This window comes from Aedes albopictus, chromosome 1, assembly GCF_035046485.1.
Source record: "Aedes albopictus strain Foshan chromosome 1, AalbF5, whole genome shotgun sequence".
Classification (NCBI taxonomy): Eukaryota; Metazoa; Arthropoda; class Insecta; order Diptera; family Culicidae; genus Aedes; species Aedes albopictus.
The window spans coordinates 141668693-141812871 of NC_085136.1; the positions used below are offsets into that span (position 1 = coordinate 141668693).

At 42.3% G+C, this 144179-nt stretch overlaps 4 protein-coding genes across 9 annotated transcripts in view; 3 read left to right on the forward strand and 1 right to left on the reverse strand.

The window, feature by feature from the left end:
* LOC109400934 (CLIP domain-containing serine protease B4-like) overlaps positions 1–509 on the forward strand; it is a 13908-nt gene extending 13399 nt beyond the window's left edge. The window contains exon 3 of the mRNA XM_029861713.2: positions 100–509. Within this exon, the coding sequence (XP_029717573.1) occupies positions 100–216 (117 nt within the window). The 3' untranslated portion in view covers positions 217–509. The remainder of the gene's footprint in view (positions 1–99) is intronic.
* Positions 510–10065: 9556 nt separating this feature from the next.
* Positions 10066–11994, forward strand: LOC109400933 (uncharacterized). The gene is made up of 2 exons (XM_019673426.3): positions 10066–10831; positions 10902–11994. Exons 1-2 carry the CDS (start codon positions 10481–10483, stop codon positions 11136–11138), a joined length of 588 nt encoding a protein of 195 aa, XP_019528971.3. The 5' UTR covers positions 10066–10480; the 3' UTR covers positions 11139–11994.
* A 144-nt stretch (positions 11995–12138) lies between these two features.
* LOC109400927 (fibrous sheath CABYR-binding protein) lies at positions 12139–104667 on the reverse strand. 6 transcript variants are annotated; one of them, XM_062845519.1, is made up of 4 exons: positions 104484–104667; positions 94808–95256; positions 24152–24496; positions 12139–12987 (listed from the first exon to the last, which is right to left on the reverse strand). In XM_062845519.1, exons 2-4 carry the CDS (start codon positions 94817–94819, stop codon positions 12286–12288), a joined length of 1059 nt encoding a protein of 352 aa, XP_062701503.1. In that variant the 5' UTR covers positions 94820–95256; positions 104484–104667; the 3' UTR covers positions 12139–12285. The 6 variants fall into 6 exon arrangements, with proteins under 6 accessions (XP_062701503.1, XP_029734162.2, XP_062701502.1 ...); XM_029878302.2 differs by having other exon boundaries at positions 104481–104667; XM_062845518.1 differs by having other exon boundaries at positions 104477–104667.
* Positions 70259–81178, forward strand: LOC109422815 (fibrinogen-like protein A). Its single transcript, XM_019697699.3, has 2 exons — positions 70259–71603; positions 71660–81178. Exons 1-2 carry the CDS (start codon positions 70744–70746, stop codon positions 71781–71783), a joined length of 984 nt encoding a protein of 327 aa, XP_019553244.2. The 5' UTR covers positions 70259–70743; the 3' UTR covers positions 71784–81178.
* Positions 104668–144179: the final 39512 nt, after the last annotated feature.

Sequence of the window (144179 nt, forward strand, 5' to 3'; positions counted from 1 at the left end):
TGATTGATAGTTTAACAAGCACCTAATCAACCGACATCATATTCCATTAATGTGTAAATTCCATGATTTCCTAACATGAACAATTCTTCCCTAATTTAGTCGAAAATCGACAGCGAAGGACTGCCCGGAGTATACGTGCGTGTGGGCTCCTTCCTCAAGTGGATCCAAGCGGTGCTCAAAACCGAATTCGATGATTTGTCTGATGGACCAGCGTGAACCGATTAACAAAAAGACACGCAAAGGAAAAAAGCAAAACTGGATTAGTGGAGCGGTATGGTATCTCCATAACATATGTGTAGTTAGATTAGGTTTGATAGCACGCAGCGTAGCAGAGCGCACAGTTCATGACCGACGAGAAGTGTGCGCACCGTCTCCGGACAGCACGCGAATGTATTTATTTTTATTAGCATTCTGAATGGAGGCAGTCTGAGTGCACAATAAGTGGAATGCCTCATGTTCTAGAACGGAAAATAACTTTGACAGTACAACCGGTTCCCTTGCGACGCTGAGAGATAATTTAACTGGCCGTATGATATATCACCACCATCATCCACAGGGTAGAACGGGAAAGTGTGACTAACCGATAGATGAATGAAAATCCTATTTCATTGTTTAAACTATGCGTAGGGTCTATGTACATTTAACAAGTAAAATCAACAGGTAGAGTTGATCAAAGTCGGTTACATATGAAGCATAGAAAAAATAAAAACAATAGTCGAACGCAAATCGGTCGGATCACGGTCCCAGCTTTCCCAATTGAGGTCACGCTAATCACTCACCACATCCTATTATACCTAATCCGGCAGGGACTGGCTATTTCAGGGTGAGGTTTCTGGGGACTCTGGAGATTTTGCGGAATTTCAGGGAGTTTTTAAGGAGGCTTCCAAGAGGTTTTGAGGACTTTCAAGGGGGTTTCAGGCAGAGATGGCATTTCACCGTAGCGATTCACTGCGGCGTCAGTTTATCGACCACACTGGGGATAGGAACATTTTTCACCACACCAAGAAGCCAGTTTCTCTTGTTTTGGGTGGTGGGTAGACCAAGCGCTAGTGCGTGCTCTTGCTCGTTCGCCTCGGATCGAGTGTGGCTCACTCTTTCGCGCACATCGCTCTCCGGCGCTCTCCCGTGTTTTCACCCAGCAGTCACCGAATCATCACCATGGTGTCGCCGGGGCGAGAACTCTCCGGTGTTTCACCGCAGCGCGCACTCTGGCGCAAAAACCTCACTGGAGCGCGCGCCCGGGTGATTTTTTACACTTTCACCGGAGAGAATTTTAAATCGCTCTCGCCGCACTGTTGTGTGGCCTAGTGCTCAGGGAGCTAAGAGATTTATTTCTACCCACCAAGCTTGCGCGCATCCAAATCGCAGTGGTGGATCCACATATAAGAGACGGGCTCCTGTTGAGATACACTGCGTGAGTGGTGTATTTTCTATTTCTCTTTCCTACACTGAGGATATGGACATCTCTGGTTTCAGGGAACTTCAGGAGAGATACAAGGGGCTTTAGATGGTTACTGTGGGTTTTACATGTGTTTCAGGGCAATTTCAAGTGACTTAGTTTCAAAAGATTTTAGGGAGGAGATTCAGATGTGGCTGAGGAGACTTGACGAAGTTTCAAAGTATTTCAGGCTAGTTTTAGGGGAATACAGAGAGTATCAGAGGTCTCAAAAAGGTTTTATGGGTTTCAGACAAGTATAACCCTCATTTGGCATTAGGATATTTTTTTACCCAAACCGTACACTATGCCAACGTGATGCAAAAGGAAAGTTAGATGACTTCACAGTAGGATGGCCCACACTTATATGAAAAACAAGATTTTTGAAAAATGTCAAGTCTTTCCTTCTGAATCGGTTGTTTTGGACTCCCAGAACACATAACATAAGTGGAACTCCATGGTCAGAGCGAAGGAAAAAGTTGTATCCTTTTCCAGCACGCGAAACTGTTATATCTTTCATAAAAGGCATCGAACTGTCATTTATTTTGGTAAACGAAAAACATTTGATCCAACCAGTATACCAGTTTTGGCAAAGAATACAGGAACGAAGATTGGCATCTGAGATATGCGCAAAACTAGCTGCTGAAAATCAACTTATTCATTTTGTCATACATTCATTGAAATCTTCGAAATAACACATCCACGGTTCACATATCGATCTCCCTTCATATTTAAAGCCATAAAACGTATTTTTGACTTGAATTTATAAAGTTTTATTACAATTTATGTCCTATTTCAGTTCTCCTCGTGCTGCCAGTCCAGATCTATGAGATCTTTGTTTTACTTCACAGCAATGAAAAATGGTATACATACTGAAAAATAGTATGGCAATAAAGTTATAATGCATTTGACATTTCGATGCCTTGTATACCAGCGTACAAACTCGGAAAGGCATCAACTTTTTGAGCCAGAGTTCCACTTATGTTATGTGCCCAGAAGCTACGTTCAAAATTTGAGCAAAATCGATTAAGCCGAAGGGGGCGCTCAAAGTGCTTCAAGTTTGTATGGGAAAACGTGGCTAAATGTATGCCGAAATCTTAAGTTTTAAATTTTTGCCGAAAGGTGGCACTGTAAGCGTTTAATGTTAAAACCCTTTATTATTATTGTAGGTGACTCTATACCAAACAACTTTGTCCAAGACCGCAAAGTGATCCGACGTCTGTGAGAAAAGTTATACCCTAGGCAAAGTGAGGCGAAGTATTGTGATTTTATTATTGATGTTATTCCTTTACATGTACTGGAAAAACAATTATAATGTGTCGCCTCACTTTACCAAGGGTATAACTTTTTTAATAGACGTCCTATCACTTTGTGGACTTCGACAAAGATATTTGTCATATAGTCACCTAGAGTAATATCCAAGGGTTTTATCATTAAATACTTACAGCGCCACCTAGCAGCAAAAATCTAAAACTTAAGATTTCTGCACACATTTGGCCACGTTTTCCCATACAAAATTAAAGCACTTTGAGCACACTCATTTGTCTTGCGTGATACATTAAAATCATAAACAGAATAACATTTATTGAACACACGGGACATGCTACGGAATCGGTTCGTTTTGACCGTAATTAGTCCTCGCTGAAGAAAGACGTAAAAATGAAGGTGTTTGAAGACTCCGGCGGCGTGCGTTGGTGTTCAGCATGCTGAAGAGTGATGGGCACTGGGCAGTCAATATTGCCCTGCAGGAGATCTCCAACAAAGCATGCTTTAGCAACATTGCGCCTTGCAACGAGAGGTTCCAAATGCATGAGTAGGCAATGGCTCACATACCTGGTAGATCATGCTGATTGCTTCTCCTGAGGTGGCGTAAGGCAAAACGAATAACCTTTCGCAGGATATGCTAAAGTTGCTGTAAGCTGTTTTCATGGTAGGGACCCAAACGACTGCCGAATATTCCAGAATTGTACGTACAATTGAGCAGTATAGTGATTTCAAGCAGTAAACGTCCTTGAACTTCTTAGCAAAGCGAAAGAGGAAGCCGGGCTGCGACAATGCTTTCCCTACGGCATAAGTAACGTGGTCTTTTGATGCCATTTTGGAGACAAAGAGAATCCACAAGTCCTTTACCGTCGATACACGATGTACTTGTACTCCTGCCAAAGCGTACTCGTAACGGAAGGTTGATTTCTTGCGGCTAAACGAAATGACAGAGCACTTCGACAAATTCAGGGACATTTGGTTACAAAACACCAAGCATCACAGGCTTCCAGTTGTTGCTGCAGAAAAACCGCATCGCGAGGTTCTCCAATCGTGGAGTACAGCTTCAAATCGTCGGCTTATGAGGGTTAAAGGCTTCAAATGGTCTCAAAGGGGATCAAGGGGTCTCAAGAGAGTTTCTGGGTGAGGTTTCATATGAGTTTATGGATCCAGGGGAATTCAAAAGGTCATCAAAAGGTTTTCTGAGCGTTTCACTGGGTTTCAGGAAAGTCTCAAGTGTTTTCGGATTTTAAGAATAGTTTAGAATACTAATAAATCTTCGAAAATATGACGAAAATATTTTTGTCCGCCTGCTTGTATGGAAATCCCCCATAGTGATTTGGTTCTCTATGATTTCAAGATACAGAATCTTGAGAAGAATCTAGTAAAAGAACTGTAAATAAGTTAACCTTTTCTCTGTTGTACAGGCCTACCCCACTCACTTGCTTAGGCATTATGCCCCTAGTCCCTAAACATTAGGGATAGGTTCGGGCCGGAAACTAAAATTGGGTCCATATCGTTCGCAAAGCACACAAATTAACTGGATTTTGTGAATTTCGTACCCCAGCTGTTGAGCCCGGATCGTCGCATTACACCTTCCAGAGCGTTGCTGAAGAGTAGGCATGAGGGTCTGTCACCTTGACGCAGTTCCGGCGAGATTCGAATAAACTGGATAGTTCACCCGAAACTCTTACGCAGTTTTTCACACCGTCCAGCGTTGCTTTTATCAGTGTAGGCAGTTAGGCAGCTTCCCAGGAATGCCAGTTTTGTCCATGATTTTCCATAGCTCTGTGTGGTCGATACTGCCGTATGCCGCTTTGAAGTCGATGAACAGGTGATGTGTTGGGATCTGGTATTCACGGCATTTCTGGAGGATTTTCCGTACGGTGAAGATATGGTTCGTTGTCGAGCGGACGTCGATGAAGTCGGCTTGAGAACTACCCACGAACTCATTCGTTTTATGGACAGACGATGGAAGATGATCTGGAATAGGACTTTGTAGGCAGCATTCAAAATAGTTATCAAATACCAAATGATCGCCTTCCTTTTGAATGAGGCAGATTACTCCTTCCTTCAACTCCTCCGATAGCTGTTCGGTTTCCCAGATCCTGCCTATCAATCGGCGCAAACAAGTGGCAACAACTTTTCTGAACCCATCTTCATGAGTTCAGCTGCGATACCATCCTTACCAGCTGCTATGTTGGTTTTCAGCTGCTGAATGACATCCTTAACTTCCCTCAGCGTGAAAGTTGGTTCATTTCCGTCCTCTGCTGCACTGGCGTTGTCGTTTCCTCCGTTGCCGTGGTCTCCCGTGCTTAGATTCTTCATGCCATCCAGGTGGTGATCAAAGTGCTGCTTCCACCTTTCGATCACCTCACGTCCGCCCTTCAAGTGGCATCCGTCGTGATGCGTTGAGCTTCTGGTAGAACTTCCGTGTTTCTTGGGAACGGCACAGTAGTTCCATTTCTTTGCACTCCGCTTCTTGGTGCTTTCCGCCTCTGTTTCTAACGTTCCACGTTCTGCCGGGTTCCTTGTTGCAGAATTGCCGCCCTTACTGCGTTCTTCTCCAAAATCGCTCTACACTCCGCGTCGAACAATTTGTTTCGTCGACTCCTTGCCACGTACCCGATAGTGCTCTCGGATGCGTCATTGATGGCTACTTTTACTGTTCTCGAGCAGTCCTCTAGAGGGTCCACGTCGAAGCTACCCGAAGGAATTCCTATCTAAACTTATTGCTAGAAGCTACTTTGATTTTTTTTTCTCAAATTCAGTGTTGAATTCCTTCAAAGTCATGTAATGCATGTCTGCTTATTTTTCATTAAAAAAATTCTCCAATTTATAGTAAGCTTGTCAACTCATTTCATTTTCAATTGCTGAGCAAAGCTGACTACATTCAAAAATACACCAATACGTTCTTGAGTTGCACTTTTTGCATAAAAGATATTCTTTTAATTGAGAGGCCCAGAATCAAAGGGGTGTAAGTGACCATTTTATTGATTTTGAGCTGAGCATATCATCAACCTCATCAGATTTCAAGCTTTCAGGAACTTTTTTGAGATTGTTTCTACGATGTTTGGAAAAATTACAATAAATCAGAGAAAACTGGGTTGATTTTGAAACTCCATACAAATGATGAAAAATTGGTCAAAAACTTTAAACCTAATTTACACGAAAGTATGTTTTTGACACATACACCCCTTTGCTTCTAACCCCCTCAATTGTTTTTTTTTCAATTTCTCACCAGTCTAATTTGAGTACTTGTGACCAAACATCTCAGATGTTGATGAAGCCTCTTTTAGAACACTGGCTTTCAAAGGCTTCCGCTTAGCAAATTTAAGCCTTTTATCATAGAAAAATAAATTTCACTTAGGGGGCGAAAATGTTTTTCGCAAGTTCCAAGGGGGCAAAACCTCCTGAAAATTTGAGAAACACAGGAATCTCCAGAAGAATTCTGAGAGATTTCTGTTTCTATTTCTGCTATTTTTCTATTCCTGAAGGAATCCATTGAGAGATTCCTGGAGGTATTTCTAGCGGAATTGCTGGTGGAGCTCCTGGAGAAATTCTCGAAGGAATCCCTGGGGGTATCCTTGAAGAAATTTGTGAAGAAATCCCTGGAGGAATCTCTGGAGGAATCCTTGTTTTAATACCTGTAGGAATCCCTGAAAAATTCCTGACGGAATTCCTGGAGAATATTCTAGAGGAATTTCTGAAGAAATCCCTAGATAATCCTTGGAGAAACTGCTGCAGAATTTCTTGGAGGAATTTTCAAAGAATTTCTTGAAAAGATTCCATAGAGAAATCTCTGAAGGAATACCTTAAGCAATTCCTGATGGAATCTCGGGAGAAATTCCTGGACAAATACCTAGAGGAATTGCTGACATAATTTCTGCTAGATGTCCAGGAGCAATTCCTAGAAAAATTCCTGGAGAAATTCCGGGGGCAATTAATGTAGAAATTCCTGGGGTAATTCCTAGAGAGTTCCTGGAGAAATTCCTGGACAAAATCCTGGAGGAATTCCTAGAGAAATTCCTTGAGGGATTTCCTTGGGAATTTCTGGAGGAATCTCTAGAAGAATTCTTGGAAGAATTACTGGATAAATTTCTAGAGAAATTCTGGGAAATTTCTATTTCTATTTTATTATTTTTCTATTTCTGAAAAAAAAAATAACCTTGAGAAAATCCTGGAGGAATTTCTGGGGGATTTCTTGGATAAATCCTCGAAGGAATTCCTGAAGAAATCCTTGGGGGAATCCTAGAAGAATTTTGTAAAGGAGTCCCTGGGGAAATCCTTGAAAAATGACTGATGGTATTCCATCAAGAATTTCCTGGAAGAATTTTGGAAGAAATCACTAGAGAATTTCCAGGAAGAATCCTTAGAGGAACTCCTGGGGGATTTCCTGGAGGAATCTTGGGAGGATTTCCTGTAAAAATCGCTGAAAAAATCCTGAGGGTATTTCTGGAGAATTTTCTGGAAGAATTTCATGAAAAAAATCCGCAGTAGATTTTCTGGAAAAAATCCTGGAGAAATTGTTGACATAATTTCTGAAGGATTTCCAGGAGCAATTCCTGGATCAATTTCAAGAGAAATTGCTAGAGGAATTCCTGAAGAAATTCTTGGGGTAAATCCTGGAGAATTGCCAGGAATAGCTCTTGGAGGAATTCCTAAATAAAATCCTGTAGGAATGCCTGGAGAATTTACTGGAGGTTCTCCTTTGGAAATTGCTGACGGATTTCTGAAGGAATTCTAGGAGGAATCTCTGTAGGAATTCCTTCAACAATTTCTGGATGAATTTCTGTGGGAATCTATAGAGGAGCTGAATAAATCGCCAGAGAAATTCTCGGAGGGATTTCTAGAGAAATCTCTGGAGGAATTCCTGGAGAAATCCCCGAACGAATTTCTGGAAAAATCACTAAAAAAGTTTCGTGGAGGAGTTTTAAGTGCAATTCCTGGAGAAATGCGTGTAGCAATTCCCGGAGGGAATACTGCTAGGTTTCTTGGCGGAATTTCTGGAAAAAATCCTGGAAGAATTTCTGAAGGAATCCCTGGATGATTTCCTGAAGTAATTCCTAGAGGAATTCCTGAAGAAATTCGTGAATGAATTTCTTAAGGAATTCGTATAGGAATACCAGAAATAATTCCTGAAGAAATCGCAGATGGAGTTCTTGAACAAATTCGGGAGGAATCCTTAGAAGAGTTTCTGAAGAATCTCCAGAAGGAATCCCGGAAGAAATTACAAGAGGAATTACTTAGGGAATCGCCAAGCAGTTCCTGCAGGAAGTAGTGAATCAATTCCTAGAAAAATTCCTTAATAATACAAGGAGGAATTACTGGAGGAACCCTAAAAAGAGGTCGTGGGAGAATCTTTGGAGGATGTTTTTAAATAAGTTGTTCCAGAAAGAATCACAGAAGGAAGTTCCGAGTTCAGCCCTGTATAAATTCTTGGAGGATATCCTAGAAGAATACCCGTAGAGATTAACGGAGGAATCAATAGAAATATTTCTGTTGGAATCTCTAGAAGAATTCCTGGAGGAATTTCTGGAGAAACCTCTATTCGCATTTCTGAGTAAATCATTGAATGAATTTTTGGGGGAATCACTGCAACAACTCCCAGAGGTTTCCTGGAATAATCCTTAGAGGAATCTCTGAAGAAATTCATGGAGGAATCCCAGTGCAAATTTATGAAGAAATTGCTTGAAGAAATCCTTGGAGAAATCCTGAAGGAATTCTAAGAAGAGTTTTTGGAAGAACTCCTTGAGGAATCCCTGTAGCAGTTCCTGAAGAAACCCCAGTAGAAATCCTGGAAGCAATTCCTAGAAGCATTCCTAAGGGAATTCCTGAACAGTTCCTGGAGGAAGTAATGGATTATTTTTTGGAGGAGTTCCTTAAAGAATTCCAAGAAGAACTCCTGAAGGAATTTTCAAAAGTGTTCCTGAAGGATTTGTTTAAATAAATGCTGGAGTTGTTTCTGAAAAAAACACAGAAGATATTCCCGAGTGAATCCTTGGAGCAATGCTGAAGATAAACCTGGAGGAATCCCGGAAGCAATCCCATGATGAATTCCTTAGGAAATCCCAGGAAAGCTTTCTTAACAAATTCCTGGAAGAATTTCTGTACGAAAAAAAATTAAGGCATCCATGTCTGCTGTTATTTTGGACAAATTTTTGTTGGAATCTTTGAATGGACTCCCTAAAGGATGTTTTGTACAATGATTTAAGGAACTCCTGGAAATTCCTGGAGGAATCATCGAAAAAAGCACTGGAGCAATCACTGGAGGAACTTCTAAAGGTATCCCAGAAGAAATTCCCGGAGGAATGTATGGTTAAACCCATAGAGGAATTCTTGAAGAACTCTCTGGAGCAATCCGTGCTAGAATCACTTAAGGAAGCTATGGAAAATTCCTGAAGGAATTTATCGATGTATCCTTGCAAAAGTATCTGTAAAAAAACTGAAGGAATCGTGGGAGGAATTCTTTAAGCATTTCTTGGAACAAACCCTGAAAAAAAATTATCTGAACCCTGCAAGATGTCCATGGAAGAATTCACGAAAGAGAAACTCCTGGACATGTTTCTTGAGGAATTTCTGAAGGAATCTTTGGAGAAGTTCCTGAATAAATGCCTAAAGGAATTTCTGGAGATGTCCTTGAAAGAATTTGTAAAGAAATCCGAGGTATTATTCTCTTAGCATGCCGTTTGTTTGAATTGAATACAAGTGAAAATTCGTGTAGCAGTAGTACATAACTGCACTCTATAGCAGCATATAATTCTACAAAATCCTTCTTTTTCCCTACCGGAAACTTGGCATGCTGTTTTTGTATTCCATGAATAAACATCACAAAATTTAACCATTCAACCAAGCTTGTTATTTGGTTAAATTCTATGATAAGATTGAAGTAGACCTCTTGGAGAAATACTTGGTGGAATTTCCTGTGATTCTCAAGAAAAAAAGGTTTGATAATTGTGGATAAAAACCTAAATTATTAGAATAGTCTAGAAAATAGTTTTTTTTAACATTTTTTTTCTGGAACTCTTGAATTATTGATAATCTTTGAGTCGGGTCGAATTAAAAAAAAATCTGCCCCCCTCTGGCTACGCTCTTGGGTTATGATTCGAGTCGATTTTTGGACCTCTCTAGGATCTCACATGTATAACGTCCAAAAATGTCGCACGACAACTAACACGTGGTCTATCGGTAACCAGCATTGTCCGAGTAAGGACGTCACAACAGAAAGAAGATGAAGCTCAATACTAATGTTCCAACTACAGTTTCCAAACTCTTTCAATCGACCCTGTACTATTCTAATGATCCTAGCAGATACCGTTTGCTGTTTGTCTTCATCCATACTGTATAGCAGTATCATCCTCATCTTGTACATACGTGCATCACTTTTTCGGCCTACGCTCTTGTTCGTTCTGTCTCGCGAGGCACAATATTATCGTGACCGTGGCCTATCTCTTTCGATGTTGGTCGTCGAGTCGACCCGACATTCTTGTGCACATACCTATAGTGACACTACGGTACTCAGAGAGACCGAGACTGCCGGTTGCCGAATGGGGAGTGATAATGGCCCTGTGTAATAAATTTGATTAAAAGTCATATCGTCGCAGAATACGAAGACACTCTCTTCGGTGACTCGACTGGAGTGATGCAAATTTACTCTCCAAGATCTTGGTGGTTGTTTACGCTTTACTCCGGCTGAAAGGATTTCTGTTCAGTTGAGCGGATGAACTTGTACGGATTGTTCGTGATCGTATCGCCGCGGCTGGGAGCAACGATCGACGGTTAACGATGACGTTTCTTCGCGGGTGGTGTCTCAATGTTTGCGTCATAGTTTGTCTAGTGCATGGTGGAGGGTGGGCTTCGCCTGTGCCACAAGATCAGACGAAACAGCAGGTGGTCAAAAGGCAAGCCAAGGGTGGTGCAGAGCGTCCCAAGATCCGAAACGAAGTGGCCGAGTTTCTAGAAAGTGGCAAAATGATCAACGATTACGTATGGGTGGATGCAACGACGAAGAAGTTCGTGCCCGTTCCTGGGAATGATCTGGAATTTGGAAACTGCTCCGATTCGGATGAGCTGATTTATTTCGACAACACGGTTATAGAGAACTCAGGGCCGAGTACTTTGAACGGAACGCTCGAGGTACAGCATTGGACGACAGATTGCTGACTAGTTTGAACTTGTGAACTGAAGATCGGATTTTTCTTCTTAGATCTACATCGATGCACCCGTCAATATAACATGTGTGAGGGCGATTGATCAAATCAAAGATGGTTTTGGCGCCGTTCCGACGTACAATTCCATGGGCTCAAACTGGGCCAAAATTGATGTCACCGGTCAGTACGGAAGAGGATTTCATTTCCACATCTACGTCTATGGCAGTCGACAGAAGAAGAACGGTTCCGAGAAGGAAAAGGAGCGCAAGGACAGTCAGTCTAATCTGGTGTAGTTTACATGAGTTGTGCTTCAATTGTTTTATGTGTAGATAGTAGAATTTTAGAATTGCGAGAGTAAAAAGTGTGTTGATTAAAGGTTTGTGGTTGGTATTGTACATTCTCCTGGAAAATCAACTATTACAGTTAAAAAGTGTAATAAATCAAATGCCTAGCATCCCTCTGATGTTTTAAGGACCTGAAAGTCAACCTACGTGCCACAGCGAATCAATTACACTTTTATGGAGTACGCTTCCGTGTTAGTTCAATTTGGGGACAACGCACAATACTTCTGATTCTTTTTCTTCTGGCGCGACGTCCCCACTGGGACAAAGCCTGCTCTTCAGCTTGTGTTCTATGAGCACTTCCACAATATTAACTGAAAGCTTCCTCTGTCAATGACCTTTTTGCATGTTTGTATCGTGTGACAGACACGCAGATACTCTATGCCCAAGGGACTGCCCATAATCGCATAGTTGACGTAAGCGCAACTGTAGTTTTCAACACACTTTTGAAATTTTAACAATGATTAATGAAAAGTTTATGTTTTTTTCACGCTGATATCTAGCTAGTGATTAGATCTTGTGCTCTATTGAATAAATCTGGTCACAATTATGCACATTTGATAGACATTAGCTTGTGAGGGCTGACATTGTCAATGGTGGTTACGTCAACTATGCGATTATGGGCAGGGAAGTGAAGAAAGACTCCATAACGAAAAGTTCCTGAACCGACGGGAATCGTTCTCAGCATAGTTTTGCTGAACACCCGTGCGTTTACCGCATCGGCTACATATATGGAGTGAGATTGTATAATAGATCCAAAATTACAAATCAAGGAAAAAAGAAAAACATGCTTTTTGTTATGTTGGCAATAACGAGAGGTTTATTTTGAATATGTCGATGGTCTGAAGCAGCAACTACTTAAACTTCCGTTTAAGTTTTTTACTTTGGATATAATATGCTTGCTTTTACAACAAAGGATTAGTTTGTGATATAAAATCCAGAACGACCCCCCTCCTTAAATAGAAAACAATGTTTTATTTTCAAATAAACGATCGATGAACAATGAGTATCCTACAAATGTGAAACGCGTGAACGAACACCAGCCACGCGTTTGGGGCGTAACTTAACCCTACTGATATCTCAGCCCGGCGGCACCACCCTACTGTTCGGCCTCCTTGGCACCGGATGGAATCGGGGGTGGCGGCACATCCGGAATGTCCTTATTTTTGTTGGCATTGTTCTTGATACTGTCCGGGATGTTTTGCACGGTTGTGCTCTCTTCTGATTTAGCGCTTTCAGTGGGTTCCTCCGGGGCTGCTTCTTTGCTTTCTTGAGTGGCGCTTTGTAAGTCCTCTTTCGTGGGTTCAGGGAGGTCTTGTTCGCGTCCGCTGCGGTTAACTTGTTGCGGATCGACGGCGTTGTTTAGTGGTCCATTTAAGGGAACGTTCTGGGCGAAATATGGATTCGGTTGAGCCAGTTGAGGGAAGTATCCAAAGGGAGGAAGTATGGATTGGTACTGCGTTGGGTTGTAGTTCCCAAAGGAATCGTAAAGAACTGGGAAGTTATAGGGGTATCCCGGCAAGTTATAAGCTTGTTGGTGCTGAGCCGGAGCTCCGTTGTACGAAGACAGTGGAATCAAACTTGGAGGAAGTCCGAATTCGTTCAGCTGGAGAGGATTGTTTTGGTTGGCCGGGCGTTCTTCGTAGTTGGGCCGGGGGCCTTCGGGAGCCTTTGGTGCGATGCTATTGTTTGGCTCTTGGATAACTTCGGGAGCTGGAGCTTCTCGGAGAGGAAGATTTGTTTCCGGTGGAGGTCTTGCGCCAGGTAATGTCTCGATAGGAGCTTCCTGAAGTTGTGGTTCCTAGTAGAATGGGTAGAATGAAACAGATATTAATTTATTTGCAAAATTGTATTAGTTGATGTATTTTTCTGATATTTAACCTTTCATGAAGCAGTTAAATCAAAGGACTTTTCATTTCATAAAATCGACAACTTTTTTGTGTGACATTTTTTTTAAATAATGGCAAACTTGCCTGTCATGCCTCGAGCTTATGTGCTTGTCAATAATGAAGTTATCGCTACACTCGTCTCTAAACTAATCACTTCCGTTAATTGTTGGCAGTTTTTTTTCTCAAGCATAGGGGGAAAATCTGCTCAACAGACACCCGAACAGGAATGTCTGGGTAATGTGGGGCTAAGGCCGTCTTCTACAACACGAGTAAAAGCCAGGACTACTCTCTCCTCGACCCACTAAACAACATTCTCATGTTCGGCAAACCCTTCGTCTCTTTGGAATCACCAAGAAGGCATTGCTTCAGAGAGGGGCTAGTGCACATCGCACCCTTAAGGTTGGCTGCGTAGCCTGCAGCAGCGAACATCGATTACTCGCTTTGGAGAGTCCATCACGGTAGCATGCTGGCGCAGTTTCTCGAGTGGTCCCCACCACTCCCTTTATCCTCGGGAAATGGACAAGGATAACCCCACGTCCGCGCCCACCTGTTTTGCAGATATTAAGAACTGATGCCTACGTGCAACCAGATCTGATCTGCTGAAGGCAAAGGTATCCCTACCCTTCAGGCCCTATCAGTTGCACCAAAACGTTGCTGACAGTAGGGTCTCCACTTGCCCCGGTTCTTACCGGGCACCCCTCTCCATCCGCGGGCCCGGAACCAATCCAGTAGACCGACGCCACGACAGCAACGTTAACACAACGTTCTCCCACTTAATCGCTTTAAGGATCGATTTCGACCGCAGGGCACCGGTATGGTCTACGAAGCCGACTCCAAACGCCTGGACCACCTCTTGTACCGCATCTGAACTAACCATTCTCCGAGTCCACGCGCCACCTCCTCTGTAGCTCCAAGACGATGAAGCGGCATTGCAGCCAAACTCATCCCCACATATCTTCTGAACAAGATTGTCCAGAGTTGTGTCCTCCCCGCATGTGGCAAGCATGCGGTCACGCATTGCGCGGAAACGCGGGCATACGAACAAAACGTGTTCCGGCCAAACCGGACATTCGGTAGAATCCGCATGACTGAAACGGTGTTGATACTGTCGAAAGCAGCAATGGCCTAAGGACCTGTGTCAGGTGGAATGTTAAACCAACTATCTACCCTCGGTATCAACCTATGGGTCCACCTTCCTTTGGTGGAACTGTCCCACGCGCGCTGCCATTTGACCATAGAGGCCATGCTGGCAGTCCTGCGTATGCCTCTTGTGCCGCGCATTTCGAAGCACTCCATGTCCTCACTGATAAGAATGCTGATAGGCACCATACCAGTAATGACGCAGAGAGCGTCGTGTGACACGGTACGGTACGCGCTCGCAACCCTCAGGCACATAAGCCTGTAAGTACTTTCCAGCTTCCATCGGTAGCATTTAGTACTTAGCGCGGTGCCCCACGCCGGGCCGCTATACCTAAGTATGGACGTAGCAACACTAGCCAGAAGCTTGCGCTTACTGGCGTACACCGCAGAGCTATTGGACATCATCCGGGACAGTGCCACAATAGCTGTGGAGGCTCTTTTACAGGCATAATCGACGTGGCTACCGAAAGTAAGCTTATCGTCGATCATCACGCCCAAGTGTTTGACGGAGCGCTTTGACAGGATAGTGCACTCTCCTACACTGATGTCCAACTGCAGCTCCGACTTCAGGTTGTTAACAACCGTCACCTCTGTTTTGTGGTGAGCCAGCTCCAGTTTCCTGGACCGCATCCACGCCTCCACAACCTTGATCGAGTGGTTGGTAGTCAACTTTACCTCCTCGATCGTTTCACCGTAGACTTCGAGCGTAATGTCGTCGGCAAATCCGACAATCACCACTCCCACTGGGTACTCTAACCTCAACACCTCGTCATACATGACATTCCATAACACCGGACCCAGGATGGAACCTTGCGGGACTCCTGAGGTTATGTGGAAGCACTTCGGACCCACCTCCGTGTCGTAGACTAGTACGCGATTCTGACAGTAGCTTTCGAGAATCTTGTACAAGTACTCCGGTATCCCCAGACGCAAGGCTGGAGACCCACATGCAAGAGCGCATCGGCAATAGCAGACCAGCTGGCGCTATTAAACGCACTCCTTACATCCAGAGTCACTACCGCGCAGAAGCGAATTCCCCTCCTCTTAGGCTCGAGTGCTTTCTTGGCGGTTTTTGTAACCGACAAGATAGCGTCTACGGTGGACCTCCCCTTCCGGAAGCCGTACTGGTACATTCTATTGAGGATGATCTTTCCGAGCACCTTCCCCGCCGTGTCGATCAAACATATTGGTATTCTATATGCCGACAGGTCTCCGGGTGATTTCCCCGCCTTTGGCTCTGCCTCTTCCAAGCTTCTGGGAAAACTCTCTCGTCCAGGCATTTCTGCATAGCAGACCTGAACATCTCGGGAGCCTCTGCAATAGCTACTTTTAAGGCCAGGTTCGGAACTCCGTCCGGACCTGGGGCCTTACCTACGCTAAGGGACTTAGCTATCCCCGCAAGTTCCACATCGGTAACCCTCTCCTAAGGGGCTAGACAATATTAGTGTATTTAGTATACTTCGAAATAAAATAGTATATCTATATATATAAAAATGAATTTCTGTCTGTCTGTCTGTCGGTCTGTCTGTCTGTCTGTCTGTCTGTCTGTCTGTCTGTCTGTCTGTCTGACCGCTATGGATTCGGAAACTACTGGACCGATCGGTGTGAAATTTTGTATGTGGGTATTTATGGGGCCGGGGAAGGTTCTTAGCTTGGTGCGGGACCTCTCCGGTCTCTGGAACGGGGGGCTCCCAAACAGATGACTTCGCCGGGGACGTCCCTATGGAGCTGCATGTCAAAAAACACAGTAGGCAGGCAGTACGACGTTTGCCGGGACAGCTAGTTAACCTATATTAATCAACAATAAATTCAAATAACGCCATCAAAGCAGGTCATATCACCAAAACAAACAAGTTCAATTTACCTTGACAGATTGTTGAAATATTGCATGTTGTTCATGTTCAGGTTGATTGGGAAAAGTAGATTTTTGCTCCCATGCAGGTAGGTTTGTGATTACCACAAACGATTATATTTTTAATAATTCATTATTTCAGGCAATTATGAGCTAGATCATCATTGAAATCGATGCGATGGCTAAACGGCGGCGTCATTGATTTACGCAAACTTTATCTTTACGGGGAACGACGCAGCATCGTAATCGGGACATTGTGGCTTGCAATTATCCGTCTCCGTTTTCAACGATAAATCATTTGATATGCCAAATAAAATACTATCTTGACCAAGAAAAACCTCTATATGCTTGACACAGAACATCAAAACATTGTCCCTTTATTGCTTAAAGAGCCCAGTCCAAGCATGTTTAAGGGTACTATAGAATGCATAGAACCTGTTGGTAAAAAGCTACAACTAGGATAAACCAGAAGCAACATAAGCTTTGGTAAACCTTGGTTGAAACTATTAACTTCTGTATACATTTAGAATCTGAACAAACAGTGCCCAGTCCATATTCCGAGAGACTATGAATAGCACATTCTAGATTACCTTTGCTAATGTGATTATTCCCTTTGTCAATGAATTGCATTTTAAAATACACAGTTTTGATTTTAAGGAATTCATATAATAAATGAATTGTTGAAAGCCTGGTATTTCTAGAATTGAGAAAAAGGTTAGCACTCGGAAAAGGACACAACATGAATCACAATTGTCAAACGATTGTTTACCAGTTCATCCAAAGACCGGTTACTGTGATTAAAAAGTTTTCATTAATATATCTTAATATATTAACCGGAAAATTGTAGGTTAAAATAGGTGTCCGGCCCCTTGCCCTCTCCTCATCGCCATCACCAGTCCCCGGCGGTCCTACGAAAGGAGGTCAAGGACTAGGATCATGACGCGGAAAAAGTCCTCCAATGATCCCCTCCAACATCTCTGGAGATTGCTCTGTAGGAGCCATCACACCTCTCGTCTTGGCCATAACGATCCTGTAGGCCTCACCCCACGGGTTCGTATTGGCACTCTGACAGTTGAGGGCAGGCCTTTTTGCTTGATCTTATCTCGGTCTTAAACGCGGTTTTTGCAGCGGCGAACACCACCCGCCGTTCGTTTCGCTGTTCCTCTGATCGTGCTCGCTGCATCCGCAGCCTAGCCCGTAGGCAGGCACGGCGCAGGTCCGCAATCGCGTCGGTCCACCAGTAAGCCGGTGGCCTCCCATTTCTAGGGTGGACTCGCCTCGGCATGGTCGAATCACACGCACGTGAGAGCACCGCTACCAGCTTGTCGCCGTCTGAACCGATTAAGTTTCACTCAGGGCGGAGCGCCTCCCTAAATACCTCTTCGTCGAAGTATGATGTCTTCCATCTGCGAGGGCTTGGCCTTGGCCTAGCCGCCTCTTCTTCTATCCGCTGTCTGCTGTTGTTGTAGTCGATACTGTAGCGAACCGCCAGGTGGTCGTTGTGAGTGTAACCATCATCTACTCTCCAGTTCGAACCACCGGCCTTCACCCTGTTTACACGGTCGTTAAGCGGTCCAGCATTTGCGTGAACTGCTCGATCGACCTCCGCGGAGGCGCATAACAGCTACAGAAGAAGACCCCGTTTACTTTGGCGACCACGAAGCCCTCATAGGTAGTAGACACCAACTCCTGGACGGGGTATTTACTCGTCGACCATATCGTCGCCATTTTCCTGGTCCCATCCGAGACCCAGTTGCCGTTGCCGGCGGGTACTCGGTATGGGTCCGATATGATGGCTATATCCGTCTTCCACTCAGAAACCGCCTGACAAAGCAGTTGCTGAGCTGCATCACAGTGGTTCAGGTTCAGCTGCGTTACCTGCACTGTGATTTGTTCAATGTGGCTTTCTGGACCACCCGTTGGATGCCGTTTGTTTACGGATTTCCCGGTACAAATCAGACAATTGGGTGGACTCCGTGCAGTCTTGTGCCTTGTGGCCTTCAGCGCCGCCAACCTTCGGTGGCTCGTGGAATATCACATGCCATACACATCAGCCTACCTTGATCCTCCCTATAGGGTGTCCCAGAAAGTATGGGCACAACTTTGTATAGCGAGAATACAATATTTTTTTAACAAACAACAATTTTTATATTTTTGTATTTTTATTCAAAGTATTTTTATTGATACCTGTAAAAAATTATTCATTTAAAAGTGTTTTTGTATGCAGAATGTTTAAAATGAAAAAAGAACTTTCAAAACTCCTGCACAACCTACTTTTTTACCGTTTTGTCAAATACACAAATTCGAAACAATTTTTTTGAATTTTTTTGGCATGATATATTCGAAAACATGTTTCCTCAGATGCTTGATTGAAATTTTTCATAAGAATATGGTTTGCCTGTGCGTGCTGGCCTTTTAGAATTTGGAGAAAATCGAAAAAAGTCGCTTTTTCTATTTCTGGATGAGACATGCCCACATACATTCGAGTTTTAAAACATGTTTTAACGAGAATTACATAAAATCAATTTACACTTAATAAAGCTGGAGTATTTATTTAACTTATAGGGAAATTTAATTGTCTTTTTCTGAATGCTGTGATACATATTTAGAAGCTCATTTTCAAGTATTTGAATTTCGGAGTTTCAAAAATATCGATTTTTGAGTTTGAAATAAATTTTCAGGTACGAAAGTATATCTTTTCAGTTCAATCCAATATTTGTATCATAGATACGCATGTAGAAAATCACGGATATATTTTTTAAAATTTCTATCAAGCTTAATTTTATGCGTGGAAAATAATTTGTTAAGCGATGTTATTGAAAAATATAGCGATTTGTGCAGAAGCTTTTAAAGGTCTTCTAGGGAAAGTTCTACCGTATTCAAACGATGTGTAAAAAGCAAATTCTAATAATTGGCATTTGATGCTAATATATCAAGGCAGGATATGTGTGAAAATAAAGATTAATCATGCATCCGTTTCCAAACGGCAGAGCTTCGAAGTTGTGCCCATACTTTCTGGGACACCCTATACTTTAACGGACGTTCACCACATGTAGCTGAACCAAGGCTACCTGTGTCCCTGCCGGCATCTTCCGTAGTCTAACGGCTGCGGTGGCCACCTGCACGTCACACTGTTGCTGTAGTGTCGGGATTAGCTTCAGAGGTGCCTCTTGTGTACCCTCATCTCTACCCCTTCGCCAAGGACCTCTTCCGCCACATTTTTGTAGCCGGCGCCTTTGCGCTCCTTATAAGTCTGCTACTGCGCACGTCGGCTCCCAGCTCCACGAGCTTAGCGTCGCTTCGCATTGCCTTCAAGACGTCCGAGTACTTCGACTGTTCTGTCTTGATGACGAACGCGCCGCCTTTCTCACGCTTGGCACCTACTCTTTTATGCCTTGGTTTTGGCGTCCTTAGATTCTTCTACCTGCGGCTTTTACTTCTTTTTCCGCTCGACTTTCATCCAAGCGGGGGTCCTCCCCTTGGTTCGCCTTACTCTGTGATTGCTGAGGGCCTAACAACGTTCGCAACCCCCTATTCCTTTCCATCTGGAATGGGCCAGCTTTTTCAGGCCCACCCTTCCCAGCTTTCCGGGATGCCTGGCTGGGGTCAGACTTGCCGACATTACTGTTGACCGGCTGGCCTTGCGGGCACCACCACACAGCTCCTCACCTGACGGCTGCCTTACCCGCTTCTGCTCGTGCTTATCACAAGCAGTCGCATCCGCCACACCTTTTGGACTTCCTGCACAGGCTCCGTCCAGTATCTCCACCGACTGGCTTCTTGCGAAGGGGTTAGCTTCACCACTACCACTACCTTCTGCTGTTTGTTTTTGATTTGATATGATTTTTAAATCCCACGAGTTGCACGGGGAAAAAAGGTCCGCCACGCCAGAGCCCTACATTAATGCGGTAAGGTACGAAATACTGTGGGGTGCCTGGGTACCCCACAGGCTTCGTTAATGATCGAGCATCTTTTTCACCCCCTCGATCAATCATTCCTCGGCACGGGCCGCTTGACACCTTGAATTGGGGTTAGTAGTCGTATTCTTAGCCGGCGACTACGTGGTTGACCCGAAAGTGGGGGTTTGCCTGGCCCGGGACTTCCAAACCACTGGGAAGACCCCATCGTCCAGCCATTTCTGCATAGATTCTTTTAAGGCCTGGCAAGCAACAGACATCTATATCTATATATATAATCTTCTATATATATAAAAATGAATTTCCGTCTGTCTGTCTGTCTGTCTGTCTGTCTGTCTGTCTGTCTGTCTGACCGCTATGGATTCAGAAACTACTGAACCGATCGGTGTGAAATTTTGTGTGTGGGTATTTTTGGGACCGGGGAAGTACGACGTTTGCCGAGACAGCTATCACAATCAAAATTCCAAAAGTGTGTAAGCGAGATTTTCTAATTGTGCCTATTTACTCACTGCTGCAGCGGACTACCGCATCATTGCTTTGGCCCACACGGCTGCTCCTACACTACCGTGTGGCCGGAATTTCGCCGCCGGGGCAGCTCGGGAATGGAATGGCGTGTTTGTCGGGTCAGTGCTTGACCGACGAAGCCAGCGGGCGTTGATGGATGGATTCGGGCATCAGGCATCTTTATCGTGATTGGCACGGCCCTGGACGAGACCGGAACGACCGTGCCGAGAAAAATCCGTCCTTTACGGTTGTGGCCAATGGCCTGAGGCAATCGTCTTGCAGTGGATGATGGCGGGTCTTTGGGTACGGTTAGGTGCGGGAACCGTACCCGGTTTCGCGGGCCGATCCGTGTGGTAAACGAAGGTCCAAACAAAGAGGTCGATACATTTTGAAACACTCAAAAATTTAGGTAACAATATTCTTACAAATGCCCGTTTGAGGTACTTTTCTTTTTAAGACTGCGGCAAACAGCCTGATTTCGAAGTGGAAAAGGCTAAACTCATACACTGCGTGGTTCAGCTTACAAAATCATCGGTTTTACAGTTTTTGAGCTTATTTTTCTTTAAAGCAGTCAAATTTTACCGTTTTTTAGTCTACAAACAGCTCCCGAATTGTGAATTAAGCTTAGTTCAGGATCAAAAGCATACCCATCATTGTTAGTAATCCCACGTATGAGTGGACAAAAAAAGAATTTAGATATAAGCTGTTAGAAGAAGAAAAAGATTAGGTGGCAATATAGTTGCCACTGTCTTATAAAGGGTTAAACATGCACAGCACACGGATGTAGTTAGAAATAGCTGTTGATTTAAGGCAGTGGCCGCTAAAATTCTAATTTTCTCCCTTTCCCGTCATGTGCTATTTCGTTGTCGATCATTTAATTTAGTATTTAATTTGTATATTTTACTGCTGTTTTTACACAAGAAACGTGAAAGGTCCGAAACTCAACATAAAATACAAAACAAAAACCAACCATTTGTAACCCAACGGTTACAAAGCAGTAAAAAAGCAAAGGGAACTAAATTTGGCATATGGAAGTTTTAACGCTTCCCTTCCATCTATGAAAAGGGAAAAGACCATTAGGCCGAACGTCAAACAGCCAAATAAACAATATACGGAAGGGACATTAGGTAGAATAGTCATTGAACCAAAATGGCACCAGGCAGAATAATCATCATTCCCGCATTGTAAAAAAAAGATTGTACTTCCTAATACATACGCTGCTACAAGTGCTGCTTACTCTATCTGTGATTTTTCCTTCTTTTAAAAATAGGAAATTCTTTCGCATTACACTGTTATGAAGGAGTGGGCACTCTAGAAAAAAAAATCGACATAAGATAATATTTATTCAGACAATTAAGCACAAATTGTGTGTTTCCCAGATAATAAGCATATACTGATAGAAGTTTGAACTTCTTCTTACTAAAAAATGAGAAGGTATGTGAAGACCAGAAATGTTTCTAAGGTGGTGGGAAAAGGTAAAGGCTCTCATACAGATAAAACATGACTCATAACTCAAAGATTAATCAAGCAAATATGTAAAACAAAATTTGGCATGTAGAGTGTGTTGAAGATAAGGAATGTTTCAAAAGATGAGGGTCTGCGACCCCTTATTAAAATGGGCGCAACACCCAGCCTCCCCAATGAAACAGAATAAAGAGAATGTCTGCATAATATGTACAAAACGAACTAAATTTGGCATGTAAACATTTTTGAAGGCATGAAATGTCAATGATATTGTGAGTCCATTCAGAGGGTGGAGGGGGTTCTCATACAAATAAAATAGAATTTTTTGCATAATTAGGAAAAAGTGTACGTTCGACGGCTATTAGGCCGAAGTTCTTAGAGCCGAATGGAAAATAGCCAGAATGTACATCAGGCCGAATGTTCATTGAATCCACAGGCAGAATGATCATCATGCCCTCTTCGTCACACAGGTTGTACTTCCTGCTGCTTATAATGCTCACTCCATCAGAGATGTTTCTTTCTTTTTGTAATAGGCTGTTTTTTCAAGTCACACTGTTACATTTTCTATACGGAACAACTGCTAACTCTTACAACATACCTAGATGTTTCCTTCTTTCTATCGAAGGTTTTTTTTTCGAGTGGCACTGTTGTGTAGTTTATGGCAGTTGAACTGTTAACTCTAAGATCGATTTGTCCCTTTAAGTTACATTGATAAAGAGTTGGTTAGCAACCAAATAACCAAACAGCATTCTTTCTCTGAGATTTTTCCTTCTTTTAAAATAGGCTGTTCTTTTGCAGTAGCATTCATGGTATTTTTGCATATTTTAACAATTAGGTTCTATGCAACAATATAAATCATTGTACTTCTGCTGATATTGGACTTAAAAATTAACTAACCCCTATAAAATGACGAAAATATAAAAAAATCATGTAAATAATATGGTCTGATGTAAAACAGAGCCAATCATAATTAAGGTCAATTGTTCTATTATTCGCAAATTTCAACATGTTGGATACAATATTCTAATAATTTAATCCTAAAAAAAAATTTTTAGTGAGAAAATAGGTATTGTTTTTAATAAAATTTCTATAGTAACTTTAAAATAAACTGAGCTTGGGCGTAAAATAAACAGTTGGTTCAAACTTTATATCAGATTTTGTTCAAACTCGATATACTGAAATCTTTGACGCACATCGTCAGATAACTAGAGTAAAAAGTTAAGAAACATATTTTACTTCAACAGAATAAGATTGTTATTAGAAAAATCGCCTGTTTTAGTACATTTTTTCGAATAATTATTTCAATGCATTGCAAACTTGAAATAAGAAGTTTTAAAGTCGTAACACATATAATTTACATCAAATTTATTCACAAGCGGTTAAATATATATTGTAATTCCACGTTTAAACCTTATGTGGCCGAGAGGGTACCCGGGTACCCAGCGCCCATTTAAAGAGCACGGTGTAGAAAAAAGCTAAAAGTTTGTCGGACACATAACGGTTAAATGAACTTTTAAATATGTGTTCATTTTACCCACATCGATTGTTCATTACCCTCACTGTTTATCGCTACTCGGTTTTCTTGCATTTTATAAAATCGAAAAAAAAAGAAAACTGTATAGTTTTGACCATTTTTTTTCTTAGAATGTTTAGAACATAATCCCATCTAAGATATTACATGGAAAAAATGCAAGATTTTAACATATTTCCATTAAAAACGTCAACAAACGCTTGGAGTGTTCATTTTACCCCTATTTTCCCTAAAAATAATTAATGAATTTTTGAACGTTTCAGTTTATTCTCATGGTAGCTATGTTCCTGTTCGTATGTAGAACAAGTTAAGAAAATAACAAAAACATTAGAAAAAACTATGTCGTAGTGCAAAATCCACAATTAAAATGGGCAATACAAGGTTTGCCGGGTCAGCTAGTATTATATAAAATTATTTGTGACTCTTATTTGAATACATTTAATAGTAAATATCAGTGTAAAATATATCTATGTGCAGCATGTGTGTTATGTTATGTCATATGTGTGTGCTCTTGCTCAAAAGATGCAAACCTAGTCAGAAAGGACATTTTTAAAGTCTGTTAATCACTATTTATCCCGATTCTCCCTAACTAAGTGATAACAATGTGATATGTAAATGCAAGAGTTTAAGTATTTCAGATAAATACTCACGCCCCGACCATGACTCACCGGATTCCGCGGAGCGTAGTACGCATTGTTTCGGCCTTGCACCTGCTGGGCAACAGCCGCTCCCGGTGAGCCAGCAGCTGACGGCTGCGGCTGCGGCTGCGGCTGATAGAATCCCGGGTACGAGTTGAACGCATTGTACAATCCGAAGGGCCCGAACGCACCGAACGGATAGGCCAGACCGGCTTCGTGCACCACCGGTTGCACCACGGGATAGGCTCGGCTCGGGGTCAAATTCTCGTCGGTCGTTATGACGGCATTGTAGACCTTTGGAGTTCTCAGCAGACCGCCGTGGGCTGGGCCGGCGCAGAACGTTGACACCGCAGCAAGCAGTACGAGCACCGTGACCTAGTCAAAGAAGTGGATGGTAAAATAGCAATCAGCTGTGGTAAACAAGTGATAAATCAGTTAAGAGTTGGTGATCGGGACTGGGGGTCTGGGCGGGAAACCGGCTTCGACGTGCTTAAATATGATCGATTATTAATGTTGTGAGGTTTAATTACATCGGGTGGCGAGCGGTTTGTAACAAGACACGAGTGACCAGTAAGGCGATCGAAGCGGAACGTTTTCTGCACAACATTTAGATTTACTTTGCAGTGCAGTTTGGTTTCGGTTTTCTTGATGTACGTTTGTATATGATTGCTTACGAAGCATATTTAATCAAGGTCTTCAGCTTTCAATAGATCCATAAAGGGCGTGTGCCAGCAATTAAAGAATAGTCAAGTATTGAAAGGACAGATATTTTATGGGGAGATCACGTGAATCGAGATTATAAATATATAGCTGCCAATAATTTTAGATACTTTGATTAAGGGATAGATAATTGCGATGATATTATCACACCATTCTTGGAATGCGTCATCAAAATACAATGACACAGTAATCAATACCATGCAGCTTCGAATAGTATCAAACAAAGCATCACAAAATATTAATAGCACATCATATTTAAGTATATTCACCAAGCTAATCATGCACTCGGCAGTGGTAATGCGTAAACGAAAACTCATCGACCTCATATATGTGAGTGATTGAAAACGTATGAACTCTAATGATTGAATATAGTTAGTTTCATGCAGTTAAACTTAAACAGTTAAACAAACGATTCGTTAAGCACTTGTGGCAACTAATTTAAAGATCTAATTATTTGATATATGCCGCGTGATTCATCATCGTGACAAATTACACGAAACTGTACTGTCATAGTTTAAGCCAGATTGTCGTAATTCAGGTTCAGAGCAGTACATCGCAGTCACTAACCGAACAGCTTCAGGACGCTTTGATGCAGGTTCTTTCAGTAATAGAAATTTATTTAGTATCTCTGCCTGAGCTTAGAATATCTTCGTGACCGCAAGACGATACACCTATGGATATGAAAATTGTCAATTAGCAAGAAAATCTCTTAGTCAATAAGTGTTGAAGTGCCGATAGACAGAATATCTATTGCTCCACAGGACAGACTTGTTAGAATCCTAAAATGGCCGACATTGGCACCTACTCACGGTTTCGAGCGCACAAATCTCTTCGTAAACAAAACCAGCGCACCTGATCTCTTATTTTAAGCTTATTACAAGTGAGCACAGAATAATAAAATGCACTGTTATTTGAAGCTTTCTTCTTAAGATTTGTGCGTCTGAAGTTCTAATGCACTGTTGCAACGGAATTTCAAGACGTTTGTCCTTATCAAAACACTGGAACCTTCAATCAAGTAGAATCCATTTAGGCGAAATCTATTAGGGTAACTTGGTATTAATGGAAACCGTTTTGTCCAGAGCAGTTCATGAACTTAAAGAGTGGTTTGAGGAGAATATATGGGGTACCATATTCCGGGGTCAAATTGATCACTTTAATACAACTTTTGCGGATAACATCAGTGGCAATTTAAATACTACGAAAAGAATTTCTGCAAAATCAATACCCAGTGGATCTCGGTGAAACTATGTGGCAGAATTTTGTTCAACAATTTTGAGCTTTTAGTTAAATTACTTCATAAATCAAAAAAAAAAAAAAAATAAAAAAAATAAGGTGCCACTTTGGGGCGAAATTGATCAGTATACAATTAAGCATTGGTTAAAAGGAAAAAAATCCTTATCCACCTAATTTTGCTCTTCTAAACCCGAATAACGCGTAAAAACTCTTGCAACTTGTGAATTTGACACTTAAAATGCTAAGTAAAATTTTGAAATTTCCTCTTTAACGCCAAAAGGTAGGCAATTTCCTTTGAAATAAGTGATTTCTGTTACAATAAATTATTTTTTCGTAAAAAAAAACTCCTTTTAACTTATGCATATTCAGAATAGCTTCATAACTTTCCAACCAAGGCTCCACAAAAATGTTAAAACAAAAAAAAAAAAAATACGGTAAGTGCTAGTGGCAATGAAGAAGCAATGATTTCAGCAAAGTGAGAAATACATTGCAAATTCCTAAAAAAAGGCAAAACTAATTTTTCTCTAAACAAATAAAAGTCAAAAATCATCTCTAGACATCTATGAACAAGATGAGGTAAGAAGTTTGAGATCATTGCGACGCTTAAAAGTTACTGGTATGCAATTACAATGTAGTACCCAAATGATAAATTTCACCCCGCTGATCAATTTGACCCCGGTTTACGGTAGCTAAAGGGCGTTTAAGGCGAGTTAAAGCTGAAACGGGAGGGTGTCTGTCTAAGGGTTTCCAAGAACTTCCCTGAGTATAAATCATTGGATTAATCAGCATAATTGCGATCATTTGAAGCACTATAATCAATGTTCATGCTCACACAGCCTCATGCAAGTATGTTTGGTTAAGTAGTGAGTTCAATAACTGTTTAGGGTATTCAAGATCTCCGTTAAGTATAGTTTATCAAATATACTAGCGAAACTTGTGATCTTTAACTGTATTACTAAATAGGTTTGTACTAAGCCCCTGAAATCTACTAAAACGCCTTGAATACTCTACTTTTTTTAAACCCACTGTAATGCCTTACGAGGCATTGAAGCTGCCAAAGACAATATTTTATTAACGCTTGCAGCATCACCTACTGGTAAACTTCAAAAACTTGTCATTCCTGTATAAGTTTGACCAAATTGTCTCATACTAACTTGAAGCTCGTTGATCAGGGTATTTCAGGAGGTTTCAAGAGGAATCAGTAGTGTTCATGGGAAATCTATGAACTTATTCTTTATGGCGCAATGTTCCAGCTGAGACAGCCTATTTTGAACTTAGTGTTCTTGACATGTAGGCTGACCAGATAGTAACAAGATAAAAAAGGACATTTGCGTGAAATTGTTCAATACACATTAGGATGCGGCTATATTTCGATAGTTCAAACTACAAACAAGTTGTATATCTCTTCTAACTGTAAATGACAAAAAGTAGAGAAACCTATGAATGTTAATAACATTTTGAGACAACTGAAGATTAGGAATCACTCAAGTGGTCAACAAGCAACAGTCTCTTTCTGTTCGAATCCATTCAGAAACGTCTCTGAAACGAGGAAAATCGGACAATACTCGGTTTTTGCTCTGGCATCAGACAACACTTTGGGAAAATGAGAGTAATCCAGTGACATCCAGAGCAATGGTGAGTAACACTTCGAAAACAGATTTACTCTCGTTATATGTGTCTTGCCCCTAGGTAAAAAAGAATAAATTAATCGTTTCAGTTAAAGTTTTAAAAATACTAAAAAACGATGCTCGACAAAATTTAATGAAACCTTATATTTTAAAAGAACTACCCTATAAGATTCAAAATCGGTTGAAAAAAACCCAAATTAATCCACCTAGAGGTGATAGTGCCTTTCTCGTCGTATATGTTCTTACGATCTTTCCGTCGACGTAAGTCAAAGTGTTCCTGAATCCTGATATTTTTTAAGAAAAGCAAGCATTTTAGCCATCATTGAATTGACTTAAAACTTATGGATGGCACATACTCCGACGTTGTGTTCAGCGTAAAAGCAGAGCTGAATAATATCAGATTTCTCAGTTGACTGCTTGAGTACCTTCACTAACAATGGGAGCTGATCAATATCAAGACGATACTAACAAGCTAAGATGTAACTTTTTACACATTCACAGATCACTTTGCGGTCTTCTATAAAGTTTTTTTCTGCACATTCTAGGTTATATTTTATTGACCGTAAAAAACAAGAACGTAGTGAGTATCGTGAGACGTCTGTTTGTATGTGGGTTTAATATGTCAAGATTTTGTTCTCTTACACATATTTATCGCTTGCATTGGTATTATTTACTTTCGTAGTTCCGGCGAAGCATCAAACGCTGGTTGTGCCACCCTACCAGTAGTCTCTAATGTGGTATGAGCCTATTTTCTAGTTAACCGTTCCTCAGGTTATTAAAAAAAGCCGTGATGTGATGTGTCGCATGGTACATTTTGTTACTTTCCGGAACAGGTTCCGGAGCACCACCGGGGCTCCCAAATATAGTCTGAGGCAATATCATTGCTAACGTACATCAGGTTACCTAAAAAAACCACGATTTGATTTATCTTATGCATGGGTACAAATCACTTTTACATTTGACCACTTCCAGTGGGACACCCAGAACTAGTTTCGGGACACTACCGGTTGTCTAAAATATGGTCTGAGGCTATGATCTTACGAATGGCAGCCTATTTAATGCACCCATAGATAACGAAAATGCACCATAGAAAAACAAAAATGCACCATAAATAATTAAGTAATGTGCCGATAAAATGCACAGCATTCTCCATAAATAAATATAAATGTTCCATAATAAATTAAAAATGTAGCGGTAAACCAAAAAAATTTCTAGTTAAAAATGAAACATTGTATCAATAAAAAAATAAATAAAACACCATAAACAAATAAGTTTGCTCCATAAAAAATGATAAAAATATCCATAAATAATGAACATTTGCTCCATAATTATACCATATTTGCTCCATAAAAAATTGAAATTGCACCATAAATATAATCAAATTGCACCATAAACAAATTGTAAATTTCACCACAAAGAATGTAAAAGCTTACTTACCTTACCGGTCAGGCTAAGGCCGGGGTGGCCTCTGCTGTACATAGTAGCCGCCTCCATTCCACTCGGTCCATGGCTGTTTGTCTCCAGTTCCGCACTCCGCGTAGGGTCCGCAGATCGTCCTCCACTTGGTCGACCCACCTAGCTCGCTGCGCTCCACGTCTTCTTGTACCGGTCGGATGACTCTCGAGAACCATTTTAGTCGGGTTGCTATCCGACATCCTGATGACGTGACCCGCCCACCGTAGCCTCCCGATTTTCGCGGTATGGACGATGGTTGGTTCTCTTAGCAGCTGATGCAGCTCGTGGTTCATTCGCCTTCTCCAAGTCCCGTCTTCCATCTGCACTCCGCCGTAGATGGTACGCAACACCTTCCGTTCGAAAACTCCAAGAGCGCGTTGGTCCTCTGCACGTAGGGTCCATGTTTCGTGCCCATAGAGGACGACCGGTCTAATCAGCGTTTTGTAGATGGTTAACTTCGTGTTACGGCGAACTTTGTTCGATCGTAGAGTTCTGCGGAGTCCAAAGTAAGCACGATTTCCTGCCACAATGCGCCTCTGAATTTCTCTGCTGGTGTCGTTGTCGTCGGTCACCAGTGAGCCCAAGTACACGAATTCTTCAACCGCCTCGATTTCATCACCGTCGATATGAATTCGGGGTGGCGGGCGCGGTAATTCCTCCCTGGAGCCCTTTGCCATCATGTACTTTGTCTTCGACACATTAATGACTAATCCGATTCGCCTGGCTTCACTCTTTAGTCGGATGTACGTTTCCGCCATCGTCTCAAATTTACGAGCAATAATATCAATATCATCGGCGAAACCAAGCAGCTGAACGGACTTCGTGAAAATCGTCCCACTCGTGTTTATCCCCGCTCTTCTTATTACACCCTCCAAAGCAATGTTGAACAGCAAGCACGAAAGACCATCACCTTGCCGTAACCCTCTGCGAGATTCGAAGGGACTCGAGAGTGTCCCTGATACTCGAACTACGCACATCACTCGATCCATCGTCGCCTTGATCAGCCGTATCAGTTTATCCGGGAATCCGTATTCGTGCATAATCTGCCATAGCTGTTCTCGATCGATTGTATCATACGCCGATTTGAAATCGATGAACAAGTGATGTGTGGGCACGTTGTATTCGCGGCATTTCTGCAACACCTGGCGGATGGCGAACATCTGGTCCGTTGTAGCGCGTTCACCCATAAATCCAGCCTGATATTGCCCCACGAACTCTCTTGCAATCGGTGATAGACGGCGGCATAAAATTTGAGAGAGTATCTTGTAGGCAGCGCTCAGTAGTGTGATCGCGCGGTAGTTCCCGCAATCCAACTTGTCGCCCTTTTTGTAGATGGGACACACGATACCTTCCATCCATTCCTCCGGTAATACTTCCTCCTCCCAAATCTTGGTAATGACCCAGTGTAGTGCTCTCACCAGTGCTTCTCCACCGTATTTTAGAAGCTCGCTTGGTAGTTGATCTGCTCCAGCGGCCTTGTTGTTTTTCAACCGGCCAACCTCCTCCTCAATCTCTTGAAGGTCAGGGGCCGGAAGTCTTTCGTCCTGTGCACATACTCCTAGATCTGTTACCACGCCACCTTCGGTACTTGCAACGTCGCCATTGAGGTGCTCATCGTAATGCTGCCGCCACCTCTCGACCACCTCACGCTCGCTCGTGAGAATATTCCCGTGATTATCTCGGCACATGTCGGCTTGTGGCACAAAGCCTCTGCGCGAGCGGTTCAGCTTCTCGTAGAGCTTTCGTGTGTCCTTAGCGCGGTACAGCTCTTCCATCGCTTCGCGATCTCGTTCTTCCTGCTGGCGCTTCTTCATCCGGAAGACTGAGTTCTGCCTGTTCCGCGCCTGTTTGTAACGTGCCTCATTCGCTCTCGTACGGTGTTGCAGCATTCTCGCCCATGCTGCATTCTTCTCGTTTTTCAACTGTTCACATTCGCCGTCGTACCAGTCGTTTCTGTGATTCGGAGTCGCGAAGCCTAGTGCTGTAGCCGAGGTACTACCTATGGCGGATCGGATGTCCCTCCAGCCATCTTCAAGTGTAGCTGCGCCAAGCTGCTCTTCCGTTGGTAGGGCCACTGCTAACTGCTGCGCGTAGTCTTGAGCCACCTCTACGTTACGAAGTTGCTCGATGTTGAGCCGTGGCGTTCGACTTCGACGTGTGGTGATAACTGTCGAAAGTTTTGAGCGCATGCATACAGCGACTAAGTAGTGATCCGAATCTATATTCGCACTGCGGTATGTGCGGACGTTGGTTATATCTGAGAAGAATTTACCGTCGATTAGAACGTGGTCGATTTGGTTTTCTGTTTGTTGGTCGGGTGATCTCCAGGTGGCTTTGTGGATATCTTTGCGGGGGAAGAAGGTGCTTCGGACTACCATACCACGGGAGGCTGCAAAGTTTACGCATCGCTGGCCGTTATCATTCGATACGGCGTGCAGGCTGTTTCGCCCGATTACCGGTCTGTACATTTCCTCCCTTCCTACCTGCGCGTTCATGTCGCCGACAACGATTTTCACGTCACGCGGCGAGCAACCATCGTATGTTTGCTCTAACTGCGCGTAGAACGCTTCTTTCTCGTCATCGGGTCTCCCTTCGTGTGGGCAGTGGACGTTAATGATGCTGTAGTTGAAGAAACGGCCCTTAACTCTCAACATGCACATCCTTGCGTTGATCGGCTGCCACCCGATCACACGTTGTCGCATCTTGCCCAACACTATAAATCCTGTTCCCAGTTCATTGGTGGTGCCACAGCTTTGGTAGAAGGTAGCCGCTCGATGCCCGCTTTTCCACACTTTCTGTCCAGTCCAACAAAGTTCCTGCAACGCCACGATGTCGAAGTTGCGGGGATGTAGTTCATCGTAGATTATCCTGTCACATCCTGCGAAACCTAGTGACTTGCAATTCCATGTTCCAAGTTTCCAATCGTAGTCCTTATTTCGTCGCGTGGGTCTTTGCCGATTGTATCGAGTCGTATTTTCTCCTATGTTATTCGCAATGGGGTTTTTTACGGGTGGCTTATTGGGCCTACGCCAACACTCCTGTCTCGCCGGAGGGCCATCGTGCCAGTTCTGTTTAACGTCCCAACCAACACTGGGACGACCACGCTGATGGGGCTACCACCTTGGATCTAGCTGGGCGTGGTGCAGCGTTTCTTACTCAGCCGCTGGATGCCAGAACAGACGCTGTTTGAGCCGCACCTCCTTGGTGAACAGACACTCGGATCGTACCTCCTCAATCTAGCTGAAGTCAGAAGGACAACAGTGCCCAGGCTGCACTACCAGCTAAGCACACAACTCTTAGCTGGCGGTCTTTGTCATCGCTTGACCCGTGGAAGCATGAGGTAGGAACTTGTGAGGACCAGAGCTATATTGGACGCTCTCCTTATCGACTCACCGTTTTGCAGCCCAGAATGTACATAGAATGTAAAAGCTACATAAATTTAATCTTATTGTACCATTGCTGCAGTGTCCAACGACATATAGTTTTAGGATGTGGATGGGATAATGTTAATATGAAAAGTAAGAAGAAAATAAACAGAAACCATGTACCGAAGCACGCATCTATGATAGAACGACTTAAAAGATGGAAACACTATGAATGCAATTTACCGGATAATCGCTTGCTGTTCGAACTCGCTAACGCTCACGGGATAACATCTCTGTTTGCATTATACCGGGCAAATTCATGGATTTGTGGATTACCTATAACCGAATCGACACAGTTACAACGCATCCACAGGCTACGCCGCATGTACAGGGGTTACTCAAAATAACTGGGACAGGTAAAATTTTCACTTTTCAAAAAATGTTCAACTCGCTGTAAGTTTTCGAAAAGTGCATCAAATATTCTCAATTTTTTACTGTAAGTTCATCAACTAGTTGTATATCAGTAGTCCAATTTTGGAGAAGATCGGACCATTGTCCACGGAGTTATAAAGATTCTAGAAAAAGGTAAAATTATCCGATAGCCAACTTTGAGCTGTTATATCTCCGGATACAATGAACCGAATGCAATGAAATTTTGACCATTCATGACTTGTATAATGAGCTATGAAAAACCTTTGACTTAACTTAAAATTCTTAACACGGAAGAAAATTATAACGATTAGATTATTTTTCTAATAAAACACCAAATTATCCAAAACTTCAACATCGTTTCAAAATTCAAGATGCAAATTATAGTTCAATTAATTTCCCTCTAAATGACTTATATATAAATGTGTTTTGAAGGAAAGTTACAACATAGCCGCTAAAAAAATGAGAAAGTAATGGGATGCATATTAGAAATTGATGAATTTACTAAAAAATCGTGAAATGAATGAAATCGTTATAACTTTTTCTCTTGTTAAAAATTTAAAGTTAAGTTAAACGTTTTTAAGAGTTCATCATATAAGTCATGAAAGATCAAAATTTCATTGCAATCAGTTCATTGAATCCGGAGATATAAAAGCTCAAAGTTGGCTATCGAATAATTATACCCTTTTCAAGAATCTTTATATCTTCGTGAAGAATAGCCCGATCTTTTCCAAAATTGAACCACTGATACACAACTAGTTGATGAACTTACAGTAAAAATTTGAGAATATGTGATGCCCTTTTCAAAAAGTTACAGCGAGTTGAAATTTTTTTGAAAAGTGAAAATTTTACCTGTCCCAGTTATTTTGAGTATCCCCTGTATTAAAAGAATCCGTATATATAACGCCTACAAGTTATGCAACCAAAGCGTGCTGTGCCGCTTGACCTTATTCACCTTATTCACCACACAATCTATCACGAACACTATAAAAATAACCCCTATTCATGGATCGCATCCGTGCTGGTTGTGGGGATGCAGAGGTGATCCCGGTCTTTAGTAGCAACAACCAGCACACTAGAATGTTAGAACATTCCTTTCCCTTCCTAACTGACTATAAGGACGTGGCCGGCGCCGTTATTGATCAAGAATGTATGAGCTGCTTAAATTGCACTTTTAGAATAAGTGGAGTGTCCCAGCCCTTATTCATTTGAATCCCAGTGCAATTGGTACCAGCTCAGATCAATCACGGAGGAGCAACCATTGACATGTATAGTCAGATTTGATTTTTTTTTAATTTAGGCAGAAGGTGCAGAATATAGCCTTTTAAATTCCACATATTACTATATACTTACATATTTCCAGTGCTACTAGCCATTGAAATACTGCTAATGATGCAGAATTTGATTAATTTTTGTAGATTTTGCATTCTTTGAGGTAAAATTTATAGTTTGTTAATGGTGCAATTTGATGATATTTATGGTGCAATTTTAATTTTTTATGGAGCAAATATGGTATAGTTATGGAGCAAATGTTCATTATTTATGGATATTTTTATTATTTTTTATGGAGCAAACTTATTTGTTTATGGTGTTTTATTTAATTTTTTATTGATACAATGTTTCATTTTTAACTAGAAAATCTTTTGGTTTACCGCTACATTTTTAATTTATTATGGAACATTTCTATTTATTTATGGAGAAAGCTGTGCATTTTATCGGTACATTGCTTAATTATTTATGGTGCATTTTGATTTTCCTATGGTGCATTTTGTAATTATTATGGCCGCAATAACCTTTTACCCTTACGAATCGATCATCGTGTTATCAAAAAAGGGTCTCCAGTTGGCCTAGTGGTTAAGACTATGAATCGCCAATCCGGAAACGGCGGGTTTGATTCCCGTTCCGGTCGGGAACATTTTCTCGACTTCCTGAGCATAGTGTATCATTGAACTTTCCTCACAATATACAAATTCATGCAATGGCGGGCAAAGAAAACCCTTCAATTATTAACTGTGGAAGTGCTCTAAAGAACACTAAGTAGAAGAGAGGCAGGCCAAGTTCTAATGCGAACGTCGAGCTATAAAGAAGAAGAAGAAGTTATCAAAAAAGCTGCTATTTGATGTACTGTCAAACCCCGCGTATTCATCACTCTTTAACCCTAAAAGGGATACCTTCATGGCCCCAGGTAACCCTTTTAGAGTTAAAAAGACACTTTTTAACTTGTACCCCGCTCATTTGAAATTTGTTGAATTAAAAAATGATCAAATGTCACAGTGTATTACACTGTAAATACGAATGATACGATGTTACTTACACCCGCAGCGGCTCCTCGTGCAGCTGCTTCTTCAAAAAGTTCTAATTTGGTGCATTCCGACACCTGATCCGTTTGGTGATCAACCGCAGTGAACATCGGAAGCCAACAATCGTAAAATGTACAAGCTCTCAATTCGTACCACCACAATATCTGTAAGCAGGGATGGGGACACTCACTTGCAACGAGTTACATTCACTTGCTATTTTCTCAGCTCAGAAGTGTGCAATCAAGAAGCGATGTATGGGCGACTTTTGCCTTGTGATTTCGTCTAAAACTATGCCGAATAGAGTAGGGGTCGCACACGAATCCCAAGGTCATGACAGAGCTGTGAAATCGACTCTCCACGAGGTGAGTGTAATTTACATTCACCTCGTGGAGAGTTGCCTTCGCAGCTCCCTCACGACTTCGGTATGCGCGTGCGACCCCTACACTATTCGGCAAAATTTTAGACGAAATCACAAGGCAAAAGTCGTCCATACATCGTTTCTTGATTTCACACTTCTGAGTTGAGAAAAGTGCAAGTGAGTGTTACTCTTTCCAAGTGAGTGTTCCCATCCTTGTCTGTAAGATTTGTTTTCAAAAATTTTTTTCAAAAACAAATCATACAATCTAAACAAAACTAAAATAGAGTTAGTTTATCGAATTGAAAGTTTACACAGGTAATTTGACTGCAATCATTGTCGAATTAGCGTGGTTTTATGGTACGACACGCATGGATTTGATTCAATTTCACATTTACAACTTTCGGTTCGCATTTTACCACTTACCGATTTTCCCTGATGTGGTTTTAGACTAGTTTCATGCAAATTATTAATCAGTTCTCCTAAAAAGTCGCAAATTGATGTAATGCATGTATGGGTTTGGTTCATTCGTGCATTTCGCCAGTTCCGGCGAGGCACTCAAATCTGGTTCCGGAACACTACTGACCTGAGACTATTTTCTTGCTGACCGTTCTTCGCGTTATCGGAAAAGCCGTTATTAATTGTGCTGCGTGTATGCGTTTGGTTTTTTTTATACATTTGACCACTTCCGTCGGAGCACCTGGAACCGGTTTCGGCACACTATTAGTTTTCCAAAGTATGGTCTGTGATTTTTTTTTGTTAACCGTTCATCAGCATACCTAAAAAGTCATTAAATGTGTCGAATTTATGGGTTTGGTTCTCCTTTATATTTGACCACTTCCGATGGGGCAACCGCAATCGGTTGCGGAACACTACCGGTTGTCCCCAATATGGCCGGAAACTTTTTTTTGTCAAATCAAGATGCCTTAAAATCCGCGATTTGATGTGTCGCTTGCATGAGTTTGGTTCCCTTTTATATTTGGCCATTTCCGGCGGGACACCCGGAACCGGTTCTGGATCACAACCGTTTTAGATATGTTCTGAAAATATTTTCCTGCTTACTGTTCATCAGGATATCAAAAAAGCCACGATTTGATATGTCCCTTGCATGAGTTTAATTAACTTTTATACTTTGCCACCTCCGGCGGAACATCTGGAACCGGTCCCGATATGGTCTGAGAATGCTTTCCTGCTTACTGTTCATCAGGTTATCGAAAAAGCTGTGGTTTGATATGTCACATGCATGGTTTTATTTCAATTTTACATTTGGCCACTTCCGACGGGACACCCGGAACCGGTTCCGGGACACAACCGGTTCAGATATGGTCTGAGAATATTATCCTGCTTACTGTTCATCAGGATATCGAAAAAGCCACTATTTGATATGTCGCATGCATGTGTTTGGTTAACTTTAATACATGGCCACTTCCGGCGGGACATTTGTAACCGGTTCCGGAACACTACCGGTTCCGATATGGTCTGAGAATGTTTTCCTGCTTACTGTTCACCACGTTATCGAAAAAGCCGCGGTTTGATATGTCGCATGCATGGGTTTAGTTCACTTTCATGTTTGGTCACTTCCGGCGGGACTCCCGGAACCGGTTCCGAGACACTACCGGTTCAGATATGGTCTGAGACTATTTTTCTGCTTACCATTCATCAAGTTATCGAAAATGCCGAAGTTTGATGTGCCGCATGGATGGGTTTGTAGCGTTTTCATATCTGGCCCCTTCCTGGGGTACCGGTCCGGAACACCTAAATGGCCATAACTCCGGAACGGCTGAACCGATTTGAACCATTTTCAATAGGAAACAATGGGACCAGATTCCGCGTCGAATGAACTGTCGGTCAATAAAATCGGTTGAGGTTTACTGCCAAAAAGTGATGTGAGTTTTTTTTGTACACACACATACACACACACACATACACACACACACACATACACACACACAGACATCACCTCAATTCGTCGAGCTGAGTCGATTGGTATATAAGACTTGACCCCTCCGGAGGCTCTATCAAATTTTCGTTTTTGGAGTGAACATATAGCCTTTCGGTACACCTTGGTATACGAGAAAGGCAAAAAAAGTTATATTAGTTGGACTCAAAGTCACATTTTATTAATCACATCTAATTTTTTTTCTGCTAAAATTCGTATCCTTTTTTCTGTAATTTGAAACCACAAGAACACAAGAATCTAAGCATCTGAAAGCTTTCGAAAAATAACCGCATTATGTCTCAGAGTTTTGAAAGGGTTCAATGTTTCAGTAAACTTTTTAAGTAGATGTATGACTGAAAGCTCCCCATATTTATTGATAACTATTTCAAGAAATATGTTTGAGATTCTTCTATTAATTTTATTTTCCGCATATTAATTTTAAAATTCTTCATAATATAAACTGTTTTGATTTCATAAGCTTTCGGTCAATCATATTGATTGAGTAACTATTTGACTTAGTTTTAGATTCATTTGGCATGACTTGATGTTCTATTACATAAATGATGTGAAAAATTACAGATTCCTGTAGGGGAATTTAAAGGGTTTACGCCAATATCATTAAATTTCATGCCTTAACATTTCACAAATTACTTTTTAAATTTGTTGAGAATTTCAATAAAGTCACAAAGTTCTTTGGCCAGATTGATATCTCGAAAATATTAATATTTACAAAACAAGGAACAAATATTTTTTTTTATCAAAAAATAATAAAACAATGTCTTAACAAATTCAACTTTTTTGCCTTTCTCGTACACCAAGGTGTACCGAAAGGCTATATGTTCACTCCAAAAACGAAAATTTGATAGAGCCCCCGGAGGGGTCAAGTGTTATATACCAATCGACTCAGCTCGACGAGTTGAGATGATGTCTGTGTGTATGTATGTGTGTGTGTGTATGTATGTATGTGTGTGTGTATGTGTACAAAAAGGTCACCTCATTTTTAGATAGTAAATATCAACCGATTTCAACGACCGATGGTTCATTCGACGGGGTACATTGTCCCATTGTTTCCTATTGAAAATGGTTCAGATCGGTCCAGCCGTTCCGGAGTTATGGCCATTTTGGTGTTCCGGACCGGTACCCCAGGAAGGGGCCAGATATGAAAATGCTACAAACCCATGCATGCGACCCATCAAACCACGGCATTTTCGATTATCTGATGAACGGGAAGTAGAAAAATAGTCTCTGACTATATCTGAACCGGTAGTGTTCCGGAACCGGTTCCGGATGTCCCGCTGGAAGTGGCCAAAGAAGAAAGTGAACATAACCCATGCATGCGACACGTCAAATAGCGGCTTTTTCGATAAACAGTTGAATGGTAAGCAGGAAAATAGTTTCAGACCATATTTGAACCGGTAATGTTCCGGAACCGGTTCCGGATGTCCTGCCGGAAGTGGCCAATTAAAAAAGTGTACCAAACCCATGCATGCGACACATCAAAGAGCAGCTTTTTCGATAATCAGATGAACGGTAAGCAGGAAAATAGTTTCAGACTATATCTGAACCGGTTGTGTTCCGGATCCGGTTCCAGCTGTCCCGCTGGAAGTGGTCAATTAAAAAAATGAACCAAACCCATGCATGCGAAACATCAAAGAGCGGCTTTTTCGATAACCAGATGAACGGTAAGCAAGCAAATAGTTTCAGACCATATCTGAACGAATTGTATTCCGGAACCGGTTCCGGATGTCCTGCCGGAAGTGGCCAATTAAAAAGGTGAACCAAACCCAGGCATGTGACACATCGAAGAGCGTCTTTTTCGATAACCAGATGAACGGTAAGCAGGAAAATAGTTTCATGCTGTATTTAAAGCGGTTGTCTTCCAGAACCGGTTCCAGGTGTCCCGTCGGAAGTGACCAATTAAAAAATAAAACCAAACCCATGCATGCGAAACATCAAATCATCAAAAATGTTCGTTAACCAGCTAAACGGGCTGCAAGAAAATAATCTCTGATCACACTCAAGATTACCGGCAGTGTTGTAGAATCAGGGTTGGATCCATTGCTGAAATTACGCAGGTGAACAAAATCGATGGAAGCGATTAATAGGTGTAAAAGAACAAAATCTTGATAAAAATTGAAGCGCACTTGTCAAATTACACCATTTATGATTCCTGAGGCGTCATTATACAGTAGGATGGATTTTATAGCACCAATCCCCTTTTGCGTCTAAAATTACTGCGAACAATTTTGATACAACTGGTTGAGTCCTCGCGCTCTGTAACACGGTTGACATTTGAATGGGCTTTAATAGGGGAAGTTTCGCTTGCTTGCACTTTTTTTTGACAAATTTTACATGAATCTTATAACTAATGATAATAAAATATAGGCTAAAGTGCGCAGAAATAAAATTGCCGAAATGTCTTGATAAAGATCGGCATCCAGTGCTAGTGAAGGTGGTCAAGCAGTCAACTGAGAGATTTGATATTTTTCAGCTCGGCCTATACGTTTAACATAACGCCGGAATATGAGCCATCAATAAGTCTACAGATTCAATTATGGCTTTGATAAAATTCTTGCTTTTCTGAATAAGGCTGACACAAATTTTGATTTGGGGTCTCCAGTTAGCCTAGTGGTTAAGGCTATGGATCGCCAATCCGGAGACGGCGGGTTCGATTCCCGTTCCGGTCGGGAAAATTTTCTCGACTCCCTGGGCATAGTGTACTATTGTACTTGCCTCACAATATACAAATTCATGCAATGGCAGGCAAAGAAAGCCATTCAATTAATAACTGTGGAAATGCTCTAAGAATACTAAGTTGAAGCGAGCCAGGCCAAGTCCCAGTGGGGACGTCGAGCCATAAAGAAGAAGAAGAAGAAATTTAGATTTTCTCTTAAGTTCAGAGGGGAATTTTGGTCGGAATTCAACATCTTGAAGAAGTGCACAAATAAATAAACTAATAAATTTTTCAATTTTAAAGCGAAATTATAGTCTTCCAGAAGTTTTTTTTTATCAAAACCAATTAGTTAAGGCGAAGCCTAACTAAGGAAGCCTTTCCTCATTTTTTGGTTTTGATTTTTTATTAAATAACGAAGCAATATTTTCATAATCGGTTTTCATGCACATGTAGAGTGTGGATCAGGTTATCTTCTGATTTTTTTACGCGGCATAAAATGTTTTGCGTTTTTGCAGAAACCATATTTGAACAAAATTCCACTAAAAAATGGTTTCTGCAAAAACGAAAAACATTTTATGCCGCGTAAAAACATCAGAAGATACCCTGATCCATACTCTACAAGTGCACGAAATCCGATTTTGAAAATATTGCTTCGTTATTTTATAAAAAAAATCAAAAACCAAAAAAATGAGGAAATGTTTCCAGTTTCGCCTTAAGCGGTTTTGCTTAATTTTTTTTAAGAATTTTTTCATCAAATACATTTATTACTCATCAACTCCACCCCACATTGATGGGTCAACAAGCACTGTTCACGATTCAGGAACACTTCGGCTTATGGCCAGAAAAATGTTGAGTACATATTCGACGAGAAAGGCACTATCACCACTAGGTGGATTAATCTGGGTTTTTTTTATTAAAACTAAAATACTCGTTTACCGTAGAATACGGGACATTTTGGCCTATTTTTCTAATATGACGGAACACCTTTAAAAGGTCATAAAAACAAAAGTGTCCCGTTAAATACGGGACGTATGGTTAACCTTTTTTTGTTGGGGGGAGTTGAAGCACTGCGTCCAGTGATTTGAACTTTTGTGGTATACCTCTGTTTACTATTCGCATCTTACTAGGCTGATCACCCTTTATTAAGTTATCCACTTAAGTATCCTGACGCGTCATTTCCCAGTTAGGCAAAATAGAGTTTATTACCTTCCCGGGGTTGAGAGACCAAATTTCACTCGGCTGCAAGCAACCATAATTTAGAAATTTGAATCAACGTTTGTACAAAGCACCACAGCTGCAAAGCAGAGGGTTAGCCTAGTTCTTGAGGTATTTGCTCAGTTGTTACAACTTTATCAATGACCGCATAGTGATACCACACCGATGGGAAAAGTTACAGCCAAGGTAAAGTGAGGCGAAACATAATAGTTGGTTTCCTGTGCTTGTAAAGGAATATTATTAATAATTAAATTTCCATGTTTTGCCTCCCTGAGTAGAGGAAAATATTTCAATAATAGCATATTTTGATATTAGGATCAGAAGCCGATATTGGTTTGACATAAGAGATGAAAGAATATCTAAGGTTTGCTCTTTGAACATCATCATAATATTATATTTAGCTTACGTTTGATTTTCAAATATCCAATTTTGCTATTGTTCAGATGTTTCAGGAACATTTTTAGGGCACTTTTTTGAAATCATTTATCTCTTATATCAACCAAACCAATATCACGTTTCGAGTGTCAGTACTTAACCTCTACCCGGGTTACTTTGCCTAGGATATAACATTTTTCACAGTCGTCGAATCACTTTGCAATCTTTGACAAAATTGGTTGGCATACAGTCAACTTCAAGAATATCAAAGATAGTATAAAATAAACGCTTACAGCACAATCTAGCGGCAAAAACCGAAAACTTGTAATTTTTGCATACGTTTGGCCAAGCTTTTCCATACTAACTTCAAGGTCCTTGGGAGTTCCCTTAGCCTTAATCGATTTTGCTCAAATTTGAATTGTTGCTTTTGAGTATAAAACAAATTAGTCAGGGGGTAAGACTTTGTATTTTTTTTTCTAGTTTTATGTTTTTCATATACGTGTTGGCCATCATACCCCGTAGACTTCACTTGAGCTCTCTTGAAGCCCTCTGAAATCTCTTGAAATTCTATGAGTTTCATTGAAATACAGTCAAACGCTTTTGAAACGCCATAATATCCATCAATAATTTTCCTTGAAGCCCCATGAAACACGCTGAACCTCTTTTTAAACGACATATAAACCTTCAAAAGCCTTGGTACCTTCAAGAATATCTTTTTGGAAAAATAGACTTTCCTCATACTCTACTGAAGCCTTTTGAAACCTCTGAAACCACTTGATTTATCTCGAATCGCTTTGAAACGCCTACTAACTCCCGTCCCGTACACTTCTTTCAAACTTTACTGGATCCATCTGAGCCCGTCTGAAATGCTATAAAACTTCTCAAAACACCTCGAATCCGTAGATTTTCCTCAAATTCTACTGAACCCTAGTAACCGTTAGATCACCACAACCATAGTTGTAAAAACGTGGGTATTCAGCATGGTCATGCTGAGGGTGACGGGCTTGATTTCCGGTCGGTCCAGGAACTTTTCGCAGAGGAAATTGGCTTGATTTTCTGAGGCAAAGAGTATATCGTGTCTGCCACACGATATACACATGCAACATGATCATTGGCTGAAGAAGCTCTCAGTTGATGACTGTGGTAGTGCTCATGGAACATTAAGCTATGGAGTTTTGTCCCAGTGCGGACGCCACGCTAAGAAGAAGAAACATTAGCACTATGTTTCGCTTTGTCGGGCTTATAGGGTTATTACTCAGCCAAAATTGAGCGTAACAGTTGTTTAATAGCACTATATTAGAAACAGAAGCGAATAATTGTGCCATGATACTGCTTGAGAAGCACTTGCACTCCCGTGAAATCTACTCAAACGCCTGAAACCTATAAAAAAAATCCCTTGCTACTTCCGTACACTTCTCTTCAATTCTTCAGAAACTTCCTCAAAACCCATGAAAACCAGGATTGTACCGTCTTTTAACCTTTTAAATCTCCTCTTCCAGAAACTTTCGTAAATTTCACTAGACTAAACCCCTCTGAAATTAACTAAGACGCCTTCGAGCCCCTTTATTCCTTTCTTGAAGCTTTCTTGAACGCATCCTGACAAAGCCTTCCTAAAATCTTTAAAAACGCCTTGAAACTCTTGCGAAATCCCCGCTCCCTGGAAGTTCCGAAAATACCCCGAAATCCCCTGAAAATCTTTGAAACTCTTTTTGAAATCTTCTTAAGCACTCTTAGAAGACTCTGAAGTCCTCTGATACCATAGGAAACCTTCTGAAACCCCCAGAAAAATATTTGAATACTCCCTTGAAACCCCCTTAATCCTTCAATACCCAGCCCGCCTTCAGACGGGGTAAGGTACACCGGGGCAAGTTGAAACGGGTGGGGCAAGATGAAACAGCGGGTTAACATGATGTTTTCTAATGATGATAAACAGTTTGATCGCCATAACACATAGTTTTTGATTCAAACAATCTTTTAGCGAAGGAAAAAAATCCAAATTGTATTGATATTTATTTCAAAACTTCGTGTTTCATCTTGCCCCACCCGTTTCAACTTGCCCCGGTGTACCAATAGAGTTAATAAACTATAGAGGACGAATGTCGCTGCTGTTCCCTTTGTTCTCGCTCGCAAACATGTCGGGTATCTATCTGTCAAACTGCATACTTTTTCGCTTTGACATTTATAGCCCGGCCTATCTCCGCCAGCAAGAGATGTTTCGGCAGCGACGCCAGCGACATTCTTCCTCTATAGTTTATTACCTCTATTGGTGTACCTTATAGTTTGAGCAATGATCGCTGGAGTGATTCCTGGAAGAATCCCTAGACAAAGTCATCAATTCTTTGGATAAGCTTCTGAAGAAATCACAGAAGATTTGGAAGGAAATAGAGGAAATGTTACTGTAGGAAACTGATTAAAAAGAAATTGCTAAATGTATTGGTGTCATACATAAACTACACAACGAACAAAGCTCGCGTAATTAAAAAAAAAAACGGCAGAATTTCCCGCCAAAATACATCTTTAGCTGAATACTGTCCCAATATTTAAAAATGCAAAATGTGCTTCTTCTTTCCAGGCATGCCTTCAAGGATTCCTACAGGGATACTTGGGGCCGTCCATAATCCATGTAGACTTTTATGAGAAAGAGGAACTCCTCTAGGGATGTATCTAAAAATTGCTGTGGTAATATCTCCGATAGATCCTCCTAGAATTTCCCCCAGGAATTTATCTAGGGATGCGGCTCCGTCCAGCTGCTAGTTAAGGACAGACTTGTTAGAATCCCAAAATGGCCGCCACAATAGCCGACTTTGGCACCTACTCACGATTTGGAGCGCACAAATCTCTTCGTAAACAAAACCGGCGCATCTGAGCTTCTTATTTCAAGCTTATTACAAGTGAGCAAGAACAGAATAATCAAATCCACTGTTATTTGAAGCTTGCTTCTTGAGATTTGTGCGTTTGAAGTTCTGATGCACTTTTGAAGCGGGATTTCACGACGTTTGTCCTTAATGTGTTGATTCCATATAATCAGCGCGCAATCGCTTTTTCGTGCGCTTCAAATTAGACAATCTTTCCTAATGTGGATAATCTTCGTTTTCCACGCTTTTCACATGAATATACTAGTCGTTCTTGGGCTTGTTCGGCTTATTTTCATGACTAGTTTGCTTCCATCGGAAGTAAACTTCTTTATGTAATGAAATAACGTGAGGGCGTTTTGCCCCCGGGGTGCGTATTACTCCGGGTTACCCTATGGACTCCAGATGATATTGCGGTCAAAAAAAGGGATTCGCCACCGTACACGTACCTTGTACAGGACGCTTATAAAACCGGTGGTCGTCTACGGACATGAGCATGAGTCAGCTTGCTCCTCGCACTTGGCGCGTTCTCTGACCAAGCTGAGGATAGCCCCAAGTCATCAAGTTGTAATCTGGTTAAACAGCGAAACTATCGGTAACTGTGGATCTATTTGCTAAATACATGTGTTTACTCACTTAACCACACAAAAAATGCACTGTTGAACTCATGAATGGAAGTTTTGCTTTCGGCTAGCATTGGGCTGGCCAGGGTGCATAATAACAACATGCGTTTATCGCTCTCGGCGATCATCGTTGAGCCATGTAAAGTGGTAAGCATCAAAGCAATAAAAGAGGTAAAATCATACGGCACAATGCAAACTGTGTCATGCAATCGATTTAAATTACGGAATGAAACAAGAAGGTAAAACACACGTACTAAAGTGGGCTGACATATATTTTATATGTTACATAAAACGACTGCAGCAGCGATGAGTCGTGTTCAATTAATTTGATACACGAAACGATAAATAAAGCAGTAGGTTAAAAGTCGTAATTTGCTCAGATCGGTGGTTCCTGGTTCATGCAAAACCATGCATGTCTGTACCCCGATCGTCGAGTGATTTACTGCATCCCTGCATTTGCATACCAAACTGAGACAACAACCCGGATTGAAGAATGCCCGGTATCAACAATTTGCAACCTTGATCGGACCGTGCAACTTTCGCCAATTTCTCAGAAATGGCCCCTAAATGGTTTCACTTTTCTATCCCGTACAGGCGGCTCACGGTGCAAGCAGCTGACCTACATTGTTGGCATTTACCCGCACGTTCCTTTCTGGTTCCTTTGCCCTAAAGCGCCGCCTCCGCCGCCACAGCCGAACGAAAGAATAATCCGATGCATCGTCAGGCTATAGATCATTGCCAGCCACAGAAAATACTCCTACACACTCCTCCGGACCTTGCAGAAATATCTCAAGTTCGACACGACATAATGCATGTAATGCTTTGCATGCAGTTTTACACGGCGAAGCGGGAGCCCCACCACCGAGGTTAGGAAGGTACAAACTCTACATTTGGTAACCTTTTCCATCGTCTTCCTCCGACCGAATCGAGCGGTGCCTCGCACAATTGCAAGGTACGAAACCACACGTCGTATGTAATTTCTTCCTACCGTGAGTTACCGCAAAGAGTGCATCCACCCACGGCGCGGCGGCAGCATCGAGCCGGCGCGGCGTATCTAGTTTTGCATTCGGTTGCTGCACTTCTACTGGGCCCTGGGCTGCCGACCGCGGAATGCATTCAATCATCGTTAGTAGCAGCTTGATCGCTTTTGGGGTTTTGCAGCGATCACGATTCCATCGCCCCGGTCGCATGCATGCCCGACCAACCGCAGTGCGGGCGGCGGCGTCGGCTTTAGACATTCTTTCACAATTTTCCCATCCGTTTTTTTTTATTGAGGGGGTCGAGCGCGTGCCAGCGGAATGAAAAGGAAATTTGCATGTTGGTGCGATGTGATTACTTCGATGATAGATGTTAATAATATTAGTCTTTCCGCGGCAGTGGGTGAACCGGTCTCTGACCAGGTTCAATTGAATTAGTGTGTTAGATGCATTTTACTTACTTTCAGCCCTGAGCACTCATGGCGGTGAATAGGGCCGAATTGAAAGATATCTATCCTGGGCGATTGCCAGCCATCGCCTTGACCTGTGGCCAGGTCAAATTTCTGTCGACTTGCTTTATTTCCTTGTTGAGGATGCTCCGCCATCAGCATCTGGGTCTGCTGTGCCATGAGCCTTTGCTGTGATGTCCTGCTGAGTGCTTGGTTTCAAACTAACGCTTGTTTGTAGATTTTGTCCTCGCCCCTGTGGCCGACCCACCTACACTTTCGATCCCGAATTTCTGTTATTATCGGCTTTTGATACCATCAACGTTGGAGATCCTATTGTGATGCAATAATAATTGTATACCGCAGACATCTATTGATGAAGACCTTGCAGTAGTTGAGTGTTCTCAACTGATACACACAACGTTTCACTGGCGTATAGCAGAACAGATTTCGAGTTGGAAAATTGAATTCTGATGCATCTACTCCTCACCTCTCACTTTGTCCTCGGAAGGCGGGCAGGGCCAACCACACACCCGCGCCAAACTGTTTTGCAGACATCAAGAACTGATGCCTACGTGCAACCAGATCTGACCTGGTGAAGACAAGGGTGTCACTACCCTTTCAGGCACTAAGTATCAGCTGCACCAGAAGGTTGCTGACGGCAGTAGGGTGTCCACCTGCCCCGGCCCTTACCGTGGACCCCTTTCCAACCGAGGGCTCGGATCCTACACAGTAGACCGACACCACGAGAGCAACGCTACCAGGACTTCCTCTCCGCGGTCACTTAATCGCTGTAAGGGTCGATTTCGACCGCAGGGCACCGGTATGACCTACGAAGCAGACTCCGAACCCCTGGACCACCTTTTGTACCGCATCTGAACTAGCCATAATTCAAGTCTACGCGTGACTTCCTCTGTATCTCCAGGGCGATGTGGGTGATAGCCGTTGAAACGTCATTCTAGCCAAACTCATGTAGCACGCCAGAATGTCCTTTGGGAACGACTGGCGGTCTACTCCTAAAACTCTCCCTAATAAACTTCTCTACAACATGGACTGTTGGGCTGTTTCCGTTTTGTTAAGCGAATGGCTTAAGCGCCACCTCAAATGAGGACCAATCGCCAAGGTATGATTGCCCGGCATGAGACCCAACCAACGGTTAGTTCAAGTCGTTCCTTGGAAAGGATAGGAAACGGTCCAGCAGTCCCCAAATTCACCCACACCAGACTTACAGATTTGCATTTCAATGCAAAAGGAGCATAATATCAAAAATCACCCTAAACGAAACGGTTCTGAAGCTTTCCGAGGAGACTTTCGGTTATCATCACTGGAAGTCACCGCCAGTATACACCAGATGTCGACACCGTCATGGAACCGGTTCAACCTACTCACTACAACCCACTTCTGCAGGCGACAAAATTTGAATTTTTAAGCGCGCGACATGAAATCTTTCACCATGCTACTCTCCGTGAATCAAATAAGCGGATAGGGATATAAAGCGATTTTAATTCAGAATTCAAAAAAACGTATATTCTAGTTCATAATAATTTAACTAATATCGAATTCACTTTGTTTCTACCTATCCTACATGTGCGTGTCTTTCCTCCTCACGATTCCAAATTCCATTGTCTGCACCTAGCTCGCAGAACAATAGCGCTTGCAAAATATAGCCGGCAAGCTAAAATTTCGGGAACACCATATGAAAATGCTATGGGTCCATTGACGAAATTTCTCGTCGTCGTCACATGTGCACACGGACTGGGGGAAAAATAGAGCTCTACTTACAGATCTGTTGTTCGTTTGCGATCGACTTTGGCGGGATCAGTTACCGCATGCCCGGCCGGTTGATAGACGGACGGCGTGGTTGTTGGGGAGACGATTGGCGGTTGGTGTCTCTTCGCTGCTCGCTACTAGGGCCTAGCCACCTAGCAGGGCGGATCGGAGTGTCGCGTGATCCTGTACTGCGACTAACAGCGGTTCTTCTCGTGAATTCTCCGCTCGGGCGCGATGGTGACGGCGCGGCCCCTTCTGACCGTGGGTTGACGGTTGGCCAGGAAATTTGCCAACGGATGCACTCGACGGAGAGTTGTGGCTACGGTGGTTCCTAAATTGGACACAGAAAGCCGTCGCACGGCTGCACGACAAAGGGATCGTTAGACAACGCACATGGCACGCACATGATTTCTCTACTATCACATTACCTTTCTGTTCTAGCTTCTCTTCTCACAAACGTAACTTGCTTAGCAAACTGTCTATATAAACTCAACTACAGTTCACTGAAATGAAACACGGGGGAATTAGCACTTTGAAAGATTTCTGATTTCTCAACTTCACTACCTCGATCACCGCGGTTTTTGGCAGAGCCACACTTCCTTAACGTTCTCGAGTCTCCAGGCAAATGAACGAGTGACTCTAATGTCCTCAGATAAGAAACCTCGAAAGTTAGGTTTAGCCGGAAATGCTTCAGCCGAACGAATAAGATGAAATCATCTATTAATACTCCTCTGATTGAAATGCATCTCGCTCATGCAGGCTGCATCAGATCTTGCCTTCCCACTTTCCCATCAAATCCAAGGACACGAAGTGAATTTGACCTTCGGTTTTCGATCCGTTAATCCGAGAATTTCTCTTCTTGACCTCGCGAATTAAATTGCGTAATGCTGTATTTCAATTGCCTATCTCCCAGGCGCAGTTTTATCGTTTCCTTTCTTAAGCCTTCTTTCTTTACAGTGACGTGCAAGCAAATTTGAACAGTTGGAATTCATAAAGCGGAACAAATTACTAATTCATTTATATTTAATTCTAAGGATAACGTCATTTATGTACAATAATATAATGATTAAACAAATTTATATTTACATAGTAACGTACGCTTGGCGTACCTGTTACATCACTCCATGCTTAAGTACGAAAATTTAGTTAAATTGATTTAACTAAATTTTCGTAGGGAAAATTTAATTAACTATCTACAAAGGCTAGGTAGGTATCTTAATTTTTGAAAGTATGTTTGCATTTGGGGTCATACGTTATCATCATCAACTACTAGAGCTGACTCCTCCTCTATCTATAGCACACGAACGACAATGAACGTGCCTACTACCGACCATCAGCGTCTTTCGACTCCGGTCTCCAGCAAATGCTACTACTACTTACATCAATCACGAAACATACCACATTTATAAACTAAAACATCGGATATTTACAACCATGAACAGAAATAAATGAAAAAAAAAATACAGCTGTACCCAAAGGTACCGAACGGTTCGCTTTGTACCATGTACCCCTACCAAAAATATTCCTTACAACACACCTGAATATGTCTTCAACTCAGTTTCTTGAAAACTGAATGAAAACTAATTATTTCCCCACTAAACCAAAAACAGGCTCATTCAGATTCCGGATCTACCCCAATCATTGCGTTGAGCACCGATCCATTCACTGAATTTACCGCAAAAGACTATTTTACAAAGAACTGGCCCACCCCGAAGCTTTCCTCCAGGCAAATCGTCCACTTCTTTGTAAAACGTAAGAAACAAATCTTAATCAAACTTCTACACCAGATTCAAATCTGATAAAGTGAAATTTGAAAAGAACTACTAAACCCACCACATACCCTACGAATAAGCTTCACAGTAGCTTCACATTACCTTCACACCGGTACAAGTACTAAACGCACCGCGCGAGAACCGGTTCGGACCGAGCTGTCAAATTGAGCAAACCCAAACAAAGTGAAAAAAGAAACGTGCGTGAATGCAGCGAACTGCCGGGAAAATCTCCAGAAAACGTGAAAATATTCACGAAAACTCCAGTGATTTGTGTTTTACGGGGGGAGTATTTGAAATACTTCCTTATTTTAGTGAATTCATTGCTTTGTGTTTGTTATTTTAGGAGCTGCGACGTGGGATGAAAAAGGAGAAACCTATTGATGTGACTGCTGCTTTAACGTTAGATTCTTGATGCGGAGGAAATATAAACAAGGACCGGGCTATTGTGCAAAGGAAAGGAAAACGAATGCTATGAACTGGATGGATGTACTGATTTGAAGGAAGTTTGCGCTGATCATAAACAACATGAGAAATTACGATGCCAGAATGAATTCGTTCTACGCACCATGAATGAAAACGACCTGACGGTGAAGAATTCAAAATGAAGAAGACTATCAACTACTATATACAGGAAAACGTATCAACAACGGAAGAAGGACAGACGAAAGGGTTTACGGATATATTTACAACATTCATCAAGGAATTCAACTCAAAGTTAACGTATTTACAAAAGCGGGTATGAAATTCAGTTAAATTACTAATACTAGTCATAAGAACTAACCTAATATAAGTGTAGGGTAACTAATCACTAACATTAGGACCGTATCAGGTTAGGCAGGGCCTAACCTTCGTCAAGTATTGTCCAATCCGGTAAATTCGTTTCCTCGTCAGGGTTTTCGTGATCTTGTCGTTGTCGCAAATGGTTCATAGCTTTATGTTGGAGAATCTACTGCTCTCTTCAACTACTCTTACTCTTATTCTTCAGAGTAGTCTTCTACTTGTCCATGCACATTCTTGAAGTTCGTCACCAGTAGTTAAAAAGTGTTTGTGGGACGGCTCAACTCATAGAGGAGCACTTCAAGAATGGCCGGTTGTGTTTTCGTGCAGGTTTTAACTGCTTGGTCCACTCTGTGAGTATACATAGCTTTACATCCAAGAAACTCGACTCGATATACGAGGAGATGGTTTACTATGCCACAGTGTGGATTTTAGTGCACTAATGGTAGTGTATCGTGTCCTTTTAAGAAAAGGTACCATAGCTTGATCCCCCATCTCAACCCTATCAAGGAGTGAGAATTGATGCCAAACATGTATTTTGGAGCATTCTAAGATGCATGGTTGCCTCTAAGAGGTTGCATAGCTCAAACAGCAGTAAAGTTATGTCGACGATGAGGCGAGCTTCTTCAAGTAGCGGCAGTTATAAATGCCCAGACGCTTGCCTACTTCGTCCTCTAATTCGTAGCAGTGTTCTCCAACCTTTCTCTTAACTATTGCGGGAATGTATTTAGGGGCCAGTTTTGCACAATAGCCCTTCCCCTTATCCGACAACTCCGTATTCTTCTTGAGCAATTTCTCACCTAGTTTAAAGGTAGGGCAATTTGCATTTGCCCTGAGGTTGTAATAACGGGAATGCTTTTCGAATGCCTTTTTCAAGTTTTCCCTAATTTCTGCATATAGTTTGTCCCGTTCCGTGTTGGATAGGCTCACATTTCCTTCTGCGTTATCCCTCAAGTGTCGATATTCCCTGCCGTCTGACACCATGTTTCTACCGAACATGACAAAATAAGGCGAGTATTGTGTTGCCTCATGCACTGAATTTCTTATGGCATTGGCAATCATTTGGATGTTATTGGCCCAATCCTTGTGGTCTTTCTTTATGGAAGCTCGAATGGCTGTTGTCAGTACGCGGTTTACCCTCTCTGCATCGTTTACTTGAGGGTGGTAGTTTGGTGTTCGCCAGTGCGTAACGTGGTATTCTTCGAGCAAATCCTGAAAGGATTTGGATGTAAATTGGGTTCCATTATCGGTCAGTATGACCTCTGGTACCCCAAACAACTGAAATAGCATGTTTTCAACGAATGGAACCAAAGACTCAGCTGTCGCTTGTCTAAAGGGTTGAACTATTACAAATTTGCTAAAAATATCAGTCACAACTAGAAGACAAGTACTTCTACCCTTTCCTGATACTGGCAACGGTCCAACATAATCCATGGTTATAAACTGCCAAGGATATTCTGCAATTTTCTTCTGGGAATTCAAAGGAGCTGTTGTATTTACGTTCGTAGCTTTACTAGTCTGACAAGTCATGCAATCTCGGCAAAACTTTTTAATTTGTGAGCTCATTCGAGGCCAAAAATACCTCTCCCTGACAGCAGATAATGTTTTCTCAAAACCTAGGTGCGCTTTGTTGTGGATCGCTTTTAAGATTGATTCGCGTTCGGATAACGGTAGATATTGTTTCCACAGGAAACGTGAGTCTTCTACCTTCCCTTGGTTCTTAACAAATTTGTAAATGCGATTGTCGATCACTCGAAAATCTGGATAGCCCTGTGGGTCTTTTACAATTTGTTTTATGAGATCGTCGTAGTCCGGATCGAGCGAGGTTGTAGTAATTGCTTCCAGCGATCGCGATAAGCAATCTGCGGTAACATTTAGCTTTCCTTTTCTATACTCCAACTCGATATCGTAGGATTGGAGTTTCAATGCCCATCTCAGTAGCTTCGAATTGCCTGATTCTATCCCAATTGTAAAAAGCCAAAGCAAGCTTCTAGCGTCAGTTACAACTTTAAACCTCGTCCCCTCAACAAAATGGCGGAAATGTTCTATGGCCAATAACACGCCTAAGCACTCTTTCTCGACGCTTGCGTACCTTTTCTGGGTGCTGCTTAGTTTTTTACTAAAGTACGCAACAACTCTAGTATTCCCTTCAATTGTTTGAACCAATGCTGCCCCAACGGCATTGTCTGAAGCATCAGATTCTATCGTGAATGAGTGGGAGAAGTCTGGGTTCATTAGTATTGGGGCTGATACTAGCGCAGATTTTAAATCTTGAAATGCTGCCTCTGCAGCTTCAGTCCACACGAACTTTTTAGGGTTTTTCTTGAGAAGGTCGGATATTGGCGCTACTATCTTACTGTAGTTTCTAATGAACTTTTGGTAGAACCCCGCTAAACCTAAGAGGCGTCTTATGTCTTTTACGCTCTTGGGTCTACTGTAGTTCAGAATCGGCTCGATTCTAGTGCTGTCAATGGCGACTCCTTTTTCATTAAGAAGATAGCCAAGATAGCTCACTTGCTTACGACAAAATCGGGATTTGTCAAGCGAAATTGTCAAGTTCGCGTCTCGCAACCGTTCCGCAACCAGTTTCAACAGTTTCAAATGTTCCGAAAGTGTTTTAGTTGCCACGACTATGTCGTCTAGATAGACAAAAACATAGGGCTCCAAATCAAATCCTATTACTTTGTCCATTAATCGACACATGCTGAACGGAGCATTCGTCAAACCGAACGGACACACTTTGAACCGATACAGACCTTTCGAGGTTCTGAACGCCGTAAAGTCACGCGATTCCTCTTTAAGAGGAATCTGGAAATACGCGTCTTTAAGGTCTATGACCGAGAAATATTTTGCACTACCTAACCGGTGGAAAATTCCCCTCATGTCTCGCATGGGGTAAGAATCTTTCTTGGTCAAAGCGTTTATCCTCCGCGAATCTAAACACACTCTGAGCTTCCCGTTCGCTTTACGAACTGGGACCAGAGGGTTGGCCCATTCGCTAGAGCACTCCTCTATAGCATCTAATTTCTTGTATCGTTCTATTTCTCGGTCCATCTCGGCTTGAATTGATGGCGAACATTTGTAGACTGGTTGACGTCTTGGTTTCGCGTCTTCTCGCAAGACAATTTCATGCTCTAATAATTTTGTACGTCCTAGACAGTTGTCTGTAGTACATGGAAATACCCTAACTATGTTTTCTAATTCCTGGCGTTCTTCCGAGGTCAAGTTATGTTCTGTTTCTATCGTCTCTGGGGTAGTAATGGACGCCTCTGGCAAGTCTAATCTTGGTATGTCTAATGATTCATCCGGCGTAACATTTCCCATTACTGGTAATGTGTCAATTGGGTGCACGTAAAAATGATATGAATCGGATGGAAATGCGTCTTCTTCTATGTCAATCTCCGCTACCTCTTCTAAACCGTTATTTCCGTCCATCATGGGCTTAATTTTAAAGGCTTCCCAAAAATTTACACCTAAAATGAGTTTCCTTGTAATCTCGGGTACTATTACTACGGCAACTATTCTAGTTACACCCTTGAAAGTAATTGGAACATTTGCATAGCCAATGCATGAGTACGGTGTTTTGTCAGCCGTGCAAATTCTAACCGGTGAAGCTAAAATTTTTAACCCATGATTTTCAATGAATTGTTTTGAATTAGTTACGCTAATGCTAGCCCCAGAATCTAACAAAGATTCAATCTCTTCATCGAAGATCTTGACCTTGATGTGTGGACAACGACTAGTTTGAATTCTGATCTCTAGAAGACTTTCTAATGGATCGATGTACGGCATCGAATTAGGAGAGGGAACGGATTGTTTGGTTGGAATGCTAGTGTTCCCATTACCGCATTCCTCCCTTAGTTTCCCGAACTCGGAGACGTTTCGGGACCCTGATTTGTTGTTGCCCGTCGCGGATGTTTGTCGCACGTTGATGAAATTTTACCGGGATTTCCACACACATAACAGAACGTTGTCTTTACTTCTCGGCATTCACGCCACAAATGACCTTGCTGGCGACAGTTCCAGCACATTGGCGTTCTAGAAGATGACCCTAACTGTCCTGTACCGCTAGAGCTTTGGGAACCCCTGTTCTGATTCATTTCTTGGTGCTGATTTCTAACTGGTCTACGTCCTATCGCATTAACTTCCTCCTCGTCAGAATCGCTACACTCGTGTTCCTCAATGTTGTGTACCGTGTATTTCGGTCCCACCGGATGTAAAGAAGGATCGTTTGCATCAATCCGGTAGTTAACCTGGATTAATTGATCCAAATTGTTTATGGAAAAACATGCCAATTTCGACCTGTAGTGGGGTCGCATATTCTCCCACACGATTTCAAATTTACGATGGCTCGATAATGGTTTGGTCAACAACTTATTGAGGCGTTCTATCTCTGTTACAAAGGCAATAAAAGTTTCACCTTTCTGTTGTTTCCGGTCGAAAATTCGCTGTCGATTCCCTTGGTCCTGATTAGGGTTGCCAAATCTGAATCGAATTCTTGCTTCAAAGATAGTCCAAGTCCACGTTGGCTGATAATACGTGAAAAACCAATTGGATGCTTCACCTCTTAGTAGCAAGTGGATGTTACTAAGTAAGTGATTATCAGGAATCCTATTCATGCTCGCTAAGACTCTAACCTTGTAGATAAAATCTTCTAACGATGTTGACCTAGAATCCCCACTGAAGTGAAGGTTCCATTTTTCCATTTTCCTATCATATTGGCCTCTATCATCCCTTATTGACTGTCTATTTCCTCCTTGACTGTCTCTTTCACTACCACTATCCTCTCTCTCGTTGATTCTTGTCCTGCCAAGGTAGACATCACTTGGTTGTCTAAAATCCTGTCTCTGATTCTGTAACTGTTCCAATGGGTTACTTTGGGTTCTTGACGCTGTTAACAGTGCAGCAAAGGATTGTAGTTGAGCTTCTAACTCGGCTATTCTCGCTTTCATTTGTTCTGTTTCATTTTCCCTGTTAACATCGCTAACACCCGAAGCTAAACTGTGTTCTTGATTTCGTTTCTTAGTAGTCCCTGTTATTTTTGCATTCTGAGGTATCTCTGGTTCAATCAAAGGACGGAAATTACTTGTATTAGTCAGCTGAGGCTCACCCAAGGGTGTCACTAACACAATATTTCCACCTACTGCTCCAGATTTCTCTGTTTCAGAAAATTCCGTATCAGTATCTTCTAATGACTCATCGTCAGGACTTGCATTCTGTAACGGTTCGAGGGCATTTTGCTCTGCAAGTAGATTAGAGATGTTTCCAAATAACAACTCCTTCATCTGCATGGCCTCTTGATTGTCCGCGTTGCACCACTGCACACGCCAATAGTAGTGTTTTAAACGCGAAACGAGTTTTATATCCGGATTTTTAGACAGTTTACACCTTATACTGTTCACCCGTGAAGCAATCAACTCAAATTCTTGGTCAATAGAATACGGAGATCGATATTCTCGATTTTCCTTAGCATCTTTCAAGAAAACCCTTCTAAGCAGTCTTTGTTTCACCTTCAAATCTTTCCCCAAATCTTCCACATAATTTCGCAGCTTTAGTTCGTAATCTATTTCGTCATCCAACAGATGATCAGCATGAGGAAACTTCGCACCCATGTTTAACTAAGTTCTCTCAATTCAAGTATATCGTAATTTAAACTAATTATCTAACTATATTTATATACAAAAAAGCAAAACAGAAATTCAATGAAATAAAGGAACAAAAATAGAAAAAAAAATATATTTATAGAAAATGTAATTATGTACTCAAAAGAAAGAGAAAAAAACGCACTTATTGAAAATCTCACAAAATTGCTCAATGATCTGAATATCCGAATAAACAAAATTCCCAAATAACTTTAAGCATGAGTTAAATCACATTCCGAATTCACAACCATAAAATTACCATAATTACTTCACCAATCACTCAAATTCAATAACATATCAGGATTCGTACTTTTAGTTGGGCGCCAAAATGTAGCACGCCAGAATGTCCTTTGGGAACGACTGGCGGTCTACTCCTAAAACTCTCCCTAATAAACTTCTCTACAACATGGACTGTTGGGCTGTTTCCGTTTTGTTAAGCGAATGGCTTAAGCGCCACCTCAAATGAGGACCAATCGCCAAGGTATGATTGCCCGGCATGAGACCCAACCAACGGTTAGTTCAAGTCGTTCCTTGGAAAGGATAGGAAACGGTCCAGCAGTCCCCAAATTCACCCACACCAGACTTACAGATTTGCATTTCAATGCAAAAGGAGCATAATATCAAAAATCACCCTAAACGAAACGGTTCTGAAGCTTTCCGAGGAGACTTTCGGTTATCATCACTGGAAGTCACCGCCAGTATACACCAGATGTCGACACCGTCATGGAACCGGTTCAACCTACTCACTACAACCCACTTCTGCAGGCGACAAAATTTGAATTTTTAAGCGCGCGACATGAAATCTTTCACCATGCTACTCTCCGTGAATCAAATAAGCGGATAGGGATATAAAGCGATTTTAATTCAGAATTCAAAAAAACGTATATTCTAGTTCATAATAATTTAACTAATATCGAATTCACTTTGTTTCTACCTATCCTACATGTGCGTGTCTTTCCTCCTCACGATTCCAAATTCCATTGTCTGCACCTAGCTCGCAGAACAATAGCGCTTGCAAAATATAGCCGGCAAGCTAAAATTTCGGGAACACCATATGAAAATGCTATGGGTCCATTGACGAAATTTCTCGTCGTCGTCACATGTGCACACGGACTGGGGGAAAAATAGAGCTCTACTTACAGATCTGTTGTTCGTTTGCGATCGACTTTGGCGGGATCAGTTACCGCATGCCCGGCCGGTTGATAGACGGACGGCGTGGTTGTTGGGGAGACGATTGGCGGTTGGTGTCTCTTCGCTGCTCGCTACTAGGGCCTAGCCACCTAGCAGGGCGGATCGGAGTGTCGCGTGATCCTGTACTGCGACTAACAGCGGTTCTTCTCGTGAATTCTCCGCTCGGGCGCGATGGTGACGGCGCGGCCCCTTCTGACCGTGGGTTGACGGTTGGCCAGGAAATTTGCCAACGGATGCACTCGACGGAGAGTTGTGGCTACGGTGGTTCCTAAATTGGACACAGAAAGCCGTCGCACGGCTGCACGACAAAGGGATCGTTAGACAACGCACATGGCACGCACATGATTTCTCTACTATCACATTACCTTTCTGTTCTAGCTTCTCTTCTCACAAACGTAACTTGCTTAGCAAACTGTCTATATAAACTCAACTACAGTTCACTGAAATGAAACACGGGGGAATTAGCACTTTGAAAGATTTCTGATTTCTCAACTTCACTACCTCGATCACCGCGGTTTTTGGCAGAGCCACACTTCCTTAACGTTCTCGAGTCTCCAGGCAAATGAACGAGTGACTCTAATGTCCTCAGATAAGAAACCTCGAAAGTTAGGTTTAGCCGGAAATGCTTCAGCCGAACGAATAAGATGAAATCATCTATTAATACTCCTCTGATTGAAATGCATCTCGCTCATGCAGGCTGCATCAGATCTTGCCTTCCCACTTTCCCATCAAATCCAAGGACACGAAGTGAATTTGACCTTCGGTTTTCGATCCGTTAATCCGAGAATTTCTCTTCTTGACCTCGCGAATTAAATTGCGTAATGCTGTATTTCAATTGCCTATCTCCCAGGCGCAGTTTTATCGTTTCCTTTCTTAAGCCTTCTTTCTTTACAGTGACGTGCAAGCAAATTTGAACAGTTGGAATTCATAAAGCGGAACAAATTACTAATTCATTTATATTTAATTCTAAGGATAACGTCATTTATGTACAATAATATAATGATTAAACAAATTTATATTTACATAGTAACGTACGCTTGGCGTACCTGTTACACTCAGCCCTACTCATCCTCTGGACCAAATTGTCCGGAGTTGTGTCCTCCCCGCATGTGACACGCATGCGGTCACGCATTGTGCGAAAACGCGGGCACACGAACAAAACGTGTTCCACCGTTTCCTCTAAACCATTGCACACTGGGCATTCGGGTGAATCCGCATGTCCGAAATGGTGTACATACTGTCGGAAGTAACCGTGATAGGAAAGGACATGTGTCAGGTGGAATGTAACTTCCCCATGGCGCCTATTAATCCATCTATCTACCCTCGGTATCAACCTATGGGTCCACCTTCCTTTGGTGGAACTGTCCCACGCGCGCTGCCATTTGACCATAGAGGTCATCCTGACAGTCCTGCGTATGCCTCTTGTGCCGCGCATTTCGAAGCACTCCATGCCCTCACCGATAAGGATGCCGATAGGCACCATACCAGTAATGACGCAGAGAGCGTTGTGTGACTCAATACGGTACGCGCTCACAACCCTCAGACACATAAACCTGTAAGTACTTTCCAGCTTCCGTCTGTAGCGTTCAGTATGTACTTAGCGCAGTGCCCCACGCTGGGCCGCCCTACCTAAGTATGGACGTAGCAACACTAGCCAGAAGCTTGCGCTTACTGGCGTACACCGCAGAGCTATTGGACATCATCCGGGACAGTGCCGCAATAACTGTGGAGGCTCTTTTACAGGCATAATCGACGTGGCTACCGAAGGTAAGTTTATCGTCGATCATCACGCCCAAGTGTTTGACCGAGCGCTTTGACAGGATAGTGCACTCGCCAACACTGATCTCCATCTGCTGCTCCGGCTTCCGGTTGTTACCAACCGTTACCTCAGTCTTGTGGTGAGCCAGCTCCAGTTTCCTGAACCGCATCCACGCCTCCACAACATTGATCGAGTGGTCGGTAGTCAACGTAATGTCGTCGGCAAATCCGACAATCTCCACTCCCACTGGGTACTCTAACCTCAACACCTCGTCTTACATGACATTCCATATCACCGGACCCAGGATGGAACCTTGCAGGACTCATGAGGTTATGTGAAAGCACTTCCGACCCAGCTCTGTGTCGTAAACTAGTACTCGATTCTGAAAGTAACTTTCGGGAATCTTGTATCCCCAGATGCAAGAGCGCATTGGCAATACCAGACCAGCTGGCTCCATTAAACGCATTCCTTACATCCAGAGTCACTATCGCACAGAAACGAATTCCCCTCGTAGGCTCGAGTGCTTTCTCGGCGGTTTTTGTAACCGACAAGATAGCGTCTACGGTGGACCTCCCTTCCGGTAGCCATACTGGTTGCTCGAAAGACCATTTTCGCCCTCAGTGAACCTCAACATTCTATTGAGAATGATCTTTTCGAGCACATTCCCCGCCGTGTTTATCAAGCATATTGGTCTATATGCCGACGGATCTCCGGGTGGTTTCCCCGCCTTTGGCAATAGCACCAGGCTCTGCCTCTTCCAAGCTTGTGGGAAAACTCCCTCGTTCAGGCATTTCTGCATAGCAGACCTAAACAGCTCGAGAGCCTCTGCCAGGTTCGGAACTCCGTCCGGGACTAAGGGAATTTGCTATCCGCGCATGTTCCACATCGGTGACCCTCTCCTCATCGCCAGTCCCAGTCCCCGGCTGTCCTACGAAAGGAGGCCAAGGACTAGGATCATGGCGCGGAAAAAGCCCCTCGATGATCCCCTCCCACATCTCTGGAGGTTGCTCTGTAGGAGCCATTATACCTCTCATCTTGGCCATCACGATCCAGTAGGCATCACCCCCCGGATTCGTATTGGCACTCTGACAGAGACCCTCAAAGCAGGACTTTTTGCTTCCTCATATTTCAGTCTTCAGCGCAGCTTTTGCAGCGGTGAACACCATCTGCCGTTCGTTTCGCTAGTTGACGTCGTTGCCAGCCGGACTTAGGTAAATTCCGTCCACGTCGCAACCGACGTCAGTAGCATGGGTCACACGGCAACAGCAGCGGATACACCATCAGCAGTTCGATCGATTCCCGAGCAGAGTAAAAAAGCTCAACAATAGCATATTTTGATATAGAGAACAAAAAAACGATATTTGTTTGTTTGAGATAAGAGGTAAAAGTACTGAAAATAACATCTCAATTTTACTCCTGGAACATCATCATCATAGCACATATAGCTCTTGGTAAGAACTGACCAATAGCAGTGAGCTATTTGATTGATCTTCAACTACCATATTTTGCAATTGGTTAGATGATTCAAGAACAAATTTTTGCTATTGTTTTCAGTACTTTTACCTCTTATCTCAAACAAACCAATATCACATTTTGATCGTCAGTACTAGAACTCTGCCCGGGTTGGCAACGAGGACAACCGACCGAACTTGGCACCTGGTAGCACAAGGTGCTGAATAGACAAAAAGTGAAGTCTGGCATTACTGACAGTAAATAAGGTTAGTCTTAATTAGTGTGACAACGAGTGCGTTTTTTTTTTAAAAAGAAATCCTGGTGACAGAATCGCGAAGTCGCTCTTCCTCAGATCGTGCTCGCTACATCCACCATGGTGGACTGCAGTAAGCCCTGTGGCCTCCCATTTCTAGGGTGTAATCGCCTATGCACGGTCGCATCGAACGCACGCGAGAGCTCCGCTTCCAACTCGTCGCCGTCTAATCCAACTAAGTTACGCCTTCCTAAATACCCATTCGTCAAAGTATGATCTTTAGGGTTTAGGGTTGTAACGAACGGAATGGTTTCTTAACGGCTGCAACTTAAGCGCCACTTCCGTAATGGAAGGTTGCAGACGCACGGTTGAATCCGGTCAGAGACTCTTGCCCAGGGCGGGTAATATTCATGGCTCAAACGCGTTAGAAACAATCAGCTTTTCCCTCCGGGAGAACTCAAAACCCAATTAACTAATGACCACGATTTTCGGAGACCGAACCTTATCCAAATTTTCGTTAAAAATACTCAAATAAACTATAAGGGATTCCCGGACCACTTGAGAAAAGAAAACTTTCACCTTCAGAACGTAAACTCAAGTTTTGTTAAGACAAACAAGGCGTGTATTGCTTTCAGGCATACTCCTATCGATCTACCCGGGACGAGCAAACTTGTTTTGTGCCTAGATTCAAATTTCACTGCGTTACTTAAAGCTATCTGACCTGTAGGCCCGCAAGGGCGGTGCGAGGAGGGTACTATCACGAGACGGCGGTGCTGATGTTCGGTAGCCGCTTTGTGTTGCAGGTAGCCTGCAAAGACTCGGCTCGGTGATGGTCAAGCTACGGTGCCCGAAGCCGGACGGTGTCAATTTGGGGGCTCGCTACGACGGCTCTCGTTTCCTCGCAGGTAGTCAGCGAAGACTCGACTCGTGAAGGTCACGCTACAGTATCCGAAACCGAACGAAGTCGACTCCGAGCGTTACGGGTCACGTACGATGTTCGATGACGTGTACTTCTGGTGCCCTCACTCACGGAAGGGGTGTGGTGTGGTTCTCACCGGGCAGGTGACGATGGGCGGTCGAGGTTCTCAGCTCGTAAGTCGACAGACGGCGATTTTCTACGGGCAGGGCGTCGGAGAGGATCTCTTTCAGAGTGGGATCGGGGGGTAGTGTTCCTGATTGAACGGTTCGTCGCACGTTTTTCCTCCACCCACGTGGATACAGTGGTTCGCCGACTTGTGCTGGTTGTAGAATCCAAAAAAAACCACGTCAACGCGGGTTTCACCTGGTTGATGTTAAAGATCAGAAATGGGGATTCACGCTAATATGAGGTGATTTACCTGCCAAAACGTTCGTTACGGCGCACAAATTTCGCTGGGAGGTCCAGCAGAATGCGGTGGTGCGGCAGCTCTAGAATTAATTCTACATATCAAACATGGCCGCTGTTTCCCAAAACCACGTGTAATTTACCTCGGTAATTACTATCCCACACTTCGCCTGCACCTTGGGAACAACTGAAAAAAGCTCCTAGTTGTCCTAGCATTATTTCTTTGTCTTCCCTAGCACTATTCTTCTAAAGACCTAGCCACTAACTTTAAGACCTTAAGCTATTGTTGCGACAGGTGATGATTCCTCGGACAATCCAAAGAGCGAACTCGAAATTTTGGTTGTGGAGTTGCTTTTAGCTGCAAATTTATTTAATTAATTAGTTCTAAGCTCTAACATAGTTCGTAAGTGCAATATTGCATGAATAGGAAATTTTACAATTTAATTTATGATTTGCATGATTTAAATTTAAGTAGAATAACAAATTGTGTTCGTGACTTACATCTTTAGTCCCTTTTTCGTGTGAATCCTGTACAACAAACTATAATTAACGTAATTATCACTATTTTCACTGACCGTCTCAAATTGTTCCACTTATCGTGTGTGTCTTGTGTGCTATCTGTGTTTGTACTGTATTGTGTACCTATTAGAGGTGGGCAAAACGGCTCACTTCGGTGATCGGATCCGAGTCGGATAAATCACTCTAGTGAACCGGATCTTCTGAACGGATCTGCGGCTCAGTCTTGAATGACCGAACCACTCCGAGCAGTCATAACTTTTCGACACGTGCTTTTTCCTCACGCCAAGCAAACACAGCTAAACAGCGGTGGCTCCGAACCCTCACCACTACAATCGTATACCAACCACGTCTGTTCCCTGGCGAAGACTTCACGTTAACAACGCACACAATGATCAATCGGAAGAGCGCAGATCCGAATGTCCTGGGCGACCTGACTCGAACAACCTAATGCGCAGCTAGTAGGTAATGTGGATGCGGGTATGCCATAACACATTAAGAGAGTGAGTGTCGTGTTGGTGTCTGAGAGAATGAGCTGCAAGCAATCCAGAGTGAGAAGCGAACGGTTCTTTTCTCGGGTCTTTCGTACAAAGGCATGCGGACGGATGATCCGGCTCTCTCTGGAAAAGAGCCACGGTTCGCTCACTCACTGCACGGATCCGGATCTTTTGAACGGGTCCGGATCTGATTGCCCATCTCTAGTACCTATATTGTGTGTTGAAGTCGGCTACGAAGTCATTGTTTGTTTCTCACAGTTGGCAGTAGGTACACGGTGGGAAATTATTCGGTCGATAGGGCGCCGCCCTGAACAGCTATTCTAATAGCACTTCAGCTGGCTGGTTTCACTATTGCAAACGATCTGTTGGTTTTCGTAGTCGAAACTCAAGTGGGGAAGAGATCGCTTTTTGATCTTATCGATCGCGTGATCTAATTAGGGGGACAATGGTTTAATCTCCTTATAGGCGGTTCTAGCTATCTCCCATACTCCAACACGAAAATGTACACCCTGAAACGAAAGTACACAGCGAATGAGTAACTTGCGAAAAGACAAAGGATTTTTCACTCATATTTACGTACACTCAGCGAAAAAAACTAGCGAAATTCATCAAAATACCTTATGAAAATTTGCTATAACTAATTCTTATGGATGCCATAAGAATACCTTATGAAAATAGATCGTGCTTGCTATGACGAATTTCATAAGATAGACTTATGAAAAGAACAAAAAAATCTTAAAACGATGCAGACTGGATTCGATCCATGAACGTCGGGATCACCGAGCCCGTGTTTTATCCACACGGCTACCGACGCTTGAGAATACCATGTTGCTAAACATGAATAAAAGCTAAGCTGTGCGATGATTTTACGTCATAGCGTGACCTTATGAAATTCATCCGTATCATTATGAATTATTTAAAGACCGTTTCATAAGTTTGACCTTATGGAAATCTTAAGGTTATTTGGCTGAGTGTACGACTGGATCAGCACAAAAAATGTGCTGATCCGGTGTTACACAAATTTGCGTAAATTTTCACACAAGTTTGCATGAAATCTTTTGTCTTTTCGTTCGCTGCGTGAAAGTTACTCCTTGCTCTGTGTACATCGATCTTTCCGTGTAGGAGGCTGGGAGGAAATTTTCTCCTCATCCCGAAAGAGTAAAGAGAGAGTCTCATAGAGCGGAGCCGTATTTAATCTTAGAACTCGTGAGTGCTACAGTTTTCGCCTTTACAGATAGGTAGCGCTTTTTTTTGTATGCTGGCAGTTTGAAATAGAAATGATATGAGATAGGGTTTACGGGACAGGAACATCGTTACAGGGTAAGGGAAGTATTTTGGACGCCCTTAGGAAGTGGATGAGCAATTTAGCGAAAAAGAAGTTTTTCACTATAGAACATGGATGATTTCAGTAGGCATTACTTAGAGCAGCATGTGTTCTGTCGAAAGAGACCAACCAGAACTCAAAATTGTTGTAGTAAATACAAGAAATATCAAAACTCCTGAAGGATCTCGGGCTTCTATTTTGGACCACCTGATTTTATTTTGGACCACTAAGTGAACATATTTTGGCCCACCTAATTGAATTTTAATTGCATGATGAAATGAAGGCACCTCAGCAAAACTTTATACGTAGTTAAAACTACGTGAGTATTCCAACTTTTTTTCGCTTATTGAGGCAGGGAATGTTTAAAAATTTCGTAACGTTAAAAAATGAAGAAATTTTGTTGCAATCGCCAGTTTTTACACATTGTGGTATGATGTTTCATGAAAAATTGTTATGTGAAACGTGAATTCATTATTTATATGCCATAGTTTTTGCATGACGATGCACGATGCATACATTACGTAACGCTCCTTTGAAGTGTGTGAAATTCTAGTGATTTTGTTAAGGACATTCCACACATATTGCAATGAGTGGGAAGGCCATAAAAAATAAAGTAATTTCAATGGTACGTAATTTGTCAAATATGCATTAGATAACACACTGTCTCAGTCATCAACTAATTGCCGAGAAGGATAACTATTCTAAACTGGATGATGGAATACCTGAAATTTTTAACTTGGCGAAAAGTTGTTAGAACAAATCGAACCCATAACAATCATTGTATAATAACCGTATAATACGTATAGGCGGAAATAAAACAATATTTTCTGGAATTATTTATTACACGCAGTCTTGTACTCATCGCACGCGGTTGAAACCAGTTGAATATATTTTAAGTAATGCAAATACGAATACTGTCCATAACATGAGATTTACCTTGGTACACAATTGACTGACAGATGGATAAACGTGTGAAATAAAAATTTGTCTTGCAAATGCAATATGAGTTAGCGAGAAACCCGCTAATAGTGCGATCTATTGTTGGACGATGTTATCAGATATATTTATCACATCTTACTTCTTGAATAACATATGATGCGGTGCAGAAAAAACGGGGACATACAGGCAGTGCCTAAAAAGATCAGCCCAATGAAGTTCAATCAGTGCGAAAACGCACACAAATTAACGAATGCAGTCTCCCACCAATATGACACAGAGAATGAACATGACAAAAAGAAAGCAAGACAATGAGAGCGACGACGCCTCGTAGTGTAATCAACTGTAGCTGAAGTTCTGTTTTGATCCTCGGTGAGTATGAATACGATTTTTTTTAATTGGAAATGACTTTTTGTGATTTTAGGCTATTTAAGGCACGCAAACGTCGATATGTTGCCCTAATTCTAGTAATTAAGTGAATGGTTTGCACCAGCAGCACTTTTTGCTTTTAAATCGTGCTTAAACCAAAATATATCAATTGAAGATGAATATGCTGACTTTGAATATCAGTCCGTGGTAAAAATTCAGCAGACAGCGAGGTAATGAATTTTTCATCGCTTGAACTTCAGAGAGTGGCGCAGGGGTTGTCGAGGCGATAATCAAAACAAAAACAAATCTACGACGCAAGAGCCTCTGGGCGTCGGTTGGGATGACAAATTAGGACACTGCATACAGGCTTAAGTGGTATAAAGTACGGCTACAGTGACAGACATTCATTTAGCCGAGGCCCAAAAAATTTCAAAAAAGTGTCAGAAGATCCATTCAAAAGTTTTTATGATAAATTTTTTTTATAGTAGTGATAGTACATCTAATACAAGGGCCCATATAGCCGAGGCGGTAAACGCACGGGTATTCAGCATGACCATGCTGAGGGTGACGGGTTCGATTCCCGGTCGGTCCAGGATCTTTTCGTAAAGGAAATTTTCTTGGCTTCCTTGGGCATAGAGTATCTTCGTGCCTGCCACACGATGTACACATGCAAAATGGTCATTGGCAGAGGAAGCTCTCAGTTAATAACTGTGGAAGTGCTCATAGAACACTAAGCTGAGAAGCAGGCTTTGTCCCAGTGAGGATGGTACGCCAAGAAGAAGAAGAAGAAGTACATCTAATACAGTTTTATGGGAACATTTGACTGAAACAAAAACGAGGGTAAAAACCCTTCAAATGTAATTTTTTGCCTAGACATTCGTTTAGCCGAGGTAAATGAGAATTTGATTCTCTATAGAATAATTGTAACTTTGTGAGTATTTTTCAAGCATATACACCATGTTCTTTAGTTTGTAGCATGTTACCAAGATAATTGACTTTCAAAGTTTATTTATTTGTAAAATTCAGATAAATATTACAAAAATTGTCCCGATAAAGAGAAACGATGATAAATACATTTATTTAGGAAATCTATATATTGTAAACACTTAAATGTAAGCTATAGTGGTTGTTTTGAAAAATGACACGGGGGAGCTACATGGTGATTTCAAAAGCGTTTCAAAGAGTTTCAGGATTATTGGTAATTGTTTAATTATTGCATACAATGTCACCAGCAGAGAAATTCAGAGGCGCATTGTGGCAGGAAATCGTTCTTACTTTGAACTCCGCAGAACTCTATGATCGAATAAAGTTCGCCGTAACACGAAGCTAACCATCTACAAAACGCTGATTAGACCGGTCGTCCTCTATGGGCACGAAACATGGACCCTACGTGCAGAGGACCAACGCGCCCTTGGAGTTTTCGATTGGAAGGTGTTGCGTACCATCTACGGCGGAGTGCAGATGGAAGACGGGACTTGGAGAAGGCGAATGAACCACGAGCTGCATCAGCTGCTGGGAGAACCAACCATCGTCCATACCGCGAAAATCGGGAGGTTACGGTGGGCGGGTCACGCCATCAGGATGTCGGATAGCAACCCGACTAAAATGGTTCTCGAGAGTCATCCGACCGGTACAAGAAGACGTGGAGCGCAGCAAGTTAGGTGGGTCGACCAAGTGGAGGACGATCTGCGGACCCTACGCAGAGTGCGGAACTGGAAACAAACAGCCATGGACCGAGTGGAATGGAGGCGGCTACTATGTACAGCAGAGGCCACCCCGGCCTTAGCCTGATCGGTAAGGTAAGTAAGGCTAACATCTAATGTTTCAAATGAACGTTGAGAAAGAATGTTTTAATTGATTTTTTTCTTACTGAAAAAAAAAATACAAATCTTCATTATTTTTTTGGAAATTTTGCTCAAATTTAAGGAGATTGGCCTATATAATCAATAATATCTCAAGTTCTACTATGTTGATGCAAAAATTATGTTCAGATGATCGAAATATATTATATTTAGCTTTCACTTTTTGCAAACAGATTGAAAATTCGTTGACTGCAACGCAAAATAATCGAAGTTTAGTAAATTCCATATTTTCTAAAACAGTAGAGCTCAATTTTTAGGTAAAACTCAAAAACTGTTCGGCAATAAAAAATTTTGAAGGACGATCTTGATATCAGAACATAATTATGCATCAGAAACTTTGGTCTTTGATAGAAGTTCATGACTTTCGTTTTTTTGTAAACTAGTGTTATAAAACAAAAGCTCATACAAAAAGCATTTACTTATCACAAACATTGCTTATTTTCATTGAATCTGCAGAAATATATTGCAAATGCGTCTTAATTTTTAACCACATTCATTGTTGACATCATTTATTGATTGAGGCACTCCGGTCGATGAAACCTGTAAAGCATGCATCTTACTTTCTTAAAAAATAAGAGAGCAGATGTATGCACTGGTCGAAAGATCATACAAGATTACCTTTGTATGGATCCCCTCACATTGCTCAATTTATGGCAATGAGAAGGCGGACTCTCTCGCAAAGGTGGGCGCACAGGAAGGTGAGATCTATGATAGAAGAATTTCACACGATGAATTTTTCCATTTAGTTCGTCAGAGTTCTCTTCAAAGTTGGCAACATGATTGGCGAGATGGCCAACTGGGACGGTGGTTACATTCTATTATTCCTAATGTTTCTTTGCGAGCGTGGCATTACGGTTTGGATGAAGGTCGAGACTTCATACGAGTGATGTCAAGACTTATGTCCAACCATTACTCGCTAGGCGCGCATTTGCATAGAATAAATCTTGCGTTCGACAATATTTGTACTAAGTGCGGTTCCGGTTATGATGACATCGACCACGTAGTTTGGCAATGCTCGGATAATGACGCCTCCAGAGCTCTACTATTGGATACCCTTGAGGCCTGAGGTAGACAACCCTTTGTTCCAGTAAGAGATGTATTGGGAACCCGCGATCTAATATATATGCGGTCCATTTATGAGTTTCTTCGCATGTGTTGTATAAAGGTTTAATTTCCCTGTGTTTTTTCGCTTCAGTTTTTTTTCTCTGTGTTTTGTCCTTTTGTATTTTGTTCCTGGCCATCCGGCAGATGAGAATCCGTGACAAGCCCATGCCAACACCAGAGGCGACGCCAAAAGACAAATACCTCCCGGATGTGCTATAGCAAACCCTGAAACCTTATCCTGACCATGCCTTTCCTTAAAAATTATGTGACCCGCTAACCTCGAGCAGCCACGAGTACCCTGGCCTCCTCCCAATTCTAACCTTGATATAAGAAAGCAATATCGTTGTATGTTATTGAATACAAAAAACGAATCTCGGCTTCGTAAAGCGTTGAACGCGATTGAGCCATAAATAAACGAACTATAGATAAAAAAAGACATCATTTATTAGAAAAAAACGTCTAACCTAAAATACAAGTAATTCATGCAAGAAACTTTGTGTGCCGTTTCTCAAAATGTTATGCGTCCAATGCATATTATTTCAGCCAAAATGAAGTCTAGAAGATATAGGGTGCGATAAGAAGACGTGATAGTCTTAATGCGGTGATTTATGCAAGTGATACCATCATATTTCATCAAAACAGTCGTTCAAACATCGCTTGAAGTCGTGATTTTTTGAAGGTTCGGTGCTTTTTTTTCTGATAAAAACGTTATTTCCCATAGAATTCTAACCTGCACTCGTTATGATATTTCATTAGGGAACGTCCATAAATTACGTCACGCAAAAATCGACCATTTTCAACCCCCCTCCCCCCTATGTCACACTTTTTGTATGGGACCTCTGAATTTCTTGTATGGGTCGTCACACTTTGCCGAACCCCCCCCCCCCCCTCAAAGCGTGACGTAATTTATGGACGTTCCCTTAGAATCTTTTGAAGCACTTCAGATGCAAATAACTGCAAAAAATATTAATTTGGAAACATTTTCAATATTTATATGGAATTTATGAAAAATGGATATGGTAACACTGCCGAAGCGATCAAATTTATAGTTTTCAAGTCGATTTATAATGTCGGTAACCATCTAAAATGTTTGTGTTGAACATGTTTTGCAATTTGATATCTTTTATCAAATAATTCCTAAAAATTTTCATGTCTCGGCAAATTTCCTATTTTTTGTGTTTTACTGAAAACAAAAAAAAATATTAAAAAAAAGGAATAAAAGTTTTTACAGTTGCGAAAAAAATAGAAAAAAATATGCCTTGGCTAAACGAATGTTTACCACTGTATAAGTCAAGCTACACGACACTGCGCTATTATGGATACGTATCCCGATACGTATCTGAGAAGCAAGCTCTGTTACAGTTTGGAAGTAACGACAAAGATAATAAACACAGTTGTGGCGGGAAACATTGTTATCGGAGTACAAACCGCAGAGATCAGTGCAATCTTTCACTCGCTGTCGTGGTACAAATTTTGATATAAAGGAGCATGAATTATAAACTGTTGCAGTTATTCACTTCTATAGCTCTCAGAAAGCGATTGACTCTTGATTGCCGCAGAATGAAAGTGACCATTTTAATTATTATCTGTGTACTTTGTGCAATGCACCACCATGAGGCAACGAAGGTGTCCAACAACTGCTCCAACTGTCCTGTCTATTCGAGTGACAGTTTTGGCTACGAAGTTCTCATTGGAAAGCTGGAGCATCTTGAGGCTAAATTGGATGAAAGATTTACCAGATTAGAAAAAGTTGTGGATCACAATTTGACAACCGTGATGGATCGTTCGTCAGAAATTTTACAGATTTGCCAGAGTAGTGCCAGTAGTAGTTTAGTATTCAAATCTTGCGCCGAAAATCCTTCATATGTATCAGGAAAGTACAAGGTACGTCCATTGAGTTTCGAGGAACCATTCGAGGCGTATTGCGAACAGGAAGCATTTGACGGAGGATGGATTGTCGTGCAGTATCGCTTTGATGGATCAGTTAACTTTCACCGGAATTGGACTGAATACCGGAACGGATTCGGAAGTCTAGATGGAGAATTTTGGATTGGGTTGGAGAAACTCCATCGTCTTACAAAAGGTGGTGACCACCAGCTGCTTGTAGAGTTGAAAGATTTCAATGGGAATTACAAATTCGCACGATACGAAGAGTTTGTGATTGGGACTGAAGGTGAGAAATATGCATTGAAGAAGCTGGGAAATTACAGTGGAACCGCCGGAGACTCATTAGGATATCATAAAAGCAAACCATTTTCAACAGAAGATAATGATAATGATGATGCTGATGGCGGAAATTGCGCTAAAAAATATAAATGCGGATGGTGGTTCATGGAGTGTTATTACTGGTATGATAAATTAAACTCTAAAGTGTATGTAATATTTAATATGTTCCTATTTTCAGTAACCTCAATGGATTATACAAGAGTGTTAATGATACACTTGGTCTCACCTGGTATCGCTTCAATAAAAGTTACAATGTATTAGCTTATTCTCGAGTTATGGTTCGTAAAACTAAAAAAATGTGAGACCTGTCCGTCACTGCATATATAAATACAGCATTTCAACTGCCGTACTGATATGACTGTTGCTGTTTGCCTCTCAAATAGAACAAAAATACAAAACAGAAATACAGCTGTAGCTCCGCAATGGATCGGTAAAATAGGCAAAAAAAATATCTGAAAACTTTTTGATGTGTGTTTATTATTTTTACCGAATTTCATTAAAAACGATACATTACTTTTAACTGTAGCTCAAGCTCAAAAAGACGTGCATTCAGGCATATTGTACAATCATGATCATTTTTCATTTGCGTAACGGTTGATTCTTTTCCACTACAATCTACAATCCGCTACAATAAAAACGGACGGGAAAGTAAGTAAAACTTGGCAAAAATACATTAAAAAGACTGACAGTTAATTATTTGTAGCTAGAACATCGAATGACGGTTGAAAGATTGAAAAATCTACATGACGAAAAAACGACCAAAAACTCGGTAATGTGTTAATTGTTTGTAAAGTGTCTTGTAAAACGAAACTAATTATAATGTTCCGAATAAATACAGATTCCTTGAAAAAGATCCGGTACGGATCGAAACGTCGGAGTAAGAGAACATAAGATGTTTTTGATCTCACAATCGGACTGAAAAGCCAAGAAATTCTCCAAAGCTACAATCTAAATTACAGTGAATTAAATGATGAAATTTCGTAAGTAGCTATGATACACATGCAGACACTTTCTTGCAAAATTCCATCAATTTTGATCAGTGTTGATGTGGTTGAGAATTTGTATTTTTCATATACCATATGCCTTTCCATAACTAGCGTGTCGTGGTTGCTGATAGCAATTCATTTAATTCAAGATTGTTTCATTACATTCCAGACTACTGTGATCATTAATAAACCATTCCAAAAAATAAACATAGTACAGTATATTTTTTTGCGTAAATTGAGAACACAAATAATGTGGAAAGAATGTGCATTTATTGGGCTTTGAATTCATAAACAAAAACGTAACATTAAAAACGTTGTTTCTCTGGCAAATTTTTGTCTTCTACAACAAAAGTGAAAGCCAGGTCTACTCTTTCCTCGACCCACCAAACAACATACCCATGGTTGCCAAACCCTTCATCTCTCCGAAGCCAGCAAGAAGGTACTGCTTCAGAGAGAGGCTAGTGCGCATCGCACCCTCAAGGTTAGGTGGGTAGCCTGCAGCAACGAACATCGATGACTCGCTTTGGGAAGTCCACCAAGGTAGCATGCTGGCGCTCAGCCAATTTCCCAAGTAGTCCTTACCACTCCCTTTGTCCTCGGAAGGCGGGCAGGGTCTACCACACGCCCGTTCCAAACTGTTTTGCAGACATCATGAACTGATACCTACGTTCAACCAGATCTGACCTGCTGAAGGCAAGGGTATCACTACCCTTCAGGTCCTATCAGCTGCACCAGAAGGTTGCTGGTAGTAGGGTCTCCACCTGCCCCAGCCCTTACCGTGGATCCCTTTCCAACCGCGGGCTCGGATCCTACACAGTAGACCGACACCACGAGAGCAACGCTACCAGGACTTCCTCTCCGCGGTCACTTAATCGCTGTAAGGGTCGATTTCGACCGCAGGGCACAGGTATGACCTACGAAGCCGACTACGAACCCTTGGACCACCTTTTGTACCGCATCTGAACTAGCCATTATTCAAGTCTACGCGTGACTTCCTCTGTATCTCCAGGGCGAAGTGGGTGATAGCCGTTGAAACGTCATTCTAGCCAAACTCAGCCCTACTCATCCTCTGGACCAAATTGTCCGGAGTTGTGTCCTCCCCGCATGTGGCACGCATGCGGTCACGCATTGTGCGAAAACGCGGGCACTCGAACAAAACGTGTTCCACCGTTTCCTCTAAACCATTGCACACTAGGCATTCGGGTGAATCCGCATGCCCGAAACGGTGTAGATACTGTCGGAAGCAACCGTGATCGGAAAGGACATGTGTCAGGTGGAATGTAACTTCCCCATGGCGCCTATCAATCCAACTATCTACCCTCGGTATCAACCTATGGGTGCACCTTCCTTTGCTGGAAATGTCCCACGCGCGCTGCTATATGCCTCTTGTGCCGCGCATTTCGAAGCACTACATGCCCTCACTGATGAGGATGCCGATAGGCACCATAACAGTAATGACGCAGAGAGCGTCGTGTAACTCGGTACGGTACGCGCTCACAACCCTCAGACACATAAGACTGTAAGTACTTTCCATCTTCCGTCGGTAGCATTCAGTACTTAGCGCAGTGCTCCACGCTGGGCCTCCATACCTAAGTATGGACGTAGCGACACTAGCCAGAAGCTTGCGCTTACTGGTGTACACCGCAGAGCTATTGAACATCATCCGGAGCAGCCGAAGGTAAGCTTATCGTCGATCATCACGCCCAAGTGTTTGACGGAGCGCTTTGACAGGATAGTGCACTCGCCTACACTGATCTCCGTCTGCTGCTCCGACTTCCGGTTGTTACCAACCGTCACCTCAGCCTTGTGGAGAGCCAGCTCCAGTTTCTTGGACCGCATCCACGCCTCCACAACCTCGATCGAGTGGGTAATGGACAACTCCACTTCTTCGGCCGTAGACTTCGAGCGTAATCTCCACTCCCACCGAGAACTCTAAACTCAACACCTCGTCGAACATGACATTCCATAATACCGGACGCAGGATGGAACCTTGCAGGACTCCTGAGTTTATGTGATAGCACTTCCGATCCACCTCTGTGTCGTAAACTAGTACTCGATTCTGGAAGTAACTTCCGACAATCTCGTACATTTACCCCAGCATCCCCAGACACAGGAGCGCATCGGCAATAGCAGACCAACTGGCGCTGTTAAACGCGTTCCCCACATCCAGAGTCACTACTGCACAGTAGCGAATCCCCTTCTTTTACGCTCGAGTGCTTTCCCGACGGTTTTTGTAACCGTTAGGATAGCGTCTACGGTCGACCTTCCCTTCCGGAAACCGTACTGGCTACTCGAGAGACCATTTACACCCGGTGTACCTGAACATTCTATTGAGGATGATCTTTTTGAGCACCTTCCCCACCGTGGTCTATATGCCGACGGGTCTCCGGGTGGCTTTTGGCAAAAGAACCAGGCTTCCAAGGCCTCTTCCAAGCTTCTGAGAAAACTCCCTTGTCCAGGCATTTCTGCATAGCAGACCTGAACATCTCGGGAGCCTCTGCAATAGCTCCTTTAAAGGCCAGGTTCGGAACTCCGTCCGGGACTAAGAGAATTTGCTATCCGCGCATGTTCCACATCGGTGACCCTCTCCTCATCGCCAGTCCCAGTCCCTGGCTGTCCTATACGAAAGGAGGCCAAGGACTAGGATTATGGCGCGGAAAAAGCCCCTCGATTATCCTCTCCCACATCTCTGGAGATTGCTCTGTAGGAATCATTATACCTCTCATTTTGGCCATCACGATCCAGTAGGCATCACCCCACGGATTCGTATTGGCACTCTGACAGAGACCCTTAAAGCAGGACTTTTTGCTTGCTCATATTTCAGTCTTCAGCGCAGCTTTTGCAGCGGCGAACACCATCTGCCGTTCGTTTCAATCTTCCTCTGATCGTGCTCACTGCATCCGCCGCCTATCCCGCGCAGGTCCGCAATCGTGTCGGTCCACCAGTAAGCCGGTGGCCTCCCATTTCTAGGGTGAACTCGCCTATACATGGTCGCATCACACGCACGTGAGAGCACCGCTACCAGCTCGTCGCCGTCTAAACCGATTAAGTTTCGCTCACGGCGGAGCGCCTCCCTAAATACCCCTTCGTCGAAGTATGACGTCTTCCACCTGACACCTGACAATCGCCTGACAAAGCAGTTGCTGAGCTGCATCACAGTGGTTCAGGTTCAGCTGCGTTACCTGCACTGTGATTTGTTGTTCACTGCGGCTTTCTTGAAGGCCGGGCACCTTGGACCACCCATCGGATGTCTGTTGTTAGAGGATTTTCCGGTACAGATCATGCAGATGGGCGGACTCATGCAGTTTTGGGCCTTATGACCTTCCGCACCGCATCGCCTGCACAGTTTGCGCCTGTCGGGGCCTTTGCAGCTCCACGACTTGTGTCCTGGTTCCAGACACCTGAAGCAAACCTCTGGTGGCTCGTGGAATGTCAGGTGACATACACACCAACCCACCTTTATGCTCCCTACTTTAACGGGCTTTTTGACGTCCGCCACAGGTAGCTGAACCAAAGCTGTCTGTGTCCCTGCTGGCCCTTTCCGTAGCTTAACGGCTGCGGCGACCACCTGCACATCGCACTGTTGCTGCAGTGCCGTGACGAGCTCTTCCACTTCGGTGATCTCATCATCAATGTCCTTGACCTTCAGAGTCGCCTCATGTGTCAGAGCCCTCACTTGCACACCCTCACCAAGGACCTCTTCTGTCAGCCTCTTACTGGCGGCGCCCTTGTGCTCCTTCTGGCGCTTCAGCTCCAGGATCATCTCGCCCGTACGAGTACGTCTAATACTGCGTACGTCGGCTCCAAGACCCTCAAGCTTGGCGTCGCTTCGCATCATCTTCAAGACGTCCGAGTACTTGGACTGTTCCGCCTTGATGACGATCGCGTCGCCTTTCTCGCGCTTGGCACCTGCCCTCCTACGCCTTGGCTTGGCGTCCTGCGCTACTACCTGCGGATTCGCCTTCTTCTTCCTCTTCCGCTCTACCTTCGTCCAAGGGGGGTCCTCCCCTTGGATCGCCCTACTCTGTGGCTGTTGAGGGCCCACCAGCGGTCGCAACCCCTTGTTCCCATCGTTCCGAGACGGGCCAGCCTTTTCAGGCCCACCCTTCCCAGCTTTCCGGGAACCCTGGCTGGGGTCCGACCTTCCGGCATTATTACCGACTTTCGGGGTAATGATTCGCCTTGCCTTGCGGGCACCGCCAGACAGCTCCTCGCCTGACGGTTGCCTCGCCCGCTTCTGCGATTGCTTGCCCTGTTTTTCGCGAGCAGTCACTTCCGCCTTATTCGGACTTCCTCTCAATTGCAGGCTCCGCTGCTGCAGCAGTCAGCAACGCGAGTGCCGCGTGCTCTTGCTTGGCATCGTCGATCAACGCCCTAAGTCGAAGCAAGGCCGTTTTCAGGTCCTTGCTTATGTTCGACTTAGTGGACGCAAAGTCGATGATTTTGCCAAGCTGCTACTCAGCCACCTCTATTGCGGACCGTCCTTTGAATTCTCGGTTGACGGCCCTCAACAACCACGCTCCGTCCATAACCTCCACCGGCTGGCTTGCCGGGAAGTGGACTGGAGCACCGACGCTTGAGCTGCGTACGCAACTCCCAGCGCCTATCTCCTTACTTTTCCTTGTCGGAGATCTCATCAACCCGCTTCTTGCGAAGGGGTTGATCCCACCACTACTTCCATCTTGGTTCTGATTTGTTTTATTTGATTTCATGATTAAATCCCACGAGTAGCACGGGAAAGAATGTTCACCACACAAGAGCCCTGCATTATCGCGGTAAAGGACAGCTAACTGTGGGAGGGGGGGGGGGTGTGTAGGTTTCCAGGTACCCAGGTACCACAGGCTCCGTTAAAGATCGAGCATCTTTTTCACCCCCTCGATCACTCATTCCTCAGCACGGGTCGCTTGACACCTTGAATTGGGGTTAGTAGTCCTATTCTTAGGCGGTGACTACGCGGCTGAACCGGGTGGATCCGGGTGGATTTCATACCTGCCAAAGGCTCTGCCTATTCCAAACCTTCGGCAACACTCCCTCGATCAGGCATTGCGGCATAGCAGATCTGGCCTTACTATGCTAAAGAATTTTTGCAACCCCTGCAAGTTCCTAATTGTAACTCTTGCCTCATGGCCTATTCAAGTCCCCGGTGATCCTACGAAAGAATGCCTAGGACTGGGAGTATGACGCGGGAAGAGCTTCCCCATTTGTAGGGCATGGTAATGAAACGGCTCCTATAGATAAACTAAATGTGTTCTTGAACAGCGTTTTGAATAAGCATATTGATCAAGAATATTCGGACGTTTACAAACAGTAATAAATCATCAGCTCCGAGAAACAATTGAACTGACGCGGCTGTTATGCTCGAGCCATAGTTTCCAACAGCAACATTTCAATATTCCATCCATGATTGCCCGCCATCACGTGAAGCCAATAAATCAACCTTGAAAATTGGCACCATGCCGCAACGTCGATTCCGATTGTTGTTGTTTTTTATGCTTCCTCACGAGCATCACGAGATTGCGGTGGTGCAGCTTCGACACATTCAGGTCATCGCTTTGGATGCATATAATTGCCGGAGAGGAGCATGATCCCGAGCCGGCTGACGACACGACCTGATGGCTTTGATCGTGAACCGACAACCAGGAGAGTTTCATTTCTTCGACGTAGAGCTGATCTGCGACAGAATGCAATGCAAGGAATGCAATTGCTTAAATCGACCCTTCAACGGATGATAAACAATGGATATCTACGATGAATGATCACCACGGCTTGTGTTGCGTTCGATGAATAAGTGGATAGATGGATAGCTGGATGGATGGCAAGAGTGAAAACCAGGTTAAGTTGCAATTGAAAGTGAGAGCGAAGTGGTGACGGGATATACAATGGCTGTTGAGCACGGCGCGGAATAGGAAGGTGCTCATCGTCTACGATGTTTCCAGGTCAGTCAAGGGCCCTTATCGACGGATGACGCCGAAAACATGTCTGTCGTTTGGGCGTATGAAATGTGTCTAAAAAGGTGAGTTGTTCCGAAGTGCCCAGAGTGCGGGAATTGGTTAACATTGACTTCAGCACCAACGTCGCCGGACCTTGACTTCGAATGTTGCTGGTTCTCCATGTAATGGGAGGTGACTCATCTGATACTATCGATAGCAAAGAAAACAATCAATTGAAACCACCCTTCCAACTAATAAAACATTAATTTGCTGTAAAGCTGAGTGAACATATGACCATTTAGAGACGTACGTATATCACAAACCATTGAGCCATAAACTAGAGGGCTTTGATTTATTCTTTTGTAATATGCACACTCATTCACAACAAAGTCTCAGGTCTGGTAGTCAAATGTACCTCAACCCCACCTCTGCTGTAACCGTAGTGATTGAACCTTCTAAAGTAGCAAGTATCATAGCAGGTATACTATACCTGGTATAGGTAGAAACGCGTGGTGACGATGTCTGAGAGCTGTCTAATCGCAACGCGTTCGGATGGCTGGCTGCGTGCGTGGTTTGCTTGTGGAACTTATTAGCATTCAACAAACAAATTAACCATTTGCTAGCTCATTTGAGGGTTTCGTCATTTCATTGCGCGTTCAGTTCGTTCTACCAGCAAGCAGTTCTTGTGCTTCTTGTTGGTTTCGTTCCGACTTGATGGTGTTGTTTTATTTGATGTATCCGCCTCGGATTTGGATTTCTTTGCATTGGCCTACCAGATCAAGCGTGACCAGCAGCCAGCGGGGCGGGAAAATGGTGAGCAACAGCAACCGCGTGGGAGTAATGTACTGTGACCGGCAGATCGAAAGGTAGGCTTCGAAATGGTTTGTAAGAGATAGTGCCTGTCATGAATGTTCGGTGTTGCATTGCAACTTATTCTGAGCAAATTTGGTTTTGATGGATAGTCCACTATTTACAGAAGATTGATTATTGCTCTGAATAGCTTGAATAAGATTTTGGACATATGTATTCAAAATGGATTCGCACTCTGTTGTAATTATTTCAACTCATAACATGTGACGCAGCATTCATTAAGTAAAAAAAAATACTACGCCGTCTTAAACCAGATGTTGCACAGACTAAACCGATCACTTACATGAGACAATGGACAGCACACGAAACACCCAGTGCAGTGGTCCAGTGGAGAATTTTCCGTTTGACGAAAAGTTTTCACCGACTGGTGCAGGAATCGAACCCACACTCCGAGGCTTACGAAAAGACCAGACGATTGACGCCCCTAACCGTACGGCCACGAAGCCCACGAAATTTTGAATCCTTTTCTATCAACAAGCAACAATTGACCATCGACCTCTATAAATAAACCAGTTTCCTATGACGGCTCCTCGAAAACCCATATCGACACAACAAACTTAGTGTTGACATTGAATCCGATCATCTCCTAATTTGCGATATCTTGCTGTGCAGCGCCAGGGTCTATCGACAGGAGAAAATCGGACGTTGCATTGAAACACGCTGACTTGAAAACGCAGTAGTAAATAGATCATTTTTAGAGGAGCCGAAGAGTTTGAGAGGAAATATGGATCATAGATTGAACCATCGTCATCATCAATGTGATGTAAATAAGGTGAAGCGATCGTTTCGTAATACACTAAAGTTTGCTTGTGTTAGTCCACAGTTTGCCGTCCTTCATAGTAACCTAACCCACATTGACAACGAACTGACGTCATTAAGTTTGTTATCAAATTTTCACGAAATGGCGTCACTCTTAAAATGATGAAACATAATTCACACAAAAGTGTAAACATAGTTTTTATTTTATATGTACACGGCTTATACTTGTTGTAACTGACATAACCTTTTTATTTTCAATAATGCTTTCATAAAACACTGTTGGAGGTTCCAATAAATGTCGTAATACATCTTCAATACTGAAAATAAGACGACCGAGCAAACCCGTAGTCGGATTAAGCTTTGTGCCAATTATTTCAAATTTCAATTGTCACTCCGCTTCAGTTTCCAAGGAAGACCTTACAACTGCTGCAACCTGCAATGACTCAGCTAGTATTTATCAAGTGTCGGACACGCCACCAACAACTTGGCATCATTCATATAGAGTTGGATGTATTATCCGCGTTAACACTGCAGTTCCATCATTGCAGGAGATAGAAGCAGCCACTCGCTACATAAATTCAAACAGAACCCCAAGAGCCAATTCGCATATTAGTCGCTTCAAGTTGACTCTGTTGTACTGCAGTTGCTCAACTACCCGGGTAGAAGAATATAACTAACGAAGATCAAATTTTGCCATTAAACATGAATAGCTGAATGGCAAAATTTGTTATTGGTCTGTTGGGAATAAGAGCTAAAAGAACAAAAATAATAACTGACTTTGTACCGGAAAATAACTCAATAATAACTAATTTTGCCCTCATAAGAACAAACCAAGGACAACATATCGACACTGATTCTTCATTTGGGCCTAACTGACATTTTCGAGTTCTCTTCATCGATCCTCTCTTTGTGTTATCACAGAATGTGTATTGAGTTTTCCAAAGATTCTTTGGTTGAAATGCGAAGAAGACGACTACATGTTGCTATAGAAACAAAAAGAATAATGATTTTGTTTGTTTTGATCAAGTTATTAGCGAAAGAGAGAGCCGACGAAGAGAAATCGATCAAGTCAGTTAGGCCCTTTTGAAAAATCATTGTCGATATTTTCAAAATGGAGAATAACTGAATAAGTTATTATTGAGTTATTTAGAACAAAATAAGAACACAATAAGTTATTTCAAATAAGATCATCATGATTGTAAATTTTGTTCTTATGATTGGAAAAAACTGTATTGTATGTTTAGAAATGTTTTGTCCTTGGTTTGATCTTATAATAAATAAAAAAACCCTAATCAATCCACCTAGTGGTGATGGTGCCTTTCTCGTGCTTTTAAGTATCCTTTCAACAAAACTCAAGCGACATGTTGATGACATTGACATAAATACAAAATAAAAACTGCTTGCTAAATCAACTCAATATGGATACATTTTATATTAGCATTACATCCAATATTCGGAAAATATAAGACAACGATCCAAAATTCAAACCAAACAAGTGTCATGAAGCCGCAAAATTTTGAAACGTCATTTTAGATTTTTCGGTCATTATTTTTTGACTCCGGGTATCTACCCCAACTAAACTAAACGCCATCTTGAACATTGAGACACCATCTTGGATATTCTGGTATTCATTTTTGGACTCCGTACCTAAAATTACATGAAATAATCGCCGTATTGAATTTTGGCATGTCGTCTATGATTTTCTGGTGATCAGTTTTGGACGAAGACCGGCATTCTTCCCCATTCCAATTATAGTCATATTGCAGACCTTGTGAAACAGCGCACAGCTTGGGTTTTCTGATCACATATTTTGAATTCTGGACATGTTTCCATACAACATATGCCCATAATGCAAGAATTCAAAATCCTAAAAAAAAGGCGCTAACTTGAATACGGGGCATTATCATGGATACTGGTATTTCATATTAAATGAAATCTGTACGGATGCTCAAAAATCTGTATAATACAGATTAATCTGTATATATGACATCCCTGGTCGTATGTATGGGTTTGGTTCATTTTTATATATGGCAATTTTCGGTGGGATACCCGGATCTGATTCCATGACACTAACGGTTGTCCCAAATCTGGTCTGAGATTATTTTATTGCTAATTCTTCACCTTTACCCAACCACCGCGATTTGATATATCGCATGTATGGGTTTGATTCACCTTTACTTTTAACTATAGATAGTAGAGTAAACATAGATCCGCGGACACCGCTGACTAAAATGTTTCAAGCCTGTAAGTAGTAATTTTCAAGAGTGTGACGGTTGAATATGACGTCATGCGCTCCATTGATGTTGTCCAAATCGTGACGTCATGCTCGTTTGGATACAGATTTTAACATTCATCAACACGGATCTAACTTTGAACCACTTTCGAAGCCACAGCCGAACCCACAACACTACCGGGAATCTAATGTGGTCTGACCCTTTTTTTCCATCTGGTTGTCGTGGTTTGATGTACCGCATCCATGGGTTTGGTTAAATTGTACATTTTACTACCTGGATCTGATTCCGAGTAACTACCGGCTGAACCAAATATGGTCTGACACTATTGTCTTGTTAACTGTTCATCGGTTAACCAATAACGCTGCAAATTGAAGGTGTCACATGCAGGGTTTGACCATTTCGACGGGACTCTCGGAACCAATTCCGGAACACTACCAGTTGTCTCTAGTGTGATCTAAGGCTATTTTCTTGCTAAGTGTTCATCAGGTTATCGCTAAAGCCACGATTTGATGTGTCACATACCTGGATTTGATTTACTTTTAAATTTGGCCTCTTCCGGCCACTCAAAACCAATTCCGAAACACTTGCTGTCCGTTCATTAGGTAATCGAAAAAGCCGCTATTTGATGTGACGCATGTATGGGTATGTTGGGCTCTTTCAGATTTGACCACTTCTGCGGGAGCCCCGGAACCGGTTCCGGAACACTACTAGTTCAGATATGGTCTGAGATGATTTTCCTGCTCATTGTCCATCAGGTCATCGAAAATGCCGTGGTTTGATGTGTCGCATGCATGGGTTTGGTTCAATTGTATATTTGGCCACTTCCAGCGGGACGCCTAGATCCGGTTCTGGAACACTACCGGTTCAGATATTGTCTGAGACTGTTTTCCTGCTTATCGCTCATCAGGTTATCTAAACTGCCGTGGTTTGATGTGTCGCATGCATGAGTTTGGTTCAATTGTATTTTTGGCCACTTCCAGTGTGACGCCTACAACCGGTTCCGGAACACTATCGGTTCAAATATGGTCTGAGATGATTTTCCTGCTCATTGTCCATCAGGTCATCGAAAATGCCGGGGTTTGATGTGTCGCATGCATGGGTTTGGCACAGACAAACAGACATAACACTCTGATATTTTGCATCATACACCGATTTAACGGTCTATTTGAAAATTTGATAGTTGGCCAACTGACCACCCGTGGCGCTCGCATCGTTTTTGCTCGAGTTTGACGTTTGCCCACTACCGCCACCTAGTTGATGGTCGGCCAAACTCAGTCCTTTTAGCATTGGGCGAACATGTTTCCGTGACTATGATTTGATTCGAAAAATGTTCGAAGTGTTACGTCTGTTTGTCTGTGGGTTTGGTTCAATTGTATATTTGGCCACTTCCAGCGGTGTGCCTAGAACCGGTTCCGGAACACTACCGGTTCAGATATGGTCTGAGACTATTTTCCTGCTTACCGCTCATCAGGTTATCGAAAATGCCGGGGTTTGATGTGTCGCATGCATGGGTTTGGTTCACTTGTATATTTGGCCACTTCCGGCGGGACACCCGGAACCGGTTCCGGAACACTACCGGTTCAGATATGGTCTGAGACTATTTTCCTGCTTTCCGCTCATCAGGTTATCGAAAATGCCGTGGTTTGATGTGTCGCATGCATGGGTTTGGTTCACTTGTATATTTGGCCACTTCCGGCGGGACACCTGGAACCGGTTCCGGAACACTACCGGTTCAGATATAATCTGAGACTATTTTCCTGCTTACCGCTCATCAGGTTATTGAAAATGCCGTGGTTTGATATGTCGCATGCATAGGTTTGATGCATTTTCATATCTGGTCCCTTCCTGGGGTACTGTTCCGGAACACCTAAATGGCCATATCTCCGGAACGGCTGGACCGATCCAAACCATTTTCAATAGGAAACAATGGGACCAGATTCCGCGTCGAATGAACCGTCGGTCATTGAAATCGGTTGAGGTTTACTGCCAAAAAGTGATGTGAGTTTGTTTTGTACACACTCACACATACGCACACACACACGCACACACATACACACACACACACACACACACACACACACATACACACACACAGACATCACCTCAATTCGTCGAGCTGAGTTGATTGGTATATATGACTCGACCCTCCGGGGCTTCTATCAAAAAGTCATTTTTGGAGTGAACATATAGCCTTTCCGGTACACTTAGTGTACGAGAAAGGCAAAAAGCTATTATTTACTTTTTTCAAGAACAAAGTGAGTTATTATTTTTTGTTCTTTTAGCTCTTATTTCTAACAAACCAATAACAGAATTTGCTCTTCATCAATATTCTATTTAAAATAAAATAAATACTAAATAACTCATTAATAACAAAACAAGTTATGAATGCAAAATATGCAATAAAGATGTTTTTTTACTTAGGATGCTCAGAATAACTTATTTTGTTATGATTGCATATTTATTATTTAGTTATTTATTGTTATTCAATAATAACTCAGAAATAACAAATTTTGAAATGACAGATTTTTTTTTTCTTAGCGAGTTATTTAGTGTTATTCATAAATAACATAAGAATGATTAAATGAGATATGATGGCAAAATTTGTTATTATTTTGTCCTTGGTTTGTTCTTCGCCTCTACCCGGGTACTGCATCAATTTATTACGCATTATATGGGAAACCGGGAAATTTTCGGTCAACTGCATGCGAGTCTCTGTGAAGGTACCAAAAAGGGGTGATCTGACTGTATGGGATATTTTTCAGAAGCTCCTTCTGATTTTTTTGAGGATTTTTCAGGAATCCTTTTAGAAGTATCTCTGTTGTTTTTTTCAGTAGTTCCACAAGGAATTCTCCATGAGATGTTTTTGGAATTGCTTTAGCGATTCGGCAATTCTCCCATAGTTATATATTTTCAAATTCCCGCAGTCTGCGACTGGTTTACAGAAATAATTTTGATGTGTATCTGATTTTTGAGGGAAAACTAAGATTCGTTCAAAGTAACATCTAGACATCTAGAGTCATTTGTAGAAGTTCTGAAAATCTTTATCCCAAATTGCTCCGAAAATATATTCAGGGATTTCGCCTTGATTGGCTGAAAAAACTTGGCGTATTTAGATGTGATTTCCAATCAACTTTTGCAATTTAATCCATGGTTTGACAGTCGCTCAATAGTCCGTTTGTAATTAAAAACATTTTATCATACAAACATGCTCAAGTTCGGAGCCTTGAACACTCTGTTTTTACGCGATGAATGTGTTCGTGCTGAAAAAAAATCACGTGGCTTTAAGAAATCGTGCAAAAACATAAAAACAAAGAAATTTTTTTATTAGATTTGCCCTTCACATAAAGCTAAAATCGCATTAAAAAAGATCGCTTCATTTCGAGAAAATCGCGTAAAAATCGTGCGAAATAAAATCGCGTAAAAAGTCACGTAAAAATGAATTTAGTATATCTCAGCTTCCTCTTCTTCAATTTTGCTTTAATTTGGAACCAGATCTAGAAGTATCTGGAATTTCAGAATCTCAGAGGGTAGTTCTAAGACAAGAGCAAGCTATCCAGGGTCGATTTCATATAACTGGAAACAGAAAGTTTGTAGCAAGTGACTTCATATGACAAACTTCTACGTCTCACTGAAATATATAATAACTTAGTCAAACAAGTCAGTAAGCCACAATTGATGGTTAGAACCTTAAGCGTATTAGCAGATTACAGAGTTTAAGTAGAGTAGTTGACATAAATAAGGACTACAACAATATGATGTCCATGTTGAGCAACTGTCCGATCCAATGACTTACTTGATATTTATGTAAGGCAGGAATGTGTACATACTGCCCGAGAAGTTCGCAAAGAGAAGAGTGTTCAAACGAGGTATTGCCTGACCAGCTCTAGGTGGCAGTTCGCCACTTTTTGCAGGCCGGGATGCCCCGACGTGAAATACATAAATAAAAGAGGAAGAAATCTGCGAGATTACAAGTGGGGCCTACGACACCGAGGTAGGATATTCCGAGCTGCCCAGAGCCGAAAGAAATTAGATGCTGTTGTTTATCCGTGCCTCTCAAATGATGGGTCATTTTGAAGTGCGTTGGTGATGTCATGTATTCTTCTCAGATCCTCAAGAACTGACCAGTGGCTTATAATGTGCTCAGATGCGCAGCGTTCCCCTCACAACTCACCATGTTTGCTGAACTCATCTGTACCGGTGGGCTGCAAAACGGTGAGTCGATAAGGAGAGCTCTGGTCCTCATAAGTTCTTACCTCATGCTTCCACTGGTCAAGCGACGACAAAGACCGCCAGCTAAGAGTTGTGTGCTTGGCTGGTAGTGCATCCTGGGCACTGTTGTCTTTCTGACTTCAGCTAGATTGAGGAGGTATGACCCGAGCGTCTGTTCACCAAGCAGGTGCGGCTCAAACAGCGTCTGTTCTGGCATCCAGCGGCTGAGTAAGAAACGCTGCACCACGCCCAGCTAGATCCAAGGTGGTAGCCCCATCAGCGTGGTCGTCCCAGTGTTGGCCCTCCGGCAAGACAGGAGTGTTGGTGTAGGCCCAATAAGCCACCCGTAAAAATCCCCATTGCGAATAACATATGTATCAGTAGGTCGGCTCCAGAGGCACGTTCTCCTCCATTTGGGAAATTTGTGCCATTAGATCTGGAGTGGACTGGACAGAAAGTGTGGAAAAGCGGGCATCGAGCGGCAACCTTCTACCAAAGCTGTGGCACCACCAATGAACTGAGAACATGATTTATAGTGTTGGGCAAGATGCAACAACGTGTGATCGGGTGGCAGCCGATCAACGCAAGGATGTGCATGTTAAGAACTAAGGGCCGTTTCTTTAACTACAGCATCATCAACGTCCACTGCCCACACGAAGGGAGACCTGATGACGAGAAAGAAGCGTTCTACTTACGCGCAGCTAGAGCAAACATACGATACTTGCTCGCCGCGTGACGTGAAAATCGTATCCGGCGACATGAACGCGCAAGTAGGAAGGGAGGAAATGTACAGACCGGTAATCGGACAAAACAGCCTGCACGCCCTATCGAATGATAACGGCCAGCGATGCGTAAACTTTGCAGCCTCCCGTGGTATGGTAGTCCGAAGCACCTTCTTCCCCCGCAAAGGTATCCACAAAGCCACCTGGAGATCACCCGACCTTCAAACACAAAACCAAATCGACCACGTTCTAATCGACGGTAAATTCTTCTCGGATATAACCAATGTCCGCACATACCGCAGTGCGGACATAGATTCGGATCACTACTTAGTCGCTGTATGCATGCGCTCAAAACTTTCGACAGTTATCACCACTTGTCAGATTCGAACGCAACGACTCAACATCGAGCAGCAGCGTTGCGTAGAAGTGGCTCAAGATAACGCGCAGCAGCTAGCAGTGACCCTTTCTAAGGAAAATCAGCTTGGTGCAGCTCTTGAAGATGACTGGAGGGACATCCGATCCGTACCTCGGTTGCAGCACTAGGTTTCGCAACTCAGAATCACAGAAACGACTGGAACGACGGCGAATGTAAACAGTTGAAAAAGGAGAAGAATGCAGCATGGGCAATGAGAATGTTGCAACTCTGTACGAGGGAGAATGAGGCACGTTATAGACAGGCACGGAACTGGTAGTACTCATTTTTCCGGAAGAAGAAGCGCCAGCAGGAAGAACGAGATTGTGAAGCGATGGAAGAGCTGTACCGCGCAAAGGACACACACGGGAGTTCTACGAGAAACTGAACCGCTCGCGCAGAGGCTTTGTGCCACAAGCCGACATGTGCCGAGACAATGTGGTGGTCGAGAGGTGGCGACAGCATTACGATGGACATCTCAATGGCGACGTTGCAAGTACCGAAGGAGGCATGGTAACATATCTAGGAGTACATGCGCAGGACGACAGATTTCCTACCCCTAACCTCCAAAAGATTGAGTAGGTGGTTGACCGGTTGAAAAACAACAAAGCCGCTGGAGCAGATCAACTACCAAGCGAGCATCCAAAATACGGTGGAAAAGCACTGGTCAGAGCATAACACTGGGTCATTACAAAAATTTGGGAAAAGGATGTTTTACCGGAGGAATGGGTGGAAGGAAGGACCTACAAAAAGGGCGACATTTTGGATTTCCGGTACTATCGCGCGATCATACTTCTGAGCGATGCCTACAAGATACTTTCTCAAATTCTATGCCACCGTCAATCACCGATTGCAAGAGAGTTCGTGTGGCAATATAAGTCTGGTTTCATGGGTGAACGCGCTACAACGGACCGGATGTTCGCCATCCTCCAGGTATTGCAGAAATGTTGCGAATACAACGTGCCCACACATCATTTGTTCATCGATTTTAGATCGGTGTATGATACAATCTATCGAGACCAGGTATGGCAGATTATGCTTTATGTACTTATGCGGATTTCCTTGATACGATTGATCAAGGCGGCGTTGGATCGAGTGGTGTACGTAATTTGAGCATCAGGGACACTCTCGAGTCCCTTCGAATCTCGCAGAGGGTTAAGGGCAAGGTGATGGTCTTTCATGTTTACTGTTTAACATTGCTTTAGAGAGTGTAATATGGAGAGCGGGAATAAACACGATTGGAACGATTTTCACGAAGTCCGTTCAGCTGTTTGGTTTCGCTGATGATATTGATATTGAAGCTCGAAAATTTGAGGCGATGGCGGAAACGTACATCCGAATGAAGAATGAAGCCAGACGAATCGGATTTGTACATAATGTGTCGAAGACAAAGTGCATGATGGCAAATGACTCGAGGGAGGAATTAACGCGTCCGCCACCCTGCATTTCTATCGACGGTGATGAAATCGAGGTGGTTGAAGAATTCGTGTACTTGGGCTCACTGGAGACGCATTGTGGCAGGAAATCGAGTTTACTCTGAACTCCGTAGAACTCTATGATCTATGCGTGGGTCACGTCATCAGGAAGTCGGATAGCAACCCGACTAAAATGGCCTGTGAGGAGAGTCATCCGACCGGTATAAGAAGGAAGACGTAGTGCGCAGCGAACTAGGTGGGTCAAGTGGAGGACGATTTGCGGACTCTCCGCAGAGTGCGGAACTGTAGGCACACAGCCATGGACCGAGTAGAATGGTGACGACTCCTATGTACAGCTGAGGACACTCAGGCCTTAGTCTAATCAGTAAGGTAAGTAAGTAAGCCATTATCGCCATGCTTGCCCTTTTGCAGGCATATCATACGTGGATTCCGAATTTCAGCTTATCGCCCGATGGGGCGACCTCACTTTCGGCGGTTTGGCCATAGAGGATGGGGGCCCATAGTCTTGCATCGTGGCGCGAGAACAACATTTCCACATTGCGTCCATTTCTGGGTAAGGATCGCCTTGGCATTACAGCGTTACAAGCACGGCTTAGGGTTCCGACTGATCATCACTAGATAGATCGTTGGTATAATCTTTCATAAGCAATCGCTCCACAAATGCCGGCATATCGAAGCGTGAGGTCAGCCATCCCTGATGACGGTCGATGACCTCAGGCTGTGGTCGTCTTCATCCGTGTTTCAGCCTGTATCGAATCGCCAGATGGTCACTGAGCTCGTATCCATCATCGACCCTCCCCGGATAGAGGTAAAGTACTGACGATCAAAATAATATCTGAAAACATTCCTGGAACATCAAAACAATATCTAAATTTGACAGTTCATGATCAAACGAATAGCTTGCTGATATTGGTTCTATACATCTATTTATGATCTGATGATGATGTTCCAGGACGAAATTTTAGATAATATTTTTTTGATCTCTTATCTCTTATATCAAGCAAATCAATACCACATTTTGATTTCAATATCAAATTATGCTATTATTGAGCTCTTTTCATCTACCTAGTCCAAGCTAGGATTTAGACCCGGGCTCCAGAAGATCACAACACCGTTTCTACTGTACGTTTTTTTGTCACCTTCGTTTGCGACATCCACGTTCAGCTAGCCATAGGGCACAGCATGAAATTATTTCCTTTTCTTTCACTCTTACACAAATTTTGTCAAGAGTATTTTGATTAGTCAAGAATTGGATAACGAAAGAAAAAAGTGTGTATTTTAATGTGTTATTTTTATTATAATTATGATTAAATTAGTGATGCCCAAATCCATGCCAAAAAGCTGTATGGCATTTAAAAGACTTTAGTCTTAAGCTGTCGGAGAATAAATAAATAAATAAACAACAAGGCCAAGAAACGTCAAAATCCCATACAAAATCAAAACAATGCAGTGATCTATAGCTTCGAGTAGAGCCCAGCCTCTCGCAATGATCAAGTGGCAACCCCATCCTATCGTCCAGACGTTGAAGTCTTTACCGATGACCATGAGACTCAATCCCACTAGTGCGCTTTATAGCGAATCCAGAATAGACGAGCAAGGATGGGATTATTCATTTGCAATCAGTTACATTCACTTGCTATTAACTCGTTTTAGAAACATCGTAGCAAAATCACTGTATGGAACACTTTTTTTATTTTGTTTTACCTGAAACTTTGTAGAACATTGTACTATTTAGGGTAGCATCAATAATTAAGTCAACAGAAGGCAGCAAACGCAACTCTCCACGGCTTAAATGTAATTTACATTCACCGCGTGGAGAGTTGTTTTCACAGCTCACTCACGATTTTGGTATGCGTGTGCGACCCTTATGTTGTTTGGCAAACTTTCAGATAAAACTACAAGATTAAATTCATACATGCATTATTTTTTGATAGCATGCTTCTGAACTGAGATAGTAGCAAGTGAATGTAAACTTTGTAAATGAATGATCCCATCCCTGTAGACGAGAACTGGTCTAGGGAATTGCATACGGCGGTTCCTACGTTATTTTTGTCTAAGTTTTTTTTAATTTCGTGGTAAGAAAAAGTTTACGATTTGGACTTTGAAGAAATTTCGTTCGTTTCCTCAGGAAGTGTGATTGAATTTGAAATGTATCTTGTTTTTTCGCGTGCGCGTGTGGGGAAAATGTTTTAACTTATAACTCTATACTAATTATAGATTCTGGCAAGATTGGAGTTCGACCTACGGTGGAAGGAATTCTGTTGGGACTCTGACGGTAGTCTTGTGAAGTTCTAGAGAAATATTGGGACAAAGCTTCACGAGTAATTTGATGGGAATTTGATTGGGAACCACGAAGAATTCTTTGGTTGAGCCGAAAAAATTCCCTACAAAACTGCTGGAGATATACCTTAAAAAGTGGTTGAAGGAATTTCATAAATAATCCGAGAGGGAATTCCAGATAGAAGTCTTGGAATACATCCATAAGGATTTGTTTTTTTTCATGAACAAAACCTAAGAGTATTCCAGAAAGAATTCCAAAATAATCTGCAAGAATTCCAGCAGGGACTCCTGCATGAATTCCGGAAGAAGTTTCTGGAGGAGTTACGGGAGGACTGAATGAAGCAATCCCTGAACTGTCCTTAATCGCATAAGAGTAACATTCGACAAAAGTAAGGATTGGAGAAAATGGAGCCCAAGGATTCAACCTTTAATAGTATGGAAATGAACCTGAATTTAAAAAAAATCTCATAAATGCGTAATCAATTGTTTAGCAATTATTTTTTCTACAGCACATCTTATATGTCAGACGAATTGTCAGAAAATAAATCGGACCTGATCAGTGAAGAGAATTGTAAGACAAAAAAGGCATGAAACAAGAGAAAAAAGAAGACGAGGTGATTACTATTTATCCCAACTGGTTACAGATAATGACATGATCTCGAATTTTTTTGTTGCAGACAAAACGGAAGCTGAATTTGTTGCGTACTTTTCAATTTCAACTCGTGACTAATCAATTATTACTAACCCAAAATCGAAACTTTTTGATGATACATCTTCATCAGCGTTGCAGTGTTTACCGACTCAAAGTTACCGCACGAAAATCACAATAAAAGGCTTAAAAATCTCTAAACTCGTGGTGCACGATCTTTGTCCTATTCTGTTCAAGTTGGGACAAACCTATGTCGCATTGGGTAGAGTGTCGTAACAAATTCAGGTAGCGACATTGTCGTTATTGTTGCGCGATGGTTGAATTTTGATTCACTGGACCTGATTATGATTGATGCCACGCTTAAAATCAGTCTGTTGTTCTAGTGTGACTGTTATGTGGTTACATTGGTCAATGAGACAAAGTGACTTGGTATTTTTTTTTTAATAAATCCTAGATTATTTAGGTAGTCGAAAGTACTTGTGATTCGATGGTGATCCCCGATATTATCTCAATACCAGCAAAATATGTAAATTTTACGAATATGCAGTTATGGGCAGTGAAGGAGTTGCTGAAGACGTTTCTGGAGAAGTTCTTAGAGGAACCCCGGAAGGATATCCTGGATGAATCCCAGAATGAATTATTGAACAAATTTTGTGAGGAACTTCTGGAAGGATCTGGATTTATTTTCCAGGAGTCTGGAAGTTCTGAAGAAATGCCGGAAAGAACCTTTGCAAAACTTCCCGGAAGATACCCGGGGTGCAATTCTGAAGAGGTCCCAGATACCACTCCTGGTCTCTCTCTCTCTCTTCTTGGCGTAACGTCCTCATTGGGACAAAGCCTGCTTCTCAGCTTAGTGTTCTATGAGCACTTCCATAGTTATTAACTGAGAGCTTCCTCTGCCAATGACCATTTTGCATACGTATATCGTGTGGCAGGCATGAAGATGCCCAAGGAAGTCAAGGAAATTTCCTTTACGAAAAGATCCTGGACCGACCGGGAATCGAACCCGTCACCCTCAGCATGGTCATGCTGAATACCCGTGCGTTTACCGCCTCGGCTATATGGGCCCTATTCCACTCCTGGTGTAATCTTAAAAAAAAAAACCCTGGAGGAATCCCAGAAGGAACTATGAGAGGAACCCGTAAACTTACTCCTAGAGAAGTCCTAGTAGGAGTTCCTGAAGGAATCCCGGAAGAAGTTGCTGGAGGAAGGATTTCCTAGATAAATTCCCTAAAGAATTCCAGGAAAAACACCAGCAGCCCCTAGTTCACATATGAAACGTTCAGAGAAAATCTGGAGGAACCCCAAAAAGATCTATCTTAGAACCACTGGATGAACTTCTAAGACAATCGTAGAATGAATTCCTGTAGAAATCTTAGAATGAACTCTTGGAATAATCCCGGAAGGATTTGACTTGACTTCCTGGAGGCACTTTCAGATAAACTTCCCGAAAAAAAATAAAATAAAAAACATCCTAAAGAACTCCTGGAAGAGTTTTGAAAAATGCTGGTAAAAATCACAAAGGAATTTGCACAAAAGTTTAATAAGAAACTCCTAGAAGACTTGACGCTGGAACATTTGGAAGAATTGCCGCACTAAATTCCGGAAAAATTTTCGCTGGAATTTCCTAAAGAATACCTTGTGCAACTCCTACAGGAACTCCCGGAGAAAGTCCTTGGGAAATTCCTAGTGGAACATCAAAGGGAAATTCAGATGAAATTTGAGAAGAAAGTCTCAGTGGAAGTCCAGAAATTTCCAGAGGAACTTCGAGAAGATTTTTCACTGGAACTGCTGAAAGAATTACCAGTGGAACTCGATGAGAAATTCCCAGTGGAATTCCTAGAGGAATGACCAGAGAAAGAGCCAAGTGTACTTAGTCGAAAACATTCCCTGCCACGTGTCCCCAGCACTCACCTAATACTGGGAGCAGGGAGAAAATAACCCGCAGATTAATAGGAGTAAACTCTGCAGGAACTCCCAAAGCAATCTCATAGCAATTGCTTTGGAAGCTTTTAAAGAAATTCTCGGATAAATACCTTGAGTAATTTCTAAAGGAATCCTAAGTACAATATCCGAAAAAAACTTCAAATAAATCTTGGAGTAATTCCTAGAAGAATCATATGAGTCCTATCACTCAGAAAAAAAAAATCTTGTTAGGATTCTAGATGAAACTTCTTTAAAATCCTCGAGTAATTTCTAAAAAAAGAAGGATGTAGGGGTATATTTGGAGGAATTTGTGGAGGAATTCTAGCATGCATGGCTTGAAAAAATCTAGCCTAGCATGAATTCCTGGAGAATTCCCGGAAAGAAATTCTGTAAGAGATTTGTTCGTTACGTAAATTATGTATGACGCCTACAGACATCAGCTGAACTTATATTGATAATAAAATGGCAATGCTGAATGAAACACACTTATTTTTCTTGTTCGAAAAAAGGTGACAAAATCGAATCACATCTGCATTCCATTTTTTTTAGAAATGTTATAAATTTGAGCCAAAATAATGGATCACCGTTGAAAACGGCTCTAGTATTATATTTGCACATACCCACCATTTTTTATAGCAATTGAAGAGCTCTATTCCTGTCTTTTAATATAAAAGGCCAAAAACCTCAGTGTAGTCATCAATCTATTAATAGAAAAACTATTTCGGAGCGGATCAACGCTATTCACAGCATGCGGAACCAAATGTCAAAGAACATGATTGCCGAACTTCTCGCCCGTCCATTTCCAGCATCCAACAAACCATCGCTCCTACCCCGTGCAATTTAATCAATCTTGCGTCCCGATCTTTCAAATCCGGCTTCGTGCCTGGTGTTCCAATATATACTAATAACTTACCTTGGTTGTCATGGTTTGCAAAAGTCCAATTCCTGCTGTTGCCACACCAGCTAATCTCTTTTTTTTCTCGCTTCTCGCCGCAGAAATCCGCACTAGCACGCCGGCTGCCGCACAGTCAGAACCTTATTGAGCCACTTGCGCACACCACACAACAGCACTCCAATCTATTTGGATCAATCAGCTTGGCTCAGTAGTCAGCAGCGCGCGCCCACTCGCGATCTTTAGCAACCTGCGTGCGCGCGGTGGTACGACGGGGGGCGGGCGTTCTCGAATGGGACCAACACCTTCACCAAGTTCACATACGCCGTATGCTGCGAGCTGCTCGATTCACTCACTGGTACCTACTAGCTGAGTTAGTACACCACTTTAACTACCTTCGGTTCACAGTCAACTTCAACCGGTTCTAAGGTTCAAGCGCAGCTGAACGGACCTCCTCAAGTCTCGCTGTGCTGTGATAACAAACAAACATACAATAATAATCGTGGGACTTTCCAGAGGTGTCTGTTGATCGATGCATGCGCTTTTTTTTTCTTATGTGTGAGCTAAAGTTCTCAAGCTGCTGCAGCGCGATAATTCTAAGCTTTCATGTGTGTGATTGCGTTGAATTGGGCACGCAGCTGCGGCTTGAACTTGTATACAGTGTATCAGAAAAAATGTCCGTACGACGACTTTTTGGGACATTAAGTTTGTCAAACAGGTATTGTAATTTCTAATCCCCCATCTCCCTGCCCCTTTTAGAATTGTTATGCTCTAGAACATTCCCAACCCAAAACACGAAAAAAATATGCCATTTTAAGTCGATATTTTTTTTAGTGTAAATGAGATTTTGTTCATGCGCTGGATTTTGTGAACTATTTACTTTTGCAATAACAAATAATTATTTTTCCACACCTAACTTTTGAAAAGGGGAATGAAAAAAAAAATCCTAATTTTCTTCTCCATAAAAATCCAGAAAGATGACTTCCAGTCTCAAATATGGTCAATAGCCTAAAATGGTCAAATGTTTCTATTTTCCTCGAATTTTAATTTTTCATCGATTTTTGAGACAGGAAGAAAGAAATTTTTTTGATAGGTATGATGTCAAAGATAGATTCTACATATAAGTTAGATACAATGAAAACAATCGTTCTGCAGTAACGGTTTACAAAAAATAAATAAATTGAAAATAAAGAAATTTTGAGTCACATTTTACAAAGTCTCATACACTTACACTGTGGTGCATAATTGATCGGACAAACGCCGATTTTCATACAAAATGGCCAAGTTTGAGATGCTGTAACTATGGTTTGCTTTGATGGATTGAGCTCAATTTTTGACACGGAACTACAAATATGCTGAATTTTGTATATACAAAGTATAAAATGTTTTCGTACACAGGTCTGGGCGTGGCAAGGCGTTGAAAATATTGCAAAAGGGATCAGACAGCGGCATGCGTGTAAATCAAAGGGGTATCGCTGTCCGATCACTTTTGCAATATTTTCGACGCCTTGCCACGCCCAGACCTGTGAACGAAAACATTTTATACTTTGTATACACAAAATTCAGCATATTTGTAGTTCCGTGTCAAAAATTGAGCGGGAATCGAACCCGCGCTCCTCAGAAAACGAAAAGAAAATAATATGCTTTTTCTCCGTTAAGCGGGTCCCTGTCATGTTGCCTTCAAAACGTAGTACTAGATTTTTCTTGTTCCTTTTGTAGTTTTAATAATTCAATTTTTAATACAAGTACATACTCCAATGCAAACTTTTGCCTCAAGTGGGGGCAAAAGTTCGCATTATGCGGGGCAATAGTTCGCACCTTACACAGGGTAGTTTATTGGTGTGATGTTCATTTATTTCATGTTAATTCATGATTGTCCTTTCACTCTAGCCATGAAATCTTGTTCAGCTTTTGTATACAATGCATTTTAAGAAGACTTTCACAACTATTAACTAAGAGCTGGACCGTTAGAGTAAGGTAGTGCAAAAGTTCGACCGTAGTTGAAAATTCAAAAAAATTCTCAAAAAATCGAAGCAGATCACAATACATGAATTTCATATGGTGAATCTATCATCCATGAGCTAAAATTTTGCTGAACAAAGTTACGCCAAATGCCTTATTAATTTTGAGTTACAACACTTTGTTATGTGTGTGTCTTATTCGAAATCTTGCCCCACCATAAGTAGGAAAACCGCTATTTTTGAGTTGCCTCAATAGCGTATCTGCTACAAGATTCCACAATAGTGGTGATAAGACTCCCCCTTGGGGGCATCCACAAACACTCAATTTCCTAGTCGCCGCTTGACGTAATATCGAGAAGAGATGTTGGTTTTTGAGCATTTGGTGAAATCAATTGGAAATCATTGGAGATATACCATGACTCCGTGCGCCTTCCAATATGGCATCGAAAGGCACGTTGTCAAAGGCACCCTCGATATTTAAGCAAACACCCAAACAAGATTGCTTTTCAGCGAATGCTTTCTCGATATCGTAAATAACCTTGTGTAAAAGAGTCACAGTGGACTTACCAGATTGGTAGGCATGTTGGTTCACATGAAGAGGCACATTGGCCAGATGAACATCACGGATGTGATGATCGACAATGCTTTCTAAGCCTTTCAGAAGAAAAGAGGTCAAACTGATAGGTCTGAAGCTCTTTGCTTCTTCATACGACGCACGACCCACTTTTTGGAATAAACTTCACAGTAATATCCCGCCAGGATTTGGGAATATACCCTGCAGCAAAACTGCAAACAAGTAGTTGTTTCAAAACATGCTTGAAATGATCAAATCTCTTCTGAAGCAAAATAGGATTAATCCCATCTGTCCCAGGAGATTTGAAAAGAACAAAGCTATTAAGTGCCCATTCAATCGATTCCAAAGTTATGATACTCCGAGCCGAAGCTAAAGAATCATAACTACAAGAAAAGACATCAGGTTCATCCGAAGATGTAATATCCACACATCCAGGGAAGTGTGTACTGAATAAACATTCCAAAACTTCCTCATCAGAGGAAGTGAAATAACCATTTGGCAAACGAAGTTAGTTCATTTGAAAATCCTTAGATTTTGCCAGGATTTTCTTCAATCGACTGGCTTCACCCAGACTGGAAACATTTGAACAAAGCTTTTTCCAGCCGGATCGTTCAGCAGACCGAAGAGCTCTCTGGTAGGCCTTGCGAGCCGACCTGAAAGCCTCCGATCCAGCCGAACGTCGTCTGTTCCAACTCTTTCTACATTGTTTCCTGAGCTTCGCCAGATCGGAGTTCCACCAAGGGGTTCCTCTTGTGGTCTTCACAGACCGCAGAGGGCAGGCTTCTTCAAAAGCTTCCATGATGAAGGCCGTTGTAGTAGCAACGGCATCATCTAAATCACTTGGAGTGACAATTAATGGTGAGTATCCATGAAGTTTGGCTGCAACCAAATCGGTAAAGAGATCCCAGTTTGTTGACCGGGGATTCCTGAAACGCAATGTTTGCGAAGTAACATTCACATGTTCAAACAAGATGTAGCGATGGTCAGATAAAGATTCTTCATCTGACACATGCCAATTGGTCAGCTCATGACTAATTCTGCTAGAGCAAAGCGTTATGTCTAACACTTCCTCTCTACCAGATACCATGAAGGTTGGGCGGTTGCCTATGTTAAGTAATCCAAGATCTGTACTACTTAAGTATTCCATCAAACTGGAGCCTCTCAAATTGATGTCTGAGCTGCCCCAGATTATATGGTGAGCATTAGCATCACTGCCAACAATTAGCGGAAGGCCTTTTGAAGTGCAGTATGCAATGACTTGCTTGAAAGCATCCGTAGGGGATGGTTCATCATGCGGTAAATAAACCGAACAATAAACGTATTTCCTGTTAATGTTCCCAACAGATACATCGATTGTGATAGCACATACATCTCTGGTAGTTAGTTCAGAGATGAGTGTAGCAACGATTGCGTTGTTGACAAGCACACATGCTCGAGGCATGACACGTGAGTTTGCCATTTCATTTTTACTGAAAGTAGCAAACACCGGATTCACAAGGTTTCCTAGATAGAAATTCCCCTTACGAAAGTAAGGTTCTTGGACTAACGCCACTTGGGCTGTACCATTTTGCATAAGTCTACAAATATTGATCGTTGCTGTTCTTTTGTGCTGAAGATTGATCTGAGCTATCCTAACCGTAGCCACTACCCAAACTAGGCAAGATTAAACTCTTAGCAATCACAGCACAAAAAAGAACAGCAACAATAAAGCCAGATCGGTATCGATTTGAGTACGCCAAAGGCGAGAATGCACAGAATACAATGTGTAAAACGCATAATGCGAAACCATATAGGTGAAAATTTAAACTAAATAATAACATCTTCATAATCCCGCTCTTATTCAGCCTCAAGTATGAGATTGAAGAAGGGCAGCTGATTGTCTCGGAGAAACACAAGGTCCACCGCGCTATTGCTCCGGTTAGCACAGTAAGGGCACTGTGGAGGGTGCCCTGGTACTCCACAGGCTCCGTTTGCGATTAGGTTTTTATAAGACCCCCCTAACCATTCATTCCTAGGCACGGTAAGCGTAAAGCCGCATAACACCATGAATTAGGGGTCACCTGATTAGTGGATTCCTACCACTGGAATACGCGGTCCGTAGTGCTATTCTTAGCCAGTTAAACTAACCGCTACCGACACTACACAGCTATCTAGGCTGATCGGGAAAAGAAGTTAATATTGGTGATCAACTCCATACGGGCCCGAAAAGCCAGCCCGTATGAGGAAACATAGCTCGCGAGAACATGTCTTGCTCATAGGCGTTTGAGTTGGAACCAAGGGCGTTCCAGGAAGTTCCCAGAGAGCTCAAAAGAAAGGTGTTCCAAGGGGCTTCAGGGGAGATTTAGGAGGTTTCAGGTGCCCTTAGGTGTGGGGTTCTGATAAAGCCGCCATGAAACGCCTCTGAGACCTTAAACCGCTGAGATCCTCTGGAACCGACTCAGGCTCATTAAAGCGCCCTGAGACCCCCTGAAACGTCTATGAGGCCCCTTGGAGCTCCCCTGAGACCCCCTGAGACCTCATGGAACTCTCTGAAACCCTCTTGAGACCCCCGGAACGCCCTTGACAGCCTCTAAAACGCCCCTGAGACTTCAAAGTACCTCCTGAAACTCCCTGGAGATTCTCTTTATCCCCTTGAAATGCCCCAAGTCCCCCTGCAACGGTCCTGAGATCTCCGGCACCCCCTAAAATCCCATAAAATCCCTTTAAATGCCCCTGAGACCCCCTAAAACCCTCTAAGTCCCCCTATAACGCTTATGAGACTTCCAGGAAACCCTCTGAAACCCCTTGCAATGCCCCCGAGACCCCCTAAAACCCCTGGAACAACTCTGAAACCCCCAGGTAATTCCCTGAAATGCCTCTGAAGGCCCATATAGCCGAGGCGGTAAACGCACGGGTATTCAGCATGACCATGCTGAGGGTGACGGGTTCGATTCCCGGTCAGTCCAGGATCTTTTCGTAAAGGAAATTTCCTTGACTTCCTTGGGCATAGAGTATCTTCGTGCCTGCCACACGATATACACATGCAAAATGGTCATTTGCAGAGGAAGCTCTCAGTTAATAACTGTGGAAGTGCTCATAGAACACATGGACATAGAAGCTGAGAAGCAGGCTTTGTCCCAGTGAGGACGTTACGCCAAGAAGAGGAGAGGAGGCCTCTGAAATCCCGTAGAACCCTAGAGCGTCCCTGATATTCTCAGGTACCCTCCTGAAACTCCTTGGGACTGGGACACTCTGAAACACCCCTGAGACCCCCTGAAAACCCCTGAGACGTTCATGTACCACCACAACACCCGAAAACTCCTGAAATGCTTCTGAGACCACTTGAAACCCCCCTAAGATCCCGTGGAACGCCGCCGAGACCTGCAGTTTCCCCCTGAAATCCGCTGGAACCCTCTGAAATGCCCCGGTAATCCCCCAAAACTCTCCTGAGATCTCTCAGAACGCGTCTGAGACCTCCAGGTACCCCTCTGAAACTTCGTCAATCAGAACCGCGTAAAAAAAAACTTGACTACCGCGGATTATATTTAGGCGGCTTTTTGAATCAACTCGATTTTATTCACGCGGTACGTATTTATCCCCCACGTAAAGAAAACTTACAGTATTCGGCAATTGCTTTGAGAAGTCCGATGGGAAATTCGAGCGGCAATTTCTAAGACAAATACATGCTTCTTGACCACAGTATAGACCTGTTCAGAATCGTTAAATCAGATTGATTTATCCATATTTAATTTCTTGACAATTCATAGAAAGTCAAGGAAAATTAATACACCAAACTCAATATATTTTGGAAATGCATACCTAGCTTTAAGATGTTCTTTTGTAATCCTTTCATCGTATTCTTTAATAAATCTTTCGAAAGTTTCTTTGGAATTTTTTTCGCTCACGGCTTCGAAAAATTTCTTCGACGAATAATTTAGTAGCCAATTTCTTTTGAAGTTTAAGAAGTTGATGAAGGAGTTGTTTAAAAAAAAGATTCAAAAGGAAGTGCTGATTTCCAATTGAATTTATAAATAATTTCAATAAGGAATTTACGAATGGATTTATCAAACTGGAGAACTTTCCTTGAATTTACCGAAGGAATTTTTATGAGCATTTCCAAAGGAAGCCGAAAGAGTTTTGCCAACCGTTTCAAAAAAAAAAAATAAATAAATAAATAGATAAAAAAAAATCCAAATCAGCTTCCTTATAAGGTTCTGAAAAAAACAACAAGGGAATTGCCAAAACAGTTTCCACACAAATTGCTGGAGGAAATTTTATGAAATTAAAAAAAGTTTCCGAAAATATATTATGTTGGTTCGACTGTGATTTGAGATCGGAAATAGGTTCGGCTGTGCAGTCTAATTTATTGGAACAAACTATTTAACGACGTTTCGACATCGGGTTCGGCGTATTCTTCAGGGAAGATCTTGTATAATGTTAGCATCCCCAATACATTAGGCTGAATTTCAGAAGGCTGAATGCACAAAAGGCTGAACACGAAAGGCTGAAAGTAACATAAGGCTGAATTTCAAAAGGCTGAATGCACAAAAGGCTGAAATTGCAAAAATTCAGGAAATGAGTTATAGTACTTCTTCTTTTTTTTCTGGTCTAACGTCCCAACTGAGACAAAGCCTATTTTCAGCTTCTATACGCATTTCAACAGTTATTAATTGAGAGCCTTCTCTGCCAATGACCACTTTGCATTTGTATATCGTGTGACAGGCAGGAAGATACTTTATGCCCGCGATTGTCAAGGAATTTTCCATTACAAAAAATTTCTGGCTCGAGGCAGAATCGAACCCGTCACCCTCAGCATGACTACCCGTTCGTTAACCAGATTGGCTACATATATGAGTCCTAGTCATAGAATGTGCTTAGTGAAAAGGCTAATGATGCATACCAACTAACACAAAAAATGACTGATGGTATTTCAATCAGAGATTTTCCTTCTTTGAGCATGAGCTATTCTTTCGAGTCATGCTGTTATGAAGATTGGTTGCCATTACAGCTGCCACCAATGTTCTTTGGAGAAATACTGTCATAGTTATGTAGGCGATCAATAATGCATACTTTAGCGCGGAAAAACAGTCCTAACGCTTTCCGATTTCGAACATAGTAACGGAAGTATGTTCGTCCAATGAACCATCAACCAATGAGCGGTAGTGTGTGTCAAATGTCAAACTCAAGCAAAACCAATGCAAGTGTCAGGGCTGAGTGATCGGTCAACTAGCAAATTTTCATAAAGATCATTATATCAGTGTACGAATAATTAGAGTGTTATGTCTGTTTGTCTGTTATGTTAGTGTTGCCTTTGGGCTCGCATGACTGCCTTTAGGCTCGCCGTTTGAAAACTAGTCGAATAATTATTTCAGCCTTATGCTATTTCAGCCTTTTGACATTTTCAGCCTTTTGTGATTCAGCCTTTCGTAATTCAGCCTTTTGTTATTTCAGCCTTTCGTGTTTCAGCCTTTTGTACGTAACCCATAAATTGAGGTATCAGGAATTGGTAAAGAATTTTTCAAAGGTTTTTCCTAGAAAATTATACAAGAAATTACTAAAAATAGAGATGAAGGAGTTTTCAAAGGTATTGATGAATGTTATACCAAAGAAGCCTCAAAAAAGTTGCGGAAGAATTAAAAAAATGCCTTCGAATAAAATTCGAAAAATAATCTGCAAAAGTATTTTCAAAAGCATATCTGAAGTAATTTCGAATCAATTCCCACAAAAATTGATTGAGTCCAAATACCCGATGCGGTAAGCGCAGCATGCAAAGCCATGCTGGGGATGACAGGTTCGATTCTTGGTTGCTACAGGAACCTTTCGTAACGGAAATATTCTCAACTCCCATTGACGGGTGGTAGACAGTATTTTCGTGCCTGCCACACAATATACAAATGCATAAATGATCATTGGCAGAGGAAGTTATCAAATAATTACTATGGAATGATTGTAGACGCCTAAGCTGAGAAGTAGACTCGGTTCTTGTTGTGATGATGCACCAAGAAGAAGACGAAGAAGAAATAATTGTTGCAGTGGTTTCTAAGTTTTCTAAGGAGTGACTGATGATATTCCTAAAGGAATTGTTTAACAATTAATAAAAACAAAATCTAACTGATTCTGATAGTAATTGCAGAAGTATTAAAAAATACCAAAAAGAAATTTTCGAAAATTTCGAAGGATTTGCCTTAACGATTACTAATGGACTCGTCGAAGCAAATTGCAAAAGAATAGCCGAAGAAGTTTTAAAATAGTTACAAAAAAATCAAAAGAAGTTTCGGAGGAACGAACAAATGCATTACGTATTGCAAAGTAATTATCAATGGAACAATAGAATGGTCAAAGATTTTTTGAAGATGTTGCTGAGAAAACTTCATAAGAATTAGCAAACGAATATCCACACAAATTGCTGTAGAAATGCCAATGGAAATTCCTGGAGAATACACTGGAGGAATTCAGAAAGAGTTCGTCCATAGTGTAACATCCTACTTTATTTCAAAAATTTAAGCAGATGTAACCAGATAAATACCGTGCAGTGCAGAGATTCTATCATCCATGACCATGAGTTGTCCTAAATATATTTTCCATTTTAAGCTCTTTTGTTGTAAGTATGCATAAGAAATCTAATCTAGTGTGAGCCGTTATTCACTAGCTTAAAAGCATAACATCATCTAAATCTATTTTTAAAAACTTTAGACCACAATTATTGCTTCTTTCAATTTTTTTGCTGTCTAGTTTTTGCCAACTTTTCAACAATCGAATCACATTTTTCTTAAGAGTTAAAAGCATATGTTTTGTCACCCACTTTTGTGAGTTTTCAAAAATTGGTTTTCCTATTGATTTTATCCTTATCTATTTTCAACGGAAGCTTGGTCTTGGCCTCACTCATACCTCGTACCGCTCGTACCGTTGAAAAGTTGAAATAAAAAATCAACACAGACAACTTTTCTGATACACTGCATTAGCTCCAAGCACGATGACCGATCACCCACGCGCGCTTACGTTCTGCACAACTCTGCACACTCCTAGAGTCTTTTGTTTGTTTCCAAGAAACGATTAACGATCAACAATTCACAGATCACAGTCAGCACAGCTTTCCAGCGTACCTAGTGGCGCGAACTTCTCAGCTGATAAAGCGAGCTTAATCGACACCTCCACCGCGAATTGTGTGGCAATTACCTACAACAACTAATCACTTCGGTTCGGTCACTGAAAACTCGCCTCACTCAATCGATCACTTAGCACTTTTCAGTTTCAGACAGAGCCACTACACTCTCTTCTCGTTGGTTGTTGGGGCTGCCGGGGCCGCCACGCTCGGTTTACTGTTTACTCCAGCAAGGTAAGTCTACAAATGGGGATACCGAATGGCTGTTTACCTTCTTTTATAATAAGTAACTTACCTCTAAGGGTACACTTTGTGGAAGCCGCGCGCGCGGCTGACTGGGTGCGCGCGCGCCCGCAATCGAGTGAGAGTTTCGACCGCGTGTGCGGCTGAGCTGAGCTGAGAGTGGAGAAGTTTTACCACCGTACAGACCTACTCTGGGTTGGTGTGCAATAAAAGGGAATCGGAGACACGAGATTTTCTCCAAGGGATGCTTCTGGGCGAGAAGGACTGTTTGGTTTGATATGCAGAGAGCTGGAAAGTCGAACTTTGCCCTTTGTTTGCTTCGATTTGAATAATTGGGGTTTCTCTGTGAGATGTATTTTCAACTATCATATTAAGGGATTTTGATATTTTTTTCAGAAGTCGCAAAACAAATCATTTGCATTATGTTATTTCGAAATTAGTCTTCAATGGTAGTTGCACTGGAACTTGATATTGACGTTTATTTGCGGCTATCTCAGTCATACAATTTATTGGACGTCACTTATTACTTCATTTATTACTGGTGGGCTGTAAAATGGGAAGACTTAAAGGAGCGTTCAACTTAGCTCTGGTCCTCACAAGTTCCTACCTCATGCTTCCACGTGTCAAGCGATGACAAAGACCGCCAGCTATGAGTTGTGTGCTTAGTTGGTAGTGCAGTCTGGACACTGTTGTCCTTCTGATTTCAGCTAGATTGAGGAGTTACGCCTGAGCACCAAAAAGGTGCGGCTTAAACAGCGTTTGTTCTGGCATCCAGCGGCTAAGCAAGAAATGCTACATCACGCCCAGCTAGATCCAAGATGGTAGCTCCATCAGCGTGGTCGTCCCAGTGTTGGTTGGAACGCTGAACAGAACTGGCACGATGGTCCTCCGGCGAGACAGGAGAGTTTGCGTAGGCCCAATAAGCCACCCGTAAAAATTTCCATTACGGATAACATAGGAGAAAAGACGATTCGATACAACCGGCAAAGACCCACGTGACGAAATAGGACTACAATTGGAAACTTAAAACTTGGAATTGCAAGTCATTTGGTTTCGCAGGATGTGACAGGATAATCTACGACGAACTACATCTCCGCAACTTTGACATCGTGGCGTTGCAGAAAAGAGTGGAAAAGTGGTCATCGAACTGTGGCACCACCAATGAACTGGGAACAGGATTTATAGTGTTGGGCAAGATGCGACAACGTGTGATCGGGTGGCAGCCGATCAACGCAAGGATGTGCATGTTGAGAGTTAAGGACCGTTTCTTCAACTACAGCATCATTAACGTCCACTGCCTACACGAAGGGAGACCTGATGACGAGAAAGAATCGTACTACGCGCAGTTAGAGCAAACATACGATGGTTGCTCGCCGCGTGACGTGAAAATCGTTGTCGGCGACATGAACGCGCAGGTGGAAGGGAGGAAATGTACAGACCGGTAATTGGGCGAAACAGCCTACACACCGTCACACCGTATAGAATGATAACGGCCAGCGATGCGTAAACTTTGCAGCCTCCCGTGGTATGGTAGTCCGAAGCACCTTCTTCCCCCGCAAAGATATCCACAAAGCCACCTGGAGATCACCCGACCAACAAACAGAAAATCAAATCGACCACGTTCTAATCGACGGTAAATTCTTCTCGGATATAACCAATGTTCGCACATACCGCAGTGCGAATATAGATTCGGATCACTACTTAGTAGCTGTATGCATGCGCTCAAAACTTTCGACAGTTATCACCACGCGTCGAAGTCGAACGTCGCGACTCAACATCGAGCAGCTGCGTAACGTAGAAGTGGCTCAAGACTATGCGCATCAGTTAGCAGTGGCCCTACCAACGGAAAAGCAGCTTGGCGCAGCCACACTTGAAGATGGCTGGAGGGACATCCGATCCGCCATAGGTAGTACCTCGGCTACAGCACTAGGCTTCGCAACTCCGAATCACAGAAACGACTGGTACGACGGCGAATGTGAATAGTTGAAAAACTAGAAGAATGCAGCATAGGCGAGAATGCTGCAACACTGTTCGACGTACGAGAGCGAATGAGGCACGTTATAGACAGGCGCGGAACAGGCAGAACTCAATCTTCCGGATGAAGAAGCGCCAGCAGGAAGAACGAGATCGCGAAGCGATGGAATAGCTGTACCGCGCTGAGGACACACGTAAGAAGCTGAACCGCTCGCGCAGAGGCTTTGTGCCACAAGCCGACATGTGCCGAGATAATTACGGGAATATTTTCACGAGCGAGCACCTCAGTGGTGACGTTGCAAGCACCGAAGGTGGCGTGGTAACAGATCTAGAAGTATGTGCACAGGACGAAAGACTGCCGGCTCCTGACCTCCAAGAGATTGAGGAGGAGGTTGGCCGGTTGAAAAACAACAAAGCTGCTGGAGCAGATCAACTACCAAGTGAGCTTCTAAAACACGGTGGATAAGCACTGGTGAGAGCACTACACTGGGTCATTACACAGATTTGGGAGGAGGAAGTATTACCGGAGGAATGAATGGATGGTATCGTGTGTCCCATCCACAAAAAGAGCGACAAGTTGGATTGCGGGAACTACCGCGCGATCACACTACTGAGCGCTGCCTACAAGATACTCTCAAATTTTATGCCGCCGACTATCACCGATTGCAAGAGAGTTCGTGGGGCAATATCAGGCTGGATTTATGGGTGAACGCGCTACAACGGACCAGATGTTTGCCATCCGCCAGGTGTTGCAGAAATGCCGCGAATACAACGTGCCCACACATCACTTGTTCATCGATTTCAAATCGGCGTATGACAAAATCTATCGAGAACAGCTATGGCAGATTATGCACGAATACGGATTCCCGGATAAACTGACACGGTTGATCAAGGCGACGATGGATCGAGTGATGTGCGTAGTTCGAGTATCAGGGACACTCTCGAGTCCCTTCGAATCTCACAGAGGGTTACGGCAAGGTGATGGTCTTTCGTGCTTGCTGTTCAACATTGCTTTAGAGGGTGTGATTAGGAGAGCGGGGATAAACACGAGTGGAACGATTTTCACGAAGTCCGTTCAGCTGCTTGGTTTCGCTGATGATATCGATATTATTGCTCGTAAATTTGAGACGATGGCGGAAACGTACATCCGACTAAAGAGTGAAGCCAGGCGAATCGGATTAGTCATTAATGTGTCGAAGACAAAGTACATGATGGCAAAGGGCTCCAGGGAGGAATCACCGCGTCCGCCGCCCCGAATTTATATCGACGGTGATGAAATCGAGGCGATTGAAGAATTCCTGTACTTGGGCTCACTGGTGACCGCCGACAACGACACCAGCAAAGAAATTCAGAGGCACATTGTGGCAGGAAATCGTGCTTACTTTGGACTCCGCAGAACTCTACGATCGAATAAAGTTCGCCGTAACACGAAGTTAACCATCTACAAAACGCTGATTAGACCGGTCGTCCTCTATGGGCACGAAACATGGACCCTACGTGCAGAGGACCAACGCGCCCTTGGAGTTTTCGAACGGAAGGCGTTGCGTAACATCTACGGCGGAGTGCAGATGGAAGACGGGACTTGGAGAAGGCGAATGAACCACGAGCTGTATCAGCTGCTGAGAGAACGAACCATCGTCCACACCGCGAAAATCGGGAAGCTACGGTTGGCTGGTCACGTCATCAGGATGTCGGATAGCAACCCGACTAGAATGGTTCTCGGTACAAGAAGACGTGGTGCGCAGCGAGCTAGGTGGGTCGACCAAGTGGAGGATGATCTGTTGACCCTACGTAGAGTTCGGAACTGGAGACAAACAGCCATGGACCGAGTGGAATGGAGACGGCTACTATGTACAGCAGAGGCCACCCAGGCCTTAGTTTGACCGGTAAGGTAAGGTTAGGTGAGGGGAGATTACCGGATAGTTCTTCAACAGTCAAAAAAATATTTCCGTATGCAGTATCATGAAGTCTGATGAATACAGTGGAACAAATTCGTTTAAACGCACATGCTTCTCAAAACATTCTCTTTATGTTGCTGCATATTAAAAATTATGATAATACCCCTCTAGATATCACTAGTACTCAGTGCCGGATTTGGACTTCGGGGGCGGGGCAAACCCTATAAAGTGGGCTCCCAAAAGCAAGATTTTGAAGATTTTTAACCTTTTTGTTTTTAATGTTGTGTATTATTGGTTTTTTATATTTTTTTTGCGATTCAGGAAAAAAAAAACTAAGTCATACAACTATTTTGTTCATTCAAATTATTATTTTATCATTTATTTTGCATTATTTTCATTGATATAGTAATGTTGTTGGAAATATTCAGGCCGAATATTGCTTACTACCAATGTCCTATAAAAAGTGCAGTTCCCAAAAATGACGACATATTATTCAAATGAGGAAAAAAAAATTCGAACATTTATTTTAATATTTTTGCTAAATCATCAAGAAACTGCATTCAAATTATTATATTATATTTCAAACATTCATTCGAATTCATAAGATTTATGCAAATTCTAGAACTTAGCGTTCATTTTAATACCTAGGAATGTGGAGAAGTATTCATTAGGATTTCAATATTCTAAGATTATTATTGAACAATGCTAGTACGCCAGGGAGCAACTTTGACAATAAATTCTAAAAAAAAATGTCAGTGAAACAGATGTGTAAAACCACTGTTCCGAGATGTTTCTTGAAACTTGATTTTTAAACCCGAATATTCCAGGAACATTTCCAGGAATCATTGTCTTCTATTTCCCATGATAACATATGTCTTCAATGAACTTGTGCAGATGGATATTAAGTAGTTGTTTTCAGAGTATGATCGTATAATTAAGAGATTGATGTACAAGTATTGTTTAAGATATTTTAACGCACTCTGTTTAGAGACGCTTTTGTGTAGTAATTATAACATAAACAAGTTTTTCTTCTGATCTCAATAAGAACTTTCAAGGAGTTTTGCGAAAACTCGCGTATACCAAAATAAAACAAAAACTTCGTTTTACTGAATTGTAATATCTCTCTGGAGCAAAATTTGCTGCAATCAAGCAGCCTCAAAACAATTGAATTGTTAAGCAATTAAAATATTGTTTTTCAGTTTAATTAAAAGATCAAAATTTCTTTGCTTCAAAACATTAATTCACAAAATAGTTTTATGACTTTAGAATTGCAGCTCATACCGAAAAAAAAAAGAAATTCCACAAAATCAATGAATCCAATCTGCAAATAGTTTCAATGCTTCAAAATTATGAAATTATGGATTTCGATTTCAGACTATAAACAATCTAGATACCCTTAAAGGACCCAATTATAACAACTCTGGGACATACAATAAATATAACCGTCTTTGATGTGCATTTTTATGGATTCGTTGATCAAAATATAAAGTGCTTATGCATTCTTGGGGGGCCCTCTTAATCAGGTGGCCCGGGGCACTTGCCCCCTTTGCCCCCCCTCAAATCCGAGCCTGCTAGTACTAGTACTTGTAGAAATGCATATTGCTATCAAAAAATGTGAAATAACTTGCCAATAACAATTATGGAAAAATAAAAAAAAAAGTTCGTTTAAACGAATTTTCCTCCAAAACTTAGATAGTTATTCCCTGATAAAAATAAAACGAATTGAAAAGAATTTTTCGTTACTCGTGCAGATAGTATATTACGTGAGTGTCTATCAAAATATATACCAATAAAACACTGATGACCTTCAAGCAAGGATGGGAACACTCACTTGCGAAGAGTTATACTCACTTGCTATTTTCTCAGTTCTGAAGCGTGCTATCAAGAAACGATGTATGGACGACTTTTGCCTTTTGGTTTTGTCTAAAAGTTTGCCGAATAGAGTAGAGGTCGCACACACATATCGAAGTCGTGACGGAGCTGTGAAATCAACTCTCCACTAGGTGAATGTAAATTACACTCAGCTCGTGGAGAGTCGCTTTCACAGCTCTCTCCCGACTTTGGTGTGCTTGTGCGACTACTACTCTATTCGGAAAACTTTTAGACAAAGCCACAAAGCAAAAGTCGTCCATACATCGTTTCTTGATAGCACGCTTCTGAACAGAGAAAATAGCAAGTGAGTGTAAGTCTTTGCAAGTGAGTGTTCCCATCCTTGCCTTCAAGTAAAGTTTACCGTTTACAAATCAAGTGCGTTTAACCGTAGTGTGGCCAGCAAAAAAAAAACACCCGTAGAAGGCCGGCAGGGTACCCGGGTACCCACGAAATAGAAATGATCATATCTCCGCGATTTTTCCACCGATTTTAAAAGTTTTTGCCTCATTCAACTCAGAAACTCATTATCTATCGAGATCGTATTTGGTTGGACCGGTCCGATCACCATGGGTACAGGAAAATCTGGATTTACGGATCCATGTTTTTATACAATACAATATACGGGATTTTCGGTAGGTTAGTAGCAATTTCGGTACCAAGCATCGTAAAATTGCTTTGGCATATTGTATCTGACTGGCCTGGAATCATAAAACGTGTTGACTTTGAAACTGTGATTTCGGAACACGCTTCTCGTGGGGCCATGGTTGACCATAAACACTTTAAGATATCCTAGTCTTAACAATGTGGGTTTCAATATGGTATAAGGACATGCTCCCAAAAATATGGATTTTCCGAAAACCACGGTGATTAGATCGGTCTAACCAAATATTTTCCCGATAGATGATGAGTTTCTGAGTTGAATGAGCTAAAAATTTCCAAAATCTATGAAAAATTGACGGAGATATGATCATTTCAATTTCGTGGGTACCCGGGTACCCTGCCGGCCTTCCACGTAATAAAAAAATGCAGGAGCCCCTCCCCCTGCCCCACCTTACTTTAAAATTCGGTCAACCCCATTAATAGATGTATATTCACGAGTTCTAAGATCTAACAGAGTTCCAACATCCTAGTCTCAACAACCATTAAAATGTCGAGATTTGAAATTGAAAAAGGTACCCGGGTACCCTGCCGGCCACATAAGTGTTAACGTTGAACAATTCGTCATTGAAATCATCGTCATCATCAAACATTTGAAAGCAGTTTTTTCGTTCAAAACAAAAGTCTTAGCTATGAAAATATATTCACTGTACTCCGCATGAGGAATAGAAAGCAGTGAATATATTTTCATGGTCGATGTTTTGATTTACAGCGAGAAAACTGCTTTTTATTTTCCGAAAAATGATGACGGATGCTTGAGCCTTAAACGAATTTGTACCACTGTATAGGCTGGGATTATGCCGAAATCAATAAAATGCCATTTACATTTGCACGATGTACCATGGGATCCCATGGGCTGGGCAAATTCTCATGATTAGATAAGCACATTGTAGGAAGTGTTCAGAAATTTCCAAGTAACAACACTTTCTCTAAGTTTTTTCTTTTCTAATGTCCATAGCCCTTTCCCATTTGGTTATTACACTTAGAGGCCGGTAATGAACCAGGTAAACTTATTGTGGGAAGGGGGGGTGGGTATCTGTTCTCCATATTTATTTTCAAATGGACAAGTCTACGAGAGCGAGAGGAGAGGATTTTCGATGATTCCGTGAAATAATGGAATATGAACCATATACATAAACAGTAGAGTGGTCAGTCAGAAGCTAAGCTAAATTTCCAACTTTTTTCTTAACCTGAAAAATAGTTATAACTGCCAGTCTTACGTTAAATCTAATAAGTACTATCGTATTTTAGAAAATCTCTCCATCTTCCACCAAATCCGATCTTAATCAAATTGGGTTCTCAGCGGACGACGAACCGATGGCATCCTTCTTGTTGATTCTACAGAACGGCTGTCGTCTGAAAGCAGTGCGGTCATATGGGTCTTTGAAATTAGACTCTAAAATTCGAATAAATCATGTTGAAACAATGGGAAACACGGCAACAGCCGTGCACATTAAAAAGGTCTCTCAGTAGTCTGCGGGAGCCTCGCCCCCGTACGCGCATTGAAGAGCGGTAGGTACCCACCAATTTAATGTGGGATTCTCTCAATAAACGCCTTCGATGGTCTTGTAGCGGATTCTCCAAAACGATCAGGTTTTCTGATCACGTATTGTTTCATTCATAGATTCCTACTCATTTAAAAAAATGTTTTGTTTTCTCCGATTGCGCTGCTGGCTGGTCCGCTACCGTCCCTGAAGCCTTGTCACCTGTTCGTCAACGTAAAGGGCTGTCAAACTGTAATAATTCGTGCTTGTATACCTAGGTCGAAATGATCAAACGGCATGCGCAAAATTCTTAGCGGGGCTTATACTAGAGTCCGTTAGATTGGAGTTAGCTGAATAGAATTTGAATTTTTGATGAGTTTAGGAGACACGCTAAAAATGAGAATTTTCGACCCCCCCTCCCCCTTTCGAACGGGTTTTTCCTATACTTAATACATTGCTTGTCACACTTTTCAGAACCCCCCCTCCACCCTCTAAGCGTGACGTACTTTATGGATGCCCCCTAATGAAGTAAATAGCCAAAGGTTCAATCTTGTTTTATTGTCTATCTCTTTAACATAATCGTTTCTTGTTTTGTGAGCGAAGCAAGCATGTGGATGCACATTACAAATATTTGCACTACATCACTTTAAGGTAACATATTAATCATAATCAACCCCATAATACTCGGTTTGCAGCTGCCGCTCTGCATCCTCGATCACACATCACCGTTAGTAGTTAAAATAACAAAAAATCTAACAAAACTCGTTCCAATTAAAACAAAAATATAACAAGTTGAGATATAATCATAACACGATTTTATTTATTTTGTTAAACTAAACTTGCGTAAACATAACAAAATTATATCTAGTACTGTTATATATTTCAGAACAAATTTCTTACAAGTTTTGTTGAAAATATTTTGGCTCGAATGACAAAAAAAAATATCAATCATTTTCGCGACGACACAAAAAATCTTATAAATTTGGAAATAATTGTGTTACAAAATATATAACAGCCAGGCTTGTTCTGTCTGGCTCAGTTCCACCTACTATCATTCAATTATGTCGTTTTCGTTTTTGATTCAGTTCCAACCTGGGTTCAAAAACGAATTTGACATTTTAGTATCAGCTTAACGTTCAAGGCGGATGTCCAGTTCTGCCACCAATTCAAACTCTATGGCGATATATTTTTTTTGCAAAGCACATCAATTGAGAGGTTTTTGTGAAAATCGTAACCTGGCTGTTGTATTCGGCGCGTCGCATTACATCTTCCATAGCGATGATGAAGAGCAAGCATGAGAGACTGTCACAGTTCCCGGCGAGATTCACGCATAGTTCACTCATCGTTGCTTTGAGTAGTCTGATCAGCGTCCCACACTGGGGCAGGACTGAAAATACACGGAAAATCCTCTAGCTCGTCGAGATGTCAAAATCTACGTTTGGTGTCCGGAGAAAATATTTCTATGAACAAGATCGATATTCTGAACGGTAGTCAATTTTTATTCGCATAAAAGTCCTATAAGTTATTTTGGCCAAATTGCATTTTTGCAATATGGTGTTTTCGGTTGTTATGCTACATGCTGAAAAAGTTTGCCGAAGACGTCAAATTTCCAAAGCCTACTATTTTTGTACATAATTTTCCTAGACTAAATCGGTAATTCTAGAGCCCTTTTGGGCTAAATTTGACCTCACGATTGTGATATATCTACCGGTTTCCGAGCTATTTGAAGAAAATGTTATATTTTAGTATTTTTTGGGTTGTATACTAAAATATGACATTACACCTGGCATTTCTGAAGGATTTGGCTTTGTCATTCGATGAAGAACTTGTCCGTTGTTCTAAGTGACATACGACGGAAAATCTGGGATAGCACTTCATAGGCAGCATTTAAAATGGTGGTCGCCCGAAAGTTCTCATATTCCAAATGATCGCCTTTCTTGTGAATAGAGCAGGTTATCCCTTCATTCCACTCCTCCGGTAGCTCTACTAAGGTCTCAAGATCCTGACTATGAACCGGTGTAGATAGGTGGCCAACTTTTCTGAGCCAATCTTGATGGGTTCAGCTGCTTTGTTGTGTTTAATCTGGTGAATAGCATCCTTAACCCTCGAGCAATCGCTCTGTTGTATTTTGTACAACATGTTGAAAAAATCTCGCATTCGTACTCAGCATAAGCGTGGTGCTGACGGTGGTGGCCAACTGCGCCAGTTACGGAAGGTTTACTTCCCTCAGCGTGGGAGTTGAATCAGTTCTGTCCTCTGCTGCACTGACGTAGTCACTTCCTTCTGTGCCGTGGTCTCCTGTGCCTACGTTCCCCACATCACTCAGGTGCTCATCGAAGTACTGCTTCCACCTTTCGATCACCTCTCGTTCATCCTTCAAGAGGATCCCGTCTTTATCCCTGTACATCCCACAACGACTTGCGACACGAAGACGTTGCAGGATGCGTTGAGCTTCTGGTAGAGCTTTCGTGCTTCAAGGGGAACGGCACAGCAATTCCATTTCCTCGCACTCCGTTTTTTTTTCAGGAGGCGCTTCTCTACGTTCGTGTGCCGTTCCCAAGAAACACGAAAGTTCTATCAGAAGCTCAACGCATCCCGCAATGGCTTCGTGCCACGAGCCAAAATATGCAGGGATAAAGACGGAGGCCTCTTGACGGACGGACGTGAGGTGATCGAAAGGTGGAAGCAGCACTTCGATCAGCACCTGAACGGCGTGGAAAACGTAGGCACGGGAGCCCGCGGCAACGGAGAGAATGACGACGCCAGTGCAGCGGAGGACGGAAATGAACCAACTCCCACGCTGAGGGAAGTTAAGGATGCCATTCACCAGCTCAAAACCAACAAAGCAGCATGTAAGGATGGTATCGCAGCTGAACTCATCAAGATGGGCCCAGAAAAGTTGGCCACCTGTCTGCATCGGCTGATAGTCAGGATCTGGGAAACCGAACGGCTACCGGAGGAGTGGAAGGAAGGTGTAATCTGCGCCATTCACAAGAAAGGCGACCATCTGGAATGTCAGCACTTCAGGGTGATCACTATTTTGAATGCTGCCCCAAAGTGCTATCCCAGAACATCTTCCGTCGTCTGTCACCTAAAACGAAAGAGTTCGTGTGGAGTTATCAAGCCGGCTTCATCGACGGCCGGTCGACAACGGACCAGATCTTTACCGTACGGCAAATCGTCCAGAAATACCGTGAGTACCAGGTCCCAACGCATCATCTGTTCATCGACTTCAAAGCGGCATACGACAGTATCGACTGCGCAGAGCTATGGAGAATCATGGACGAAAACGGCTTTCCTGGGAAGCTGGCTAGACTGATTAAAGCAACGATGGACAGTGTGCAAAACTGCGTAAGGGTTTCGGGTGAACTATCCGGTTCATTCGAATCTCGCCGGGGACTGCGACAAGGTGACGGACTCTCATGCCTACTCTTCAACATCGCTCTGGAATTTGTGATGCGACGAGTCGGCCTCAACAGCCGGGGAACGATTTTCACAAAATCCGGTCAATTTGTGTGCTTTGCGGACGACATGGACATTATCGCTAGAACATTTGGAACGGTGACAGAGCTGTACACTAGTATGGGACACGCTTGTATGGAAAAAATAAATCCTCGCTCCAGTCGACTTTTTTGATCCCATTTAGGTCCCATATGAACTGTACAAAATTTCAGCGCAATCGGTGAAACTATAATTTAGCGCAACCGGTTCAAAGTTTACATAGGATTTACTATGGGAAAACTTACACTTTCAAACAAAAAATCCAAGAGGTCGCTCCTTGTCTCCTTAATTCAAATCGATCAACGCTTCTTGTAGAAAAATCATTTATGAAACTTTCCTTCGAAGACCCCAAAATAATTGGATGCTTGTGGAAAAAGTTATTGATTTATTATCGATTAGTGATCCGACGAAATGCTTTGTATTTTGTTTTATCAGCAGCACTGCAGCTGCTGCCTTGGCCGCTGCTGCTCTGGGGGTGGTGATGCCACCCGCCACCCCATGCAGCAACGGCAGCAGCAGTGCTGCTGAAAAAACAAAACGAAAAGCCGTTCGTTGAAACACTAATCGGTAATAAATCAATAACTTTTTCCACAAGCATTTAATTGTTTTGCGGTCTTCGAAGGAAAGTTTCATAAATGATTTTTCTACAAGAAGCGTTGATCGCTTTGAATTACCGAGACAATGGGCAACCTCTGGGAATTTTTATCTAAAAGTGGAACTTTTTCCATAGTAAATCCTATGAAAACTTTGAACCGGTTGCGCTAAATTATAGTTTCACCGATTGCGCTGAAATTTTGCACAGTTCATATGAGACCTAAATGGAATCGAAAAAGTCAACTGGAGCGAGAATTTGATGTTTACTGTACTGTGTACTACTGTACACCCGCCTGAAACGCGAAGCAGCAAAGGTCGGACTGGTGGTGAAGGTTCTATAACATTTACCCGAAAACCATTTACCCGAAAGACATTTACCTGAATGACATTTACCCGAACGTCATTTACCCGAATGCGACAAATACCCGAATGCGACAAATACCCGAATGCGACAAATACCCAAATGCGACATTTACCCGAATGCGACATTTACCCGAATACGACATTTACCCGAAAAAAAAAATGTGTACTTGATCCCCATATGATTTGTCAATAATTAATATGTTATGGCCCGGTATCATATATCAGGCTTTGGTTAGTCCTAATAATCATCAGACTGAGTGATCATCAAGCACTCTGGTACAGGACTAATTGGCTGTCACAATGCTATTTTAATCAAAGGATTTTTGTTGATATTCTGTTCTTTTACGGCTCCATCCAATTAGCCCGAACGCCAATCCGAATCAATCAGGAGGCCGCCCAAAAAATGCAAAATTAGCTACTTATATACACGGTCACAAACTGGCAGCCATACCGCAAGTATTATCCACTTCTTCTAAGATTTTCCTTCTTTTGAAAATAGGCTGTTCTTTCGAATTTACATTGTCCACCCGTGAACTGTTGATGGGTTGGTCGGCTGGTACTGACTAAACTGGTAATTTCTCCATAGAATGTATTCATTTTTTTCATAAGAGGCTACTTTTTCGAGTTGGAGTTGAAATGTTACAGATTATAGGAATTTCTCGGCTCTGGCAGTCTGAGTGGGTAGCAAAAGGCTGTTTTGCTCCTACATCCGACGTTTCGGTTTTATTTATTTAACCTTCTTCAGGGAATAGGAGTTAGCTTTTTTGTTAAGTTGTGTGAAGCTCTACATTTGTTTGTCCTGTAAATATCATGGCGGCCACTTTTGCTATGGTGCATAGGTGTCAAATAGCTTGAGCGGCACTGTAGTTTGCTGGTGCTTTTATAGCAGCACTTTTTTCAAAGCTCGTTTTAGTTGCTTTTGAAGCTAATCACGCTACCTGTGTTTTATCGACACCCTCGATCTTGGATCGGGACATCCCGACTAAAACGAGCTTTGAAAAAAGTGCTGCTATAAAAGCACCAGCAAACTACAGTGCCGCTCAAGCTATTTGACACCAATGCACCATAGCAAAAGTGGCCGCCATGATATTTACAGGACAAACAAATGTAGAGCTTCACACAACTTAACAAAAAAGCTAACTCCTATTCCCTGAAGAAGGTTAAATAAATATAACCGAAACGTCGGATGTAGGAGCAAAACAGCCTTTTGCTACCCACTCAGACTGCCAGAGCCGAGAAATTCCTATAATCTGTAGAATCCACAGTCGTAAAATCACACGTTGTTGAAATGTTATTTAATTGTTGCGAATGAACTACTAACTCCATAGGAGACTCGTGAATCCATCTTTCTACCTATATCCTTTAGGGAACTATTATACTTATCTATCGGGGTGATGACCCATTCGGGGAAATGGCTTTTGGAATAATGTCCTATTCGAGGTTATGATGGCATTCGGGGTAAGGGGGTAGAGTTTCTTTAACAGACATAGTATCACTGTGTTGTTTGGTGGCCAAACTATTACCTATCCTTCCAAGTCTACATCTAAGATTTTTTCCTTCTTTTAATAATGGGATGTTCTGTTTGGTGAACAATCTACAAACTTTTCTGTCAAATATTATTTTCTAATGATATGTTGATTTTCCGAGGGCTGTTTTCTAATCGTTTCGAACTAATGACCATTTGGTCTACAAACAGAGATTTCCCCCTTTGCTTATCAAAAGAACAGCATATGAATCAAAGAAGGGTAAATATCTAGAGTGAACGCTAACAGCGTTAACATAACAAATGTAAGCTGCAGTTATGAGTGTTATTCAAGCATATGCCCTGTGAATTCCTATCGTGGATCATTCCAGGGGAAATTTGATAAAATGGGTTCTTGAGGAACTTGATTTTCAAAATGCTTTTCTGATCAACAATACAAAATAATACATGCACTTTTTAAATTGAACAAATTAAGTGAACTTTATTCACAAAATCATAATTTGGTCATAGTAATAAACTATTCGGGAAAATGTCGCATTCGGTTAAGTGTCGCATTCGGGTAAGGGTCGCATTCGGGTAAGTGTCGCATTCGGGTAAATGTCGCGTTTGGTAAATGTCGCATTCGGGTATTTGGCATTCGGGTATATGTTACATTCGGGTTATTGGTTTTCTGGTAAATGTCTTTCGGGTAAATGGTTTTCGGGTAAATGATATAGAACCGGTGGTGAATGCCTTAAAAACAAAGTACATGCTGGTAGGCGGAACCGAACACGACCGGATCCGTCTGGGTAGTAATGTTACTACGATAGACGGGGATAGTTCCGAGGTGATGGAGGAATTCGTCTACCTCGGATCCTTACTGACGGCTGACAACAACGTGAGCCGTGAAATTCGGAGGCACATCATCAGCGGAAGTCGGGCCTACTACGGGCTCCAGAAGAAATTGCGGTCGAAAAATATTCACCCACGCACCAAGTGCACCATGTACAAAACGCTAATAAGACCGGTGATCCTCTACGGGCACGAGACATGGACCATGCTCGAGGAGGACCTACAAGCAATCGGAGTTTTCGAGCGACGCGTGCTGAGAAAGATTTTCGGCGGTGTGCAGGAGAACGGTGTGTGGCGGAGAAGCATGAACCACGAGCTCGCTGCACTTTACGGCGAACCCAGCATCCAGAAAGTGGCCAAAGCCGGAAGGATACGGTGGGCAGGGCATGTTGCAATAATGCCGGACAACAACCCTGCAAAGCTGGTGTTTGCAACTGATCCGGTTGGCACAAGAAGGCGTGAAGCACAGAGAGCACGATAGGCGACTTGGCGAGCATTGGGCGCGACCGAGGATGGAGAGCGGCAGCCACAAACCGAGTATTGTGGCGTACTATTGTTGATTATGTCTTGTCTTAATGATGTTGAACAAATAAATGTATGTATGTATTCTTCATGTTCGATCGGGTTTCTTGCTGAAGCATGCTCTCGGCTGCGTAATTAATAGCTGCTTTTACCCCACTCCTGCAGTCCTGTAGAGGTGGCACATCGAGCTCACTCTCATTTGGTAAATGCTGCATTTGAGATTCTGCGCGTAGATTGAGGTGACATCCAGTTGCTTTAGTCGCTCTACGCTGTACCGTGGCGGTTGCCGGTTGTTGATAACGAAAAGTTATGTGCGCTGTTTGACCAGCAGGTTGTGCCGTCCATCAATGAATGTGGTCGGTTTGCAATTCCGTCTGTTGTGGTGATCTTTAGGTGTTATGATAAATGATGATACAAAAACCATATAACCCATGGTTATGCACCACACAATGTGTTGTAAATGAACATTTTACAATATAATGTATTATAGCGTAATTCAAAAAATTTATTTCGCTCCACACCGCTTATTTGATTTGTAACCAGATTCTATGCCTTCTCTCAAAATTTGAGCTCATTTGGTTGAAAATTGAAACCAAGCCCTTCAAAGTTTGTATGGGAATTACTATGGGGAAACGATGTTTTTCATTCAATCGACCGTAGTATTTCCCCAAGTGCCCTAGAGGGTTAGTTGACCCTTGGTACTCCTAGGCTACTCTATCAGCTACAACTTTGCCGAAGATTGCATTCAAATCGGACGCCTCATTAGTTAGTTATCGATTTGTATCCAACTGGACAAACTTTAAGTGATCGTTCAGCTTCCCAGCAGGCAACATAGGGCCATAGACTTATTTCAAGACCTCGATGTACCAAAGAAAACGATCAAATTTTGTGTGTCCAATGCGGTACCCAATAATATTCATAACCGTGTATTTTTTTCCGTGTGAATTGCCTTTTGTGTAAATTATATTCAGCGTGTTACACTGATCTGACAGCTCTGACAGTAAGGGACTAAACATAAATTACGTAAAGTGGGTACCGAGGATTGTTCACAATCTGCGAACTTGACTGCGGAAAAAATCGCGACCATGACGCCGCTGATAGGGCACTGCATGAAATTCTCTCCTTCTCTTTCACTCTTACAGAAATTTTTTAAACAACAAGGCCAAGAAATGTCAAAATTCCATACTAAATCAAAACAATGCAATGCCCTATTGCAGCATATGGCGCCAAAGATAGCACACTGAAATCTTGGCTACTATGTTCCACTGCAAAATTCAGTGATGTCCTTCCCATAGTTTAACCATCATGAGTTCAGATTTCTATTTTGGATAAAAATCGGTAACTAATTAATGAGGCATCCGATTTAAATGCGGTCTTCGGTAAAGTTGTAGCTGATAGAGTAGCCTAGGAGTACTAAGGGTCAACTAACCCTCTATGGCACTTGGGGAAATACTACGGGCGATTGAATGAAAAACATCGTTTTCCCATGGTAATTTCCATACAAACTTTGAAGGGCTTGTGCAGTCTCAATTTTCAACCAAATGAGCTCAAATTTTGGGAGAAGGCATAGAATTTGGCTACAAATTGAATAAGCGGTGTGGAGCAAAAACAATTTTTTGAACCACGCTAATGTATAGGTTGTTAAGTATCGTAACCAGGGATGGCAAAAAATCTTTTTTCTCTTTTCCGTTCATCGATACCGACAGTAAAATAAAAACAAAACAACGGCAGCACCAATACTATCAGCAGCCGCGCCGTCGACAGTTAAGCTGGCGCTTGATAGTTTTCGCTTCCCCACAAAAATATTTATGAGCAGTCATGCCGAGGCGGGTGATTGCGAAAAATGTCAAATATGTTCAACTGCTAATAACTTCCTTGTTTTAGTGAATAATTTGAATCTGTTTGCACAAATAGCTAGAGCACACTCCTAGCACAGACAAACAGACGTCTCACTCTACTCACTTCCTATCGTTTCCCTTTTTAACGGATTATTCAAATATTCCGTAGTTCGCAAATCGCTCGCTCGTGGCGCTCGCATCGCTTTTGCTCCTGTTTGACGTTTGCTCACTACCGCCATCTACTCAGTGGGTTTGCGTACCACAGCATAATTAGCATTGGGCGATTATGTTTGCTTGACGATGATTTTTATCGCATTTTGTTCCAAGTGATACGTCTGTTTGTCTGTGCTCCTAGCTTTGTGATGCATATAAAGAAGTTTGTCTAGAAGCGGTTTGAAACGCAGAAAAATGCGAAAATGGGAGAGACAGAAATTGTTGTCGTCGTTGTGCTCGAGTACCGGCGCTTTCGCGCTTGAAAACCATTTCGAGGAAGAAGGCTGCTGGAAAAAAATGTTGTGGCATTTATTTTTCGAACAGTTTGAGTTTGGCCGGGCCTGTGATGTTCGTGTGGAAAAATGTCAAATGTACAGCCGGTAACCGTTTTTTCCAGTACATTTCTCATCCCTGATCGTAACAAATTTATTTATATATTTATTTTCAATATAAAAATCGATTTCTCTCGCACATATCTTGTGGAGCACAAATATTATTGTTATGTATTGTTTTGAATACAATACATAACAATATGCTACCGAAAAAGGCATAATTTCTCCATATATGGTTTTGAACTACTTGGGCACCCGCGTCAATTCCTGGCACCTCACAGCAAAACAAATCAAAATATCTCTTACCGCATATTTTCCAAACGCACTTCCGTGGGTAATCATCTCCCGCAACATTTACGCAATGGGATCCACAGTCAATTTGCTACACATTCACTCTGAAACCGCACAATTGATCAACACAATTATCACACGTAGGCGAGTGCACTTCGTCAGCACAAAAATAGGTGCCGAAGTGATTTCCCATTTGGTTTTGCTGGAAGTTCGGCACTGGTGCCGAAAATTGGCGCTGGACTAGATGCAGTAAACTCGTTCAAAATCAACTTTCCGGCACAAAATCTTCACAACAATCACTGTTAACAGCAAGTTCACGCAATAAGGTATCTGATACAGATGAAAGGAAAAGAAGTGGACAAAAATGATCGTTTCGTTGTGAATTTAGGCAATAAACAATTTTGTTCACATGTTGTGCCGGAAATGGGGTGAAAAACCCTATGTTGTATTGAGTAGCCAGTAGCCATTACCGGTTGCTCATAACCGGTTCATCCTAAGATCGAACTTGCTTCATATTTACTGCATACAAGTCGTTGCATGCAAGTTAGTTCGACTGGGCATAAATAATGTTTAGTATGGCTATGCTTTCGTAGATGGAAATAGCTGTAGTATTGGTTACCAGTTACCAAAGCATACAACCGTTAACAGTCATTTGATTGATGATGGTAAGTCCCCATAAACCGACATGAATAAAACAGATGTTGGTTGTCGTGAATTATATATTAAGTTTAATAAATATAAAGTGCACAAATCTGAAACCCTTTTGAAACTTTATGCTGCTTCGTAATTTGAATAATTCCGCTATATGAGTAATGCAGGTAGATAGGTATAATATTCTGATCATTTTAGAGGTAACACCAACGATTGGAAAATCATGGACGAGAACAGCTTTCCCGGGAAGCATTGGCGTAGCTTATTTTTCTTACTCACTCTCCTAAGCAGACACGAGAAAGAGCGGGATTGAAAGAGGGGGCACAGGCTTTCTCTTTCTCGTATTTATTTAGGAGAGTGAGTGAGAAAAAAGCAAAAGCTTGCTATGCCAATACCGGGAAGCTTACCAGACTGATAAGAGCAACGATGGACGGTGTGCAGAACCGCGTAAGGATTTCGGGTGAACCTGAAACGGGTGAACTATCCAGTTCATTTGAATCTCGACGGGGACTACGACAAGGTGACGGACTTTCCTGCCTACCATTCAACATCGCCCTGGAAGGTGTTATGGATCGTCGCAACAGCCGGGGTACGATATTCACGAAATCCGGCCAATTTGTCTGTTTTGCGGAAGTCATGGATATTATTCTAGAACATTTGGAAGTGTGCATCCTGAAACATGGAGCAGCAAAGGTCGGACTGGTGGTGAATGCGGATAAAACAAAGTACATTCTACTAGGTGAGACTGAGCGAGACAGGACTATACTTTGCAGTAATTTTACGATAGACGGGGATACTTTTGAGGTGGTAGAGGAATTTATCTACCTCGGTTACTTGCTAACGGCTGACAATAACGTGAGCCGTGAAATACGGAGGCACATCAACAGTGGTAGTCGTGCCTACTACGGGCTCCAGAAGAAACTGTCGTCAATAAAGATTCACCCTCGCACCAGATGTACCATGTACAAGACGCTAATAAGACCGGGTGGTCCTCTACGGACACGAGACATGGACCATGCTCGAGGAGGGCCTGCAAGCACTATGAGTTTCGGAGCGACACGGGCTAAGGACTATCTTCGGTGGCGTACAGGAGAACAGTGTGAGGCGGTGAAGGATGAACTACGAGCTCGCTACATTCTACACAAACCCAGCATCCAGAAGGTGGCCAAAGCCGGAAAGATTCGGTGGGTAGAGCATGTAGCAAGAATGCCGAACAATAACCCTACAAAGTTAGTGTTCGCTAACCATCCGGTTGGTACAAGGAGACGTGGAGCGCCGTATTCTCTGATGGGCGGTCCAGATGGAGTGTGATCTCGCGAGCGTGGAATGGCTGTTAGCGCTACGCCATCCAGCAAGATTTGGGTGTCGTGTGTGCTAGCAGTTCCGGTGACGAGTGCCTAAAGTTGCCGTCAATTTCGTTGTCGTTTACCGCGGTAAAACAACTGGTGCTGTTACGCCATCCAGCAAATTTCTCGTAACAAAAGTGTTAGTTTAAGATCCAGCAGGACATCGCAGCAGAGGCATGCTCAGATGCTCATGACAGCACAGCTTCAACAAAGAAATAAAATAAGACGTCAGCTAATTAACCTGGACGGTCTCAGGAAGGAGGGCCTCTAACTTTGGCCCTCTGCAACACCACAGGCGCACAGGACTGAAAGTAAATAAATCTATAATCATCTAAAAATCTATCTAAAAATTGAATGGAATAAAGAGTTTATAACGTTCCTAAAATAAAATAAAAAACATCGAGTCCCAAAATTATATGTTTCATTTCGTTGCTCAATTTCTCCTCGGTTTTCAACATGTTTGCCCAAATGTTTATTCATAATTCGATCAAATAGCGAATTATGTTCGATTCCCTTTCATTTGAACCCACATTTTGTTACACTTTTCATTTGATACATTGCTCCTTTGGAGCAGCAGTGGTAATAATGTTACATTATGAATGGAATTGGCAATTGTTTTGATTCTACCACGAGCTAAATAGCTTTATTGGTGGTTCCATAGAAACGAAATCAAGTTAAAAATCCCTGGTATGCAACATAATTCGAATGTTCACCATTGTAGCGCTCGCAAATTAATTCCAATTACAATAGTTCCGAACGCATGCTGTGCAAACCACAAACAAAAAACTCGCATTTTTTATGTAGATAAAAGAACGATACATTTTTCATTTGCAGATGAGCAAGTATATCCAATGTCGTTGCCATCGGCAATGTCGCTATGAGCTTATGTGCCCATGTGTACATAGATTCTTCGAAACGATCCTTCCCGCAGAGTAAATTGAGTTGAGATAAGCAGAAATGAATACAAATTTGTTAACAGTAGCAAGAGACTGTATGTATTCGACATGATAAATACATACACATTTTGCGATGGTTAAGCCACGCCTTCGTTTGGAAAGGGACGGCATGTGATTCGCAGTTGGTTTGCCGTCTTGCTTGCGAGAAATATCCGATGCATATGTGTTGGTCTGGCAAACCATATTGGTTGGTGGAATACGGTCGTTCTTGCGTGCACTAACAGCTGTCTGAGTCTTCACATTAGAATAAGATGTTGGGCAGTACAGACGTCGTCCGAAATTTGTTCTTTCTTCCCGGTGTGTCGTCCCAAGTGCGGCAGAGCCCACTTCTCTGTATTTTATTTGCTGTTACCGTCGTGCGGTGCTACTTTTGAAATGCGGGGTTACTTTGGACACTTTTGAATATGGATTTTTTGAATTCCAAATAAAACAGCGAACAAAAATTAACTTTTGGTCTGTCTCAACAGCAAACTTATGTGTCTCTGACAGATTTTGGGCCGCTGAATTCGAATCCGGGCTCAGATTTGCTCTAGCACGTCACAATTTTGAGTTATACCTCAATTTATAGGGCAAAATATGCGATTTTGGGCTTTTTTGATTGCAAGCCATATTTTTTTTTGAAGCAACCAAAAGGTAAATTGGTCAATAAACATCTATATTAACGTCTCATGAAAAATATTTCGATTTACCAAATCGAATTTGATAGTTTTAAGGGACTTTTGTTAGGTACGATATTTCTCATATAAGTCACCCTCCAAAAGTTGCATGCAAGTTTACATACTAACATAAAATGCTTATATCTATGAAATTTGATTTAGTAAAACGAAATATTTTTCATGAGTCGTTAATTTAGATGTTTATTGACCAATTTACTTTTTGGATGTTTCAAAAAAAAAAAAAACCATGCTTAATGGTTTGCAGACAAAAAAGCCCAATATAGCATATTTTGCTTTATCAATTGAGGTAGGGTAAACAGGTATAATGCGCCCCCACGGGGTAAAACGCCCCCTTCAATTTCCAGGGGATTTGAAATAGTGAATGGATAAAATCATTGTATAAGGCTTCATCTTCATGAGACTAGTCTACTATGTCACTTTTGTGATTGTTGTACCCTTTAACACAAATCTTACAACAAGAAATTGAAAATGCACACATTTGTTATAATTATCAATGTGTTTGAATTAAGCGCTATCACGCGCCAATGAAGCAAAACCAATGAAATTAGCTGTTGTCTACTAAATTATGAAGTAAAAAAAGCCTCTGCAGTTACAATAAGGAAATTGTAATAAAATTTTATAATTGAAAAGTTTTTTCATAGTCACACTCAAACGGACAATATGCCCCACCGTCAGCTGGATAATATGGCTCACAGCCAAATGCACTGCATCAGTGCATCAGCTGATCTCAGTTCCGATATTTGACGTTTGTCCGGCTCGGATTCACTCGGTAGGGGCATATAACCCCGTTGTTATGGAGCGTAATGCCCCGCTACAGAGGGGCATACTAGCCCGTTGTTGCGGATCATATTATACCGTAGCTGGGGCGTTTAGCCCCGACGCTGTTGTGAGTTTATGATTTTAGAAAACACGTTATTACGGAATAAATTCTGTTATTTCGTGCAAAAGGTTGTTATCGGATAAAAGCTAACACTTTTCCCAATCAATAAATGCATTGATTGAGTAAAATACGCTGACGAATGCAGATATATTTCCATTTTTTCTTAGGGGGGCATATTATACCTGTTTACCATATAGCTCAAAATTGTGACGTGCTGGAGCAAATCTGAGCCCGGATTCGGATTCAGCGGCCAAAAATCTGTCAGAGAAAATAAACCAAAAAATATATATAACGTATCAGAACATTTGCTCTGTATGCATTGTTTCTACAGTTCCTAAATTCAAAGGGTTGATCAATTCATTAAAAATGTATCAACGTAGCATATACAACCGAATATTTGAATCGTTATACATTATAAATGGCATTTTCACCTAAATAAAAGATTGACGGTCCCCCGTCTATATTACAATATCACGCTGCTTATAATACCAAAGATAGTACAGAGCCTTTAAAAAATGCATATATTTATTGTAATCATGTAGGATATAGTTTGCTACAGTATTGGTACAATGTAGTTTTATAGTTAATAATGGCCAAAGTAGCCCCTGTCCAGTTCTATATAAGATGTGTCCGATTGGTGTATGAACAACTTTTTCGTTTATTGATGGATTTAGCTTAAATTTTGCATACATCCTACATCCTTACTCACGATTATTAAGTGTGAAAATTGAAATTCATTCACTACCCTGGGAGTTAAAGGGCGAACACGATGAAATTGCCACACAAAAAATATTGTATAACTTTTGATTGCGTACGCCAACATAGCTAATTTTTTTACCATGAATAGTATATTATGTGTAGCTAATACCATAAAACTTTCATTAAAATCGGTTGAGTTTTGGCGGAGATATCGTTGAAACAAGGAAATTGCCACTTGAGAATCTTGTGCAAACAAACATTTTGGAAAATATCACTTTTTTGCCGCTTCAACGCTGGCGCCAAAATACTGAACCGATTTCAATGAAAATTTTTATGTACGTAAAGTATGTATGAAGAAGTAGTTTGTCAAAATTTCATTCAATTTGATCATACCGTTTTTGGTATAGTGAAATTCAAACTGTTCTTACTTTGAAAGTACTCAACAAAAATGGCTGAAATTTTCACTGTAAACAGTTAAACACAATAATTTTACACTGTCAAAGTTTTATAAAAATCGGGACAGTGTTACCAGTTCTACAGTCAAAATAGTGCACGCGGAACTAAAAATGGTCAAAAAGTACCTAAAATTTACCTTGAAGCGATTTGAGCTTTGGATATTTACTAGAAAAAGTACTGAGCCGATTTCGATCAAATTTTTACCACTTAACCTTTTGGAGCCGATTTTTTTCGCCGCTGGCGACGCAACCTCGCTGGTGTCGAACACGTTTGTTATGCTCGGTTTCATCGTCGGGGTCATATATGACCCCTCCGGCTCCAAAGGGTTAATTGATACTATGTTAAGAATATCGAGTGAAATTTTCAAACGTTTTGATGAAGTAACAAAAAAGTTATAGCCTAAGTAATTTTTTGAAATGGGTGCACAAATTTTCTAAAATCTCATTTTATGATATCGACAATAATGAAAATTTTATGGTATTAGCTACACATAATATACTATTCATGGTCAAAAAATTAGCTATTTTGACGAACGCAATCAAAAGTTATACAATATTTTCTGTGTGGCAATTTCATCGTGTTCGCCCTTTATAATGTCGTAAAATTAAAAAGCCATGAAAAAGTGCATAAAGAAGCCCCGCACGACGATACATCTTCTTATTTTTTTTAACTGGCTTTAACTTGGTCTGCCTGTCCTCTACAAGTGCGGTATACGAGGTATTTTTTCCTCCCCTGTTGGGGAAATTAAGCCACTTCGTCCAATAAGCTGAACTTTTGTGGCATGTCCTGTTTTGATATTCGCATCTAGCTAGCTAATTACCATGTGTCAAGTAATCAGCTACTGCCACGACGCGTCGTCTCCCAGTCAGGTGCAATGGAACTGATAAACTCCAAGACCTTCCCAGGTTTTGCAGACCAGATCTCACTGGGTTGCAAGCAACCACTATTTAGAAATCTTTGCCTGCGCGTGTATAAAGCACCACAACTTCAAAGCAGATGTTCCGAGGTTTCACGTTCCGTATTACAGAAACGACAGATATCACTCTGAATATGGCCAATATTTTTCAAGTGATACCTGCTCGGGCAGTGTCCAGTTACTAGGCCAGTGTATGTACATAGAGCTCTCTTGTTGAGCTATAAGAGCTTTTTGGTTTTATAAGCATTTGGTGTTATGAATCGTTTTGACTGATTGCAATTTTTGACATCCATCCAATTGGATATCACCCTCTGCTCAGCCCAGCATTTCAGGTCCATTAAAATTGTACAGTTTGATATACCGCAGAATGGTTCTGGGCCAACAAATTGTACATTGGAACCACTATTAGCAAACTCGTCTGTCATTTCATTCCCTTCAATGCCACAGGACCTGGAACCCAGTATAAGCCCCAAGCAACACACTTTGTTATAGAAAAGCTTGTCGTACTTCTCCATAACGTTTTCCTGTCATGGAATAAAGATGCGGCAATATGTTCCGTGACTTTTGCATGACCGAAAAGCGCATGAATTTTGTCTTCTGCAACAAATTATTGTTATGCAAAAGTTTTGATGTAACCTTATGATTACAAACAAACATGTTAGCGAAATACAAAATTAAACAGCAATGAACGCAAGACGTTGAATTTTTGCAAGCTTTGATTGCATGGTAGCCTCTTTTGTTTTTGGACACCAAACAAACGAAGCATTCGTCACTTTTGGGCGGATTATGGCAGTATAAATCCACATTATCATTTTTGGTTTCAAGCCCCACTTTCTGCCAATAGTTTTGGAGCATAACCAAAACGCACTTGTTGCCTTACCGATCACGGACTCAATTTGAGCATTCTAGCTCAGTTTAGCATCCAGAATCAAACCTAAGTATTTAACTCGGTCACTAGGATAAATTTGTATCCCTCCAAGCCGAAAAGCTTTTAGGTTGATCTTCCTTCTCCTAGTGAAAGGGACAATTACGACTTTTGACGGGTTGATGCTAAAGCCCTCCTTAATACACCTTGAATGTGTATAGTTTCGGGCCCTTTGCATTCTCTCCGAAACAGTTTCGTCATACTTTCCTCTCACTATTATGACTATATCGTCTGCAAAGCCTACAACTTCGAAACCTCTTTCCTTCAAGCTTCTTAGAAGATCGTCTACAACTAAGGACCACATTAGTGGTGGGAGGACTCCTCCTTGAGGGCAACCCTTTGTTGCCCTTACTGTCATAGAAGAACTTCCCAGCTCAGAGGTGATTTCTCTTTTTGCAAGCACAGTATGAATCCAATGTATGATACATTGGTCGAAGTTTTTATTCTCCATGGCACGCTTCATAGATGAATAGGAGGCATTATCAAATGCTCCTTCTTTATCTAAAAAGGCGCATAGAGCTATTTCTTTTGCTGAAAACGTTTTTCCACCTTTGTTACTAGCGAGTGAAGTGCCGTAACCGTTGACTTACCAGATTAATAAGGAAACTGGAAGTCAGACAGGGGATGCTCTTTTATGTAAGAAGAATTGATAAAATCCTTCAAAACCATTTCCATAGTCTTCAACAAAACTGAAGAAAGACTAATTGGTCTATATGCTTTCGGATGCGTCTTGTTTCACTTCCCCTTTTTGGTATAAAGATAACTTTTACAAGTCTCCATTTTGATGGAACGTAATTCAATCTAAAACTAGCCTTGAACATCTCAATTAGTGATGGAACCAACACCGCTTCTCCGTTTTGAATCAGTGCTGGAAATATCGCATCAACTCCTGCAGATTTAAAAGGCTGAAAAGATCGCGAAGATTTAATCAACTAAATCTGAGGCGGTGTTTACTGTACTATTTGACTCCGTTGAGTTTATACTTCCAGAGATATAGTATCATTGGAATCCACACTTGGAACCGATCCTGGAAAATGGGTTTTCATCATTAAATCCAAAGTTTCACGAGGAGTTTTGGTAAAAGCTTTATCGTCACGCTTCAGATTTCCAATTCATTTGCATGATCTTTTGCAAGCGTTTTTTGTATCCTAGCAACTACAGGAGTACTGTTTATATTTTCACATGTCAGCACCCAAGATGTTTTTTTTTAGATTTATGTATTTCGTTGTTGTTCTCAGTCAGGGCTTTCCTATATCGAGTCCAATCTCCCGTTTGTTTCGCTCTATTCAACATTTTACGAAAAAAAATCCTAATCGATCCAGTTTAAATTTCCACCATGGCACGTCTCTAGTAGAAGACGATTGTATGGTGGGACAACTGCTGTTAAAGCAATTGATGATACTTTCATTTACCCTCTGAGAAAATGATTCCAACTTTTGGGTTGAATCGATAGTTTCTCTCATTGTAAATGAATGCGAATTCAACAATTCTACATACTGGTCCCAGTTTGTCTTCCTGGGATTTCTAAATGCGGTTCTAGAATAATCAGTGTTAGGTCCAAGACCTCTTCTCTGATTGCATTTGAGAAAGTAGGTTTATTACCATTATTGCAAATGTCTATATTGTTCGAAGACAGATACTCTAATAGTGACTCACCTCGACTGTTAATATCCGAACTACCCCAAACCGTGTGATTCGCACAGCCAATGATAAACGATTTGTTGTTTTCTTTACAGAATTAAACAAATGATGCGATCTCAGGAGGAGGTACCAGGAAAGTAAGCTGAAGCCACAGCGATCTCAGTTTCACCCCTAGTGGTTGATACCTCTACCATGACCACAACAATGTCCCTTCTGATAAACTCTGTAACAGGATAGCATTTTAACGTTTTACGTACTAGGACAGCAGTTCTGGGAGAATCTTGTTGCTCATCATAAAATAGTTTAGGGGGGGGGGGGGGGGGTGCACGTGGTGTAGTGCATCACACGTTCGCTTTACATGCGGATGATCATGGGTTAAATTCCCAGCCCCCTGAACAACTTCTCGTCGAAGCCGTCGGATGATACAGCACGGAGGACTGTGCTTTGGGGACGGCCGTCCATCTCGGCGATCGGACAGCGACTGAGACACTTGATTTTCTCTGTTGTTGTATACATCAAACCAGACACCCGAACAATGGCAACCGACAAAATTGGCAACACCTCAACGGACCACGCTTTGGATTTCGCTGGGAACTGAGAGAGTAAAAGGAACGACTATAGTTGTATTAGCAGCAGTGTATGCGATCACCCTTCTACGATGATAAAGTAGAAGTGCTGTAATCGGCATTAAAATAGAAATGAATAGACGATGCAAAGATACCACATTGTTAAGATATTAGACTATGTGCTATAATAAGTGTAGATCATATGTCAGTACGATTCAGCTCACGCAGTGCCTAATTGGACGAAAGAGCTTAAACAAATAAACGTTAAGAATAAAAAAAAATAAAATAGTTTACTATTTTGTGTCAGAACATCAAGAATCTTTCGTTTATTGGACCATGGCTCTTGAATAAGCGCCACTTCCAGTCCTTCTTTTTTAAACCTTCGACTCAACACAGCAGAAGCACCTTTTGCGTGGTGAAGGTTTACCTGTACAAACTTGATACCTGTCATTAAAATATACATTTACCCACTTTTGTTAATATTTGGAATTGAGACTTATGAAAAGTAGCCGATTATCCCGGAGACAAATAAGGTCCACTGCGTCATTGGTCCGTTTAACACAGTGAGGGCAAAATACTGTGGAGGGTGCCCTGGTACTCCACAGACACCGTTAGCGGCTAGGTTTATATTAGACCCCCCTAACCATTCATTCCTAGGCACGGTACGCATTAAGCCGCTTGACACCATGAATTAGGGGTCACCTGTTACCACCGGAACAGACGGTCCGTAGTGTTATTCTTAGCCAGTTGAAGGAACTGCTACCGACATTACACGGCTATCTAGGCTGCTCGGGAATGGAAATTAATATTGATGATCAACTTCTTTCGAGCCCGAACAGCCCTAACCTCAACAAACTGTAAGGTCGTCTTCAGTGTCTCGTACTTGATTCGGTTCCATTTACTTATACTCAGAAGAAGGTTAGACAGTTTTCCAGTTTTGTAGCGGACACGTACTGCCGTTCTACGCCCAATTGCCCCATGTTATATGGGAATTCCATATAACATGAGACAATTATGCATAGAACGGCAGCGTAAGAGGGCGCAAAAACTGAGAATATTCATAAACGTTTTTTTCGATGAAGCGTATTCGCACATTGAGAGTGAACAACTTTTTTTTATTTGATAAGCTGGAGTAATTTGGAGTAACATCGATGGCACCACTATATCTAACCAAGCTTTATAATGCTACGTTACTCTGTATAGCGAATATGACTACACTGTTGCGAGTATATATTTGAAGTTATTATTAATATTATCTTTATTAACGAGATTTTCAGCCCAGGGCAGTATATTTGAAGTTGAAGTTGTGCTCTTCGCAGTTAGTTGGTCTGAAATCTCCCTGATTCTAGAATGGTTCGTACATCTCCAGAGAGAATAATAGATTATGGTTGGGTATGTGGGGTTTACATTTCATAGCGAAAATAACTACTATCATGGCTGTAGATGTCACGGACACAAGGACTTACAGACATCAACTTGAACAGACTTGAACGACCCTTATTATCCCAAAATTACAAATTAAAACGTCTTATGACTCCGGGAGTACTCGTCGTCTCAAACAGGGATTTGGCGGTTTTCACGTCTACCGGCTGATTTCTCCATGGATTTTGTCGGTTCTATCTCATTGAGCTTCGTGGCCTACTTTCGTTAGATCATCGTTCATGGCCCGAAGTAGAGGGCACTTATTATTCTTTTCTGCATCATTGTAGATATGTTCAGTGTGCATGAGTTTATTGGCTACCAATATGTCGTTTTTTTTTTCGCCCGCACCACCACAGCATTCAAATAATTTTGAAAAATTGTGACAATTGCTCAGTATAACCTGTTATGATCAGACTTTCTTAAGGTTGAAGGATTCGTCATTGACATAATCGTCATCATTGAAAATTCGAAAGCAGTTTTCTCGTTCGGGGCTGAAATTTCCGCAATGACAATGTATTCACTGTATTACGGACGCAGAAAGGATTACATTGAATACATTTTCAATACAAACATTCAAGCTTTGAGCGAGAAAACTGCTTTAGAATTTTTGATGATGACGGTTATGTCAATGATGAATCCTTCAACCTTAAACATAGCTTTGAACATCAGTGTGCAGTTTGATGAAAAAGTCCTATCCTGAAGAGGTTATTTATGGAATTGCAAAAAACGTTGTACGCAACTCGGTGCAGAACTCGATTTTTACAACACTAGTCGTGATTATCCAACTCGACAGGCCTTGTTGGATAAATGTACGACTCGTGCTGTAAAAAATCTTCATTCTGCACCTGGTTGCGTAAACTACTATTGCCGACCATGTTGCCTACCTTTTCTTGTTCATGTTAGATCTGTTGAATGACCTGAGAATTGTCAAATATTTCCAAGTTTGGCGTAATTAAGAACGACATATGACGTAAACAATCAGTTTTTCCAAAGTTGAAGAACTGACTTTCAGGAAAACTTGGAATATCTAGATCATCCCAAAATATGAAAAACTGTTCTATATTCATAAAGAAGAATATACAGACACAAATGAATGTAAACCATATCCGGCAGTAGCAAGATGTTCTGGGATGTCAATAGAGATTCAAGCCCAATTACTCATATTTGTCCTTAAGAGAGAAGTAGATTCGCAATAACTTTACCGAAGACAAAGCTATTTTTTTTATCGAGAGGGCGATTTTCACCAGTCAATTTTCGTTTGTGTTATGATCACTCTGGCCTCTAGTCACAACTTCTGAAAGTGTGCAATTTGTTAGAAAAAGAAAACTTAGAATATTCTGGAATGTGAACGTTAAAATGATTCGTAGTCGTAGCAGTATCGGGTGCGTTTTATTTTTCATTTTGCATAAGGGTCATGAAAATAAACCGTACACCAAGCCAGCGAACTGTTCCCAATATTCTCGATAAGGAATAAAAACACTTATTTACCATTCAATAATCCAACTGCTTGCGATATCCCGTCGGCGTTCCGACAAAATGAGAACATTCACAGAAGAGCTGATTTTAAATTTTGCCACTCCTTGAAAAGTTGTTATATTGTATGCATTAGGTACTTCTAACAATTTCCAAAAACTGGGCATGACCTCCGACGGGGTATCAACATATCACCATCAGAAGTACTACATTTTTGCCTCTTCACTCGGACTATTTGCTCCCGAGTGTATTCCAACTGCCAACGGCTGAATTTCGTTTCCCACTGCACAGCTACGGTACATACCCAGATAACCACATATCGTATAACGAAGTGTATGCGGAATCGCATTTTCATTCGCTATAAATCAGCATCGCAAAATACGCCAAAATGATGCGACACGACATCTTAAACAACTTGTATATAAATCGCCGATGCGATTTTTTAACGACTAGCTGGAATGTAAACAAACTAAGTCATAACAGATGAAATTCAAGTTCATTATAAAGTCGGAGCTATGCGAAAGATTATATTTCAGAAACAAACTAGAAAAACTTACATATTTAACATGCCTCCCGTGCCCAATTCACCTCCTTCGTCGATTTCTATATTGCGACAAACGGCGGCGCCGCCTAAAAGTGTGGAGAATGTTTGCCACCTTACCAGACCCATCCGGCTGTGCTGCAAATGATCTGTTGCCTGCTTGTTCTGAACGATCATACGCACCCTGCGAGGGCAATCAAACTGCACACATAATCCGGTTCTAGACTGAGGTTTGGATCATTCCAAACAGTTACAAATAACACCCCCGCTCAACATAATCACTGTGACACTGCATCGCTAGGTATCAACGGAACACTTTCCCGGTAGGTACTACGGTGGTGGCGCACTGATTCACTCGGTGGTATCACACTTGATTTTGGGCTTTCTGCGGTGCAAAGATGTCCGATGCGGTGCCAATACACAGCTATATTTTTCCGGAATTCGATGATGGATGAGCGCGAGCGGATTTTATGATCTAAATTACTGCACAAGCGGAATATTTCGCGACACGACGTCGAATCCACACCGAGTGCGTTTGTTTTGAAGGAGACTGACGGACAAGAAGAATTTCCACAAACTGACAGATCGTTTATCAAGTCTAAAAAGTTCCGAACAAAATCGCATGGACTTGGAAGATTTGATTTACAAAGTTTGTATGTGACGTTAAGCATATGATAAAATAACATGGTCATAAATTCCGTCAACCTCAAGAGTGAGTTGTTGGTACAGAGGTAAAGGTTCGAATTGTGGATCTCGAGGCTCTGTGTTCTAGACTAGGATGCAACTTTTTTTTTTATTTATGCCAATAATTTTAGACATCGTAATAGCGATTATGGCAAGTCTGAAAAAGTCGTCAGAAGTGCATATATGGCCTCCACTTTGGTACGTATATAGCAAATTTGTGCATCTTATAGGATTAATTTGGTGTTTATATGATGATGTAAATCGCAAGTTATACAGACCAAAATGTTTACTGGGTAGACCGTGGCTCTCATATAAAGCAAGTTTCGAAAACTATGCAACTTTACAAAGTTTATTGCAACACAGTTTGCCGGAGGAGCGCGAGGAAGGCGAAACCATCCCCGACCGATGCTCCAAAATGCTGCAACTCTATGCAATATTAGTAAACTGTATATATTTCGTCGTCCAGAAATAAACTGTTCCGTTTCGGTTTATATCTTCCTCGAGGCCGTCCGACGACGACGGTCTCGTTCGGTGGTGCGGGTTCCCTGTAGTATACAACACCACATATCCCGTCGTTGTTGCCGGTCGAAGTCGAAGATCATGCGCAGCAGCTTTCGCCGAAGCGCGCGCATTTCTTCAAAGCTCACCATCGCCCGCCACATCACATCGCAAGGTTCGATACTCTCCGTGTTCGGGACGTTGAGAAGCGATACCTAACTAACGGAACGGCGGCAGCCAGATGTGTGTTGTCGGTGGAGCTTAAAAAGTAGTTAAAATGTATTCTTTATTATCGCTCTGTGGTATTGGATTCATCTCAGACGGAACAGCAGTCGGCTCTTTCCCACTTACGGGTTTCAGCGGAATATGTATGTCTGCCGTTGCTCGTGTCTCTCACGCTGCTAGGAATAATCAACCATTGCCTTTTTCGAAACGTACAATGCGGTGAGTAGATTGCAAAGAGAGTGGGAAAGAGTGGTAAATCCAATGTTATAACAGTTGGTCTTTTGGTTCTGTATGTATGTGTGCAATGGCTTGGGTAAATGCACTGCTGTCGGGAAATGATATAGGGACGTCGAAACGGACTGTTTTGTGGAACTGTGAGAAGCACTATATTGTAAACTTTGCTAACGAGGGCGAAGAAAAAGGAATTTAAATGTTTTTGCTTCCAGCGCTATCACTCACTAGTCTCTTCAATGTATTCAGTAGAACAATCGGAAACAATATATATGATTTGAGCAGGGTTGAAGTGAGGTAGATTGTGACGAAAATGTTTTTGTTTTTCAAAATGTTGAAGAGTTGCTCTTTTTATTTTCCTTCTAAACCATGGGGGAAAATCGGCTCAATAGACACCCGAACAGGATGGTCCGGGTAGTGTGGGGTTAAGGCCGCCTTCTACAACAAAAGTAAATGCCAGGACTACTCTCTCCTTGGCCTACTAAACACATTTCTATGGTCGCCAACCCCTTCGTCTCCCCGGAACCACCAAGAAGGCATTGCTTCAGAGAGGGGCTAGAGCACATCGCTCCCAAAAAGGTTAGCTGCGTAGTCTGTAGAAACGAACATCGATGACTCGCTTTGGAGAGTCCACCAAAATAGCATGCATATTCCGAGTGGTCTTCACCACTCCCTTTGTCCTCGGAAGGCGGGCAGAGTCATCCACCACGCTCGCGCCCAACTGTTTTGCAAGAATCAAGAACTGATCACCGCTTGCTGTTCCAACTTTCGGTTGTTCATAACCATCACCTCAGTTTTGTGGTGAGCTAACTCAACTTCGTCGATCGATTCACCGTAGACTTTCAGCGTAATGTCGTTAGCGAAGCCGACGATCTCCACCTCCACCGGGAACTCTAACTCAATACCTACAGTACATGACATTTCATAACACCGGATCCAGGATGGAACCCTGCGGGACTCCTGAGGTTATGAGAAAGCACTTCCGACCCCCTCTGTGTTGTAGACTACTTAGTACTCGATTCTTGAAGAAACTTCCGAGTATCTTGTACTGTACAGGTGTCCGGGTGTCCCCAGATGCAGGAGCGCAGCGGCAATAGGCGGCCAATCCCCTTCTCGTACGCTAGAGCGCTGTCTCGGTGGTTTTTTATTACCGACAGGATAGCGTCTACGGTCGAACTTCCCTTCTGAAAGCCAAACTGGCTGTTCGAGAAACCATTTACACCCTCGGTGTGCTTCAACATTTTATTGAGGATGATCTTTTCGAGCACCTTCCCTGCCGAGTCGATCAAATATTTTGGTTTATATGCCGACGGTCCTCTGGGTGGTTCCCCGCCATTGGAAATAGAACCAGGCTCTGACTATTTCAGAATTCTGGGAAAACTACCTCGTCCAGGCATTTGTGCATAGAAAACCTGAACATCTCGGGAGGCTCTGCAATAGATACTTTTAAGGCCAGGATCTGAACTCCGACAGGATCTGGGGCCTTACGCTAACGGACTTTTCTATCCCCACAAGTTCCACATCGATGACCCTCTTCTCATCGCCAGCTCCAGTCTCAGGCTGTTCGACTAAAGGAGGCCAAGGACAGATGGCACAAATTTCCCAAATGGAGGAGAACGTGCCTCTGGAGCCGACTTACTGAAGGACTAGGATTATGACGCGAAAAAGCCCCTCGATGATCCCTTCCAACATCTCTGGAGATTGCTCTGTAGAAGCCATTACACCTCTCGTCTGGGCCACCACGATCCTGTAGGTATCACCCCACGGATTCGCATTGGCACTCTGACAGAGACCCTCGGAGCATGCCTTTTTGCTTGCCCTTAGCTCGGTTTTCGCGGCGAACACTACTTGCCGTTTGTTCTGCTCTTCCTCAGATCGTGCTCACTGCATCTGCCATCTAGTCCGTAGGCAGGCGCGGCGCATATCCGCAATCGCTTGAGTCTACCAGTAAGCCGGTGGTCTCTTATTTCTAGGGCGGCCTCGCCTAAGCATGGTCACATCGCACGCACGTAAGAACACCGCTACCAGCTCACCGCCGTCTGAAGCAAGTAGATTTCGCTCAAAGCGGAGCGCTTCTCTAAATACCCCTTCGTCGAAGTATGATGTCTTCCATCTGCGAGGGCGTGGCCTTGGCCTAGCCACATCTTCATCTACCTGCTGCCTGCTGTTGTTGTAGTCGATACTGTAGCGAACCGCCAGGTGATCGCTGTAAGAGTAGCTATCGTCCACTCTCCAGTTTGAACTACTTGTTAGGACTACAAAAAGTAACGTCAATTATCGACTCTGCTCCGTTCCGATTAAAGGTACTCTTGGTACCGACATTAGCCACTAGCCAGGTCGACATTTAGTAATAGCTAGTGTCTCTAGCAAGATGTGATCCCGCTGGTTCGTGTAACGGTGTCCGCATTCCACGGCCTAGGCATTAAAGTCACGCGCTATTAATACTGGCCTTCACCCTGTTAGCACGGTCATCATGCAGTCCAGCATCTGCGTGAACTGCTCAATCGGCCACCGCGAAGGCGCATTACAGCTTCAGAAGAAGACCCCGTTTCTTTTGGCAACCAGACCATGAACCACCGTTAGTAAGTAGTATTTCCATAGACTTAATACAAAGACATAAATGTCAGGAACAAATTCAGTTCGATTTCTGACGCCAGTTTTTCCCTCATGTTTCCCCCAGTAAAATTGCCCAATACTGGTTTTCTTAAAGCGGCGCTTTCAATGTCAGTTGGCTCCGCCCGTTTTCATCAAAGCAAGACTGAGTTCGCCAATTTAGTGACCATGACAACAAGAAAGATTGCCCAATAGGGCACTGTATTGTTTTGATTTTGTATGGGATTTTGACGTTTCTTGGCCTTGTTGTTTACAAAATTTCTGTAAGAGTGAAAGAGAGGGAGAGCTTCTCATGCAGTGTCCTATAGGGCACTGCATTATTTTGATTTTGTATGGGATTTTGACGTTTCGTGGCCTTGTTGTTTACAAAGTTTCTGTAAGAGTGAAAGAGTAGGAAAGCTTTTCATGCAGTGCCCTATGACGCAGTGTCAACTGAAAGATTGATTTTTATACATATCTAGCAACACCATGGTCCACTGCACGAATTCGTGCTGGCCTGCTTTCTCCCACAGGAAATTTGACGTTTGAGCAGTGCCGACCTAGGATAGGATACGACAACTAGTCAGCCCAAAAGAGACCAATTTGGGGACCAATTATCTTAGCAACGCGGAAAAATAAGACAGCAAGCTGTGAAATTAGACAGAGAAGTTGCAGGTGTCACATCCTATCCTAGGTGCCGACACCGCTCAAACGTCAAATTTCGTGTGGGAGTAAGCAGGCCAGCACAAATTCGTGCAGTGGACCATAGTCCTGTTCAACGACGCAGGTTGAACTTGCTCGAAGTTGCTGCATCTTGCTCTTACCCATTTGTCATCAAACGGGTAAGAGCGGGATGAAGCAACTTCGAGCAAGTTCAACCTACGTCGTTGAACAGGACTCATATGTATCTTCAAGCGTTGATAACCGTGTGGGTTAAACAAGAGCTCAGTGATCTCGACGTTTATGGTTCGATTCCAGTCTGCATAGTTGTACAATCTTTTTGCACGGATCCTTTAATTTTCAATTAGACTTCCTCTTCAAAGTTGTTTTAGAATATCTGAATCTTTTATTTTTCAAATCTATATAAATAAAAATGGAATGGTGTTTGTAAGTCACGAATAGGTTCGGGAACGGGTAAACAGATCGACATGATTGTTTCACTATAGGGCACTGCATGAAATTCTCTCCTTCTCTTTCACTCTTACAGAAATTTTGTAAACAACAAGGCCAAGAAACGTCAAAATCCCATACACAATCAAAACAGTGCAGTGCCCTATTGCATTCCGCCATTGCTCCGACGTGTTCGTACGAAAAAATAATTAGAAAAAATGACCGGGAATGCAAGAAAAACGGGAAAATCTGAAATTCCATTTTGATGGGCATTTCTTCATGGAACCGGTTGTCAAAAAACAGAGTAGGCAGGCAGGACGACGTTTGCCGGAGCTGCTAGTTTAAATTAAAAACATTACGATGTACGATGTAGTAAAGGTACATATTTTTCAGACGAGGCACTTGGTGTGGCATGCGTTGCTGGAACTATGGAAGGATCCGGCGTCCGAAGTATTCCCGAACTTGGATGATTAGAATCCAACCTTACAGCAATGCATCTGTCCCATCAGCACGTCAATGTTCAACTGTTGCGTGATGCTTTCAGCTCTGCCGTTATCCCATATGTACGACCCGTGCATCACCGGTTCAGATGTATCCGACACCATGATTGTTTTTATCTCGATTGAACTTGCCGTTAGAAAAACAAAACTTCCTTTATTACAAAAATACGAATTTATTTTCAAAAACAATCAAATGCAATTACACAACGAATAGAGGAATCACTTAAATAAGCAACGGAAGGGTTCGGTTCACCATAGATTTTTTCGGTTTCCATTGTTTCATCTTTCTTCTTCTAAGCTTTACTTGATTCGTCAGTAACTAACCTGATTTCTTCAGTGCTATTTGTGATTGTTGCTTTCGATCGTTGGTGCTTTGTCGTCCACCTCCATCCCTTTGCTATCAGCTCCTGACGGTATAGCGTTGCATCAGCATTCTCTTAAAGGCCGGTCTATCTTCAAATTCTTGAAAATGATTCTGAGGATTTGGGCCCTGGGATGCCCAGAGAAATTTCCTGATCAAACCGTCCAACACGGCGTAAGGCAGAGTCTAGTGCATCCGGTCGGTTTGCGGATCCAAAAACTAGCACACCATCACCGCCCTTCCGCTTGGCCAAATTAACCATAGGTCTGCTCAGCAACTGAGCCACAATGAGATGTTTCTTGTCCTTCTGAGCGATGACTCTATTGACCGAGATGACATCGATTGACGTCAATGAACAGGACTGCTGCCCGTGAAAAGCTCGCGGGAACGTTCCTCAGATTCGCCGAAAACTTTCGCCACCTGTAGCAAGGATTTTTAGCAGAACGGTTTTTTTGTTGTCGATACAGAAGGAATTAGCGGAGGGAGACTCACGTAGTGGTAAACTTCCGGATGCTTGACGTGGGGCATCAGCTCGCACACAATAATCTTTCTTGTCCACACCGCCAATCTTCGGATGCAGTTTCCACAAATCGGACACAAACCTCCTTGAAGAGCTTATCGAGTTTGAAACAGCCATTGGGGCACTGGATTCGGTGTGGCCAGCAGCAGCGCCTCGATTGACTGGACGTGAACGGGTGTCGGCTGAGACAACAGTGGGTTTGTTTTTTCTTGTTGTCATGGTCACTAGATTTGTGGACTCAGTCTTGCTTCGATAAAGATGGGCGGAGCAAACTGACATTGAAAGCGTGGCGTCAGAAACACCAGTATTGGGCGAACTTACTGAGGGAACGACTGGCGTCACAACAAATTCTCCAGTTTCATATTGATTGTTGGTATTTCTCCTGGATGGCATATTAACCCGTCGTCCATATCGCGCCATTTTTCCGGACCAATCCGTGAACTAATTACCGGTGCCAGCGGGTACTCGATATGGCTCCTCTATGATGGCCGCCTGACAAAGCAGTTGCAAAGCTGCGTCACTGTCAGTGGTTCAGGTTCAGCTGCTTACCTGCACTGTGATTTATTCACTGCGGCTTTAACCCGTTGGGTGGCTGTTGTTTAGTGCCTTTGCAATCCCATGTTTTATGTCATAGTTCCATATGATAAGATGATAAGGTCTCCATTCCAGATACCTGAAGCAAACCTACAATAGATCGTAAAAGGTCACATACGGCATACGCACTAGCCTACCATGATTTTTCCTACTTTTACGGACATTTTTACGTCCACCACAGGCAGCTGAACAAAGGCTACCTGTATCCCTGCCGTCCCTTTCCGTAACCGAATGGCTGCGGTGGCCACCTGTTGCCGCAGTGCCGTGACGAGCTCTTCCGTTTTGGTGACCTTGTCTAGGTTTTTCACCTTCAGAAACACCTCAGAACTCTCACCTCGACCCCTTTGCCAAGAACCTCTTCCGCCAAACTTTTGAAGGCGGCGCCCTAGCGTTTCTTGTCGCACTCAAGCTCTAGAATCATTTCACCCGTACGAGTACGTCTAACACTGCGCACGTCGGCTCCCAGATCCACGAGCTTGGGTCAGTTTGCATCGCTTTTAAGACGTCCGAGTTCTAAGACTTTTCGGTCTTGATGACGAGTGCGTCGCCTTTGTCGCGCTTGGCACCTATTCATTTACGCCTTCTTGATTTGGCGTTCCTGATTTCCTCGAACTGCGGTTTGTTGTTCTTCCTCTTTCGCTCGACTTTCGTCCAAGGGATGTCCTTCCCTTGACTCACCCTACTCTGTGGTTGTTGAGGGCCTAACAACGGTCGCAATCCCCTGTTCCCTTCTATTTGGGACGGGCCAGCCTTTTCAGGTCCACCCTTCCCAGCTTTCCGGGACGCAAGACTGGGGTTCGACTTTCCGGCATCACTGCCGACTTTCAATTAAGTATCTTCCTAACCTTGCGGGCACCGCTTTTCACTTGACGGCTGCCTCACCTGCTTCTCCGAGTGCTTATCACAAGCAGTCGCATCCGCCACACCTTTTGGACTACCTGCGAAGGGAAATGCCTCTTTCTGGGTTGACTTCGTAACCAGTATTTTCCCCGGTTCAGGTATCAGGTATTCGTAGGTCAAATCCAGAGGCAAGTTCTCCTCCATTTGGGGAATTTGTGCCATCGCCATGATAACGAGCCCATTTATCTGAGGGAGAAGGGACAGAGAAAAGGACAGGTAAAGGAATAGGATCGTCATTGACGCATACGTGTACCACAATGGGATCACATAGCGTCCTGAAAAGGGCTCTGTGATGACGCAGAAAGCGTAAAGAGAGC

Excerpts from the sequence above, each read along its gene's own strand:
- LOC109400933 (XM_019673426.3), top strand. The coding sequence starts at position 10,481 with ATGACGTTTCTTCGCGGGTGGTGTCTCAATGTTTGCGTCATAGTTTGT. Across the intron at positions 10,832-10,901 it reads CTTTGAACGGAACGCTCGAG|ATCTACATCGATGCACCCGT; the intron begins GTACAGCATTGG and ends TTTTCTTCTTAG.
- LOC109400927 (XM_062845519.1), bottom strand. Across the intron at positions 12,988-24,151 it reads ACTACGCTCCGCGGAATCCG|GAACCACAACTTCAGGAAGC; the intron begins GTGAGTCATGGT and ends CCATTCTACTAG.
- LOC109422815 (XM_019697699.3), top strand. The coding sequence starts at position 70,744 with ATGAATTATAAACTGTTGCAGTTATTCACTTCTATAGCTCTCAGAAAG. Across the intron at positions 71,604-71,659 it reads TTCATGGAGTGTTATTACTG|TAACCTCAATGGATTATACA; the intron begins GTATGATAAATT and ends TCCTATTTTCAG.